Genomic DNA, 144,179 nt, shown 5'->3' on the forward strand with positions numbered 1-144,179 from the left:
ATTTCCACATGAGGTGACCACAAAAATAAAACACTTCACTGTTAGATGACAATGTCAAGTCAGTTTCCTGATTAATTTGTACACTGCCAGAAAAAATATCACTGTGCTGGTATCTTTTGCTGTCTCTGTGGTGGTACCCTCAAGGGTACATATTCAGAATTTGGCTGCAGTTCAGTTTTGCAAATTGTGCCTGGAGCTAACAGTTTACTGGGATTCTGTACAACTTTACTCAGACCTGGCAAAGAAACAGAACCAAGTCTGTTTGATATCTGATGGTAATACAGTGAGAAATCAGTGCTGCCTGGACAAAAAATCATGGAAGACAATAGAAATGTAAGCTGAATATGTGTTACCTGGATTATAATGCAGGAATACAATTAGTACTAAGATAATTTTGTCTTCTACTTCAAGTAAAAGTCATGCTGATTTATATTCCACAGAATCTACAGCATGTGACATCACAGAATCAGAATCTCTTTATTTCGCCAGGTATGTTAAACATACTAGGAATTTGTCTTGGTGACAGCAACACATGTATGACATGTAACACGTACACAGACTGTTAACAAAAACTCTAAAAGAGGTACAATAAACAATAAATAGACTAAAAAAATACAGTTAAGTACTAGAAAAAAAAGAGCGTTAAGACATAAATTAGACAACGTAAAATATAAAATCTATACTGTACAGATATGAGTATGAATATAAATGTTTCCAGATATTCCTAAAGTAGGTTATATTATATATGGTTGTAGAAGTTACAGAAATAGAACTTCTGTACAGCTGTGCAAAATAGCATAGTGCAAGTGAGTAAAGTGTCCTGTTCAGTGCAGTTATGTCCAGTCGGTTTAGTTCAGTGGTTTGGAGACTCAGAGGTGTTCACTGTGGTTGAGGAGAGCTACAGCTCTGGGAAAGAAGCTGTTAGCATGTCGTGTTGTGCTGGTTTTGATGATCCTTAGTCTTCTACCAGAAGGGAGAGTCTGGAAGAGGTGATGTCCAGGATGTGAGGGGTCAAGCATAATTTTGCGAGCGTGTTTCCTCACCCTGCTGGTGTGGATCTCCTGAAGCGTTGGCAGGTTACATCCAATGATCTTCTCTGCTGATCTGATGATGCGCTGGAGCCTGGCTCTTTCTTGTGAGGTAGAGGAACCAAACCAGGTGGTTATGGATGAGGTGATGATGGAATCGATGATCGCTGTGTAGAACTGGATCATCAGGGTCTGTGGCAGGTCAAATTTCTTGAGCTGTCTCAAGAAGAACATTCTCTGCTGAGCTTTCTTGGTGATGGAGACGGTGTTCCTCTCCCAATTCAGGTCCCTGAATATGGTGGTGCCCAGGAACTTGAGTGACTCTACAGTGGAAACTGCGGTGCCCTTGATGTAGAGGGGGGATACAGGGGGTGGGTTGCGTCGGAAATCCACCACCATCTCTACAGTCTTGTCTGTGTTCAGCAGCAAGTGGTTGTCGCTGCACCAGGACACCAGCTTACCAACCTCCTTTCTGTAAGCAGACTCATCACTATTGGCTATGAGGCCCACCCCACCAGAGTGGAATCATCTGCAAACTTCAGGAGCTTTACAGCTGGTTCCTTGGAGACACAGTCGTTGGTGTAAAGGCTGAAGAGAAGGGGTGAAAGAACACACCCTTGTGGAACTCCAGTACTGAGTGTTCGAAGGTCTGAGGTGTGTTTCCCAAGCCGCACATACTGTCTTCTGTCTGTGAGGAAGTTTGCAATCCACTGACACATGGAGTCCGGCACTGACAGCTGGGACAGTTTGCTTTGAAGTAGCTGCGGCACAACGGTGTTGAAAGCCGAGCTAAAGTCAACAAACAGAACCCGAGCGTAGGTTCCAGAGCTGTCTAGATGCTGAAGGATGAAGTGGAGAGTTAGGTTGACCACATCATCAACAGATCTGTTTGCTCTGTATGCAAACTGCAGGGGGTCCAGCAGGGGGTCTGTAATGGTCTTTAGGTGGGCTAAGACCAGGCGTTCAAAGACCTTCATGACCACAGATGTCAGGGCGACAGGTCTGTAATCATTAAATCCAGTGATGGTGGATTTCTTGGGGACTGGAATGATGGTGGAGGTCTTGAAGCAGGCTGGAACACAACGGAGCTCCAGTGATCTGTTGAAGATGCTGGTGAAGACTGGTGCTAGTTGGTCACAGCAGTGTTTTAGGATGGATGGAGAAACTGAATCAGGTCCCGGGGCTTTCTTCACCTTCTGTCACAGCTTCTCAAAGTACTTTTCATACAGTACAACATGATGACTGAAACAGACTGGTTTCACAATCAGAAACTAAAATGCAACATTCATTCATTGCCTGCAACCAGTTGTCCAGTTCAGTGTTGCGGTGGGTCTGGAGCCTACCCGGAATCACTGGGCGCAAGGCAGGAACGATACTAAAATTAAAAACAAACTATAATCCTATTTTATTGGCACTGAATCAAACTCAGCCCACAGTTCCAGGTGCTGCGTCTTGGTGGTGATGAGGATCAGATGGAGGTTTTCGTAGTTAGAAGAGGTAATCTACAGCACTGTGTAATACGCTGCACAGAAATACACTGCACTGTCAGCCACTGAAAGAGTGCTTATTTTCAAAGAGCCATTTTTTCTTCCATCACCACTCAAACTGATGTTTACAAACTCAGCCTCTGGGTATGCCTGCTGAAGACTGAGATATCCCATGAAGTAAAATCCTGTGTTCTGATTATATTTGTACCACAGTATACGGTTGTAGCTTGGGACAGTGTGCGCACATTTGATCTCAGCATTCTCGTTCTGATACTTTATGAGATCAGGAGGATCCTGGATTACATTAGAAAGAGCAGAACCTGTGGAAACAGAGAGAGACAAAAGGTTGTTAAAGCTATAAAACAAAAACAAAGAAATGTCCATTGAAAGGAACTTGTGTTAGAAATACTTACTTGTGAAAAAGAGTGATACAGTAAATAGTGAGAAGAGAGCTGTGATCATGGTGACTTTCTCAGTAATGTGTCTGTGCTCTGACATGAGATGGAGTACAGCTTTTAGACCGTCATGTGGCCATGTGGCACAATTTAGTGACAATCCCCAAATATTAGGCATGTGATCTGCTTCAAAAACATTTTGAGAAGTATGTTTACACACATATGATATTAGTGGTGGTAGGGTGCCATCTAGTGTTGTGTATATTTTCAGTAATAAAAAAATTAGTATGTGTATGTGTTAAAATAGAGCTACACTCCTGTAAGTCATTTTCAAACAAATACACTGTTTTTTTTTTTTTTTTTCATGGATATTTGTCTTGCAGAAACGCAAATCCAAAACTCCATCTGCTTGAAACTGCAGCTACAAGTCTCAGCAGTTTTTTCACTCACGTATGACACATTCTCTCTGCTCTCACTTTTGCACCAAATACCTTGGTTATATTTCAGAGGTCTCTCACTGCTATTCCCTACGTGGCTCACTATGTAGTGAACTATATAGCAAATAGGGCACAGCCTTGTAGCAATAACCAGAAAATTTAGCGCCATGTAGAGTTGGCTGCTGTCTGGTCAGTGTGGCTACTGTAAACTTCATAATACTCTTTATTCTTAATCTCCTGCATCTAGTGGTTATGGTGGTATTTCCACATGAGGTAAATAACACTCTGCATTGTTAGATGCCAATGTCAAGTCAGTTTCCTGATTAATTAGTACACTGTCAGAAAAAGTGTCACTGTGCTGCTATTTCTGTGGTGGTACCCTCTAAGGCAGCAATTTTCAAACTGGGGTGCTGTGGAATTGCAGAGGAGCTCAGGTGATATTTATATTTTTCTTAAAGACTCTGTTAAACAACGTTTTTTTTTAAATGTTTTAATATTTTCCCACAATCCAATTCAGTGATGCTTCTCTATTTTATTTTTATAAACTGCCAAAATGTGACAAATTTAGCTGTAGGTCTGAAACTACATACATCGGTGTTTATTATTATTTTTGTTCTTTCTTTTTAGTTTGGCCTTCACCCCATCATTGAAAACCTGCCATATACTGAACTTGTAAGAGAGAGCAACAGGCGAGATACAAACGTAAAAAACTGAAATGTAATTTAGGCTACTTTTGGACTGGATTGGGAATTAAATACCTAGTTGTGTTCTTCTGTTCTAAATAGAGGAGAATATATGTGCTGCTTTTTATTTTATATAACGTCACGCGTGGCGTCACACAATCAGAAACTAAAATGCAACATACAAAGCAGAAAAAAAGCAATACAAACAGTAATAATAACAATAATCCTATTTTACTGTCACTGATACAAACTCAGCCCGCAGTTCCAGGTGCTGTTTCTCTGTGGTGATGAGGATCAGATGGAGGTTTTTGTAGTTAGAACAGGTAATCTGCAGCACTGTGTAATAAGCTGCACAGAAATATACTGCACTGTCATTTGCTGAAAGATTGCTTATTTTCAAAGAGGCATTATTTTGTCCATTCCCACTCAATTTGATGTTTACATATTCAGCCTCTGGGTACGGATACTGAAGATTGAGATATCCCATGAAGTTGAATCCTGTGTTCTGATTATATTTGTACCACAGTATGCGCTCATAGCTTGGGACAGTGTGCGCACATTTGATCTCAGCATTCTCGTTCTGATACTTTATGAGACCAGGAGGATCCTGGATTACATTAGAAAGAGCAGAACCTGTGGAAACAGAAAGACAGTAAGAGAAAGTGTAGTTGAGGCTATGAAATAAACACAAATAACATCAATTGAAAGGAACTTGTGTTAAAAATACTTACTTGTGAAAAATAGTAATAAATTAAAAAGTGTGAAGAGAGCTGTGATCATGGTGATTCTCTGAGCAATGTGTCTGTGCTCTGACATGAGATGGAGTACAGCTTCTAGACCGTCATGTGGCCTTGCACAATTTAGTGAAGATCCCCAGATATCAATAATGTCGGGGCGCCCTCTAGTGGTGTGCATATTTTCAGTAATGTCCTTGTTCAGCCACTTCATCTGTCTATAACAGTGTTCACTGACTGCACATAATTATACACCACTGTCTTTCACTGCTCGGTTTTTCACTGAAAGAGCTCCACTCTCAAAGTGCTTTTTCTCAACAGAGTATTTCTCCTCGCTGAATGATCCAAAGTCAGGCTTGCGTTGGGTATTATAAACATTGAGTTTAAGAGACCCTTTCTCTTGCTGGTGGTATATCTTATATTAGAGTGATCCCAGAGTGTGGCTGCAGTTCAGTTTTGCAGGTTGTCCTTCTGGAGTAAAGAGTATGTTGGGATATTGTACATTACCCAAATGTGCCGAAGGAACAGAACCAAGTCTGATGACAGTGAGAGAATCAGTTGTGCCTGGATTAAAATACATGCAAGACAACAGAACTGTAAATAGAACTTTACATAATTAGAATAATACAATCAGTACCTAAACAATTATTTTAATTTTGTTTTCACTGTAGAAAGCACATGTGCACAGTATGTGACATCACAGCTTCTCAAAGTATTTTTCACACAACGTATTGTGATAATTAAAGAGATTAGTCGAGGTGCTGTTCCTCTACAGAAACTAAAACTCATCATACACTGCGGAAAATAATAGCATCAAAAAGTAATTATATGAAACCTTTCCCATATTCACTCATTTATTAATGTTACAGATTATTATATTTCATAACAACTATACAAATGCATATACAAACCAGATTCCAAAAAAGTTGGGACAATAAACAAATTGTGAATAAAAACTGAATGCAATGATGTGGAGGTGCCAACATCTAACATTATATTCAGAATAGAACACAGATCACAGATCAAAAGTTTAAACTGAGAAAATGTATCATTTTAAGGGAAAAATATGTTGTTTCAAAATTTCATGGAATCAAGAAATCCCAAAAAAGTTGGGACAAGGCCATTTTTTACCACTGTGTGGCATCCGCTCTTCTTCTTACAACACTCAACAGACGTCTGGGGACAGAGGAGTCTATGGATTCATGTCTAATACAGGCCTCTAACTATTCAATCGTCTTGGGCCTTCTTTGTCACACCTTCCACTTTATGATGCGCCAAATGTTCTCTATAGGTGAAAGATCTGGACTGCAGGCTGGCCATTTCAGTACTCGGATCCTTCTCCTACGTAGCCATGATGTTGTGATTGCTGCAGAATGTGGTCTGGCATTATCTTGTTGAAAAATGCAGGGTCTTCCCTGAAAGAGATGACGTCTAGATGGGAGCATATGTTGCTCTAGAACCTGAACATAGTTCTCTGCATTAATGGTGCCTTCCCAGACATGCAAGCTGCCCATGCCACAAGCACTCATGCAACCCCATACCATCAGTGATGCAGGCTTCTGAACGGAGCGCTGATAACAACTTGGGTTATCCTTGTCCTCTCTGGTCCGGATGACATGGCGTCCCAGTGTTCCATAAAGAACTTCAAATCGTGACTCATCTGACCACAGAACAGTCTTCCATTTTGCCACACTTCATTTTAAAAGACCCCTGGCCCAGAGCAAACATCTGAGCTTGTGCAGCTTGCTTAGAAATTGCTTCCTCTTTGCACAGTAGAGTTTCAGCTGGCAACGGCGGACGGCACGATGGATTGTGTTCACTGACAATGCTTTCTGGAAGTATTCCTGAGCCCATTCTGTTATTTCCTTGACAGTGACATTCCTGTTTGAGGTGCAGTGACGTTTAAGGGCCCGGAGATCACGAGCATCCAGTAGAGTTTTACGGCCTTGACCCTTACGCACAGCAATTGTTCCAGATTCTCTGAATCTTTTGATGATGTTATGCACGGTTGATGATGATAACTTAAAAGTCTTCGCAATTTTACGCTGGATAACACCATTCTGGTATCGCTGCACTATCTTTCTGCGCAACAATGGTGGAATTGGTGATTCTCTTACCATCTTGGCTTCAGAGAGACACTGACACTCTGAGAAGCTCTTTTTATACACAATCATGTTGTCAATTGACCTAATTAGTGTTAATTGGTCTTCCAGCTGTTCGTTATATGCTCAATTTCCTTTTTCCAGCCACTTATTGCTACTTGTCCCAACTTTTTTGGGATTTGTTGACACTGTGAAATTTTGAATCAACATATTTTTCCTTTAAAATGTTACATTTACTCAGATTAAACTTTTGATCTGTCATCTATGTTCTATTACGAATAAAATATTGACATTTGCCATCTCCACATTATTGCATTCAGTTTTTATTCACAATTTGTTTAGTGTCCCAACTTTTTTGGAGTCCGGTTTGTAATTACATAGGCAGGTCAGAGTTAGGAGTCTTGCCAAGGGACTGCTGTTGATTGAGCTTGGCATTAAACTCTTAATTCACTTTACATATTTTTGGTTTATTTATTAATGTCTGTTTTCATTGCTCTGTGAAAGTGTCTATTACTTCATCACACTCAGTCCACAGTTCCAGGTGTTGTGTCTTGGTGGTGATGAGGATCAGTTGGGGGTTTTTGTAGTTAGAAGAGGTAATCTACAGCACTGTGTAATAAGCTGCACAGAAATACACTGCACTGTCAGTCACTGAAAGATTGCTTATGGTCAAAGAGCCATTATTCCTTCCATCGCCAGTGAGTGTGATTTTCTTTTCAAATTCAGTCTCTGTTATGCCACGTTCATAATTTAGGTATCCCATAAACTTAAAGCCTATGGCCTGATTGTGTTTGTACCACAGTATGCGCTCATAGTTTGGGACGGTGTGTGCACATTTGATCTCACCGCCCTCGCCCTGATTCTTTATGAGATCAGGGGGATCCTGGATTACATTAGAAAGAACAGAGCCTGTGGAGAGAGCAAGAGAAAGAGAGAGATATCAAAGCTGTATTTATAAGAGATACATCACATTATAAATGGTGGAAGAAAGCAAAAATATAAAAATATAGATTTACCTTTGAGACACAGAAGTGTGGCAGAAAGTGGGATAAAAATAGGAACCATGGTGAGTCTTCTCTGCCTTAAAGGTGAGTGAGGTATCGTCATCTGCTTCAAAGCAAATATTTGTATTGACTTGGGTTTATTTATGTATGATGAAATAGCGCCCTCTAGAGGTCTGCATCATTAAATGTCTTTATTTCGTTTTTGTTCAGCTCTACGGTCTATCTCTCCCACTGTGCTTACCAGCCACACAGAAGTATAGACCACTGTCATGTGTTGTCAGGTTCTTTACTGTGAAAGATCCACTTTGATAATTCTTTCTCTCAGCAGAATACTTCTCCTCACTGAACGATCCCAAGTCAGGCTTTTCATTGACTGTTATATATATTATTTGGGTTAAAGACACATGCTGTTCTTGTCTGAACCAGTACATCTGATAGTAGTTTGAACCCAGTGTATGGCTGCAGTTTAGAAGTACAGAATGGCCTAGTTGACCAAATGTTCTGCTGGGATTCTGTACAACTTCACTTAAACCTGCAAAAAAAATGGTTGAAGAACATATTATACTCAAGTCAACTGTAATGCCTTGAGAAGCCAATTTAAACTGTTACCTGGAGCATCTTGCAGTAAAAGAGTTAATATATAAAGTCTTGTCATGTTGATGTTCAAAGCGGAGACTACAAAATAGTGTACAGACAGCTGGTGGTGTTATTTAAACAGGATATGACATCAGAGAAGCAACAAGAATATGGCTGGGTCTCAAACGGTTCCCTACTTCCTAGATTAGTGCAATAAATATGTCACAAAACTACAAAAGAAAACGAAATGTTGGGAAAATAATTAAATGTTAATACAGTGTGAATAAAAACCGAAATGTATATAATGAAAAATGGAAACAGTACAAAAGACAAAATGTTTAATTTTTTACTTTTAAAAATTTGTTCTTTTGTGTGTGTGTTTTTTATTTATTTATTTTTTTTAATTATTTTTAAATATACACTATTCAAAAGAAAAATAAAAAACTAGACCAAGGCTTGATATTTGCCTGTAAATGAGCTAATAAATAATCCAACAGTTTAAGTGCCATGAATGTTTAAAGGATTTATTCTGTGCAAATTTTTCATTAGCAAGTCACATAGTGTCCACTTTATTGCTGTTGTTGGATTGTGTGCTTGTTTGTATAATCAAAAATACACCAAATATCTAAGAGGAAGACAAACATTTAAATGTATTAATAGGATGCTAAAGCATTTATTTATGGCATATGTAGTGCACTATTTATGGAGTAGGAATACATTTGTGATTAATCAATATTACACAGATGCTCACTACGCTGAGCATCACTAGAGATATGTAAAACACGAACATCCTTTTACTCTCTTATCATGTGTGTCTAACTGATTTTGCAGCTCATACACAGGTGTGGGGCAGCTAATGTTTGTGTTAATCTTGCAGTAGCACACACAAGGCTTATTGTACAGTGCTGAAGTTGTCTGTAGCACTGTGTAAACTAGCAGCACAGAAGTACATTGCACTGTCATTTACTGAAAGGTCCTTAATGATTAGGGAACTGTTCTTAGTCCCGTGTCCTTTAATTGTGAGTTTATTTGAAAATCCAGGTTCTTTAAAATCCTCTTTATTCCACAGATATCCCATTAACACTACATCTAGGTGTCTGTTTTGTTTGTACCACAGTATCATATTGTAGTTTAGTATTTTGTGCTGACACTGAAGCTCCACAGAATCTCCTCTGGCTATAATCAGGTCTGAAGGGTTCTGACGAACTGATGAACTGAAGACAGAATCTGTAGAGAGAAAGAGTGGACGATCCATCTTCAAAGTAGTCCTTCTAGTACAACTGCAATTTTAACATCAAGTGATTCATTTGCATCACATCCATAGCAATCAATCCATACAGTCATACCTGTGAGCCATGACAAGGAGACAGTAACCAGAATCTGAACTCGGATCATGCTGTCTTGTAGGTTAATGAAGGAATGTGAATCAGATTCAGAACTCCCTGTCATTTACATACTGTACATAATTCAAACAGTTACTTAACATCTTAATTTCCTACTTTGCAATCAGATTCAAAATGGAGCATGGGCGCCCCCTGCCTGCATTAATGGTAAATGCAACTCATCTTTGAAAAATATATTAAACAAACAAATAAATGCTGAATTTTACTGTTGTGATGTAGTTATCTGTGTGTAAAATACACTAGTTTGGAGAAAGTTATTGATTTTTTTCCACTGGTAAGTGAAGGAAAACAATATTTAATAGTAGTAGAAAAAATGTATAATATTAGCCAACGTCTGCCTCAAAAACATTGTAAAGGCAGTTTCCCTGTGGCCATGAGCCTGACCCTTTGTTTACTTCTTCAGCCTAATTCAGATAAAAAGAATTTATTTTTTTCTACAGGCTGACCTCTGAGTAATGCAGCATGCTCAGTGTGCTATTTTTAACCACAGTGGTTTAGGTGAAAATGTTAAATTAGATTAAATGTATTTGCTGCAATTGTCTTTTCCTTTCCTTAGATAGTAATTAGATAGTACAAATACATATTTCACATAACAGAAAAAGAGGATCCCCTCATGAAACGTAACATAAAATTACAAACGTTTTTCATTACTCCACTGAGGTAGATGCTGCTGTGTTTTACAGGTTGCTTTAATTGAGCTGTAAAAATGCAGCGGCTTGTTTTGAGTGTTTCATTTTTCCAAAATAGGGCTTGTGTTTGTTCTGCATCTTTTTCTTATTTATTTATTTACTTATTTTAATGGATCTCCACTGCTAATGAGAAACTCCCCCAGTTCTTCTGATCCCATAATTGCTTAACCATGTAATAGACAACCTAAAGCACAAAATACAACTGATCCATCTGTTGTTCTGCCACAGTGTTTATGTGTTCAGTGTTGTGGCATCAGTACTGAGGGACTCATGAAATTCGACCTTTCAGCTTGTGTGTGTACTTGCTGATCCACAACTAAATAACAGAATCATTTCTCAGATTACCTGCATGCAATCCCTCTAATGAAGACGTATTATCCGTCAGATTTGTTTTAGCCCCTGCTTTGAGAATTTGGTAAACTTTCAGTGGCCGTGCTATGGAAAACCGAACCAAAATTCATTTAGAGTAGAATGTAAAGGGATTTTAAAATGTTTCATTCAGTCCTCCACCCATATAATCCATATATACAAAAGATTTGTTGTTTTTTTGTGACATCACAAAAATATTTAAATATGCCAGTGTTTTCATTCTGCATTTTGACGGGGGCACAGTATATGGGAGTCAGTAAGAAAAGAGGACGTTTATATTTACTTTTACATGCTTTAGATTCAAAGGCACAGAGAGATTGTAAAATGGTCATGTAAAAATAAAAAAGGATGTTCTTGCTATATTAACATTATTGTTATATGGTACTCTTCTCTCACATTTACACTGGCATACACAGGCTCAAAAGAAGAGCAAAGTAGAAATGAAAACCATTGTAGGGCACATCTTGAAAATCAGTAAGTTTACTAGCCTAATTTATTGTACTTATCTGTGCCAGCTCCTGCTCCTCTATAAAATATTTTACAGTAATTGAGACCTACACTGAGTCCTGCTCTGTTTCTGTAAGGTGAGCATGGTTTGTTAAACTTGGACGGACACCTTGTCCACTGACAGCAAAGTGTGGGCGAAAAAAATGTCAGATTTCACAGGCAAATAATAGCTTGAACAAGTCACTTTGGGAAGGTGAGCCAAGCTCCACAGGAGGAGGCATGTTTATTGAGGAGGTTGCTCATAGGTCTTTGCTTTATAAACGAATGTCTTTGACTGCCTGGATCAGACTGGAGTATTTTCCATTATGTTTTATTGTGCATTGCAAAATAATGGAGTCATATTCACCACCAAAATAGCACACAATGGTTTTACATTATTTTTTAATGTGCAACTTGTAACTTTATTTTTAAAAGTGCAATACAATTTGAGATGAAAAGTCAAGTTTCTTTTTTGTCCCTAAATAAAACAGTCTGTGTTCCACTGTGCTGATGTTCCAAGACTGGAGCAGCCATGTTGTAAATATATTTAGTACAGAATAATAACAAATAAATCATTGCAGAACATGACAGATTGCTCCTGTAACAGTCTTACAGGTGATATATCCAACGTGACTGTGACAGCATTGTACATAAATTATGCAGTATGAAATGTTAAGATTAAAGCATTGTTTAAGGGCCTAAATTAGCTAAGAATCTCAGACTTATCTCACATATTACTGCTCATAAGTACCTCCTACTGCTAATACAAATGGAAAATAATACATTTTATTATGGAATATTTACTTCATATTTCAACCCACTAAGAGTAAAAAAAAAAAGCTTAACGTAAAATGTATTATTTTCCATTTCTGCAGTAGAGAGTATTTATAGGTAGTAATAAGGGAGAGAAGTTCGTAGTCCCTTTCTCATTCTTTTAGTACAATAAGCCATATTAAGCTTAATTCACAATAAGCATTTTAAAGTATCTCTGCTGGGAACACAAATGGAAGTGGGGAGGCGTGGCTGAATACGAAGCATTTGTTTTGGTCTGAAATGTTGCAGCTGAAGTGCGACATCTAGTGGCAGAAATGATTATATACAGAATATTTAAATAACTTTCTAATTTTTCTTTCCAATGTTTTTGCTGTTGTAGTTTTGTGTGTACCACTGAATGAAAGGTGATAGAGATGAATAAAGATGAAATTTTAATTTTTTTATTAAGATAAATTGACTGCTAACAGTGATGTCGGTGTCATATCTTTTTTTGCAGTGGCACACCTAAGCTGTGTTTGCTTTGGTCACTGAGCAGTCAGGAGAAAGTATTAAAGGTGGTCTTGTTGTGCAGTGGAATACCCTCAGCTCCTCTGAATTCTGCAGCGATATCATCAAAAGTCCGCCCCTTGGTTTCTGGCAGGCGAAACATTGTGTATATGAATGCTATCAAGGCCACGAACATGAAGATGAGGTAGACATAGGCCCCACACAGTTTCTGTAGTAGAAAAACACAAATTAAAAAAGTACTGTTATGGATTTATAATACGGTCCTGTAATTAAATTCAGGAATATTTAAATCATTCAACCAGTAAAATAGAATATGAGTATAGAATATGGAGTTTGTTTAAAACAACAAACAATTATATTTCAAATGTGTAAGCATCTTGTCAGTTAAGTATTATATATTATAATTATTATATGTTTTGCAAATCTGGCTTACAAAAGAGAAATACCTTTTTAAAAAACAGGTTACTGTTAAGTAAAAAGTGTAAATGGAAATACAACAGGATAAAATATGGTTAAAAATGTAAATGTCAGTTGGTATTATGTTTAGAAAAGGAAAGGACAATTATCAAATGCATTGTTTACAAATGCAAATGCTACAAACATACCAGTAATGGAGGGAATAGCAGGGCTAGCAGGAACTTTCCTCCCCAGTTGAGCATGCTGGTGAAGGCCATTGCGATGGGGCGGGCTGGCTGGTCAAAGAGCTCAGCAGCAATGAACCAAGAGATGGGCCCTGGACCTAACTCATAAGCTGCGATAAGTAAAAACATCACCAGTACCTGAATGCTGCGGATGTCTGGAGCAATGTCCTGAGGAGATAAAGAAAATAAGGAGGGTGGAAATGAAACAAGATCCATCTTAATTTGACTACCCAAACAAACTTTTGACTTATTGTTCCAAAGCAGAAGCATTTATCTCACCAGCATAGAGTCTGTGATGGTCATGAGTAAATTACAAACTGACACAGACAGGAAGCCAGTAAGAAGCAACTTCCTGCGTCCTGCTCTTTCCACCAAGAAGAACTTTGATGAATGGGGAGTGAAAAAAATAAATGGAAAAATTGAAACATAACATAAAAACTCTGACATCTGATAAAGGATTAATATAAATTAATAGTGGAGCTGTTTTAGTAACTGTATTAGTAACTATATATAGTGGAGCTGTTTTAGTAACTGTAACAAGTTTTACACAAAAACTAAACACTTAATGACACTCTTGTGAATGAATAATACTGTAGTTATGAGGTATGGTATAAATACTAAAAATAAACAGCACTCTTCTGGCTAAAATATTCTTACAGTGAATAAAGAAAGGCAAGGCGTCACATAAAGAAAATAACATGATATTTCCCTACTTGTGTTCCATATCACAATGCTCTGTGTTTATAAAGTTATTAGCACTCACAGACACAATGGTGAATGCCACATTAATGGCTCCCACCCCCAGCGTCAGATATGTTGCTTCTTCAAATCTGGCCTTGACAAACATTTTAGTTGAATAATTTATGATCTGGAAGTGAGGTGAGAAACATGGGAAAATTATAATCAGCATCTTGAGACTCTAAACATTGGGCCGAATCCTAAAACACTTAAGCACATATTTTCACTAGGACACAGAAGGCATTATGAAAAAAAAAAGTGAGATTCTGAATGATGCATATGGATTTCATGAGAATTGGTGAGAATATTAACAAGACCAGGTTGTATAAATGTTTTTGGTTTTGATATAAATATATTTTGTTCTTTGCAATAGCTCTCTCAGGAAAATGAATGCTGGATACACTCGTCTCTGGTAAACTGGATTAAAAAGGTCACAAAATGGTTTTATAATTAATTAGCTCAGTCTTGCACTGATTCATTAATTTATTAATGTATTGATATTTATTAATATTATTGATTTATTAATTCATCCTGATCTGGGATGTGGTGTGTCTCTCTGAATTTACTTCAAATAAAAAAGAGTGATATTATGTGCTGTGAGTGAATGTGTGTGTGTGTCTGTGTTGCCATGTGGGGGACTGGCGCCCCCTCCAGGGTGTATTCCTGCCTTGCGCCCAGTGATTCCAGGTAGGCTCTGGACCCCCGCGACCCTGAATTGGATAAGGGTTACAGATATTGAATGAATGAATGAATGATATTATGTGCTAATTAACCACAAACATATTTCACACATTTTTTTTACACACAGGTCTAATAGCCTGCTAATGGAGCTGACTGTAGGTACACCATAGATCTAAGATCTTTCAAGCATGTCAAATGTAACAAGTGAATTATAACAACATTAAAGCAAGCATTCAGTGGTCAAACAAACCGCATTGAATCCTGATAACTGGCTGCCCAGGTTTATGATTAGGACGAGGATTATGGGTTGTCTGTATCGTTTCTTTATGAAAAATTCTCCAACAGTTATTCCAGCTTCACTGTGGGACGCTTCTTCTCTCATCTCCTCCATTTCCTGCATCACCTTCTCAGAGTTTCTCCTCAACCTTGTCAATGCTGTGAATGTGCAGATGAGAGGTTAGGTGTTGTACACTCCAAGTGATGATTGATAGCTTATTGGCTGTGGCTAAACCTATTGATCCTTTTACAGTACTATGCAAAGTCATAGAGCATCCTTTTGTTTATTTAATAATCAGTATTTTTGTTGCTGTTGTAGTTTGCTTAGTACATCTCCTAAGACCCACCAGCTTCTGCCTCTTTCTCTTTGCAGCGGTTGATGAAGAGATAGCGTGGGCTCTCAGGGCAGAAAGGCAGGATCATATACTGGAGGAGGGCAGGGATGAGGGACAGAGAGAGCATCAGTGCCCAGTACTTGTCTGTGCCCAGCACTGTTTCTAATCCCACCACCTGAAACATCCGGCACAAACATCTGAGGCTTGCACTGACTAGAACCAGGCTGTGCTAAATTACTGAGTTATTAAAAGTGGAAGTAGAGATGAAAAGAACATGTGGGGTCTCACCATGCCCAGCAGAATGCCAGAGGCAAAGGAAACCTGGTTGAGGGTGGCAAATGCACCACGGAGGTTAATTGGAGAGACACCTTGTATGTACAGAGGGTTTAGACTCATCACCAGCCCACAGAACAAGCCAAAAACAAGTCGGCCCACAATGAGGACTTCAAAAGATTCGGCCATCTTACTGCTGAACATCAGGCAGGCACCCGTTATTGACAAAGCATTTGCGATGAGAATGGCATTCTTCCTATAGGTGAACACAAGGCATATCAGAAAACTTAGATTACCCATGGGTAATTAATATAAAAAAACAGTGATATAATTTTAGACACAAGCTATAGCTATTAATATTTTAATTAAAAAATATATACTTATGAAGTCAAGTAAAGTGACATAGCAGGCATTGTTTTAGAAATTATAGCATTCACTAAATTGCTGTTCAGATGGCACGGTGGCGCAGTAGGTAGTGTCGCAGTCACACAGCTCCAGGGACCTGGAGGTTGTGGGTTCGAGTCCCACTCCAGGTGCCTGTCTGTGAGGAGTTTGGTTTGTTCTCACTGTGTCTGCATGAGTTTCCTCCGGGTGCTCCGTTTTCCTCCCACGGTCCAAAAACACATGCTGGCAGGTGGATTGATGACTCAAAAGTGTCCGTAGGTGTGAGTGAATGTGTGTGTGTGTGTGTGTGTGTGTGTGTCACCCTGTGAAGGACTGGCACCCCCTCCAGGGTGTGTTCCTGCCTTGCAACCAGTGTTTCCAGGTAGGCTCTGGACCCACTGTGATCCTGAAGTTGATAAGCGTTTACAGACAATAAATAAATAAATAAATAGATTAATAAATTTCTATTTGAATAGAAATACCATATATCTCTCGGATTATTTCAACACAGACAACCACCATCATGGGGAAGACAGCTGACTTAATAACTGTGCAGAAGATGACCAAAACCTTTTACCAGGGTTGGCCACAAAAGGTCACTGCTGAAAAATCAGACTGTTTGTAGAATGCTGTATCAAATGAATAACATGAATAACAAAGAAGACCTCAGCCCTTAGAGGATTGGCGAGAATAGTTGATTCAAGAACTTGGCCTTCACAAAGAGTGAACAGAGGGTGCTGAGCAGTCCTTCAAGGGCCTCCAGGCACCTGCATCTCCAGGACAATGTCAGAAGCTTTGTACCTAGGCTAAGAAGAAAAATAACTGGACTCTTGCTGAGTGGTACAGAGGTACTTTCCAGATTGAAGTAGTTTTTGCCTTTCATTTGGAAATCAATTTCCTACAGTCTGGAGGAAGAGTGTAGGCACAGAATCCAAACTGTCTGAAAGTCCACTGTGGATTTTCCAGTCTGTGGTGGTTTGAGGTGCCTTGTCATCTGCTGGTGTAGGTCCACTGTATTTTATCAAGTCCAAAGTCAATGTAGCTGTCTACTATAAGATTTTAAAGCACTTCATATTCTGTCAGCTTACTAGCTTTATGCAGATGCAGATTTCATTTTCCAGCAGGACTTAACACCTGCACAGACTGCCAAAACTAATACCTAACCGTTTGCTGACCACTATATTACTGTGCTTGATTGGCCAGCCAGCTTTCCGAACTTGAACTCTGTGAAGAATCTATGAGGTATAGTCAAGAGAAATATGAGAATCACCCAACACAATAATACAAAATGAAGGCCACTACCAAATCAGCATGAGCTTCAGTAACATTTTAGCAGTGCTACATGCAGCATTGGTGCAGTAATTCATGGTAATCCATTTGTCATTTTAAGTGTAAGTAATATAAAATAGATGGCAATTGCGGTGATGCCATATGTGTGACTTTTTCCTTTTACAATACCTTCATGATATTTTTATGGAATGGTGTTCCATGAATCATAAGAGTTACGTTGATGAGAATTTCTCACCTCCCATATGAATCAGCAAGGCATTTGACCCCTAGTGAACCCAAAAGGGCTCCAAAGTCCTTGATACTGACTGAGAGAGACCACAGGAAGGTGAGGCTGTGGTCTGGCATGGATTCATTTTTTCTCGATTTCCATGTGGAGTTGAAGAATTCCTCAATGATCTGAGTGAATAAAGAACAGCAATGTCAATAAAATGAGAAACTACAATACATTTTTGCTTAAAGGCTGCAGTCAAGAAAATCGCAAACATCTTCATACAGAAAAGGTACTCAAAATATATTAATGATTTATAAAAGCAATCAGCAGTTTTCTCCAATGACTCTTCCTCATGTTATGAAACATGCCTATATACTGACAACAAGTGACTTATATCAGCAGGGGCAGGTGCTGAAGCCAAAAAAAGGGCACTCATCGCCAAAATTATTCATTAAGTTAAAAAAAAAAAGGCAGGATATTCAACTTACATTTATTATGTTTACACAATGCCCCCCCTCCTTTTTTTTTGCCATTACATTAGCCATGTAATGTTTTCAGTGGCACTATAATGTTAAGTGTTGTGTTTAATTTTGCAACAAACAATGGCAGGGATTGCACAAACACTGTCATTATCTGTCTGTCTGATGCTGTGGGTCAGAGGAGAAACGTGTAGCAACAGTTTGACCTGGTGCTCAGCACTGCATGAGGGCTAACCGGAGGAGGCGGAAGGGGCAAGGCGGGAGCTAGTGCGTGCTGTGGTTGACCAGCTTAAATCTTAACCAGCTTATGGTATGTTTTCATTTACATTTGATGGTTTAGCTGGACTAAAAGCACGATCAACCTGACAACCAGTATGACCAGCAACACCAAGCATGACCAAAGTCAAATGCAGCTATCTTACCAGCATATGGTATGTTTTGCCTAAATGACCAGCTTTCCAACCACCTTGACCATCAAATACCAGCTCAAGACATTTAAAACCAGCTAACAACTAAAGCTGGTCTTATGCTTTATTTTTCAGCAGGGACTTTCAAGGGGGAATTGATGACAGAATTGATGGACATAAGAGCTTCAGCAGAAAGAGCACTTTTCTCATCCATGGCAAAAGGGAAGGTGCTTGAGCACCACTAGAGGTCTATCTGTGCAGGTACTGTCTACCAGAGATTCTGCATTACAAATGGCAATCACCTTGGGGCAAACCCACTGTTTAGAGCATACACAGGTTCATTTGGGGGTCACCAGGAAAATTGATTTTTCATCTCATGTGATTTAGCCAGAAATGATTTCATAATAAAAACATCATATAATTAATACAATATTTTTTGTTTGTATAAATTATTATTTCTGCTTTAACAGACTAATGTTATGTAACTGAAATATAAACACTACTTTGTAGTCCATGAAGTCCTTTCCAGATTTCCACTTAACATATCTAGTCATCTAAAACGTTGCCAAATGAGCTGTAATACTGATCCATTTTAACATACACAAACTCAGTTGCGTATTACTGGAAAGGTTATTACAGTATCATGTTTTAAGAGTGCACTTCAGTGAGCAGTTCCTGAATGGATATTGCAGTTGTGTTGTCAGGCACCATTTGTAAAATCTCCTAAACCCAGTAAATATAAGGTGCTACTTTGTGAGACTGTGTTTCATCCGCTTCACAGACATGACTAATCGCTGGGAAGCCATCCTGATTGTTTTGGAATAAAATTCCAGCTGGAAAGGCCAGCAGAGTGTCCACACACAGAGATGATAAATCAACACAGTCCAGACATCATATCTTTGTGTAAATATGAAGCCTTCCAAAGCTACAGGCAAACAGAATTGAAACATTTCACAGCTTTTTGTAAAGTTTACTTGGTGTTTCAGGAGGATGGTGGGATGTGCCAGTGGGGGCATCATGCTAAAATGACGTGAGGTGGAATCATCTTAAATAGAGTTGATAATACTATTATAATATTTAGATGATTTCATATGCTGAGACATCACTACTTTTGCAGACCACATCTAAACCTACTCACTCTGGCTGGAGAGTTAACATTGCCGGTGTGATAGCCAATCTGCAGAGAGCCAAATACCGCAGCAACCACAGAGGTCAGTAGAGTTGCAGTCAGCTGACTCTAAGCACAGGAACATATGTTAATAAGTACAGTAAGCCAAATGCAAACATCAGTTTGAGTCATGTTTACTTTATTATTCTCAAAAAGTAAATACATACATCTCTCCATCTTTTTTTTGTTATAATGTGAATAATTTGCATAATACTATCTATCTATCTATCTATCTATCTATCTATCTATCTATCTATCTATCTGTCATATGTAACAACTGTCAATTTTCTGTACCATATGCTTTGTTATGTTTCATCATTTACTCAGTAAACGCTGAAGGTGGAACAAGTTTCTGACTTCTGTTAATCCTATAAGTTAAGAGTAACTGAGCCTGCTGTGTTGTGATAGTAATATTCTATGTATTTCATTCAATTCTAATCTTTAGAATTTTTCTAAGCCTTATGTTTCAAGGCCAATAAACCAAAGGGGTTAGTAAGTGAAATCAAAACATAATAAGAGTCTACTACAGCCAGCATATTATTAACCATTATTAACGTATTACAACACTATACACTTTACATTTAGGTGTATGCATGTAAAAAAGTCTTGAAAATGTAATAGGATAAACAGAGAAACATTAACCTCCTCAAAAGCCATCAGCCTTCAGGTGACTCTCACTCCCTGAGGAGAAGGAGTGGGGTGATGCTCTGTTTCTTTACTTAGGATCCAGTATTTCCAGGTTTAATATTCCAGGCCCTTAAAGTGGTACATCACAGATGAACAAAATGCTAATGCATGCCTTGTTTTCTAGTAATACCAAATAATGTATTGTCCTTCAAGATAAAAATACATTTAATTAACATCAATCTAATTAACTTCTATTAAACATAAATATATTCTGTCCCCGTCTTCTGGCTAGCATCTTTAACCTTTTCTAACCAAAGGTTCTTCAGTGGGATTCCTGTTATGAAACTCTTATTTTTAACAGCACACCTGTTGTATTTTTTTGTTTCAAATAAGAAATAAGTTGCCATCTGTGAAATACTGAATATGGATATTATGAACTGGCAAAACTTTCAGGTTCTTACCTATATGTAGAAGAGGGGAGTAAATAAAAAATATCACCAAATCTACTCCAACTCCCCCAGTCCAACATCCAGATGCCCCCCGTCGTTTTGGCAGTCCTTGTTTATCTATAGGCTTCATATATGACTGTTTACCGTTCAGTGGTTTCTTCAGTGGCCCATCATTTCCATCCTAACACTCCGCCCCCTATTCCGTTCTCCTTTGCTTGCTGTCTCTCAGTAATCCATCGCTCACATACTCACACCTACCCAGAACCACATGGCTGCCTCTAAACCCCATGTGATCTGTGATGAAGTCACACTGGTCTGGTGAATTTGAGCCTGATCTGAGAGAATGGTAGCGATGGGCATTCAATGAGCGGGTCTGGGTCATTCTAAGCATCTCTCTCTCTCTCTCTCTCTCTGAAAGATGAAAGATGAACCCCTTCTTAACTTTCAGTGAAAATCAATGTAAAACTGTTTTATTCCAAGTAATTCTGGAGCATTTCTATTGGTCCATTCATCATGGCTAAGTTCAAATGGTGTAGTAAATTGAAAATAAAAACAATAATGGAGATATATGATTTTGATTGGACAGCAAAGATATGTAATTTATGAACATTACAAGCTTGAAATAATTTATATTAAAAAACCCTGCATGGATAAAAACTGCAGCAGTTACTGATGTTCATTTTTCTAGTATTGTACAAAGCAGCAAGTTCATATGGAAGTGAACTGTGTGATGGTCACTGTCTGGTGCTTTTCACATTTTAACATGTAGATGTCAGAATTCACAGTAATTGGAGTTTAATGGCCACTTCTAGTAATGTATGCTGAACATCCTTACACAGGTCTGGGCGAGACAGACAGACAGAGAGAGAGAGAGAGACAGACAGACAGAGAGAGAGAGAGAGAGAGGTATGGCAAATTGGAATTGTGTAGCCAGTATTTTATATCTCTGCTTACCTTAATTCGCATAAATGTATGGCCTTCTTGTTGCACTCACGCAGTAGGTGGCCAAAGTTAATCTCATGCTTTTAAAATATCAACACCTTACGCAATATTTAGTGTACCCCTGCTCAAATAACATTGTTTTTCATTTTCCAAATGAAAATATATACACATCTACTACAGAGAACACACTTCTACATATTGCTATTTGATGTTTTATAATTTATTGTAATATATTTTCATAGTATTCTTCACTAACGTTTTAATTTGAATTAACTCTATAAATCATACAATAAAATCAAAAAGGAAAATATCATATTTATTTCCATTGACATTTTATTAACACCTCTGTTCTGTTGCTCTGTATGTAACGGCTAAACAGATATCTGTGGTTATATGTCACAGCAGATATACTAATATACTAATGTTGATATTTCATGACCATTCAAACCACAGAGGACAAGCTAAACTTCCCTGGTATCTTATATACAGTCGCCTGTAATCAACAGAGTTACCTAAAATGAATTGAATCTGCTGTATTACATTCACGATATACACTGATACATGAAATGTTTATACGATGTGGAAAAAAGTGGAGATTTTAAAGTGGAGACTTTATCATTGTTGATTCAGCTTCGGCACAGCAGGTAGTGTCGCAGTTACAGGGACCTGGAAATTGTGGGTTTACTGGGTGACTGTCTGTGAGGAGTTTGGTGTGTCCTCCCCGTGTCCGTATGGGTTTCCTCCAGGTGCTCCAGTTTCCTCCCACTGGATTGTCAACTCAAAAGTGTCCGTGTGTGACTGAATGTGTGAATGTGCCTATCTGTGAAGGACTGGCGCCCCCTCCAAAGTGTGATCCCGCATTGTGCCCAGTGATTACGGGTGGGCTCCGGACCCACCACAACCCTGAACTGGATAAGTGGTTTCAGGCAATGAATGAATGAATGACTGATTCAGCTTCAGTGCGTAAGGACAAGCTCTGCCTACCTGTACCTTTTAAACATTCCATTTTTCATTTGAAAGGATTTGCATTTTGTTTATATGAAGCAAGCTCTCATTCATTCAGATCTTTTGGAAGATGATGCTTCCCTAATGACAAAACTTATCAAATAATTGGTTTAAACAATGGATTATTGCTTTTTATTGCAATTACTACATTTCAGTTTTATTTGTGGGTGGTATCAGTCTTATTGCTATTTTCTATTTTTTTTTTTATTTGCAGATATTTTGGATTATGTAACTGCAGGGCAGACATGTTTTTCATATTGTTAAACTATTCCACTCAGATTTGTGTGCACTCGTGTGCCAGATGTGACATTGTTGTAGAGATACGCCAAAGATTAATACCTAAATGCTGTGTGCAATTTGCGTGCACTCCTTTTACGTTCAGATTTTACTACATGCAAATTGATTAATAAGGGCCATTTTATGGGTTTTTTCAAGGACAATGTGTGTTGAGTGCGTGATATTTCCCCACAAAACTACTTGTCCCTGAGACTTAGAGGAGTCTCCACTATTTTTCACTTTGATTTATAAGATTTCCTTTAATACCTACTGGAAGAAACTAAAGACGTTGTAAAGGCTTCTCATGCAAGGCCAATTCTAGAGAATAAAATGTGTGCTGATAAATGTGCCTGGGTAATGAAGCTGGGTGCAGAAGCATTCCTATGTGCAGACCACATCACAAGTGGGCCTAGAAACCTCAGCAATATAAAATGACTTAAATACTGTAAAACTGAAGTGTCCTGTATTTGCCCTCACTTCAGGTAACCCCCCTCACATCCCCCAGCCGACTCCACACACACCAATTATTTATCTTATAGCCTCGCCATAAAGTGACTAATAAGGTTAGGGACAAACATATGACACCCGGCTCTGACTGTGTGAAAACTAAGTTATAGTCTCCATTGTGAAGGTTATATTTTCACAATTGTGAGTAAAAATTCTATTTGTTCTAAAATGATAATGAGCCATTTAGGAATGTAACATGATAATTACAAAACTTGTATTACTTTTAGGACACCAGCAGGGGGCTCAATGTTACACAGAACCAAATAGAGCAACAATAATGTGAACTTTATTCAGTCTTGGCTAAGAATAATAATAACCACTACAGCTATGTAATCTCAATAGACCATGAATGTAATAATGTTTATAGCTTTACCTCATTACAATAACAGTCAGTCAACTGTATACAAATTGTTATTTAAGCCTTATATTTTTATCTGCATTAGCATGCATTCAGAGTAAGCCTGAGCTAATGCCTTGTAAAAATAGCGGACCATACAATCTAAAGACTCTGGCCTAATCCCCAGCAATGGTTTTGCCCCTGAAATTAACAGTAAGAAATGTATTGGAAGGAAACATTTCCAGGCTTTTATAACTGTCAGAAGTGGAAAAAAGGCTGGAGTTCAGAGTCAATCAAAACACAATCAATGCTAATCCAAAATATAATAGAAAACAGATGCTCCAAGACCAAATCTTAGGTCCTAGAGTAAGACTTCACAGTTGAACTTCATCCATATTTTCACTGATATATCGTTCATTTCATGACTTTTGAGGAAAGTGTATACATTTCTACATTTAATAAGTATTTCAAGTAAAAAAAAAGTGTAATATTACACTTCTTGGTAAAACCCATACATGCCTCATGAAGACACATACAAAACACTCAACTAGAAAAAGGAAAAAAGAGAAGAAGGACAGAAGAAAGGACACCTGCTTGATCAGCCCAGCTGTATTCTCAATCATCCATGCCTTCCTGAGGCTTGACCTTTGACACTAGACCCTGGCCTCCTGACAGGTGGCCCCTGGGCCTGCAGAGCAGGTGCTACCTCAGAGAGCACAGCAAAGCATCAGACACAAATGCTTCACACTGGATAGGCCTACTTCTAAACACACACAAATATACTCTGACCCCCACCCTGTAACTATTAACGGTGACTGCCTTTAATAAGCTCTAATGGCCTTTGACATATCCTCCCAGACTGTTGGGTGCACTCAGGGAACGCTGCTTAAATGTTGTGTTTCCAAGTTCTATTTCCACACTTTCCAGTAGTTTGCAATGTGATTTTGAGGTCTGGACTCAGGCGCTGGGTTCCTTATTTTAATAAAATTTTTTGCCAATGTTCTTTTTTTCGTCAGCAAAAAATCAGTTTGACAGCAAAATATAAAAATAAAAGACATTAAGACATACTTAGATTATAAACTACTGACACATTTTCGACACGCGCACACACACAATCTCTAAACAGCTGCATCATTATAAAATTCTTTTGAACTTCACACTGGAAGTCAAATGCCACATGTGTCAGTGTAAGACAGATGTATTGCAGCTGCCTGTAAGTTTTTTTTATTTTTTTTAATTTTAAATCCAACCACCCAGTCACCCAATCCAACCCATCTTTCTCTAGCCCACCCCCATCATCAACACTCTTAAATCCACCTCCGCCACCATCATCTTAATCTCAAACCAGCATCACTCAATGAGATGCTTTACTCCAAGAGCTCCATTGCCATCGTTTACTCTTAACATTTTCATTTACAGCAAGCCTTTAAACCTGCATGTTTGCACCTGACTAGCACTAGCTACAGTGAACCAGTGGTTTTGTACAACCAGCCAGTGTTTTTGGTCTTAAGAGTAGGCATACAGTGAGTTACAATGCTGGCGCTGATTTGAACCTGGAAAGAAAAAGCATTCATTCATTCGTTCATTCATTATCTGTAAGCGCTTATCCAGTTCAGGGTTGCGGTGGGTCCAGAGCCTACCTGGAATCATTGGGCGCAAGGCGGGAATACACCCTGGAGGGGGCCCCAGTCCTTCACAGGGCATCACACACACTCACACATTCACTCACACGCTCACACCTACGGACACTTTTGAGTCTCCAATCCACCTACCAACATGTGTTTTTGGACAGTGGGAGGAAACCGGAGCACCCGGAGGAAACCCACACGGACACAGAGAGAACACACCAAACTCCTATGAAAAAGCACTAACCTGATTTTTAATTGCATTACATGTTTAGATAAAAATCTCATATTTGATGTCACTCTTTAAAACAAAGACATGGAGCAGCTTCTGTAGAGTGTGATTTTTGGGGTATTCTTCTGTTCCTTTGTGTTTTATCTGTATTGTAACATTTTTATAGTGGGCATTACCAAAAAGTGCAGAGTGACATTCTGATTAATGATATTATTGAGTAAAGTGATCCTAGTCCCTGTTTTTTTCTAGCAGTTTTGGAATTGTGTCGATCTTGGTAGAATGAGTTGAGGGACATCTTTAAGGCTTGTGGGTTCTCTTCCTGTACTTTTGACAATAATCTCTTTGACTTCCTCTTGATAGTGTGATTAGCTTTGATTGCAGCCATTCTTACTCAAATGATTGGAAATGTTTAGAGTAAGACGGTTGTTCAGCTGCAGTCTGGAAGCACTTCGGGGGCACACAGACCTGCTGCTCCAGGTGGGGGTCAGAGAAAATGGAGGGCAGCTGTGCACAGAGGTGTGGCCTTCTTCTTAGGCTTTACCCACCAATAGCTGTATACAGTATAACCTATACTCCCTTCTCTCTCTCTCTCCCCACACTGAATTTGGGCACCTTGGGTCAAATGATATGATTTGTTTAGTATCTGAGTGAAATTAAGCTAATACATCCTTGACAGAGAAAATATATTTTTATAATCAATTTATCTGCAGAAAAAACATGCCTCTATAAATAAAATATTTAATATAAAACGTACCATGAATTTATTTTAGGCCAGAATGATATTTATTTTTTTCCCAATATGTTCATTTAATCTAATTACTTTTTTTTACATTTTTTATTTTATGAATACAGTAAATAAAGTATTGCTCAACATTTGCATATGACTTCACATATTTCTATACACGGAGTAGGGGGTTGATTTTAGGGTATGCCACACTGTGTAATTATTTACATTACAAATGTGGATGAAGCCAGCAGCTCATTAATAAATGCTCCCACAGTAAAACAAAAGCCCCACAAATGTGTCCAGATATGCGTGACAATAAAGACACAGACAAGAGGAAATTACATTAAAACGTGTATTTTCAACAGTCATTTAAACGTGATGATCAGACATTCAAACAGGCTTAGGATGGGAGCAAAATACTTTACTTGTACAATTTACTACAGAGAAGATTCTAAATGATGTTGATGCTGTGCTTTTGCCAAAGAATTTTGCAAGATTGATGACGTAAAAGCAAAGACGGAAAGAACATATGATACATATTTACAAACTTGAAGGTTTCAATTTTACTCTTCTTTCACAAGCCAAAGCAACATCGTCCAAAGGATATGTCCATAAACAAACGCACACATACACACATGGAAACCAACAACAAACAAACACAGACACACACAAACACACAAAAAACCTCATCTTTCTTAAATTAGAAAGATAATCACATCACCGTTGGGAGACAGATTTCCTGTCTGTATATTTCCGGGTTCTGGGATGATCGCCATATTCATTTTTGTATAAAAAAATAATTTTTGGTGGGGATGGTATTATTATTATTATTATTATTAATCCCATTCACCCTAGTACTTTAAGGGCCATATGAATAATGTAACTGTAACATGGTAACTAAAAGACAAATTAAATCCTACTACACAAACCTTGTTGTGTCTTTCTGACAGAGACAATACGCTAGTGATTTAGCTCCAGCAAGATTCAAAAAGAACTAATTCAACTGTGATAAAGAAATCACACATTCAAATGAATTTAAAGGCAATGTATGTGAAATTATGAACACTTCACTGGTCAGGCTGAAACAATGAATGTGATCCAATACAGTTTCACATAAGGCATCTCTGTTAAGTTTCACTACAGTCTACGGCACATCCCCAGTCTAGACAAAAGAACTGAATCCCTACCAATATTTTATAACTTCATGACCTTGAAGACATTCATTTTCAACCATATGCCTGGGCTTTTAAGGCTGTTTTCTCAAGAATGTAAAGAATTTTGATTGTATAATAAATGACTTGTTTATTCGTCTGTCAAAATGTACACTGTCCAGCTGTGAAGAGAGAGGGATTGAACAACTTGTCTCATCTAAATTGTTATATGCCATTGTTTGTGAAAAGAATGGAAAGAAAATGATGGAACAGCACCAAAGGAACAAACTGAATCATATTTGTAGCATAGGGACAACATCTATAATATGTGTAAAGACCAAGGTTATGTAGATACAAGGAAAACTGTGCTAAATGAGTGATGATAAACTATTTTTCTGTTCAGCAGATGCCTACCAAACATAGTCCACTATGCTACTAAAACAAACAACCAAACAAAAAAACACAAAACAAAACAAAGATCCAGACATTATATAAAAACTGGCCCTGTGAATCTAAAAGTGAAAAGCTGTAGGAAACCAACTCTTGACCCTAAAATCAACAGACTACATGGAATGTTAATTTCTAATAATAACTTGAGTGTTATGTACCTCTGCACTGCATAATACTGACTAGAACTTGCTGTGAGTTTAGTTTTTTTAGTTTTTTTTTTTTTATACATATGATAAAAGAAGTTGCGTGTTTTTAAGCAGGTAGTCAGTCACATGTACGAGTGCCATCTTATACAAGGTTTCTTCCACGTACACAAACATTTGTCGGACGTCATATTCATAAAATGTTTACATCACAACAAGAGACAAAGAAATGTCTACCAATGGGAAAAGAAAGTGCAAATATTTTGGCTCCATGTTTTCGTTTTCTTTATCATTTTCTTTAGGAACCATTTTTTTTCTTATTCTTTATTTTTGTTTTTGCTCCAAAAATACCCTCTCTTTCTGTTCAAGTCGTGAGCAGATGCCCTCCTTCTGTGCCCTCTGCTCTTGGCTCATCTTCTGGATGCTTCTGTCCTTACACCAGACGACCTACTGGAAACAGACAACATGAGGAATGGAGGAAAAAGTGTGTTCATTTTGCTGGACTACCAACAGATGCGTTAACACACTCATTGCGTGACTACACACAAGCATTCCAGAGACAGTCATTTCTCATGCCACAGGAGACACACACACACACACACACACATGCACCCTCAAGTGCACACAATGGTTTTGTTCAGTGTCAAGCCATTTTAATTTAAAAAACTAACACCTGCAGCCTATTGTAAAACAAGCTAAAATGGGGATAACATAGAGAAATCGTAAACACGTGATCATGCCCAGATATACACACATGCACAGACAATGAAATGACCTGAGAGCAGGGCAAAAAAGAGAGAATGATGGGACAATGCTGACAAAATGAAAAGTGATTAAAGGACTACTGTGAGGAGCTTTTGTCTGTAAGCAGAGGTTCTCCAGATGCACTTCTTTGGGCTCAAACAGGATGAACCGAGCGATAGCAGCTCCCAAGATGCACTGGATCTGAGTGGAATGCATCAAATACATCTACATGTGATCGGTTGCGTGTGTGTGGGTGTTTGTGTGTGTGGGTGTGCACGAGAGCGTCAGAGTGTGGTAGGAGGATACGAGTGTGTTCTCTCTTTGCCTGTCTCTCAGATGTCATGTGGTAAACAGATTGTTCCACTGTGGTCAGAGCACAATCCTTTCTCTGCCATTACCTTCCTGTGCTCACCCTCCTCACACAGCCATGTTGAAGTGGTGTTTGATTCTCAGTACTAAATCTTTTAACTGTTTCATCTACAGCCTCTAAAATGGTCCATAATCACATTAAACAAGAACCCCTTTACACTGGGATGTGGTTTGGAGTGTAGTGAGTAAAAATGCGGCCCTCTATGCTGAAAGGGTTGAGTTCCCTGTCAAGGAAAGGCTCCTAATGCTACATTTGACACCTCTTAATTTTTTAAGGGATTAACAGATATACCAATTGTTTTATTGTTTGTTCTATGCATTTGCATTTTGCAGATCTTGTTAATACAATGCCATTTTCACCAGGATACGCCATACTATAAAGCAGGATACATGACAAAACCGATCCACACCAATCTTGCAGAAGTACTGTCAGAGTCATTGGGATGGGGCATGGGACTCCTTTTGGGCCCATTAATCATAGCAAAGCTGAGTAGCTGAGGAGATAGGTAGGGAGCCCAGATTGCTTGCAGATGGGAGTGGGAGATTTCTCGTCAAGCTTCCCCCACCTAAACAGAGCCCATGGGGGGATGGGTCTGAAGGGTAAAGGGGTCTTTAGCTCTGGAGAGCCCATCAGATGTCTATGTCTATGTATGTGTGTGTGTGTGTATGTTTGTGTTTAAGAAAGGAAGGTTAACAGCAGGTTTTCTAGGGGTGTGGAAGTGGGGGTGATGCAGGTGTGCTCCCAGGCAGACCCTGGTATGTTTGTGTTTTATTACACTGCCCCCCCACCCATCCATGCCCCCAAATTTACTGCTTACAGCTACCATAGCTGAAATGGAGATGCTTTGTAGATGTATCACAACAGAGAGTGCCATCAAACACAACTATATATTTGAATCGTGCGAGAGATAACCTGACTTTTACGTCCATTATTTAGTGCGCTGGCCTTTAGAAGCTTTCAGCGAGAATCTGAGAGTTTGTCTCATTTGTTCACTTGCTCTGAGGATCCTCTGAGGTCTCTGTGTGAGTGTCTGTACACTCAGTCCCTTCTATAGCCTGCTCCCCTTCGGCAATTAAGAGGCTCCAGCGAAGCAGTCCACTTTGGCCTCTCCTCATTCACTGGGGTAAAGTGGTGAAATGACTGTGCCATTAAGGACACAAAGCTTCTCCCTTGACACCCTGGCCCCATCATCTGATAAAGCACAGAAACCAGATCCAGCGCGACTAAGAGCAGCCTCGTCTGACTCTGATGTCCGATTAGAGCCCAGCCAGGGCCGGAGGCCGGGAACACACTGAAGACCAGATCAGGAGAGGTTACAGGACGGTATGCTGAGCACAGATCACTGACACTTAAGTGCTAAAGAGCCCATCATCATATTCCTCCAGTACCTGTACATTTGAATGTTACAGCTCAAACTGGGATAGTAACCCACATTAATGCTTAAGTACTTTCTGAAGGAGCTTTCCAAGAGCTATAAACAATATGTGAGATTTACTTCAAACAAATGTCTGTCTATTTCACGTAAGGTATTTCAACAATCTGATTACGTCCATTTTACTAAGCTCTGCAGAATATATCCCTGTGATGTCCCACATAATTAGCTGAAAAAAAAAGCTGTGAGGCAATAGCTACCAAGCAGTACGTCAGTATTTCTGAAGCTTTGGAGCTGCCTGATTCATAAAGCTGCTCTTTCATGAGACTAATGACTAGAAGTCAGACCCTATTTGTCTCATACAGGTACACACTCACTCACTCACTCTGTCATTCACCCACTTTTTACACACACACAGTCTCCAAACAATAAACGTCCCTTTAAGCTCGATAAATCAAAGTACTAAGACCAGAATTACTAGCACTCAGGCTGTTTTCTGGTAATACTTTCTTCAGTGAAGTAAGATGATATAAAGTAATAGGTTTCCATGAGGGCACAGTCTATTACAAAGTGTTTTCTGCAGAAATATTAATATTAATCCCACTAATTTACAAATAATTACAAGAATAAAGCAGCAACACTGCAAGAAAATTCCAAATTTTAAGAGTGTAACAGATTCCAAAAAATACTTGGGTCAAGAACACATTCACCACTGTGTTCCATTATTTTTCTTGTCATCAACAAAGTCATACACACTTCATTTTAAAAAAAATAATTTTATATTCAGGATTATGCCCAATTTTTATTCAGTAATAAGTTTCCCCCTAATTCCACCCCATTAGTTAGAGCTAAATCTCCCTATCACAAAAGATGCCACTAAACCCTTCAGGAGTGAGACCAAACACATATTTCCTATGAGGCCTATGATGTCAACAACCATCTTCTTTTCGCATTGCAGCTAATGCAACATCACCAAGCAGGCCAACATGAGACTGCCCAGGTCTGTCACAACAGCTGACAGACACCTGTGGCAGACGTCATGCTGTGTGTTGAGGAAAGGAAGTATCCCACCCACCCAGAGAGTGAAGCCAGTTGTGCTCTTTTATGGCTTCTGGCCTCAGACGGCTGGGGCATCACCAGGATTGCACCTGAATATAAAGCCAACACATGGCTTTAAAAGGTTAATTTTTCTCATTCTTTCACAATACAAGTCTCCAGCTGTGTCACGGTACTGTACCTTTCTGACCTTTGCATACAGAGATTTCCTCGGATTCCCTGATATTCTTATGATATGCAGAGGGTGAAGTATCTAATATATTTGCAACCTCCCTTTGCACTTAAACTCTTTTATTATTCACAGATGAAAATGATGAGTTTTGACCCATCCTCACTCAAAAAAGACCTTTCCTGGATGCTGTTTTTAGGCCCAGGCATGACTAATTGATTTTTAAATATCTTACTGTTTCCAGCCTTAAATTAATACAAATAAATTTAGAATGAATATCCATTTCCACAGTGAAGCTGATGATGTAAAACTGTATATATCTGTACTGTTTTTGTTTAAATAAAGTTCAAATGTATTTACAGAGCACTTCCTTTTGTGTTTTTTTTTTTTTTTGCAATGTCCTACTGTCCTACTGTTTTTAGAATTAGGTTTGTAGAATGTGTGGTGAAAAGTGCAGAACAGGCTGAGAGAGTTGTGCGTGTGGAGGGCGGGAGATGGGATAATTCCCAAAACAAATGGTCTGGAAGGATTGGCCACCCTTGTTTAACCACCCTCCGAACATCCACTAAGGACATAAAAGTTAAGCTGTTCCAGGGTAATAATTAGTGCATGCAGTGCTCTGGGATTCTTCAGTACAGTAAGAAATATGCTCAGTCTGAAAGGGACAATAAAGTGACATTAAAATATATGCCAGGTGATAAAATGGAACATAGGTTTACATAAAATAAAATATAAAAATGGGAATTTTTATAGCCAGATTACAATGTTATAAAAAGACAAAGAGAAAATGGGACTCCTAACAACAAACTGTGACCATCAGATAGCTAGTTTAAGCTGACATATTAATCTATTTTTCTCCACAGTTTGCTGGGATTTTAATGACATCTCTTTGACATGCATTTATCAAAATACCACAAGGAACAAGCACTAAAGAAGCATTGAACTGTTTACTCTAAACAATGTGACCTTTTTTATAATTTCTGCATGGCTTTCTTTCTTCTGATGTTTTTTTTTTTCTCTGTTTTTGCCCAGTAGTCATGTTTATCTGCACTCATTGTCTGTTTAATTAAATTTAACCTCATCTTTGTCCTCTCACATAAGTGTGGGTCCAGCATTGTTATTGGAGATACACCAATGGGGGTGGTGGGTAGTGGAGTTGGGGTGTATATATCTCAGCACTTGATATAGAAAGCAGAGCAAAATCTGCACAGCTTATTTTATTTCATGTTTTTTTTATTTTTAAATTAGAGAAAACGGACTGGTTTGTTTTATTTCACAGTTGTCAGATTGGTAAACTCCAGATCCCCAAATGAATATTCAAAGGCACTGAAAAAAGTGATTTCATAGTATGTCCAATCTACACAATTATCACATTTACTCTACAGTTTTGTATGAAAGCTTTTAGGAAGTTCCTTGAAATAACATACCATTAATAATGAAAGTGTCATAATTAGTCTCAGTAATGAGACTTTCATGGTCTTTCTATTATTATTACAATAAAATCATAAATACACTATATTTAAAATTACATATTTGTAGGGCTGCTGTGAGGAGAGATTTGGAAAGGGATAAACCAACACTTTCATTCCCAGAATACCAATACTTACTGTAATACTATAATTTATTATTTAATATTAAGTTTTTTGTTTTTTTGTTTGTTTTTGAATAAATTATCTCTTACTGCTCAGATAAACATCTTTTTAAATTGCATTTTCTCAGGTACATAAAACCTTTGCACAGTACCGTAGTTTGACTTTCAATATGAATTTAAAATCTTTAGATCAAACTGATATTAATGTGTAAAGAACACACCCAGGGATAAAGGACAGGGTTCCTTTTACGTATACAGGAAACTGCTTCCTTCACCTTTCTGAGTTAAGAAATCATCTCCTGATTGTGCGTCTTGGGTGTGAGACAAGATGGTGTAAAATTTATATGCACTGTGGTGTCTGGTGGTGTTTTCTGTCCACAGATATGATAACTGACTTCCTCACTATGTGCAACAACACAACAGAAGTGTGTGCTTTGGATGAGTTAGGTCTTGTGATAAGCTCACAGTTAAATGTGGCTGTTGCGAGATTAATTTCAGGAAATGTCCATTGGCTCCTATAATTGTTGTAGATATATTGTCAGGGCGTTAGTCCCAAACCCAGTCTATGCTCATTAATTATATCTACAGCATGCTCTAGTGACATGACATAAAACTGTCTTTTGGAAGAAGCCTGGCCCAATTTATCAATCCCCTAAAGTGTGTATACGGAAAGGGGTGTCTGTCCTTGGAGGTCTAAAGCAAACCCACTAGCTGGGGGTAGAAGAAGCACCTCAACACTCCGAATGAGGCTGATGTTTATCCTGGCAGAGCTAGCCTTGGTGCGCAGGCCCTGACGTTATGCCCGCTTCTAGCCACTGTTTTTTAGCTTGGAGCGGGCAGCGCCAGGGTAAACACATGAGCTCATTTCTCAGCGGGCCTCTGCTGGACCTCTGTTAGCCCAGCGCAGCCTACCAGCCAGAGTAAACAGCCACAACGGGACTAATAACAAGGGAATCCCACCAGAAAGAGAGAGAGGAGAGTGCTGTGGGCTGACGGCCTGTCATCACACAGTAACCACCTCGCTATGAACAAGATAGTCAGCCTGAGAAAAATAAACTCTGAGTGAGGGGGAGAGGGGGTAGAGGGAGAGGAGAGGGTGGGAGTGAAATAAAATAGAACACATAGTGGCGTCTTACATAAATTAAAGTAGAAATTTTGAAATATGAAAAGATCTATTTTTTTCAAACAGTTGGTATTAGCTGAGTTCAGACTTTATCCCTCCTTGGTGAATATTATAAATATCAGCTGAACCCTGGGGTCTTCCAAAATAAAGGTGCAAAAAACTCATTAAAGTGATGGAAAGGACAATTACTACAGAACTTTATAGCAGTGAGTTCTTAAAAAAGAACCTTCTATTTTATGCTTCTTAAGGAAAACAAGTGGTTCTATGACAGAGGTTCTTAAACCTTGGGGCTCTCGATGTGGTCCCTGCTGGTTTGCAGGTATGTTTCTACAAAAAAATAAACATATGCCAATTGTTGTGCAACCCTGTATTCAATTAACACAGAACTGTTTTGTTTGTGTGTATCCTGGACATCATTAGACCTGTTTTAGAGGGGCTGTAGCTCCCTAAAGCCCTAAATGTTCTTTACATAGTAATGAAACTTGGGTGCTCTAGGACCTGGGGGAGCTGTTAATAGAGGCTTTGATGTTGTTTGTTATCGGTCTATATGCTTTCTTGACAAAGTAAGCACACAGTGTATGCGGGGAGAATGTGTAGTTAGTTTCTTGATGGCGAGTGTCATTTCAAGAAAAAAGTAAAGATTAATGTTAATTGAATGCATGTTACAATCTTTAGTTAATTTAATTTGAAAAGCCAATGATGCACTAGTTGAAATAAATTATGCAGCAGATGAAACCTGATTATTGATGAACTTAAAGTTAGCCTGCTGAAAATGTCAGTTAAAATGTTCACTGTAGTAATTAGGGCAGACTGAATTGATGTTTATGTCCTTTCTTGACATTATGTCTATATTTTACAGATACCTGTATATATAATAAGTTAATAGTTGTTTTGTTAGTAATAGTCAGTTTTGTTTTTCTACCTGTAGATGGATATAATTTATTTATGATTTTTTTGTTGTAAAGGCAGCAGCTCCTTGTGGCTTTACTTTATCTATACCTCATCAAAGAAATTTGCTGCTGTGAGCCAGTAACCACTAGACCTCCCTGGTTAAAGCTTAGCCCCCTAATCATTAATCTCTAGTGATGGCCCCGCTGTGTATCAGCTGCATTTTAGAAACTGCTGTATGTTATGGAAGGATTAAATTGGTAGACATAGGCTACTTTGCTGTAAATGTTTTTTTTTTCAGATTTTCTTTTTCACATATGGAAAAAGAGATGTATTTCCATTTTTTTTTCTGTCATGTCATTATAATTCTGACTGGGTTGATTTGATTGTGTTTTTTTATACAGACATCTACCTACAACAGCACATTTCAATAGATCCCCCTTAAAGACATCTTATGAAGTGAGCTGGGGGTCACACAGAGAATGTGGTTAAGAATGCCAGTTGTATGACAACACTCCAAAATACCTGTCTAACACTGTCTATGTGCGTCTGTACCAAACACAGTCTGAATTCATTTAAAATGACATTCCACATTCTAACCTCATTTTATCCCCAAGGATTAAACAGGCAATATTTGTTATTGTAAGTTTAGACTGATATATGTAAATTAAAATTGTTATGATTGGCTGTCTTCTATTGGGCCTCATCCAGAGAACAACATGCCTCATAATTTAAGCATAAATGGTTGGAACTATACTGTTGTGGGTTGAATAGGTAGATAGCTAAAAATGTGTTGGGTTTCATGATATCACAAAAAATATAAACATGATTTTGTTGCTTAATAGCTATATATGGGTTGTATGGACTGTATGCTTACACAGTGAAGTACAGTGGGATTTTTTTAAAGCAAGGTAAATTTAGTTCTCCATTTTATTGGCTTTTTACAGTGTGCTCATTGTGAACCAGATGATGATGATGTCTTTAAGACACCAGAGTAATTTTAGAAACAGAAAGGAAAACATATTAGATCACAACTGTGAGTGAGTTTTTTGGAAATCATATCCTCATAGCTTTGGATATATACATGGAAACATTTTACGCTGAGACAATAATAGTCTGGCATTTCTTATCTGTGAGGCAGGACAAATGAACAGGGCAAATGCACTGAGAAATAGTTCTCCGTTATGAACATGAGGAGCTTTTAATCAAGTACAAAGTGCTGAACTCTTTTCTTAAACCATAGCCAGTCGGACCAGGTCAACAAATAGCAGCATCTATTCACAACACAACAACACAACACTTCAGGACCCTGCAGCTCCACTGATCCAGTACTGCACTAACTCTGGGATTTTGATGAATTGCTCAAATGGACTGCTCACACTCATGTCATCTAGTGTTTACCTATATTTTTTATCCTTTGATTCTATGTAAGGCAAACCTGGAGGTGAGTTATTAATCACTCTTTTGGTTGTGCAAACAGTCAGAAAATAATCTAAACATACAATGTGCTTCTATGACGCATTAAAATACTTAAATGCTCATAACACATACACACGCACACACATTCTCTTCAGAGATGCTATGGAATTTGGGCCTGACCATTTTGTAGCTGATACAATACCAATTTTAGGGGACAAAAAATCGTAATAACATTATTTAACAATAAAACTTTATATTTAATAAATTTTTATTATATACTCTAATAATTAAACAGTGCTTTATGGACAGATTTGGTTATCCGTACATCACTTTTTTTTTCAAATAAGCATCAGAAAACGTAATAATAATCTATAGCCTCAGAAAAGTTCAGAATGCTTTGAACTCTTTCAACCCTTATTTTTCATCTATACTGCTTTTGCTTAAAGTCAGTTTTGGAAGGACTTTCTATGCATTGTAATGTATTTTTGTTGGGGTATGTATTTAGATTTACCCATTGAGTCAGCATTGTTATTACACATTTAATACCTCATACTCAACAGGCAACTGGAATAACTGTTCACATTTGAGAGTTTGAAACCCAAGGTGTAAATGGTTACTCTTTAGTTTGTAGATCGGTCATATATCAGTTGGACCATGAGAATTATATTATATGATACATTTCATCTCATAATTTTCAGTAGTGTTACTTACAAGAGATTCAGAATATTAATGGATTATATTTGGAGCCATCTGCAGCAGCTGAAGCAAATGTTAGTGAAAGCGATTAGTGGGGCCTTACTGTACAAATTTGTCCCTTGCCTTGTCCCTTGACTGCTGCTGCTGCTTGTTGTTGTAGTTCCTGCAATAAGCAAACCGACATATGAATTAGCCTTTGATACACACACAATGCACAGATGCGCCCACTCGCGCTCACACACACACAAAAACTCGCATTATTTCAGGAGCATTTTTTTTCCCTAGTCAGGTTCTCTTCCTATCAAGAGCTTTTCCATGAGTGATGTTTTCCAGAAGTAAGAAAGTATGAAAATGGCTCTTACAAAGATGCCAGTGTTTCTGGATTTGACTCATGGATTCTAGTCCATTAAGGGCCCAGGAAACCTCACGAGGACGTCTTTTCCACTTTTCTTGCCCTACCTTTCATTAAGAAGCATTCGCTGGCATAGAGCAGCAAGGCTGAGCTGGCTGCTACTGGCTGTGACTACTATTATATTCTAGTGATGCTGAAATGAAGGCTCTGTTAGTAATTGAACTGTCCTGATTCCTGGAAAACTGCAGCACAGCTGTTTCATTAATTCCCAACTTTATTTAAAGGGGAACACATGGAACAAAATGAAAAATGTAACTATTGTTGTTAACCTGTCTACTCGCCTCCTACAATAGTTTCACAACTGTCTGAAGAAAAGGATTTTCAGCTTTAAATGCTAGGAGACCCCCGTTCTGATGAGGTATCTTGAAGGTGGGAGGAACATATGAACAATTGTGGAGAGGATTTTTGGGGGTTGACTCTTTTAGCTGGCTAAGGCAGAAAGGCGCCAGATAGTTAATGTTATGGCTAGCAAGATGAAAATCACATCTGTATTTATTAGCTTCTACATCAGTGGCTATTCTAGCTGTCTGGATTTCTTTATAGCAGTGGGGGTTTCCCAGTGGTTATATAATGTAATGCATATTTAAAACATGCTGGGTAATACAGTGAGACCACAGTGATGTATACAACTACCGAAAAATAAGAAATTAACTAAGCTGAGGGATGCAATGATGCACTGCACAATATTACATACTAGGATAAGTAGTGTGTACATTTTCATTTCTTCCAGGTTTAGTTTATAGTACTAATGTCATGCTTAACCTACAGGAATCTTATAAATAAATATACACATCCTATATGACCATTGACGAATTCAGATTATCGTCACTTCATTCATGCTAATTACATTCATGCTTAGTACAGTCGTCACCTTCTTTATTGACCCCAAGGCATCCTTTCAGCTCCTGCAGAGAGATGATCTTGTCCTTGTTGAGGTCGCAGTAGTCTGTGAACCTGCGAGCACATCGCTTGGGCTTGGCTTTCTTCTTCACATAACGCTTGAAGGGCTTCATCTCCTTTTTGTTGATGTCATGGCTGCCGTTGTTGTCCAACTGAGCAAAGTACCAGTGCACTACTCGCTCTTCAAGTGTGTGACTGGGGTCTGGTTCCACAAACCTGCAGGTGAGACTTGATGTGTTAAGGCAAGTCACACAATATGTACTTACTTTAAAAACTGTTTTATTCAATGTTTAACATACAACAACATCAACTTAAATTGGATGACTTCACATCAGCCGTGTCTATTCACCACTGATGAAGGACTAGAGGATGACAACAAACTAAAACCAAAGATGACCAACAAGGTAGATGTGTCTGATAAAGTGATTTGTGAGTGGGCACAGTGTTTGAAAACTCTAATAAACACTGTTGTGTCTGATCCACTCATAACAGTGCAGTGCACTAACATTAACAGCACCATGCAACTCTCACTGCAGCGCTGAAAATAAGAGTGCTTTAATGCATTGTTGAATGAAAATCTTCACATCACTGAAACTAATAATAAGATATTTAAAAAATACAGAGCACAAGGCTGTGCACGTGTCAATAACTAATACTTCATGAGTGTGTTACCATTATAAAAGATCTCTTCAGAGACAAATTTTTTGTGCTGATTGTTCTTCTTACCTCCCACCACCAGAGGGAGTTGGTGAGTTGATGGCTTGAACCATGTCTGTTGTAAGAGCATCCAACAAACTAGTTATGAACTCTATCTTCTTTCCTTCTGGACATCCTGTCACATTTAAACCAAAAATGGGAGAAATGAAAATAAGTTTACACAGAACCATAGAAATGTGTGCAAATCTGTGTCTTTGCCATGGTCAGTGCAGGCAAATGGTGGCTTTAATATAGCGCAGTTTAACATTCAGCCTGCAGGATCTATTTGTTGGAATGCCTTGAGATGCCTCTCAATGTGAACCTTGAGAATGTGAAAATAGCTACAAGTATATGTGCTCAAAGGAGCTTATTGTTTTGTTTGAAATACATGTGGAAAGTGAATTTATGGGTATGAATGAAGTATGCGGTCAAGAACTAGACGTGCAAGGTGACATGAGTGGCCGTTGAGCACCCAGTTAACTTTTACAGTGCATTGCTGAACACCTTGAGTAGTGCCTTTTAATTGCACCAGATGCACGGCTATAACAGCACAATTGACCACTGCAAATGTTTCCACCCTAACTGTGTCTATTAAAGTACAACTTCAAACAAAGGAATGTAATAAACTTATCTTCTAGTTTTATATATTTCATGTTTTTTCTATGTTCTCTACTATGCGCTCAGGCTCACAGTTACCTCCTCATTCTCCATTCTTTCTCTCTCTCTTTATATATACATTTGTCTTCCAGCAGTCCCAGGGCACTGTGGGAAATGGGGTCCTGTGGCATGCCAGGTGAATCCAATTAGCTTCAGGGGGTGAGGACAAGTAATGTGACGCACCGCCTCAATGCCTCTCAAGTTGGGTGTTAAATTAAAGCATATGGAATTGGACACATCCGTTTGAATCTCTAGAAACTTGAAGTGAATATTGAAGTGCATATTGCTGAGACAATCAAGAGGAGAAGTAATCTAGCCATTATCTAAGTGCACTGATATGCTGACCCCAATGCTAAGGATGACGCCATGGAAGCCACATTGCTTTGTAGTGAAGTGGCGGAGCATCCAGCTAGAGTGCGTAAAAATAATTCCCCTCAGCCCTCCACAGGCAGCGACACCCCACATGAGCCCCCCTGCTGCAGCCCCTCTCCACTGGTCCAAGCACCATAAACCACGGCACACATCTGTTGCACAGTAAGAAGCCATGTTTTACTCTGTAAATATCCCAGATGGGGAATTAAAGAGGGGTTATAATGAAACTTTAAATGAAGGGGAGAGAGTAGATTAACTCAAAGTAAAGCAGTGAAAGGGGCATGGGACTTTGTGAAAGCCTCCCACTTGAAAAGAAGACCACCTTGAGGTGGCAAAACATGGGATGGATAATCTCATAACCCTTTGTCAAACAATGTTCCTCAGCACAAACAAATACTGAAAATGCTAACTGTGATCAGATGTTTACAATTAAGGCCACCAAAAGTAGGCCAGAAAGACTTAAACTCTGTATGCAAAACAGGGTTAGTTTGGGCTTTCAATGTACTCCTCTTATTAAGTAATTTGATCTCTGCAAGCTATAAAGACTCCAGTTGTTAAATGAAAACAGTATAACAAAGTCTCAACATCAGATTTCACCAAGCAAAAGGATGCTTGGAGGTACTTAGACACAGAGTTTAGTCCTTTTCAATTGTGATCTTGATTCAATAAATGATTTTGACATATAAAATAAGCTGTTAGCAACTTGAAACTCAGTCGGAATGTGTGCTTGTTTGTTCAGAAAGCTAACACCAATGACATGGCAGAAGCTGAAGTGGATTTAAAGTATTATTGCTGCTCCCTTTTCGTACTTTCTTTTGTTTCCTCAAGTTTCTTTCCAAATTTAGTCATTGCCTGTTCCAGCCACTAACTTGGTTTCCTCCAGTCACATGATGCTACAGAGCACGACACTTGCTTTCTGTATGACATGTGAAGTCAGGATCTGCTTCTTTTTAAATTGCCACTAACGCAATGTCTGTGGGCAGCTTAACTTGGAGGCGAACACTAATGACTCATTCTTCGTCTACAGAGGTTAGCATCATGCTAAGTGATGTGGACACGTTTTAATAATTTAAAGATTTTCTAGCAAAGGAAACCTAAGAGGATATAAATCAGGTCTACAGAGGGAATTGTGAAGCTTCTCTCCTCACCTATCAGCTCTCTATCTCTGAAAGGGTCCTCCAGCTCAGACACATGCGAACGGGCTGCAATGTCACACTCTGGCTTCTTATATCTTAGAAAGAGAGAGAGACAGAGACAGATTAACAATACTCATGTGGATCAGTTTTGAACCCTTTGGGATACAGTCTAGTCTAGTGTAAAATCCTGAAGTCAGGAAAATTAGGGACATTGAATAGCCACCCAAGCTAGGTTTAGAGTTAGGCTTAGGGTGGGTTAGAATAACCTATAACTCTCCTTTTACCAATACTATAAAAAGCAAATGGAGGATTTGCAATTGTTTAAAAGCAGAAAAGTAAACCCAAAGACCCGTGTCTGCTTGTTTTATTGAGAAGTTGAAAAGAGCAGTCATGCCTTTGTGTGCCAAACCTGCCTTGCCTTATTTTTACACTGTCATTAATACTGACAGAAGGGAAGAGAGAAAGAGAGAGAAACAACCTCTCCGAAGTGGGGGGAAGTGTGAATGAACTTGTTTCTTGTGAACGTAACTTGTAATCAGTTGCGCTGAAGCTTTGCCGGAGCATGTGTGTTTCATCTTACAATTGATCAGGATCAGTGGGATTGCTTTTTTGTAACCATCAGAGTGTTCCAAAACTAGCGTTTGAAGCATGAGAATGCAGTTTATCTCACATCTGGAGTAACAAAAGCGCTAAGCTATAGCCTTTAAAAGATTAGTCCGTCAGTTAAAACTCTTAACGAAAGCAGCAGAATGGGCTCAGTGCCTGAACTCCCACTGAAAACCTTAGCCTTCATTTTAATTGCAAACTTTTAATTGCAAAGATATTTCAGGTAGCAGTTTTCTAATTAATCCTGTGGTGAAATAAAGCATGTGATGTATTTATCTCTTCAGAAATTATGCACGCAAATATTGTATTAATATTTCATCTGGTATAAAATTAAGTTCTTACATGTTAACAAAAATAAGATATTTCTATATGTACCACCTTAACCCTTAAGGGAGCATGTGTGGGTCAAAATTTTAATTCTCCACTATCATAAACACATCACTGTGTAACTTTACTGTATGGCAGCATTCATAAGGCTACATAAGGCTTTCATAACAACTGACATATGACAACTGGTTTACATCAGTGTCATGTAGCCCCACAAAGCCCACCTCTCACTAAAGTGTTACACAAACACAAGTCCAATGCAATATACTCTCTGGCTGCAGCCTTTACTCTTAAAACAACACTTGATGTTGGAATATTACTGTGAGTGCACTCATCTCCTCCTGAATGTACTCCATGGACCCCATGCTCCATAACTCAATTCTGGGCGGTTTAATTAATAACTAATAGTCTGCTGCGATTTGAACTGAAGCATCTTTCTAGCACTGACCTGGCTGAAGTTCCAGGTATAGGCCGACCTGTGTCCACCAATACACACCAGCAATAGCCAGTGGACTGGTGGCACTGGACAGGCTTGTACATGCCCAGGACTCCACAATCTGGGATGAAATTATCGTCTCGGGGGTTCTGTCGAGCCTCGTCCAGCGCACTCTGTCGTTCCTGGTCACAAGAGGGAACTTTCTCTAGAACCACAAAAAACACAGTCAATCCGCGATGTATTGGCAGAAGCACAGGCATTTTATCATGGCGGCCTAGCTTGAAAAACAGCACTGAATAGAGACCAGCAACAATCAGTGTACACTGTGTCTTCGCAAGTTGGTAATCTTGTCAACAAACATGACCAACAAACCCAGAACTAGACCAGCATAACCCAGACCAGAATTCATACTTGTTTACTGTATAATGTTTACAGGAACTGTAAATTAAAGCTGAAAAGTAAATAAAGGATAAAATCTTCATTTTTACACTACTTCTACATGACAGTGATAGGATGTTGGATCAGGGTGTTGAATGCTGCAGATCACACTGAGGGCCTATGTCCAAGTTGCGATTACGTAATATGAAACCATACATTCCTCACAGTCTACAGAACTGTTGCTGGGGCCCATATTGACTAAATTACAACTGCCAGATGAAATCCACTGTTGACACAAAGCATTTGATGGAAAGTGGAAGTGCTTGTTTAAATTAGGACAGGCAGAAGCTCAGTGATGGAAACACTCTCAAGAGGAGTCTTTGACCTTTTTCTGAGCCCTCACACTTCACACAAGATGCAAGCTCCCCCTCTTATTTATTAACCGCACGGACACTTGCAGGATGTTCGTTTAAATGTTTTAACGCCTTGTCTCATAAATCTCTATTTATGTTGAAATCCATTTAGCGCATCACTCACTTACTGCAGCAAGGCCAAGTGTAAAGCGCCACATGTTGCAGCTAATCCAGCCAACGCTGCGATTGAAGAGGACTTTTTACCCACCGTAATTCATGTCTTTTTTTTTTTTTTAATCAAGTGTGTTTATGGAGCATTAAGCTACCACAACAGCCTTTCTCTTCCACTTTCTTCAGCAACACTCCTTCCTCTGCTGCATGTAGATGTTGTCATAGCCCAGTGAAAAACATGTATCTCCAAAACAGTAACTTTACAAGAGGATGGAAAAAATCCTTCTTAATTAAAATTTCACAGTTTGAAGGACAGCTGCTGTTGTGTTTAAATGATGTAGTAAACTAAAAATCCTCAAAAATTGAGATGTTTTTTATAGGACAGCTACACCTTCTCTCTTGATATATATATACAAACCATTGCATACACGCAACACAGAAAATACATGATGCAAATTAAAGATTTCTCATCTCCCTGACAAACGTCTACCAACTGTCAAATTCTTTAAAATCCCTGAATAAATTCTAATGTAATAACCCCGATCACATTGTATGAGCTCACATTACTCCCAGGGAGTGGCTAAGACAATTTCATGGATAAAGAGAGATTGGTCAGGGGGGATAGTGCCTGACTTTGGGAGCTGTATAAAAAAAAAAAAAAAAAAAAAAAAAAAGCATGCCATGGTCCAGCCAAAAGTTGTCTGAGCCTCCAAATGAAAAGCATGATATACAACCTAGCTGTAACCAAATACTGTTGTTTTTGCTTTTGTGTCCTTTGCAAACAGTTCTGGTACAGGGACTGACAGTGTTGGCATGCTCTGGAAGAGGCCTGGGGCGTTTTTAAGTGGGACCTGGCTCAAAGGAGGTGTGTGTGTGTGTGTGTGTGTGTGTGCGTGTTGTGGTGGTGGTGGTGGTGGGGGTTAGGGAGGTGGGGGGTATGGACCTGTTTTCAGCAAGCGTTTGCCATCAGGGTGCCAGAGTAACTCAAAGCTCATGCTCCATGCTCAAGTGTTCTGAGCTGCTCTCACTCCTGGCCAAGACTCCTCACATCCAAATTATTTAACAGTGTTTATTATAGTGGGGTATACTGGCGCCAGGCAGCTGAGATTCCCAAAAGAAAATAGTTTTTCTTATACACAGAAATGAAAAAAAAAAAAAACATGCTGGACAGTTATGTTTCAATCTTCTTCACTTCTTTCCTTCTTTTTTTCCTTTCACAGTATGCACATGAAACTCTGTAAATCTCCTTCTCTCCGTTTATTTCTTCACTTTCTGCCTTTTCTTTGCAGAACAAGAGATTTGGAGAGGATTTCTGCACAATAAATGTATAAATAATGAGAGAGAGGACAGATGAGGTGAAAACTCCTTGCTTTATGCTTTGTCTCTTTTGTTTATAGCTTGGACTTGATTAGTTGACATGAAGTGAGCTGTCAGTAAACCCTCGTATTCCCTTGAATCGCTGAAGAGAGTCACTGCCTCTCACCAACTTCAGGCCAAACAAAACAGCTCTGAAGACTGTGGAGTGCTCAAACCTATCAGTCTCCTATAAACATTATGTTCTTGCTCTCTCCCTCTCTCAAATACACACAAACACACACACACACAAACTGTTCTACTCCCCGTTGAATCATTTTTTGTTGTAGACACTCTGCTCTCATCCTGCTCCTCTGTGTCTAGTTAAGCAGATTAAAGCAGAGTCAGATCAGGGATGGTAAAGAAGGAGGAATAAACATTGTGACTGTTGATTTTGAAAAATATATTCTTGCATTAATCAAAACATTGCTTTTCTAATTCAAAAAGAGATCAGCATATATAAAAGTTGGAAAAGCCTATAACAATAGGCAAAGAACAATAAAATGTCAGTCATATATTAATACATCTAACGCTGACGAGTAGTTTTACCATTTCCCTTTATATTCATTATACATTATAATATTAAACATTAAATTATAACTTAACTTAATCTCTAAATATTGCCTTTATGTTGCCAAGGTTATAAAAGTTTGGCCTTCAGTGTGGGCCAAAAATATCAAAACATATCAACACCTCTAGAGTAATGCTAAGTGACGATAGCACCCCTACAGTGTTTTAATAATATGTTAGCACCAAGCATATGCTGCAACAAAACCTCTTCTTGCAGCTCTAGATTAAACACAGGATTGTAAAAAGGTTTAGGTGTAGCTTGCTAAGGACATTCAACATGTATTATTTGAAGCATGTAAAAGACATTAACTATATTTGACCTTACATGTTTAGCTTAACTGTGACATAGTAAGAGTCTTATTATAGACCTATCACCAAATGTCTAACATTTTTAACATTTGATCGATGCTAGGTTTAATTACAGCTTGTACTAGACAGTGATATATCTAGAACAACCTGAAAGGTCAGAATAATCAGCAGATTGATTCCACTTAAATGGTGAGGCCTTCTGTACAGCTCCTGTAGACTTTACCAATGAAATAACTAAATTAACTGCACCTACATTTCATAATAAAAGAAAATCTGATGTTTAGAATCATACTTATTGATACAACCAGCTTATTGAGCTATGAGTATTGCTACAGTGCTTGTAGAGTTTAAATAGCATATATAGTATATAATGCAATTATTTCCTGTATCTGAAATGTACTTAAGAGAACGTGAATTAATAAAACCAAACCCATATCCATATGAAATAGTCAAATTGAAAACTTTGCATGCTTCAGTTTTAGACAAAATGTCTATTAGTCTCAGCAGTTACTGAACAAACTGTCTGCAGTGTGAGGGATGAAAAACATCCAAATAAAAAATGTGTGAACCCCTTTATGACCGAGGGCATTGGCACATAATCCTGACCCAAAATTACCAGTACATTCCCAAACTGAGGGCTGATAGTTTACTGTCTTAGTCCTCCCAGGACAGTGGATGGTAATTAGAAGCAGGAGAAGTCTCTACTGAATCCCAAACAGCTGTCAGTACAAATCAGTCTCGGAGTGTTTTACTGCAGAAGAAAGTGCCCACTGTCAAACCATTGTTTTCACGCATGTTTTTTTTGTGTGTGTGTGTTTAAGTGAGGAATAAACATCTTTCCTATCTCTCCACCTACTTGACCCATAAACATACACAATGCTACCACCATCATGTCTCATGCTACTGGAATAACATGCACGGATACAGTCTTATAACTTTATAGATACAGGTACACGAAGTTAAGAAAATGGTAACATTTTCATGAATTCTGAATTCGTAATGATGTTAAAAGGCATCAGACATATTTTTTTTCTTACACATATGTTTGAACAGACTATATCATCGGAATAATGCGGAAAACAATGCACACATTTGACACATTACAAGGTGTTGGGAAACTTGATTTTATGTAGTCACATGGATGTATACCTATCCTGTATTAATGTTTTATAAATTAATTAAAAAAAGGTGTTACACAACATGCATTACACCATACTACTCCTTATAATGCATAAACCTGTATAGTTGTTTATATGTAGTTACCAATATATAACTATATAAGGAATTATAACAGACTATAACAAATGTCTGGTCTACAGTGCTATTCAGGATGTCATAAGGTTTGTTTTATTAAGTGTTATTTATTCATTCATTCATTCATTCATTATCTGTAACCGCTTATCCAATTTCAGGGTCGCGGTGGGTCCAGAGCCTACCTGGAATCATTGGGCGCAAGGCGGGAATACACCCCGGAGGGGGCGCCAGTCCTTCACAGGGCAACACAGACACACACACACATTCACACCTACGGACACTTTTTTGAGTCGCCAATCCACCTGCAACATGTGTTTTTGGACTGTGGGAGGAAACCGGAGCACCCGGAGGAAACCCACGCGGACACGGGGAGAACACACCAACTCCTCACATACAGTCACCCGGAGCGGGAATCGAACCCACAACCTCCAGGTCCCTGGAGCTGTGTGACTGCGACACTAGTGTTATTCATGTAATTGTAATTTCTTAAAAGAACATTATGTAGTATTTTTACGTTTAAATTACAGCTTCAAAAAATTGTGATGCTCCTCTGACCTGTTATACAGAGCAAAGAGCCTCTGTCACTGCTTTTCCTGGTACGGGCATTATGGCAGAGGCTACAACGAGATCAAGTTGTCAGAGGAAGCTAGGAGGTGAAAGAGAGGGAGCGAGAGGCTGTATAAAAGTTAATATTGGACAGATTTTACAGTGGAGTGAGCTGAATGAGACACGAGGACACAAGGCGAACTCCTGCTTCTTTTAGGACTAGTGATTAATAACATATTTTTGCACGTTCTTCATGTTAATTTAATGATAATCTTTGTTGACAGCGTAATCAGTGTTTTACGTTTTTGAGAGTTACTGATAAGTGAGATAGTGTTAATGGCTGCTAACTTTAGCCAGATTAACAAACTTTTTAGCTGCACATTTGTACATTGATTTTAAAAATAAGTGTATTACTCTCAGTTGCTGTCTGGTGGTTGCCAGAGCTACACTGTGTGTCAGTGGAACCCAAGCTTTGCTGGCTTTGCTGAAGACAAAGTGTTATAATCAGATTTTTGACAGTTACTGATGAACAAGAGGCAGGGGTAGCACCTGCTAACTTTAGCTGAATTAGCTCACTTTTTACTGTTAAGACACAGACTCTGGTAATAAGTGCTTTTCTGTCAGTTGCTGTGTGGTTGACATGGCTAATACCACCAAAGCTACACTTTATGCTTATTATTACATTGCCCATTGTATATTATGAGCAATTTATAGCTGTAATCATGTGGTCAGCATCACTTTATTCAATTACACACATTCCCCAGGCTTTACATTCAACATTCAGTGCTAACATTCAGTGTTTAGCAAACACTGCTGTCTCAAATGATTAGAAATGCCAACAGGATTTGAGCATATGTAAAACTGTGTCACTATGATATAGTCATACATTTCATCATCAGGTTACTCTCTCTCTCTCTTTGTGTGTGTGTGAGAGAGAGAGTGAGAGTGAGAGAGAGAGAGAGAGAGAGAGAGAGAGAGAGAGAGAGAGAGAGAGAGAGAGAGAGAGAGAGAGAGGTGTGTGTTTGACATGATTTCACATGTAAATGGGAAATACACTCAGCAAAAGGTAGGGGGAGCCCAGGAGATACAAAAGCCTTAGATAGTATTCCTTAGTATGTCTTACTTACACATTATAAGCAATATTATAAATGGTTATTGGCCATAACTGAGAGGTATCAGCTGTTTTCAAACATTGTTAATGTTTAAAATGGAGATGATGACGATGATGATGATAACAATGATAATGGAGTATTTCTCCAAGAAGTCTTATCAAAGACACACACACCCACACACACTTTTCCATCTTTTCTCCACAAAATTCCTACACTTGGATAATTCAGTCCACTCTCCTACACTTTCTCTGCTCATGTATGAAACTCCCCCAACTCTGTGGGGCTGACTGGGCATGCCCAGAGGGTGCCACATTCAGCTGAAGGAAATTGCGAAGGAGGCACAAAAGGCTAAACAAATTACACTGAAGAGAGCAGTCCAAAAGACAGGCGCCATAATCCACGTGGAGTTAGGCTTCACACTCATGGAATTGTTTTTTTACTGAATCAAAAAACATTGTGCAATCAGCATCCCTTCAATGGCTTGGTGTGGATGGTATTACGTGATTGTCTTTAAGGGCTAGGACTATGTCAGCATAAAGGTTAATTCAAAGACAAACAGTTCACCAAAGTTTCCTTAACTTACCACTGTCAGAAACCAAACCTTGTATTTAGAAAATTGTAAATTTACATGAAAAGGGAGGCCAGTTGAAATAAATCTTAAATACATTTTATGTGAAGTGGTTCTGGAGCATTTCTATTAGTCTGATCATTGTGGTCTTTAAATGTAGCTGAGTTTTCACATTAGGTTTTTTCGAGAAGTGTTTTTCAAGTTTTAGAGAATGCATTACACTGAACAGCCTCTACACCAGGTAAGAATAAGTTGAAGGGAAGTAAACATTCATGTCTTGTTTGGTTACATAAGTACATACAAATACACCAGTATTATCAGAGGACTCCAGACTACAGTGTTTACTGTGGCATGGTAATGCATTCATGGCTGTTGCCCTCTGCTAGAGTTCTTTACAGGGATATTAAGATTTTACAACATTTCAGTGAGCATACTGGTTTCTAGCTGTTAAAACAGAAGCATTTGCAGCAGTGTGAGCTGCAGCATGTACAGCATGAACCCTACGACACATGCACTGGGGACCCTTTTGTCCTGTAATGCAATACATTTTTTGTATTTTTTGCATTTTGTATGTCCAAATGTTTGTAGATAACACTTGTAATTAATGCATACTTTTAAAGACTTTCTCCAGTAGAATTCAAGTTTTCAAATAGGTTAAGATGTCTGTGTGGTGTTGTTTATATGCTAGAAGACAAATCATGTGTGAAATATGCAGTCAACACCACGGTTGAGCATTTCCGCTATGAAACTGCAGTGTTCCAAAGACAGTCTCAAAATCAGACAGCCATGATTTCTTACATGACAAACCTAAAAACAAGACAAACCAATCCTCTTAACTTGCGAGGAGCAGAGCTGCAGGTGAATGCCAGGACTAAATGAGTATTTATAGATCAGCACGTTCTGAATTAAGGCCAAGGTGTGTAGCTACATCTAAGCCACTTTTGGGGCATTAGCAGTAGATTTCTTCTAAATGTTATTCTGATGACCTGATTAATAATTAGAGGTCTAATTGATGACTAATCATCAAGACTTTAATTTGCACATACCGCAGACATTAGTGTTCAGTTTTACAGGACTTTCTCAATCTCCACAGTGAGAAATTACGAAATTGGATGTTCTACACCAGTGGCTCCCAAACTTTTTCTTTAGCGTACCCGTTTTGTAGAGGAGAACAAACACACATACATGTCTTGTGCTTCCAGACTCCACTGTAATTTGTTTTAAACACTGAAATTCATACAAACATGGACCTTCTTATTGAACAGGACAAAAAAAGTCATAAATAACTCAGTGTGCAATTATTATAAGTGACATGCATTATGCATCTCATTCATTTGCCCACCCCACTGCAATAACACTTTGGGAAACACTGCTCTGTTTCATGGGCTGCAGGAGCATGGAGGCCAACAACCTTGGGCTGTGAAGTAGTGGAATCACAATCATAATCTCATTCCTTTGGAGTGATCCAGAACCTATGCTCCAACATTAGTAACTGACTTCACTAATGCTATTATGGCTGAATGCCATTGGATACTAACAGAAATGTTTCAACATCTAGGGTAAGGCCTTCCCAGAAACTGTTACTAAAACCAAGGTGAAGCAAAGTACTTACTAATACAAATAAGACAAATACAGCTTTGGGCATACAGTAGAAATATTAGTTATATTCAGACATGCAAGAAAATAATAGTAGACATTTAAACAAGGTGATGATGGTGATGGCCATGGCATACCTGGCTTTTTACTGCTGGAGCTGTTTTGCCTGTTCTCTTTATAAACCAGCTGCTTGATCCATAATGTCGGGGCAGTGATTTCTTTGACCACCAAATAATAGTCAGTAAGAAAGTATACAAATTAATTATTTATTTCTACTTGGACATTTTTAGGAACAGACATGAAAAATAAACAAATAAACTGAAGCCACATTAAAAGTATCTACATTTTTGATTTGGGAGATGGGCTTACCATCACCGTCTGATACGACAGGGGTCTCCATGGTGGGTGTGGGCTTGGAGCCGTCATCTGGATTGAGGGTAAGAAAGAAACGGAAAGAGACTACCATTATTGAGGTTAATACAATCTACTCTCCAGAACTGTTGAATGGTTGGGATTTGCACATGGCCCGGCCAAGAGCACAGAAAATAGAGAGAGATCGAGGGTAGGAGATAGAATAAGAGAGAATGCAGAGACAAGAGGATACACAGATGATTCAACACAATTTAAAACCATTATGTCTTACTCATTCACTTCAACACAGCCCCCCCCCCAAACCACACACTCGCACATAATCACAACATAGGGAAAACAGTCTTTAAAACCTATAAGCCAATAAAATAGTTGTGGTGAGGTATTGTATAGTATTCAGTATTTAATTAAAAAACCTACAGTAAATGTGCTGTATCATGGCTGTAGTGTCCTACTGTACTTACCCAGATATGTGGCATTGCATTCGGCGCTCTCTCCTTTTAGGCCCCATCTAGAGCATGCAAGCCCTGGTAAGAGAACGGCTAAGCTAGCTTGACAAAAGTTATGATTGTTGATTTTGGCGATCATATTGGATACAAGCATTGACCCAGAATTCTCATACTGACTTGAGGCAAAGCTTATAGGAGTGGGCTTGGGACTAAATGGGCACTAGTTTGATCCCATACACAGGCAGGAAAAATTTCTCCTCCCTCAACTTTCATACCTGAAGAGCCTTTGAGCAAGTCAACTAATCCAGAATTGATTCACGGCTGCAGATGTGGCTACCCAGAGCTTCAGCTATGTGTGTTCTTTCTGCTCCTAGTGCACCTCTGTGTGTGTGTATGTTATTTTAGACAGTGAGAAAGATATTAGTTCCAGAACACAAATAATAACTATATAAACTTTGAACCGGCATTTAATGAGAAACAATTTTACTGAAAGGTTTATTATTCAGTACCAAATTAGCAAGTCTGGACTTACTGATGGTTCCTTTTGGTTTAAGTGTTAAGTAAGAGCAGAAAATGCTGCCTCATCACTGTGTGCCTGGCTGTCGGTGACAGTAACGTGTTTAATGAGCATTCAGCTACAGCCTCACTCAGTGAGAACAGCATAATGTAGGCGATATGTAACACGATCTGAAAAATCTGAGCCAGAGCAAACCCTGACTGCATTTCACAGTCAACCCCCCACTCCACACACACACACATCCTTGTGCACCATGGGGTAAACCTCTGGCCACACTTGCTCCCCACTACAACAGCCCCTGGGGCCTGTAAACGACAACCTGGCTTTCCAGAGTTAAGAGCTGAAAGGCTGCATCCCTGCTGCCGTTGCTGTTAACGTCTATATTAGTGGTTTAAGATTTCACTGCTGTGGTGGGGACTGGGGGAGGCACTGGTGGTTGTGGCAGAGAAAAGTGTAAGGCCTGCATATCCCAGTCCTTTGATCAGAGCTAAGTCTTTTGCGCTGGCTGTAAAACCTAACAACTGGAATATGTTTTCATTGTTTATGGTCCCAAGAAACCAAACACCTACTTCCACAAACTCAATCCTGGAGTCAAGCTTTGACACAAATAAGCTGCCTCTGTCAAACAGGAACGGCACAACAAGGTGGATAAATTAATGTGACAGGATAAAAGAAAAAGAAAAAAAAGCTAAGCCTCTTTCCTACTAGAGAACAACCCAGGGAAACTGCTAAACTGTGAAGAAATCCAAGTTCTTGGTCATGACTCTGCAATTTCACAACCCAGCATTACTGCTAATAATATCCTATATATCAAAACAAATACATATGTAGACATATACACAGACATGTGCAAACACACACTCACACAAGCACAAACATACCACACACACACACAGACATTCACATGCATGCACACTAAGGCCTGACTGATATATTGATTGGCTGATATTACTGGCTGGTATTTAAGACGAGATATCGGCTTGGTAAAATTTCCACTGATAAGTCAACAAACAGCTTTACAGATTGGTACCATTTTGATCCAATTCTGAGTCTGAGGCCTTGTTTTCTGTAGCCATTTCCGCTGACACAATTTGAGCTCACCTGCTGTATTACTGTAAGTGTGATTTTTCTGAAAATGTAGAATATATCCAAACATAGTGTCTAGCAAAGGGATTAAGAGTGGAGAAAGGTAGAAATACAATTCTGTAAAGTTCTGGGAAATACATTGAAAACTTTATTTCTGTTGTTTCATTTAAGATATGTGGCAGTTTACACCTGTCAAACTATTGGAGACATGTATCTAACATTAATTATATTCAAATAAATACAGCCAATATGATTTTTGTAGTGCCATTGTTATCTGTTCTGACAACTGTGACATCATTTGTAAAAAGCACTTTGATTTGATTTGATTTAGTCTCTTAAAATCTATTTGGTCATAAATCAGTCAAGCCCACACACACACATACACATGGACACACACCAACACCCCAACCACAAAATTAAAACAGATAAGCATGAATGTACATACACTGATCAGACATAGCATTTAACTCACTGACAGATAAAAGAGAATAACATACATTGCTGGATAAGGGGTTACAGACAATGAATGGATGAATGAATGAAAGAATTAATCTTGGTACAATGGCACTTGTGAAGGCGTTTGGATATATTAGGCAGCAAGTGACCAGTTGGTTCTTGAATTTAATGGAAGCAGAAATACTAGACAAGCTTAAGCATCTGAGCCACTTGGAAAATGGCCAAATTTCAATGGCTAACCTCCAAAACAGCAGGTTTGGTGGAATGTTCCCAGTATTCAGTGGTTAGTAGCTAATAAAAGTGGTCAAGAAAAGACAGTGTGTAATCTGGATAGAGGGCCATGGGAGCTCAAAGCTCATTGATGTGCATGGAGAGTGAAGAGAAGCTTGGCTGGTCTGATTCACCAGAAGAGTTACTGTAGCACAAAGGTCTGAAAAAGGTAATGATGTCTATGATAGGAAGGTGTCAGGATAAACAGTGCATATCTGTTTGCTGCATATGTGACTACATAGACACAGATCTACATTGGACAGGCTACCTGTTCTAATGGATCACAATGTCTTTAAAATCATGTGGGTGGCTTGGTTCGTGTGTATTTCTCTGGTGAAGCAATTTCATTAGGATTCTTCTATGATATCTGGGGTCCTTTTGTTTAAGTGAATGTTATATTTAGGCATGTGCCACCTACATAGACATTGTTGCAGACCATCACTTAATAGAAATTGTATTCTCAATGACATTATCCTCCTAGCTGGATAGTGCATCCTGCCAACATGCAAAAACTGGTCAGGAATGGTCTGAGTAAGGAAGTTTTGACAAGGCCTACAAATTGTCCAGATCTGAGGGGGAAAACATCAGATTCATGTAGCCCACAGCATAAAGAATCTGCTGCTAATTTCTTGGTTCCAGATACCACAGGACACTTTTAGAGGTCTTGTGGAGTCCAGGCCTCAAAGGGCCAGATCTGTGGACCTACTCAATATTAGGGCAGTGGTTTTAATTGTATGCCTAATCACTGTATGTATGCCAAGACTAAACACACACAAACACTCTGAGGATCTCAGCTCACCTTTTCTGCCAGAGCTAGGGGGTCCTCCTGGAGGCTTATCAGTTACTGAACCTTTAGAAAAAAAGCACATATTTTATAAAGTTCTTGAAATACAGGACTGAGTTGGATTAGGGATATAGAAACATAGATTAGAAAAGTCCCACTTTTGTACATATTTTTAAAGAAACATGCACACATTCTAATATAGTCAGGACAAACATGGGGGTGTTTGTGACATTTACAATTTCATTCAGGACTTGACACAGATGAGACAAGCAGGGTTAAATTATCAAGACTCTTAAAGGAACTGGTAAAAAACAAAAACGTTAATAACATTTGGAAATAATGGTGTAATAATAATGGTATATTACTCTGCAAAATACTTCTAAGGTTTCTCTAAGTTGTTATATAATCTGATTGTTTCTGAAAGAAAAAAAGCAAGGGGAAACTAACACATTCTCTGTAAGTAATATGATTGACTCTTTTCTTTTATTCTAGTAATAACATACATTTTATACACAGTAGAAACAGAACCCTGAAGATAACACATTGAAAACAGACAGTACTGATATTTACAGTTACTATGTTCAAGGGCAACAGTCAGTGGACAGGGATCCAAGTACGTGCAAACATTCAAGTTGGCATGCATGTATACACCAAATTAGACAGATCACACCAATTAGAATGTGAGGGAGAGAAGAATTTGAATGAAAAGCGATCTGGAATGAAACTTACTACCTGTCAATCCACTTGTCCCAGCATGAGTTCCCATAAATTCACGGAAGTTTCCTGCAAATGTGTGTGAGATGTTTCACTTTGGTTATGATTCATGTTTCTTTTTAGTGACAGGTGTCCATCATTTGAATAATGGCTGGATTTAGAAATGATGATTGAAAGAATGAAATGACCCTGGTTAGAATTAAAGATGAAGTAGTGAAATAAATATCGAAAGAGTTTCCTGATTCTCAGTGTCAAAAGAGCATATGCTGGATGATTCCTTTGCAAGAAACTATGTAAGTATGAAATTATTGGATCTTATGCAGGACAGGGCAACAGGTAGGATGAGTTAATTCTAAATTCAAAACCTGTTTTATGCAATAAAGCAATAGATGGCTCATTAATTGTTTTCAGAGGTAATCTCAATATTTGGACACAAAGAGGGCGCCATTATTAACAACAGTGAGTTTAAAATTCAACTGGCTACACTTTACTGGCAGGTATCTCTGTCTTTCACTGCTATAAATTTGTCAGCATAATGGATAACTTAGTTGAGTGTCTGGTAAATACAGGCTAAATAATTATATACTTCAACTTTTGTCATTTGTTTCATGTATGACATTTATGACTGTATGACACCTACATATTGCATTCATAAGACTGTGTGACACCAACATCCATGTCCAACAGGCCTACACCAGTGAACAAAACAGGCTGAACTTATGCCTGTTTAAAGATCTTTTGTACATTTTTATGCAGGTTTATGTCAGTTATTGTTAAAGGTTTATGTTGCTGTGTTAAGTTTGGTGTCCTTCAGTAAAGTGTAGCCTATCATGAAATGGTCTGGAGAATTGTGGATGCCCGTATCAGTGTAAGACAGCTTGTCACTACAACATGTAAAAACACATATAAAAGAAACTAGACTAGAAACAGGTGCTCCAATCATAGTGCAATCTAGTTCTGGCAGGAATCCAGTGTATTATCTTCAGTAGAGAAATTATAGCCATTACAGCAAAGTATTCCCATTCACTTTCACAGAGTGCAGCTTCTCTCACTCCAAGCATCTTCCTCAAAAAGCAGTTGCATGTGTGTGTGTGTGTGTGTGTGTAGAAGTAGAGGAGTTGTGGAAAGAAATTCTGAGACGTGGGCAGAGAGAGAAAAATTGGAGAGAAAAATGGTCAAACATTTTAAGTCAGAGAAAATCCTCCAAGAAATCCATCAGCCCTAGACACAGCGCACAAACAGAGGACATGTAAAATAAACACACAGCAGTAGCTAGACTTTAACAACTTTCTGAGGCAAACACAGAGCAGAACCTGGATCAAACAAAGTCTAATAGGCCTCAAGGTTATGATGCGCAGACACTGCAGCTATGCTCCAGGGGACAAGTCATTCGAAACACACCGGCAGTAAAATCACAAGTGCTGAATTCAATATAAACTACTGTGTGCATTGTGTACTGTCGTATATCCAAACATACGCTGGGGTACCTGAGCACACTGGAGTCTTGTTGTGCACAGAGGAGCCACTGACAGGCTTGCCATCTGTGGTCACACACCAGCAGTAGCCTGTAAGAGTGTGGCACTGGACCTGAGAATGAACACAAACACACACAGAGTGAAACACATATTATGGACATATATCACACTGGTGGTGACAATAATTTCCAGTTTCACAACAGAATCATACTTTTAATAGATAGCACAGATGATAATTAATTTTTTTAAATGAACCATGTCATAAATGCATACTTACATGATTACAGAATATACTTAAGAGGGTAATTTGATCAAAATATTCAACTAATAAAAAAAAAATAATAATAAATAATAATAAAAATAATCTTAAATTCAATTGGTACAGAAACTTTTTAAACATTAAACATTTGTTCATAATCACAAATGTGAAGAGTATAATATAAATATACCTCTTACAATATAAGAGAAAATATAAACATGTATATGAATAAAATTAATTAATGCTTTGTTTTGAGTTTTAATTGTCTCTCCTCTTCATATTCTCTGATCAATCAATATCAGTCAATATACCATTCACACACAAGTCTTACAAGTGAATAGCACTGATTATCTAAACCTGTCAAGTGGTGGGATATGACAGGCAGCAAGAGAATAGTCAGCTCTTGAAGTTGATGTAGGGGAAGCAGGAAAAAAATAGTTACATGTAAGAATCTTAGCCACTGTGATCTAAGCCAAACTGTGATGGACAGAGAGCTTCTCCAGAAAGGCAGATCTTCTGAGGTGTTCCCAGGAAAGCATTGATTGGTTAGCATAGGTAAAAAAAATGTGGTCTAAGGAAAGACAACTCATGAACCAACAACAATGTCACTGATATGCTGATTTATGAGGGGAGCGAAGGCTTAACTGTCTGTACAATTCGAAGCAAATGTTTTGGTACACAGTGTGTTCTAACAAATTATTCACATTGCCTTTTGAAGACATTTTTGAATGAGTTCTTCCGTGGGATTGGACAAAAAGAGCCAACATTCACTATCCACAATTTCACTCTTGTCAAAGTCTTGCTTCCTATACATCAACTTAAAGAAGAATAGACTGATCACTTGGGACCTAATACATCACTGTGAAAGGACTCACTGCAACAAGACAATAAATATTATTCACGTTATCTCTCAGTGGTTTTAATGTTGTGGCTATATGCTGTGAACCTAAATTTAGTTTTAAATTAAAAACCTTAAATTTCACCTAAAAGTTAAATTACGATTTATCATTTGTGTTATCAGACGTTGCATACTGATGCATCCCAGCTGGTACTGTAGCAGTTTCTTCACCAATGTACTTCAAAGATCCAGCTGAAGATGTCCAGCTAAAGAAGAACAACCTGCAGCAGTAAGTCTTATTCACTGACAGCTTGTCTGGACTTGGCCAGCCATCTTTGACAAATTAATACAAAAAAGGAAGAAGTGGTTTGGGTAAGTCTCTAAAGTGAGTTAATGTACACTTTTCCACCGGTGTTCCCAAAGTTCACTTATTGATGAGAAATACAGAAACACTCCATGTTCCTTGGCCTCACATCAAGGCTCTGGGTGAATCTCCAGTTGCTCATTTCTCTGCCACAGTATCCTCTGTGGACGGCTGCATGTTCACTGGTGTCAGATGTAATGTATAGGGTGTTGGGACAGATACAGACCTGGGCAAATGTCCCATCCTCGTTGCACTCTGGGATAAAGATGGACTCCTGTGGTCTTTTGGCCAGTTCCAGAGCCAGGCTCCTCTCCACCCGGCATTTTGACTGACCCGCATCTAAAACTCACCACACACAGCTGGATTTACTCAATGCTCTGCAAATTTAATAGACTGCTTTCACAATACTATAACATCTATATCACTGGAAAAAAAAGAACTCCAGACATTAAACATCATGATATGGCAAGAACGAGGAGTTTACATGTATGTTAATTCAACATTGGCCTAATTACTTTAAAAAAAAAGAAAAAAAAGGATTTAAAGACAGTGGGTTGCACATTTTAGAGCACTCAACCTTAGCATGCCACTCAACCATATATGATTTTCCAGATCACCAAAGATTGAGGTTTTTACTGGCTTGAATTTTAAGATTTATGAAAACATAGCCTGTAAAATGCTTTTCAAATGATCTGGCTTCAAGAACTGTGGTTTCATTCAATACATTGGTCTAGTTGGCAAAAATCGCTAAGTGAAGGAAATGTCAATATTGAATATCAAGTCTTTCAAGTTAAATAGACAATGGATTTCTTTCTCTCTGAAGTGAAAGGTAACCAGGGTTATTAATGTGTGGGGATGCCCTCAACGTTCTGAAGAAAAACAAAATATTGAAAGTCATCACACCACACAGACTACAAGGACCAATACGAGTTTACAAAATGAAGGTGCTCAAGAATAAGCTGATGTCTGCATGGGAAACTTCTTTCTAGCAACTTGAAAAGTAGCTTGACAATGTGATAGAGGTTAATTTGCGGTGCATGAACTGATCATACAAATACTAAGTGCGAATTCTTAAAAGATTAATCTGGCCCTCAGTTGGGAATACGTTCCCCATCCCACATAGGTTATTTTACTGAAAGGCAAATCATAATGTTCATCAGGGTGTAGGCTACAGCTTTTATGGTTTGAAGTGCATGGTTCTGCTTGAATGAGAAGGTACAAATATAATGTGAAATGTTTATGCTTCGCATGCCATTAGCTTTCACAACATCTGTCCATCAAGTCTCCATCTGAGAACTGAAATTTTGAGTCATCTGGCTTGACCCTGTCCAGCTTTATCATTAATTTGGCTGCAACCATGTACGTAAGTGCACATATGTGGCCTAGATGCAAACAATTCTTAAACTTATTACCATGTAATTACTTTATCTGCTAATCTGCTCTACGTTTTAGCATGTGATTGCAGTTTAGTACTTTACTCATGTTACAAATGTAGCATACATTGATCAATTAAATTTTAAAGGTTGAATTTGCTTCTTTGTTTATACATTGCTCAGAAAACAAATATTTTCAGTTTTAAAATAGCAATAATACATTTAAGCATTCTAACACTGTTTTTTCTTTACACAGAGTCTATTAAAATCAGTGATTATCTGGGAAAAAGCAAGGGAAAGATCTAAAGAGTCTCAGCAATTGGTATTTTAATTTATTTTTAGATCTGATGGTACACATGTGGCTAATGGTGATTTTTATCACACACATTTTAACAAGACTGTGTAAGACATTGGTTTAGAGATACAGTGAAATGACCATAACTTTAAATCCGTCCTCTCTTTGGGTGAAATGCCTGGTATCCAGAGATCTCCTTGAACATGGTCTGTAAACACTTACATGCATACCAATGGGCACAGAAAAAGAACCAAGCTCCACTCTGGTAGTCAGCCTTGATTCTCTGGGGACTGCGTGTTTGCTCTGATCTAGTGCTTACATCTGGACACCTGTCTTGTAAAGCCTCAACAGCTGATGTGGGTACCTTCACACTGACATAATCTTGCATACCTATCATGATCTGAAGCTCGCATAAACAGCACCTTAATCTCAATCTCAAACGCATGCTGCATTTATTTTCTGAGGATTTGGGGTCTGTGAGTAATTTTGCTCATTGATACAGTTGTACTCCTTGTAAAGAACAGCAGATGGAAGGAATACATTTCAAAATAATTAATAACTAGGACTCATTGCTGTTGGAACAAACCATTATATCATTGTTTTCTCATTTCTGGTGTTTGAAAATGTCAGCTGTTGTTTACACTATGTAAGAATTTTGTGATAAACAGATGAAAATAAATGGTCCAAAAACTATCCAGTGTTGGGAACATTTTGTCTTTTTTTCTGAAAATAGAACATTTGGAGCTACAAGCTTTGTCTGATGGCAACAATATTTACACAGCACCTAAATGTAACACTGAACTAAGATTAGTTCTTATAAGTTCATATAAGCCTGAGAAGTTAGATTAATACTGGCCTATGTGGCCATACCTTTAAGCTCCAGTTCTTTACCCTCTGAGGAAAGTGTTGGCGCAGGAAGTATTGGAGGTCGATCAATTGGCACCCAGTTTTTAACTGAAAAACAAACAAAAAAATTAGTTTGCATTCCTCAGTGATATTAGAAAATCAGTCATTAACACAGATTCAGTATATAATATGAGGTATCTGCCATAAGTTATTTGGAAACAGCTAGAGCTGTTTGCAAATCACATTCCTGATTTTGATCTGTGTCGGGAGAGTAGACACAGTTTAGTGATTTTCTTAAAATTAAAATTGTAATCTGTTACCTAGTCCCTAGGATTACTATATTAAAATAACATCATCTCAATACTTTTCAATTTATTTTTTTCTTTTGGCCATGAAATGATTCATTGGTTCTTTCTTTCTTCTGTAAGTCTTCATCCTGATGTCGATGCCTGAAACCAACCTGGAAATACTTGTCTCAAGGCAGGAACATGCCCACCGCAGGGTGCCATACAATTAAACATTCAAAACTATATTAAAATATATATAATTAATAATAATAAACAAGGGCAGCAGGTAGTCTCACTGGCACACAGCTCCACTGGACTGGGATTGTGGTTTCAAGCCCTGCCTTGGGTGACTATCTGGGAGGAGTTTTGGTGTGATCCCCATGTCTATGTGATTGAATGTGTGAGTGTGTGGTGCCCTGTCATGGATTGGCATCCTTCAAGAGTGTGTTCCTGCCTTGCAGCCCTTGATTCTGAATAGGCTTCAGACCCTGAACTGGATATGCAATTACAGAAAATGAATGAATGAATGAATGAATGAATGAATGAATGAAAAATAAAAAAATGCTAAAACAAACTTGAACTTAAAAAAAATTTAGCTCAAAAAAAAAAGCAAACCTGGCTGCAATATATGCACAAAACCCACTGAAAAATCACACTGATTCTATAGTGGGTAATATTCATGAACATTGGGACTGGTTCACTGATGGGTTTTAATAAATTACAGGGTGTATAGCAATCGCAATCTGTACCTTAACCCTAACACTAGTATTATGTCTATATTGAGCCTTATGAGCTACTATGTAAACATTATTGAAGCTATAAAGTTATTAGAATGATGGATGACGTAACAGAAATTCTCTAAGCACAATCCCTGTGGTGACCCACCTTTGCATCTGCCTCTGTGGGCTAGTTTGAGTGAGCGGTCCTTGCATTTTGCCTTCTGCAGGTCACAGTTACTCTCATAGCTGCGGCCATCCGAGCCACAAACGGGTTTGCCATGGGTCTTCGGGCAGATGTCCTCACAGTGGCTTTCTCTGTCACCAATTAGCCACTGCACACATAAGAGTACAACAAGACACATATTGGTCATATACGCTGCATGAAACAGTTTACATATTAAGCCAAATAATATCCTATATGTCTTCACTTATACATTTTTTATAAAAAAATAAATCACAACGCAAATTCAGAGACCACCCATTATCTGTATTTCAATTCAAAATGTCCCTTCACATTATTCATGTTTTAGCAGTAGAAATCAAACCAGAAACATACATACTTAAATACATACCTAAAAAGATCACCCAGAAAATATATCAATGTTATATGTTGCCCCAAATAATTAGGCTGTCTATATTTTGCCTTTATTTGTTTTCAAAAACTTGCTTGAATGTTTTCAAAGTAACCTACAAGAATTGTGTTTCTAAACACTTTCAAAGTTCAGTGTCAGAAGTTGGTTGCAGTTTGTTTTTCATGATAAAAGTAATCCCAAACCCTCTTAAGTGTTGTTGAGGTCTGTGTGGCCAGTCCACTCTTCTGAGAGTGGCAAGTTTCGTGGACTGATTTTTTTTTTTCCCTTTTTTGTCGATTGCCTTTTCAAAGTAACAGTCTATAGACAGTCACTCATCCTCTCAGACACATCTCTTTCTGGCACCATGGGATGGACAAAAATACTTATGGAGACCCATTCAAATATGAAAGATAAACCCTTTTTTTTTTATGATTGTGAAAGTTCAGGGTTTCTTCTTCTTCTTTAAACAAATGGATTATTTTAAACCTATTCTACACTCATAATTAATAGCGAAGTGGACTAGAAATTAAAATATTCTCTGAGCTTTAAAAAAAGTTATTTTGCTTTTACACAGGATTACAATGAAGAAACAAAGAAAACACAGTGCACACCTAACATGAATGTGGTAATGCAATAAACAGGCCTTCACTGAGGTGCTTGAGGTAGCTGAGCTTTGGAAGACCTAATGAGTTGCACAGCTTTAGAAGATTTCCAGTAGCACAAGAATCACTCTGATCCCATCCATGCAACTACCATTTAGATGAATCATGTGTCTGGGAAAGGCTGGGGTAAAATGATGCATAGTATTATTATGAATGATGTATTGAGAGCTATGAAAACATAACAGAGGATTTACTGGGCAGTCAGGCTGTTCTGTTAATGTCAGAGTCCAAGTTTGATTCCTAAAGTTCTCTACATGATGAACTAGGAACCAGATAAAAAGCTGCAAATCATCAGACAGATCATAATAATAAAGGCAATTTTCTTGCCTTCATTACAGCTAGTTTAACACTCCTTGTAGACATGTTGGCCGGACAGTATTGACCACATATTTATTTTATTTTTTTCACTCTCCTGTAACTTTTACAGTCTCCTCCAAAACTCACTGTGAAAAACTCCAGCATGAAATTCAATCCCATCAATCACTGAGAGGGTGTGTGTGTGAGAGAGAGAGAGAGAGAGAGAGAGAGAGAGAGAGAGACACTGTATTCATGAGGGGTCAGCTCAGGAAGGTGCTAGCCTGCCAGCTTAACACTGTACTAATTTGCTTTGGATTGCTGTCCAGCTGTTAGCAGATCATAATAGTGGACTTAGTGCCCCTCAGGTATTTTACGCTAAGATGCAATAGTGCAGGGGGAAAAAAAAGCTGACCATTCCTTACAGGAACTCAACACACTCACACACACAAACAGGATTCATTAACAGTGCTAAAACTTGTAACTTGTACATGTAACTGCCACAAAAACACATACCCATCTACACTGCTAATGCATTGACAAAAGACCCTGTAATGTCAAAATGGCAATGTTACAGGAGATTGCTTAAATACTAATTTAGTAGGGTGACCAGACGTCCTCTTTTACCCGGACATGTCCTCTTTTTTAGACTTAAAAAAAATGTCCGGGCGGAATTTCACAAACGTCCGGCATTTTGTTTTTCTAGAGCTTACATAGAACTTCGAGAAGTGTTTCGTTCACAAACTAGTCCCGCCCTCCCCTACTCCGATTGGTTCGCTTGAGTGAGAAGGGGGTGTGGTGAAGTAGCCTAAAATCTTCTGATTGGACGGTCTGACTGTAGAGCCACCGTTATTGGTCGATAACCTTCTCTGTAAACATTTAATTGGTCAGTCTACACATCAGTAGTCCTTGTTTACGTCAGGCAAAGCTCATGTACCTACCCTCATCTCGAGCAGCTATGCCGAAACATAAATGTAAGTTCTCGGATGAATTAGGAAAAAATCCCATGTTTTGTGTAGCAAATAAAGGTGTAAAGGACTTAAAGGACCCCTTCCGAGGCGTGTCCTCTTTTTCACCATCTCAGATCTGGTCACCTTAAATGTATAAATAACTGCCCAAACACATCTTGTTTTTTTTACACGTAATACAGTTTTGTTTAAAATCTATTTGACAAATTTAAATGTACATTACAGTTTAAATGTAACCTTAATGATTGGGGGGAACTGCAGTTGTCTCTGGGTTGTTTACGATCAGAAACTCTGCATCTTTTAAGGTGGAATGGTATGTTTGAGCTGGAAAACGTGGCTAAAGTTTATCTCATCTGTTAGTTTTTATGAAGTGTTTGCATAACCACAGAAACTTGTTTGTAACTTGAGTTGTTTTAGTTTTGTAGCACTTTTGACCTCTGTTTTCTTTCATGCGGTTATTGCACACCTACCTAAACAATCTGAAACAGCAAGAATGAGTCAATATTGCCCACCTATGGAGCAGGAATAAATCAATATCTGCATCTCTTTTTCATGATTTTCAGCGTTTTTAAGAGGGCTCTTTGCTGTTTCTCTGCCTTGACCAGAGAGAGATAGAGAGGAAGCATGTGTGACCAAGCCACTTTGTCAAAAATGACTCAGCCTTCTGAATGATGACCTAAAGTAAAGTGTAACCAGCACAGGTGATGTCTTTAGTTATGTTAAGCACATATGACTTCTACTCTTCTGTGAAGGTTTGATGCTTGATGTGGAACAATTTTTCTAGGCTTTGATTGCATTCAGCCACAACAGCCTTAGTGAGGTCAGGTATGTGCTCCACCACTCTTGACAATACAATCAACTGCTCCACAGCCTTGCATTGGCAATCTTTTTACACCACAAGCCAACACTTGGAACTGAGAATGCTGACCCTAACCATATGTTCAGCTCTTCTAGAATGTCCCATTTTGTTCCATGTTTTATTTATTGAGATTAAATATTTGTCCTCACAAAAGGTGAGCTTAAAGTAGCTGTATTCTATAAACATTGGGAAATATATTATTAGGCACAAATGCTTTTTCTGGCCCTAACAGAGACCCTCATTGACACTTTGAATTACTCCGTAAGATGCAATGGTATGGAAGTAAAATCTGTAGTAAAAAAAGTAATATTATGTAACTACTGCATAAAGCTTAACCCCTGTAAACACTAATAATGTGCAATTATGGAAGATGCTGTACAAGAGCCAGGTCTATGCTACTGATGTCAACATGACATGAAAAGTAAAGACTGCAGTGAGTACACTTAAAGTATTTATAATTCAGATTAATTCATAACAGATTCCTCTTTGCAAACACTGGCTGAATGTTTTGTCTCTGGACTGAGTCGTATTACCCGCTAAAGTAAGATTTTCATCCTTATATGGTTTATTTTCTTAAGTAAAATAAAACTATCATGTTGAGATCAAGGTAAATGTGGTAATGGATTTTAAAGTCATCTCTTGGTGAAGTGGGAGCTTTCTATTGAAAGCAGACAAAATAAAACTGAATTACTGCTCCTGGGGCAATGGACTGGGGGAAGTGCAGCCCGTAATTTCACTCTTAATTTTTATATCTTCTTACTGGCTTCAGTCAAGAGCAGATAAATTAAAACGTAATGCTAAGGCAACCTGAAAGCCTTGTCTGAAGTCGGCCAAACGACTTTAGCGAAATTCTGCCCAGTCTAAACCCTGGGCCATAAACGTAGCATCTGAAGCAAGCTGTTTTAAAAGGTGAGCGAGAACACAGTGAGCTTTCATCTAGTGGGTGATGACTGCTTCTGTTGCTGTGTGAAGAGAGAGAAAGAGAAAGCAGAGGTGCCTCGCATCGAGTTGTAAGGCCCTGTGGGACCTACAGCTGTTTCTGGTGTTCCACAACCAAGCCTTATATTATTACACACAACATATGCCTGCTACTATAATGGATAATTGCAATCAAATTATTATATAGAAGGTGTCTGGAAATAACACAACTATATTTGATCATTGCTTGTCTTTACCAGATAACACTGATTATTTGAGAACATCAACGCAAGCATCAACTACACAAAATCAAGGCCCAAAAGTCAAAATATTTCCAACCCCCAGCTAGAAGAAATCGGCTCCTTCAAATCGGAATTCCTTATTGGAATTTCAGGATGCTTAAAGCCGTTCTCAATTGTAATCAAAAAACACTTTTTTAAATAAAATTCAGAAGATGTTTCCTCACCGTTTGGTGAGCATATGGAGGTTTTTAGACAACAAATGTTGAAATGCACAAACCAAGATGAGTATATCGTTCTACTCCTGCTCCATAGGTTGGTAATATTGACTTATTTTTGCAGTCTCGGAATACTTAAGGTGGAAATATCTCCAAATTCGGGAGACAGCTAACTTCATGAAAGTAAATAAACCAAAACTTAACAACTCAAGTTACAAATGAGTTTCTGTGGTAATTCAACTTCAGCTGCATACAAACAAAAGCCATTCTGCCCCCTCAAATATACAGTTTCTCTTCTGAACATAAAAAAAAAAAAACTGAGCTGCAGTTTCCCACAATCATAGACATTCCCTATAACGCCAAACTCAGCAAATGAAATCAGATCATCATGGCTATTTACACTTTCAGTAGTACCACTTTTAAATGGTTGCACACTAATATCCACTTGGTACATTTGCCCGTTGTTTAGCTGTAATTCCTATTCCATTTCTAAGTGGCCAATGAGCCACTGTATGTCACAGTTGCTGCCCGAGAGCTCCGGGTCCAGAGGCAAAGCTGTGCCTGCCATGTGGGAAATGACTGAAATGTCCTCATAAGTGCTAATTGATCCTCATTAGGGAGATCAAAAAACGTTCCAAGTGACAGTTTAATTTAGACATAGGTTACACAGCAATTCATATAAAAGTCAATACAGGTGCCATTAACACTTATGTAAATTGGTGATAGATAGCTGAAGCAATCTCAGTGAAATTTGTTTTATATCAGTAACCTTTACCACTGGCCCCAACCTGAATATGTAAATGTAGGTTATTACTAATGTCACCAGTATTGGCTGATTGTCATTTTGCTAACTATGCTTGCTCAAAAAAAAAAAGGTTGGAAGTAATGCAATTCTGATAGCCAATCAATAAAACATTTAAATTCCTACACACTTGAAAAGCTGCCTAAAAAACAAGAGCTGAGACAAATGATCTCCAGGAATAAGTGTGTTCCTCATAAAAGAATCCAAAGCAACTTCAGGGCCTCTGTGTATTGTATGATCATAAAAAGAACTCCATGCACCATGAATAAATGTGCTCCTGCTGGAAAAGACTGAATTCATAATGCACTACAATAGCACATATTTTGTCACGTAATGTAAAAATAATTACAGCACTTTTCCCTCCAAAGAATAACCCTTCATTTCAAATGGAGGGAGGAGCTCATTCATATCATAATATAATAAATATAACAATGAACAACATGAAAAATCAGAGCAAGACAAGACAAAAAAGAGACAAAATCACTCAATGCCTCATCCTCCTTTAGAGAAAAGCAACAGCAGGCCACACATTTGGGTGAATATGCTTAATCCTTAAATATCACTTCAGCATTTAAACCTTTTGAGTTTTGGCTTGAAATTCATTGGCAGCGTATTCAAAGCTTCTGATATTAGGCGAGAGTAAAACGTCCAACACAGATGCATGTTTACTCTTGGCATGGCTGCCATTATTTGTGTGTGTGTGTGTGTGTGTGTGTGTGAGAAAGATAGCTATATCGTGCCAGATGTACGTTCTCGGTAACGTGTGAAGAGCTCGTTACTTTTATAACTATAATGATGGCAAAAACAGCCTTCTGATAGGTTTGCAAATAATTAGCAAAATAAAGGAGATCCAGCAACTTCTTCGAGTTGAAAGTTGAATGAAAAGCTCAGGCTATTTTTATTTTAAATGCAGATTTAAATTGAGCTGTGAAGCTGCAAGATATGAATTTACCATGCAAATGTAAATTATATTAATATAAAAATAGAATGTAAAAATATATTTCAGGAGCTAGTAAATTACATGTGAATATAAACTGATTGCAAGGTTTAAAAAAATAAATTTGTAAAAGTACAGACAGAATGTATCAAATACTAAATATTAGGTCCAGGGTGAAATAAGCCACAAATGATGGAATCGAACATAAGGCAAAGATAATTTGTGCAGTACAACAGCCCTCATCACATTTGTGTGAACTGGTTCAAGAAATGAAAATCAAAACCATAGATACATTTTTTCTAGAAATATTAATGAACAAAAAATTTAATCATTCAATTTTAAACTGGAAAATGATATATATTTTTTTCACTCACTACCTATGAATTCTCAAACGGTATTGGGTCCTTTTCCATTATTTGCTCAATAAATGATTAAAGCAGATATGAAAGCCATTCATTTTCATATTGGAAATGTCTCTACTGACAACATGACTCTTTATAATTAGAAAAAGCTCTGGTAAAATATTATTAGCTACTACAAACCTATATGATAGAGCTGTAAGTAAGCATTTTGTTTTAATTCATTTAGGAATTTTATGGAGGGATGGTAACACAAAATGGAGTTTCAGCATGATCACATTCCTCGCCAGGACATTAATAAAGTGATTCCGTAAAAATGTAGTTATTTTAAAACTTAGTAGTTTCTAGGAATACTGGAAATTTATTCTGAACAGAAACAAGTAGAAATGTGTCGTCTCCCAAGAAAAGCAGAGTATCTGGCAAAAATGCCCTGACCTTAACCTATCCATACAAGTTGATTCATCTTAATTCTGGTAAATTTTGAGTTGGGGATTCCCACTGCAGTGGGGCTTACAGTTAGAGAAGTGAAAGCATGTTTCAACAGAATATGGGTTCATTACCCAACATCAGACCCAATAAAGACTTACTGATTCTTTGAGGAAATGACAGAAAGCAAAATCATGAGTCTAATCTCCTTTCTAGGATTATTGAACAAACAATTTCAGATGTAAGAGGAAATCTTCTTATCGAATTTCCTTTTTTACCGACTCTAATACCCAACCTGGCTAAAGATCTATCATGACAGCTCATGAGGTGCATCTCAATAATCATGAGGCCACCCAGCAAGCAGGAAGGATTCGAGCCATCCAGCAGAAAGAAATATGGGAAAATATGCAGGAAGACTGAGTGGCTCCATAATCTGTTGCTGGGGACCGAAAGCAAAGGAAGTTCTTTAACCATTAATATCCCCCTAATTTGGGGGATTAAAGATTAAGACCTATACACTAACCATTACAACTTTGGCTTTCTGATTCATTGTGTAGTATTGAAAAATGACTCAGTAAATATAAGTCTGAGCCCATATGGCTTTATACATGAAGCATATGTAAGCTGGAACTCAGACAAACTGGAACATAGGCTCATAGCCCAATGGCTATCAAGCTCAGATCTGCAGGAACTAAACTGTCCAGGGACTTCATGTCGGACAACAATGGACTCTGGACTGTGGTCAATTACGCTGATTAAAAGACAAGTGATCAGGCCATGGAATCCATCTGTTTTAACTGAGGAGCCATCACAGCAGATCAAGAAGTGCTTTGATTGGCCCCTGTCTCTGCCATGATTTAGCATATGTATGACGGCTAGAAGATATGCCAAATGTACTGTGTACGTACTGCTTTTCTAACATGTCTCTTCTTATTTCAGTAGTAGGTTCATAATTTGGAATATGGACAAAATTAATGTATATGCTCATCCATTTTCTCATATTCTTCAGTATTTAAAAGTCCATTGTCATTGCCAGCCTGACTATAGCAGTGTTTCAGTGTGACCAACAACAGCACAGATTCTGTCAACATGCGGTTGACCAACAGCTTGCCTTGAAATTATGGCAACAAACTTTTTAGATCTGGCAGATGTGCATATGCATTAAAACCCTCTCAGGATGTTGCCTAAAGTATAATGGAACTTAACGAATAACAAATCTGGCAATAAAAAAATATATAAATAACGTTGTGAAGATACGCTCCTCGTGAATAAAGAGGGGGGAAAGACTTTCTTTTATCCCGTTGTAATTGAAGGCTCTGGGAGGCTGGCAATCTCCACGGTATTTCCCACAGTGTGCCATATCATTATGCTGATACCCACTGCTATCTCTCCACAGCAAAATGCCTTAGCACTGACCCAGAACACATTCTCTGTGTCAGAAAGCCTCCCTTATCCAAATCCCAGCTGTCTTTCATTGTGTATCAAGCACACTGCCCCAGTCTGTGGCCCACACAAGCAGCAGAGCCTTCTATCCCCTTCTACTCTCTTGCACTCTCTAAATTTGTCCCTACTGTCTGCCTTCTGTCTGTTGCATACAAATGCATGCAATACAGTGATGATCTGTACACACACACACTATGTGCACATATGAACACATACAGAGAGAGAGAGTGTGAGAGAGAGAGAGAGAGAGAGAGTGAGAGAGCTACAGACGTACTTGCAGCCTATGTGTGACGTGAGCTTCTCTAATAAAACGTGAGGTGGGAAGGGGTGCTGAGACCAGGCTCTGATCTTTAAGGGTGGGAGAATACAATCTTGGCACAGGCCATGCACTCGGCAAGCTGTTTGTTCTCTACACTTTTATGAAGCTTTTTGGTGATGCACTCACCCAGGTATGCTGCAAGGCCAGCATCTGAGCTCATCTCCAACTACACTGGTCTATTCCAATGATTATCAACATCTTTATAAGGCTAACATGAACATCTAATTCTTCAACAACGAAGAGAAGAGGAGAGCACACAATCTATTTGTTTATTAGCATTCCATCATGATTCATTCTTTTTTACCCATCTGTTAGAAATGGTTTTACAGTGACCATTGTTCATGAGCAATTTAGTCAAAAGAAGAGCATGTGCAAACAGATGAGATTTTCATCACAAGGACAAAGGTGTCAATGATGAAAAGCACTCAAAAGTGCTCAAAGTGTGAGAGGATGAGTCTGTGAATGAGTGAGTCAGTCATCCAGTTACTTTAAAGCCAGTTCCATGAGGCCTCAAAACATATGTTTGCATATAGAATTAATATGGAGGAATAAGAATTCTCTGATGGTTTATAGGAGGCACAACGTTAAAATTGGTGATAAAAATAATACAAGTGTGGATCTGGTAATGTATGCACACAGCTCCGTAACCAAATCCTTTATGGAAAAAAATTATCATCGGTGTGAATCTAACTACTATGAACATTTCCAGGTGATATGTTCCAGGTTGCTATAGAACTACAAGAAAATAACTCACATCAGCACTTTCAACTCAGACTTGATTAACTGCGCAAAATATGCATGCGAAATTCTGTCCCTCGTTAGTTTCGCACCCTGTTCCAACTTACGTATTCAGCCTCCGGAACTTTATTCCCAATACATGCCTCAGGAAACGTGTGACCATGTGTTGACCAGTCTGTTTTATAAATGTGGTTCAGTAAATGGGGATTCAATCTGTGGCTCAAAGCTGTAAGGTGGGGATTTCATAACATTTGAAGGGGTTACAGAATCAAAATGGATTATTCAGTAGCTTGTCATGGGAGGCTTCGAACACTTAACTGACTTCAAAGGACAGGAAATATCTGAGTACCCTAAGCAAGGCTTGCATGTGTCATAACTCTAACTCTTTCCTTGGGAAACTGTTTTAATCCAAGGGGTAGTTTATATATATATATATATATATATATATATATATATATATATATATATATATATATATATATATATATATATATATATATATATATATGCAGAAGTCTAGCCTTAGTCCAAGTCCAAGAAATCCCCAGTGAAAATCTTCTGAGATATCAAAGTCAGCCTCTAATATTGAAAAAGCCCTGGCCCTTAGCATTTGTTCATTAATTAGTGTTACATTATAAACCGAGTTTTTCTCTAAGTAAAATAATATTTGTAATATAAACTAACATGCTAACATGCCAAGACATTTAATAAATTGGAATTAGTTTTGGAAAGTAGGTTTGTAACAATGCACACATATGTTAACAAGTGTAAATACTTGATAACTCATATAATATAATATAATATAAGCATATGACAAAGCTATATTATAAGTCTGTAATCTACGTGAATATTCACAGTGGTTTATACGGCAGTGCATGCATTAGCATTTGTTTGACAAGAGAATTTTGATTGATTTTTCAGATGCACTCACTTTGGCCAACTGAAAAACAGCATGACAGTTTTTTTCTTTTACATTTTATTCATTTTACAGCTTGGTGTTTCCCAACCTGGAGCAGAGTATCTTCTCTCACGGTTAGAGAACAGAGGACACATGTGTTCCTTTGAACGTGTAACTCTTATATTTCACTTTAAATCAGAAATCCTATGTTTTCTATTTTACTTGGTAATGCTCTCTCATGTTCCTATGCAGGAAGACTGTAGACATCCATTATATACTATGTTTAGGAAAAATGAACATACAAAAAACCAAAAACAAAAATTTCAAACTCCCCGGTGGCCTGTACGCTGTGTATAAATTTTATGGTGGTTGGTTCAATAGAAATGGTTTAAGATTAGTTTGTTGCTTTTTGATAGCTCAGGAAAGTTGATGGTGTTTCTCCTGAAATTCCATATAGGAAATATTCATTCATTCATTGTCTATAACGGCTCATCCAGTTCAGGGTCGTGGTGGGTCCGGAGCCTACACGAAATCTCAAGCAAGTCCTTCAAAGCGCAACACGCACTCACACATTCACCATATAGGAAATATAATTAAATATGGCTGAGAAATGTTTGAGGTCCTGTTTTTAGTTCATTTGCAGATAAACATAAGTGTTATGATTTCAGGTAATTTGACCACAGTGAGACTCGAGATCACCACTAAAACTCAACTGAGTGACACAACTGAGGGATCTTTCTGTGGGATCTTGGTGTCTACGAGAAACTACTGAGAAATTAAGGAAATACCTTTTTAATTTTTCTTATGGAATTAAAAGCAGCAAGTTTTAAATGTTTAAATATTCAGCACAGTGTGCAGTGATTGTGTTCTGTGTTCCCTCCCTGGACTGCCTCCTACCTGACTGGAACTCTGACACCACAAAAACTCAAGGGTCATGTTTGCCAGATCATGGACAAGGGTAAACAACTATGACTGTTTTCAGATGGCCTTCATTAGTGTCCAGTTTGTGCTGGATGTTTCAGTAGACACTTTCAGTTGATGACTCTATTCAGCTGTTTCACTAAGGAGCTAAAGTCTTGCAGACTCTTTTCTGACCCTCGTCTTATGCTGCAAAACCTCAAACGCCAGGTGAAAGTAGTCTGGCCCTGATTCATGATTAAATGGAAACTTACAGCTCCTCTGATGGCAAGAGAAGCTTTTTAGCCCAATCAAATTTGGCTTGTGTAGAAAAATTCTATTATTGGCCCAAAATGCACAGCATAATTCCTCATAAAGCTTTCCACTCTCAGGGCTAACGGAGAGATAAGTTTGCTCTAATGAGGCACAAAGGGGAGGACAAGGTTTCAAGCATTTAACTTCAGCTTTTTTAATATCATAACCCTGCTGACCTCCTGTAATGATTACATCAGGGTGTTTTAGAAACCTCTGAGGCACGAGAGGGAGGATGTGTTTAGCATTGTGGACATAGTTTCTCAGATTTTCCCCCCCTTTATAAAGTGTATCAACTCCCCATCCATTTCTCTCTCTCTTTAAACCTGCCCCTTCACTCACACTGTCTCTCTCTCACACACACACACCTGTTACTAATGTCATTCTTCCTCAAATAGTCCAGTATTTGCCAAAAATCAATCAAAACATTATCTCCATAATCTACCACAGCTACTACATACATTCATTCATTCATTCATTATCTGTAAACGTTTATCCAGTTCAGGGTCGCGGTGGGTCCAGAGCATACCTGGAATCATTGGGCGCAAGGCGGGAACACACCCTGGAGGGGGCTTACTACATACAAAGTTAAAGTTAAAGAGCATTATTCATTTGCTTTATTAATTTAACAAAAAATGATAAAAAAAGCCTTGGTAACTAAATACATCCAGATTTTAATATAAATTCAGTTCTGAGTAAATTAACACAATGAGAAATTAAATTCAATTCAAATAAATATCCACAATCCAAAGTTTAGTCATAGAAGTTGGTTTGAGGATTCCCATAATCCAGGATTAAAAATCCTGAGCTCTGGGTTTGTCAGTCCACTTTTATGGAACACCAGCTGTTTCATTTTCCAACTTTCTTACTTTTTGTTTAATTCCTTTTTCCATTAAAGGTTCTTGATTACGCATCCTTCCAAACCCATGACATGGGCTGTCTTCTCATAATTAGAGAACTGGCAGAAACACATGGATTTTTTAAAATCTGGAGCAGAAGTGAATATTTGTTTGTCTTTTCTGTCTTTTGTGAAGTTGAAAACTTTAAGTGCTCTATTTTTTATTTATTTTAATTTTATTTATCATTACACTTATATAGCGCCTTTCTAGATACCCAAGGACGCTTCACAATCAACACTGCTCAGAACGGCAATCCATTCAACACTCAATTCTCACACACACAACACAAGAAACGGCAGCCAAGCGCTCATGCCGTACTCTCGACCAGAAATAACCGTCCACCTGGAGGACTGCATCGGGCACTAGGGCTTCACCCAGGATACAGTGCTAATCCATATCTGGGCACACACTCATTTAGGTTTTGGATTGTGGGAGGAAACCAGAGACCCCGGGGGAAACCCACGCAGACACAGGGAGAACATGGAAACTCCACCCAGACAGGACTTGAACCCAAGATCCCAGCACTGGGAGTTGAATGTGCTAACCACCAAGCCACCGTGCAGCCCCGTATATATAACTGGGAACAGTTTATTTGATCAAACATGGCTTTCATGATGGTTAGTTGTCCCATATTCTCTTTACCTTTTTCCAAATATTCCTATACTGACTATGTTTATTCATTTTCTTTCCTTTCCCTTTTCTATGATATTATATCATCGCTGTCCAATTATAAAACATGTATCTCAATTTTTGTCACGCTGCCCTGGAAAAAAACTAATTTTACATGCACTTCCATTGAAAGTTGAGGTTTTTTCATTCCCCTGTGAAGTTACTATATTATATTATACTATATTTAACAGGATAGCGACAATATGTTCTCTTTAGAAATGCCTACTGCCTACTGCAGACTTTAATCAAACTAAATCAAAATGAAACTTTCTTTTGGTTCATGTCCTAAGATATATTCAATGCAATTAATTAATTGTGTTGTGGCATAACATTAAAATAGAGTAAAAATAATTTAAAAGACTTCATGAGCTTTAATCAAATTCAAGTGATTTTTTTCCTGTAAATCTAATTATTAATAATCTCATATCAGTCCCACCCCAACCACCACCAGTCAAATCTTGGATAAAATAACGTCCCACTTCACATTATGAAAGTGCAATGTTCTCCCATTTCAAATTCATGTTTATTTTAATGACCATGTTTAACAGATGTACTTTTCTTGTAGTTGGAAAATAATCAGTAGTAGCAGATTGAAGTGTCTCTGTATACAACAACTGAATAATGCAAGGATAAAAGAGGCTACCTTATGGCTCTGTGAAATGGGATGTGCTGCAATTGCTGGGGTCTCTCTTTCTTGTTCATAATAAAGGCTTAATTATACCTGTCCATTTAACAGTACAATAAAGTAACCAACTGTGTTTATAATATGTATAAATTGTTGGTTTCTCCTCAGATTTTCAGGACCAGCCTTCTCCGACCAGTCAATACGATCCCCCGGACCTCTACAACAGCACTGGAATGTGTTCATTAGAACAACCTGATAATTAGAGAAAACTTTAGCATAGATTTCCTTTCATTCTTGAAGCTCTGTAGAAGGCCACATGCACATACAGTGAGGAAGCGTACTTAGAGACCGTCCATTTTTTATAATCAGAGAAATGTGTGTGTATCATAGATTCATCTGAGTCACCTCCCCCTCAGACCACAAATATGACAGTCCCTCTGCTCCATGCACAAAACTCATGCTCTTTTCCTCTCTCCAATGCTCCTTCTTTCTTACTTTCTTTCTTTGTTTTCACTCACTTTCGCTCTTTCTCTGGGGTCTCTATGGAGCATTAAATGGATATATACTGAATGGACAAACTTGCCAAATCATTCTTGTGCCTGAACTGCTGTCAGGTACTTGAGGGTTTTTTCCCGCTCTAAAATGGAAAAAATGCTGTAACTGGGACACATTTGAAAGTGTTGTCTGGCCAGTGTCATATCATTGATTCAGCCTAGACCGATTAAAAAAAAAAAAAAAAAAAAAAAGGAGGTGGGGGCAAAAAAAAAATAAAAAGGATAAGAGACTGTGAGGGAGGAAAGAATAAAACTCATCACCATGACTCAGACCTTCTCACTTGTGAGAAATGACAGCCTGACAAATGAAAGAACAACAAAGGTTGGCAGAGGGAGAAGCATGGCTTTTAAATACAACCATATCGCGCCGCTATTGAAGAGCTCCTGCCCCTGTCAACTGATTCAGCTGTGAGGAGGAAAGAGAAAAAGAAAATTCAGAACATTGTCTTTGTTGAAAATGTATAAAATGCTGTGCTGGAAAGGCAATGGCTCGCTCTTTTCTTACAACCCAGAGGGGTGCAAGGAGAGCAAAAGACCTACGCCACAAAAGGGCAATGGGTGCACTCAAGTATCACTGACAAACCCACAGGACAATGCAGCTCCCTCCACACACAGCTGTACTATTCAGACCACTCCATACACTAAACCACTCCACAGTGTTTAAACAGGGAGGGCAGCGTTAAGATTATCCAGTAATCATTTCATCAAAGCTGAAGATTCCCACAAATCAGATTCTGAAAGACTGACCCACTGGCCCATCACAGTCATGAAACTCAAGCGGATATTTCTCTTAGAACTAACAGTGATGAACTATTTGATTTGATTTCGTGGTTGTTGTTGTATATTAATGGCATTAAAGTACAAACACGGCTGATTGGTTGGAGACAGTGAGATCGCAGAAACCTCCCGACTAAAGACGTGCAACTCTTGAGCTCAAATAAACAAACATTACCCACCACTCCAATCTGAAAACGTCTGAACAGTTTTAAAATTAAAGTTCACAACCTATTTATTGTGTTCTGGTTTGGACCAGATGTACTGTGTGCTTTATAAGGGTTTATATCCAATCCCATGACCCACACTGCTCTGAGACAGACAGACACAGAAAGAGAGAGACGCATAGACAGGTGGGCAGACAGACATATAGGACAACACCGTAACAGACAGACAGATTGAAAAACACACACAAAAGACGGACAGATAGATGAACAGCAGACAAACAGACAGTGAGAGGGACAAGCAGACACAGAGCTAGACAGACAGACAGACAGGCTGGTTGACAGCAAGACAAATATAAACTGAATGGCAAGCATACATACAGCTATAGACAGGCAGAAAAAAAGATAGAGACAGACAGACAGACAGTTGGACACAGGCACACAGACCAATATACAGACAGACAGACAGACAGAGCTGAACAGAGCAGGTTTTCTGATTCATCACTTCAGGTGTTGACAACTTTCACTGACAAATTCATTCTCTCTCTCTCTCTCTCAGCCTCACTCACCCGTGAACCGTTGGATTTCTGCGCCGAGGTCCGCGGCGTCAAGATCAGCGCAAAAGCGCCCAAAAGCGCGAGCAGCAGAAACGGATGAAGGACCATCCCGTCGCCCCTTGCTCTTCTGAACAGGCTCTGTACCAGACTGTCAGAAGTTCCCAAACGACTGGGCTGCAGCGGGAAATCCGTGTGCCCGGTGTCCGTCCTCAGAAGCTATGGATTCTGACTGAGTGATAATAAAGACTATAATATTAATAATGATGGATATTCACATAGTGCCCGGAGCCGCTCTCTCACGTGCCGCAGTAAACTTCATCCACTGCACGAGCTCACACCGTCCTCGCGACAGCTACAGGTTGAATAGTTGACTTTCCATTGGGACTCATTTAAAAGCCCGGGAGGTGGGCTCACACCACGTGACTGACACCGCAAACGTCCAATCAACGCCCCCCGCTCTGCTCCGTACTGGAGAATCAGCTGGAAAAGACACATGGCGCTTTATCTGCTGCTCGAGTTCATAGGCAGACACACGTGGCCGTAGGTTTTATTGATATAGCACGTATAACTTATTTTTATAACATGTACATGAGTATGGAACTGTATTACACTGACGTTTTATTGATTCCATATTAAATCAGGGATGACGTGGGAGTGTGAAACGAAGGCTGAATGAGCCCTCTGAGAATACTTGGTCGTTACCATAAGTAGAGGAAGAAAGAAAAGAAAGGAATTATGCAGAAATAAATAAATAAATAAAAATGAATTATGAAACAAAGAAAGAATAAAGAAAGGAATGAGAGAAGGAAGGAAGAAAGAACAAGGAGAAAGGAAGGAAGAATAAACAAGGAAAGAAAAAAGAAAGGCATCAGCAGTCCTCGAGCCAAGCAAATGCATCCTGACCTCCTTTGCAATCTTTTTTCTTTCTTTCTTTGCATTATTCCTGTTACTTTTCTTCCTCTATTGTGTGTATGTGTGTGTGTGTGTGTGTGTGTGTGTGTGTGTGTGTGTTTGCTAGGTGTGTGTGTGAGAGTGTGAGACAGAGAAAGAGGGGCTTTGAGCTCTGTGCAGGTGTCCAGCTACACTCACTGCCCCCCTCACCACCACACACACACATACACACACTCACATACACACACACACACACTCACTCACTCACAGGAACATGGTTTTAGAGAGCTCAACAGGCTGTCTAGTCATTCTCTAAAAGAGTTTTCTGAACCATTCCAGCAGCTCTCTTCTTATTGTCCACTGCATCATTCGGTTGAGGTCCTGGAGGACGTGACACAGCAAGACTTTAGCAGATCATCACTGAGCGGCTTCATAACAGCCTTATAATTACAGCCATGTAGGGCTTAGCACTGGCACAATTAGACTGAGAATCAACAGCCTCCCAAAACAAAGGATCTGTGTGGAGAGAGAGAGAGACAGAGAGAAAGAGAGAGATGAATTTAAAGAGTACATATTCTGATTATGTAGAAAAAGACATAGACGTTTAAAATGTTTCTGTGTTTATCCTTCCACATTAAAAGAAAACTGAACGCATGGATCTGAAAGGACGTGGAGCCTCAGCAGAAAAACAGAACCAGACAAAACAGATGAACATTTGCAAATCAAACAAAGGACATTTAAGAACCGCGGACTGGCCACTGCAGATCCCAGACCATCACAGGGTCTAATAGGGATGAGAAGCAGAATTTGCAAGCAAAATATTTAGACTGAAAAAAATCCTGGCCAATGGAAGCGAAGGGTGGGATCATTAATCTCTTAACAGCTGTTTTGATTAGTAACTGAATTATTGTGGCAGGTTGTGGGATGTATTATAGTAATATATCAATGCTTTGGAGGGAGCAGACAAAAACACAAAAACATCAGGCACTGATGTCAACTGATGCGACTTGTCTTCTCAAAGGACTGAAGTGAGATGAATTTCTCCTCTCACGCAAAGATGAGAGCTTTAAGTCCTGTCTATATCACAGGGAGAGCCTTGCTTATGCACTACAAGCCCAATATTCGATTCGATTTTTTACTCTCTCTATTTACAAAATCATAAAGTATGGACGGTTGTAATTTAGCCTTGAAGGATTCCTATTAGGTGACCGTTACCGAGGGATACGTCGAGTGTACGCTGGGCTCTTACTATCAAGGTATCCGGAGTTAGGCCATGCTCTGCTGCAGCGCTAAGTCTCTCGAGGATTTGGCTGGGCTGCACTACTCCCCTCTCTGTGCCAGCTGCTCCACTGCTGGTCCAGGCCTGTGTGAAGTTATTCTGGGGGAGGGGAACAGCAGTGTCTAATGGAATGTTAACGAGATCACTTTATGTCCTGTATCCACTTTCCCTCCGCTCTCTCCCTTAACTATGCCCTAGCGCCGAACAAAGACGCGAAGGCTTTGTGGGGTGTGAAACTGTTGTTGCAGAAACGTCACCCAACACAGACCGCTGTTGTCACTTGGCCGGACTTGAAACGGCCGGCTAACAAGAACAGAGTAAACGAACACGCCGAAGAAGAAAAATAACAAAGAGGCCTGTGCTGTCCAATTATCAGGCCGGCCCTTTCGATAAGTCCTCAATGGCTGTCCACGGCCTGTTTACAGCAAACAAAGCTGGCAGAAAATTAGCAGGTGTCTGTAGACAGGACCGTCCCATGCCCAAGCCAGTGGAACCCTGCCGGTTTTGGGTTCAATTATCGCAAGACTGCACACATCGCATGCCTTTAATCAACACGAATGTACACAGGAGAGGCTATTCCCCCTAAGCCTGTGTATCATGTTGATGTCTGGGGATAAGCATGACATGCTCACTTCATGTTGAGTGACCTTAATACCTGCCGATTTTATACTGTGCAGTTCTCACTGCTGTTAAACCCAGTTGTGGCTTGCGTAATTAGACATCTGGACCGAGCTTTATTGTGGTTTCGCCAGATCAAGGAGAACGTTTCCAAGCCCAGCCTTTTTCACACTGTCTGGGAGATTCCTGAAGTTTCCTTAATTGTTAATACGTTTTTAACAACAATAACCCCCTCCGAGGCACACATACCCTCACCAGCTTTCTAATTACACCCCAAGCTGCTTCAGCACCAGCATGTGGTGCAACATCTCAATACTCCATGGCTCGGACTCCATTTGCCTTCATTATCGTCATGGTGATACACTAAATTCTGATACATTACAACAGCTCTGACCACATTCTCAGATGATCTTTATCCTTGGAAAAAAAAGGCAGTCTTTGATGTGTCAACATGTTACAGCCTTGACTTAAATTCCACACGTCTGAAAACTGTATTTTGGAGACCATAGTTCGTGCAGCCACCTTAAAGTTCTTGCTCACTGCCAGAACTTCATGGCCTTGAGCATCTAATTCTGAATTCATCATCCATACCAACTGCAGCTCGACTTGTCAGAGGAACAAAAGAGAAAAATGAGAAAAGTGGGAGAAGAAAGGCAAAGATGGACAGACAGGGGGACTTCACGCAGAAATATGTGAGGTCAGAAGGAGAGCCCACTCCCTTTAAAGTCTCTCATCTGGCTTTCATTTGATGAAATTCCATTCACATCTTTTACACGTACTGGGTGCAGTGGGCTCAAGCTCCTGGATCAGTGAAGCCCCTCTATTCATGCTTTCATTCGTCACTTCCTCATCTGCACTCACACAAAAATATTCCTAGAACTCAAGAATGGATGTAAAGTTCTAGAAAAAGTATTGGAATCAAACATTTATATATTTTTATATATAAAATATAATATTGTTATACTATTTTAAAGGGGCCACATTAATTTATCTATCTTGAGTGTTTACATTTATTATTAAAATAATTATTTGTGATTATTAAGGAGAATAATATGAATTGTTATTGCAAATATTATTATTAGAACCCGTTCTTCTCCTCTGCAAAGTTCATTTCCAAGTAGTTCGTCTATGACTTTGCTCCAAAGAGCCCCTTTCAGCACCATATTTTACGTAATGCTTTTAAACTCTAACATATCTGACATCATCATTCTAGCACATCTTATACTAAGAAAGGAATAAGTGTGTGTGAGTGAGAGAGAGTGAGTGAGCGAGTACAGAAGGAATCAGGGTGTGAAAAGAGCCATTGAGACAGGGCCTGGGTGTCCAACACCTGCGCAGCCTATTCACCCAACTGTTTACACACTGTCATCCACAATTAATGGCTCTCTGGGGCAGGACCGTCTGCCCTCAGCTGGGCCCCCAGACCCTTCCTGGGCCCTTATGGGTGCCTAATTAAGCATACCACCCTCCTGATTGAATTAACAGTTTGGCCTCTGGACCTTTCCCCCTCGAGCGAGGGGCTTCACTCCTCCTGTGCCAGGGGGCTGAGGGGTGAGTAACACAGAACTGTGAGTTGTCAAAACTGTCGGGAAAACGTGGCCCTCGCTGCTGGCATTGCCAAGCTGGAAATGTGAACTGGGGGCAAGTAGAGGTCCCGGTCTTTGTAAGGACAAACCTGCCCACTGGACAATAGGTCCTAAGGCTGGCAACATGCTTTTGTTACACACAGTCGTAAGCAAAAATGGGCAACCCTGGTCAAACTGATTTTCTAAATAAAGAGATCTGACCTCCAGATGAACTTGTATTTTCCTATGTGTATAAATATGTTACACATTGTGGCTTCTTTAAAGGACCCTTTGGATGGTTCTCTCTGAAACAGAAGGCAGCAACCTCAATGTCTTGCTCTCTCGCAAATCTGTGCCTTAGAAAGCAGCATTTTGAAATGAAGGTGTTTGTAACTGAGTCGTGTCAGAGCTTTAAAAGCAGAAATATTTCAACACATTACCAGGGCACGCGTACACCTAAAGTGTTCGCCAAAATAATTACAACTTCGAAGATATTGGGCAGCGTTTATACAAACATTAATTTCAGACATGACTCTGTGCCTGCCTCCCTCAGAATACTGCCTCAGTAGACAGCTTTCTGCACATTTCAGACACAGCCGAGAAGTGCAAGAGTGAAGAATCATGCCGAAGTTTAAAGAATGTATACATAATGTCCAAACAATGCTCTATACCATTTGCTCATTCGTTCGTTCATTATCTGTAACTGTTTCATCATTATCAGGGTCACTGTGAGTCCAGAGCCTTCCAAGAATCTTTGGGCACTAGACAAGAAGAAGGTAATCATGGTAAAAATTAGATATGTCAAGAATAATCTGACCATCCTAAAAAAGATACATTTTTAAAAATGATCAAATCATTAGTTTTTTTACAAAAGAGTAGAGAACAGGATACAGGAAAAGGCTGAGTATATCAAGTGCTTACATCATTCACTGAGTAATATTTCATCTGGAAAGCATAAAGAGAAATGAAGAAAATAAAGCACAATTACCAGCATATGAGCAGTTTGGCATTTTTACGAAATCAAAATCATTTCGAATTTGCACTCATTAAAATTGCTTTCAAATGTTTCTGGTTCTCCAGAGGAGAAAGAGGAAGTCCAGCGAATCTTATTTTTTTATGAAGTCCATGTGATTTATGTGTAGTGAGTTTAGTCTGGTCAGCAAAACATCAAAAAACATACCACAAAGAAAACAGCAAATCACCAAACTTTCCTCCACATCATGTGAAGTCTTGATGAGAATGTGGGAACACACCCAGCTGCTCTGACCATACAACTCACCTCTCGGTGACCCCCGAGTCCAGCTCCGGGGCTCAGAGGACATACCCCAGCCGCAGTGAACTGTGCAGAGCTGCACCCCTAAAACCCTCGGAGACCCCCCGAGAGATCCCATGCTCCCAATTCACATGGCAGCCAGCACGTTCCCCGTTGTCATTTCTTACTCCGGCTTCTCTGATACAGGCCGCAGGCAGGGTCAATTACACTCACACTGTTCCCCCACCAGGTCAGGAGTTTAGTGGGTCACCACCACTACAGAGGTCCTACTGGTTATCTCATCCAGTTCCCTCAAGCCACATACTGCCTCACCATCAGGGTGGCCCTGAAACACAGGGAAAACGGTATACAGCTTTATGCAAACATTTGGACAATTTTAGGTCACATTTAGTAGATTTGGGGATGTGGAGATCAAAACTTCCTTCAGGGAAAATTTAACATAGTTTTATACAGTGGTTAATATATATATATATATATATATATATATATATATATATATATATATATATATATATATATATATATTGAATATAAAGTTACAGTATATTACTTTAGCATGGGACAGTTTTTTTATTATAGTCAATAAAAGGAATAATTACTCATTTATTCACCTTCTGTAATGGCTTCATCCTGATCATAATGGTGATAAGTCAAGAACTTATTGGGAACCATCTGGTGCAAACTAGGATCACACTCTGGACAATGTACCAGTCCAATTCAGGTCATCACACTCTCACACCTGTGGACAATTTCGCACAGATACCAATGTACCAACATGTGCTATTGGTCTGAGGGATGAAACCATAGAACCTGGTGGAAACCCATGCAGACACAAGGAGAACACTCCATACTCCTCCCAGCCAGTGCCTTGAGTTGAACCCAGGTCACTGGAAATGTCTGGCCAACTGCATTTCCACCATGACTCTCTGTAGAATGTTATTTTGACTTGGAAATAAAAACTAAACATAATTTAAAGTAGTAATAATAATAAAAATGACCAGCGCTATTGTTATTATTTAGTCACTATTCACTGTTTAGGGTAGACACATTCATACTCAGGCCACTGCCCTGTGCACTGTGTATAGTTAACTAGGTAAATAACTTTCCTCACTAAAAAATGGTCCAAGGACGTGTACCTTGTATTCATTTCACTGAATTTCAGATATGAACCTAGAGAGACCACAGAACACAACAGTTTACAGCTGGTTGCCTGGTCTCGCTCTGGGGCATCCCCACTGGAGAGAACTCTCACAATCATATAAACAGCAATCATGGGTTCTTGGTCTATTGGAAAGAAATATTTATACACACTCAGATTGTTGGAATCAGTGTGTGTGTTGACAAAACAACAGAGGGACTGGGTTGAACTTTTCATCAAATTTATTCACTGGGTACAACACTATCTTTTCTGATGCCCACTAAAATACTCTTATACCGGATATTCCTGCAGTTTAAGATTCAGCTCAGCTATTATAGGAGGTAACATGAGCCTGTCTCATAAGTCAGAGCCTTTGAAGGCAGCATTTTTTAAAATAAAGTGCTCATAAATGAGTCGCATGTGAGACAGGCTTTAAAAGTAGAAATATTCCAACATTTTACCAGGACGCCGGTACATCTCTGCTCACCAGAATAATTACAACTTTGAAGATTCTGGAGCAGAAGCAGTCAGCGTTTATGCAAGCGTTCATTTCAGACGATACTCTACGCTTTCCTCCCTCAGAATACAGCCTTTAGTAGACGGCTTTGCGCTCGTATCAGTCACAGCCTGAGCTATAACAGAGTTGGGCCTGCAAGCCATTCAGTGCGCTGCTCTGTGGTTCTGGCACCCCCTTGTGTACGTATGCATTACTGCAACATAAAGATGCCCAGCGGCAATCCAGAAATCGAAAATAATGCTTTGTGACGTAGCACTGTTACCTGGAAATTAAGTCTATTTTTTATCCACGCGTCAAAAAGGGCACAACTGTTACACAGAACAATTTATAACTAGTGTGGTTGGCATTTGCAGTTCTTTACATGTTTGCCATTATCAGTGACTTAAACCGTTTAAATATTGCTCCCAATTTGAGTGCTTCCATTCATTTTATTTAGATTTACACATGAAATACAATTTCGCTCTCTAGTAAATATCTAGTAAAAAGACTGTTCAGGTTTTTATTATTATTATTATTATTATTATTGTTGTTATTATTTAATTTTTTTCATGTCACAAACCCTAGTTTATTGTATTTGCCTGTTTGAGATTGATAAATGTAGAAATAAAAAAAAAAAAAAAACACATCACGGATATTTAACAAAATACAAAACTTAAGTTCCACTGGCCTTTATCTTAAATTAAAGAATAAGTTTGGCCATGGTTATAGGCCATACATCTGCAAAATAAGTAACAAAACAGTTCTTGATTCAGCCCAGACACTTTTTACAGTTAACATTTGCACATTGTCACTGCCCCAAAAAGATAACAGCATATGCTGATTTAATTTTAAATAAATGATAATGAAATATTAGGAAATAATAATGTAAAAAAAAAATATTGGATTTGCTACATAAACTTTAAACTTAAAAATTATAAGTCGATTACTGCAGAAAATACGACGAAATGCATTTGGTCACTTAAAGCTCGGCTACAGACTGCATCAGATATTTACGCCCTTGTAGAGATTATTCTCCATTTGAACTTACAACATAAGTGGTAAAAACAGGCCTTAGTTGACAAAATCCCAGGCTACGAGGTTAAACTATGCCATTTCCAGAGGGCGAGTGGATGAAGAGGCCTTATTAAAGTGACAATAGGGAGAAAGTGCTCGATATTTTTAGCCTTCTGTCAGAGAGAGGCGGAGCGTGAACGCAGGAGATGCGAATGGCGAACAGCAGGTGGAGGCGTTTATTTGTTTATTCACACTTGTTTTCCGGTGAGCCACGCCTGCTGCTTTGTGATTGGTCAGTAGCATACTTTCTCTATATTATGATTGGCTAAAGGGCGGGCTATATCTTCGTATGAACAAATACCGTAGCGTACTAAGGGTAATAGCCAATCATAGTGTGAGGAAGCGTACCATTGCCAACCAATCACGGCGCAGGAGGCGGGAAGGGCGGAATACGGGTAGGATTTTGGAGGGAGAAAAAAACAGCACCAGGAGGAGAGACTGATGCGGGAAAGAGGTAAAGGACCATAAACGAGCTTTATTCACTGAGACCTGTGACTGATTTGGGGATTTTCTTTTCCACTCGCATCCGTATTTGATTCAGCTACAGGAAGAGGAATAGCAGCCCAATGCCCCCCCTGTAGCTCCCCGGGATTATGAAGGGTGGAAGTGGGGCTGCGTGCATCTGCTTGAATCAGATCATCACAGTTGTGAAAACACTCAGCGAGCGGAGAGGTCAGTTGAGGCTTGAGACATGATTCTGCTACGTTTTCCTCACGTGTATTGTTGCAAATGTTGTGTGTCAGGGACAGAGGCTGTGTGTCCTGTGTTTGTGCTTGTCACTTTTAGCGTTGGGCCTTTTTGGTAATATGCTTCACGTTGTGATGCTTCGTGTTCATTTCATAATGAAATGTAAACCGTGTGGGGTTTGGCTCGTTCAGTGGAATAAGTACACCGCACATCACTGATAAACACGGGCTTGGGTTCGTATCAAATTACCCCTTCTTTATAGATGAACGAAGGAAACGCAAATGGTGTTTATTAAAGCGCATGAAATAGGTTTTACGCTTGAGTGTCTTCTGACGCATTGATGTGGAGTAAATTGCGTGTGTGCTTGCTGTCGAAGGGGGTTGGGGGGTATGGTTGACACATAGATAGTTAGAAAGACAGAAGACATGCATAGAATCATTGACTCCAAAAATAGCCCCCACCTATGACTTCACCACTCTTGTTGTTACCCAGTATGCATGTAGACAGTATGCATTTCACCTGAGGCAGCTAGGCCGAACTAGCACAAGCAGAGCGTAAATAAATTGAATGTGGAATATGTGGAAGCTGGGCCACATCCCTTATCCATGGATTGCATCATCCGCCTTAAGCTCTGATCTGGCCAGAACAAAATAATCTGTATGATACGCATCTGGAAAATCTGTCTCTTTTTCTAAATTTCCAATGGCATGTTCCATTGACTCACTTCTGCTTAATCCACAGCTCATCATGGTGGATCCACTGGAACCCGAGGACCAGAGCAAGATCCGAGGCCTGCAGTTTGAGACACCAGCTGCTGCCTCGGAAGCCCCCTGTTTACCTGAGCAGAGTGATAATGGGGAGAAAGAAGAGGCAACTCATATCAATAGAGAAGAGCCCAGAGTCGAAGCTGAAAAAAGCCCTCAGATTAGCCAGTCTGAGAGCAGCGAACCCGAACACCCTAAGCTGCATCTGGACCTGTTCAACTTTGACTCTCCAGCAGCAGAAGGCAGCCGCTATGTGCTCACCAGCCCTCGTTCACTAGAGGCATGTGCGCGATGTGGAGTCAAACCTGTGGAGCTCCTCCCTCGACCCCTCTCTGACTTTGCACGGGAGGCACCTGGCCGTAGCATGCGTGTCGCAACCGGAATGTTTGAGGTTTACGAGAGGGACCGACATGCCAAACTGAGGCAGTGCAGGGAGGAACGAGAGAGGATTGTTCAAGAGGAAAAGAGAAGGATACTGCAGGCAGCGCTGAACAATGGCAGCAGATCACTGGCTTCAGAGAATCCTCAAGATACAAGCAATGCTGGATTGTCTCAGCCAAGGAGTAATGGTTGTGTTAACTCTGATCCTGCATCCAAAATGTCACTTGCTAGCAGTGGTCCTACAAAAACATCAGCTTCACGTTCCACCTCAAAAAGCACAGCTCAAAGCTCAGAGCAGCTATCGAAAATGCCTACCCCATGTTCAAGTTCTTCTCCTAAATCTAGTCAAGTACAGCTCATAAAGGCTAGTCCGGTAGTTTCAGGTAAAGGGACATCTGCTGAAAAAACTCAAGGATCCATTCCTGCAAAACCAGTTCCATCAACAAGAGCACCAGTGTCCAAAAAGACTTCTAGTGCCCCAACAAAGTCTGCAAATACGTTCCCCAGATCAACACCAAAGCCTTCCTCTTTTCCAAGGACGCCAGCATCATTGGCACCAGTCGTATCAAAATCTACCGCACAAAGTCCTGCCAATGGCATCGCTAGTCCATTTGCTCAGCACAATGGACACCTAATGTCCAGGTCAAAAGTCAGAGAAAGAAGCCATTCTTTAGAATCCTTACAAAGAAGACGGGAAACAGTTAGCTCTTCTACTACTTCAACTACTACGACAGCTACAACCACATGTGCCTCTTCAGAGTCAGCATCCTCCTCTTACAGCTGGGATGGGACGCGGGATTACTGGGGTAAAACCTCCAGCCCTCGTGCTCGTACTTTGGCTACCTTCAACTCCTTGATGGGCCGAAGCCTAAGCTTGGGAGATCTGAGCCACTCTCCACAGACTACCCAGAAAGTGGAGCGCATAGTAAAAGAGGTCAAACGACGTGGCCTCAAGGCAGTGCCAGAGCGTGACCGCAAAATTGCAGCACTGATGCTGGCTAGGTACCAAGAGGAGGATATCATGAGTCAGACACGTTATGTTGCACACCTGCAGTGGGATAGTGAGCGGAGGCTGGAGGAACTGCGGCGAGAACGTGAGGAACGAGAGAAGCAACGTGTCATGATGCATTGCCAGAGAGCCTGGCAGTCCCAGGTATCCACAAGGCAGCGTCGACTCAGCCAGCAAGAACGAGAGGCAGCTGCCGCCAAGCTGCGGCAAGTGGCGGAAAATGAGGAGCGTTGGAAGGAGCTGGCCGAGCAACAGGAGCGAAACAGGCTGCAGAAACTTCAGCAGACTGCTCGTGAGGAAAAGCAGAAGAAAGCTATGCAGGAGCAAAACCTCAAAGCCTTGGAAGAAGAACGTGCCGCCATGATAGAGCAAGAGAAGCTGCTTCTTAAGGAGAAGCTGACCATTGCCGAGCTGAAGAGGCAGGAGCGTGAACACCAGGTCCAAGAGGAACGCCGAGGACTCAACCGAGCAGAGAAGCGTCACCACATAGCTCTCATTCAGGAGATTGCACGTCGTGAGACAGACGAACGGGAAGAAGTGCGTAGATCGGCACAAGAGAAGCTCAGCCGTTCCTTGGGGAACTATGAGCAGATCCAGGAAAAAAGAGGGCAGGAGCTGCGTGAGAAAGCCAAGCGTGAGGAACAGCAGATCCAGAAAGCTAGGAAGGCGGCCGAGAAGCGCGAGAGGCAACAGAAAGAGCAGATGGAGGCCCGTGTGAGGGAGGCAGAAAAGCGAGCTCAGCAGGCTGCACTGATGGCTGAGGAGAAGGCTAGAGAAAAGGCCCAGCGTGCCATTCAGAGCAGGACAGAGAAAGAGCGCCTTCAGAGACTCAATCGTCAGAAGGTGGAGGAAGAAGAGCAGCAGAGGCGTCTTGAGCTGCTGCAGTCCATTGAGCGCAAGCTGGAGAAAAGCGAACAGATCTTCCGCGAGAAACGCCTTGTTTTAGAAAGTGCCCGGTCAGTGGCACGTGCCTCCTTCCATGTAAGAGACCGGGTTAGAGAAGAAACAAACATGCGCACTTTTGACAAGATGGTCTTGGAGGCTCAGTTAAAGGCCAGCTTGGATGAAAAGTGAGATGAAAAACTTGTTCGCCCTTCCCATCTATACCTGCTGCTGGTAATGAGCTGCTTGAGCATCCATGGTAGTCTCATCACTGAAGTAGGCCCATAGCATTGCTGGATGTGTCCTCAAGTATCATATCTCATGTCATATCTTTTTTTTCCCCTCAGTTGATGGACTGTTTATCATGTATGATTTGTTCTCTCCCCTTTTTTTATTATCTGGCCTCAGTTCTCTTTGTGGTTGTGTGAATGAGTTGTTTGCTGGGACATGCCTGTGTTTTTGTAACTTGGCAATTAGCCAAACTGAACCAAGGACTATTTATAAAAAGATAATTGTTTACTAGTCAGCTGGCCACTATTACAATCGCTGATGGCACATTGTGTTAAAAAGGAACAAAAGAGAAGGCTGGCCATTTCACAAGACTGAATTGAGTTCAGGACCCTACTCGACGTTCTGTTTCAAAGAATCTCTGCTGACCATAAACCATGACTTGACTGTGGGTGTTATATAACACTGAAGTGCTGACAACACAAGTCTTGAGGGGTGACATGGTGAAGAGTGATCTCAGCACACTACAACTGCTGATGAAGCAGTTGAGCCTTGGTTCAGCATCAGCATCAGGATCCTTGAGCCTGCGCTGACATTCTGCATCGTGCCACAGTCAGGTATGTTCTCTTTGTGTCTGCCTAAAGGCTTCAGTACTTTCCATCTTATTTCTCTCAGTCACATGTGTTGCACATATATTTTTCCACCGCAAACAATTATTTTATTATATTAATATTATTATTAGGGTTTTATTTTTCGTTTTTGTTGTTTATTTCAAATTGGCGACAGATCCAGATAGAACCATCACTCTGTCCAGTTGCAGGCCAAGGTCCAGAAGTTGGCGATACCAGACCTAGACTAATGCTATTTCTCAGAAAATAGTATACATTTGAATGGTTAACCCTTTCTCGGTTGGCCATTTTTAGATTTCATTTTTTCTGAATTTAAAAGGAACTTAGACCTTAGACCTTCTCTGAAGTCCAATAATAGATAGAGATATGTTTGAAAAATGCTGGAATATTCTTTTTTATTTTTTATTAACAACCACATGAAGCTTAATTAGTATTAATTAACGTGTGCTTATGTAATGAAGATAACTGCAATAGAGTATTACAGTACTGTGATTTCTGTTTGTAAAATCACCCTGCATTCCTCTCTTTCAGCTGTGTAACACCACTCACATTTGTCTGTGCAGCATGGGTGTACTGTTCCCCATTTGAATACAAATTGAGTTGCATTGTGTGGCCTTAAAACAAATAGAAGCAGAATCTAACATCGGTCAACTATTTCCAAGCAAACTGGTCAAAGAGATGACGGATAACTTCACAAGTTCTTAAATTTCCATTATTAAAAAATGAGAAACAGAAAGGGTGCGGATAATGAATTGCACTTTTATAAAGTAGTTGCCATAGCAATGCACAGTAGAGCCTCTGGCCCAGGCCTTTGATGAAATCACTGGGGATCATGGGAATGTGAGTGGGTTGTCAGTGCAGCAGGAGTGGGTGGGGCCTAACAGAGCTCTTTCCCACCACACACACACACAGAGGAAAGTGCCATCTCATCCTGGCACATTTTTAGATGATGGGATTGGAGGACAACTCGGATTGATATTTGTAGAGAAGTACTGCACTCTGCATTCCTGGACAGGGCCAGCAGAAAATCCTATCAGTGCATGACCCCACACATGGTCAGTCTCACTGAGCACGTGTCCCAGGATTTTGAAATCCATCCTTTAATCTAGATTCGGCTTAAAGAAAGGAGTGAAAAACCCATATATTTTAGATTCACCAAATTAATTTCAGACAAGCCAGAGTCAGAATCGGTTTGAAATTGAGCATTAATGAGTGTAAATACACTGAAAAGAAATTAAATTAGATTTAGACTAGATTAGGAAAACTGAATAAAATTTGCTTTCTACACAGACAGTGTCACCACTATACAACAACCCATATGCACAGTAAAATACATATTACATTCTATATTAATGAAATATCATCACTGTCCAAAAACAAACATATATTAAAATAGAGAAAAAAAAACCCTTCTTAAATTTCAATAGAAGGAAATGCAAGAAGGTTTAATTCCAAGTAATAATGGAGCATTTCTATTGGTCCATTCATTATAAAATTTTCACCCAATGTCAGGGGCAGCTGCTGTGTTCAAATGATGTAGGAATTTAAAAATCTACAAAAATGGAGATGTTTTTCCATGAACAGAGGAAACATGTTATATCATGATATGCATGATTTTGTTTTTCAGCATATCTACTTTTTTTTAACCAGCAGTGCTGAGGTAATATATTATATTCATATAGAAATGCAAACATTGTATTCAATAAATTCAGTGCATGCTTTACTATGAAAGCTGTTTTAGGCACATAGTGTAACTAAGTACTGCTCGGAAGCACATTCTTCAAAGATGCCGCCGGTTTTATTTGACCAAAAATAATTCACATTCCCATTTGCATGGTGCATTTGCAGTGCTTTGACCTGATTTCAGAGCCATTGCTGAACATCAGGGGCCCTAAGTGACTATTTACTTTCCTCATCCTTATAAATCATTTTGTATGAAAGAATGAAAAATATGTTAAATCTGGAAATAAATCCTTTAATGTTAATACAACAAATCAACAATTTCTAAGAATATTTTCTTCATACACTTAAGTAGAATTCTTAATGATGTCTTAATGAGATATCTTCTTGCCAATATAACAACTGACCAACTGAATAAGAAAAAAAAACCAACAAACAAACAAAATATTATGGAACCCGTGATGGCTTAGGGTACAAACATTGTTTCCTATATTTAACAATATGATTAACAAAGTAGCACTTCATTTAATCTCCTACGGCATCTTGCTAAAGGTGGATATTAACGGACTGATCTGCTCTGTTGCTCAGGCTACATGTTTATAGGAGTGGAGATGATGATGAAGATGGCATCCATCGACTCATCTGAGAGACTGTCCCCAGGGAATGCTCTGTGAATGCCTGTGGCCCCTTGTTCCTATCCTGTATAACTGGTGAAGCTATGCGTGAATTATCGTGACTTTGATACACATAAAAACAGTATATTTTTGATGTACAACTACAGTATCATCATCTGTATATTATCATTTACTGAAACATTTCTGAAAAGTTTATTTCTGTATTTCTGTTCCAGTTTTGAGGATGGCCAACTGAAAGCAAAGAAGTGGTGCTTGGTGAAAAATGTATTCTGTAAAATAGGTCTTAAAGGAGCAATACGTCATTTTTTACCACCAGTGCTTACCGTAACTGTGTTTATGAACATGAATATTTATTATTTTTACATTACATTCTCCACAAAGTACAACTCATGTAACATACAGAATCAAATGGCTTTGTAGTCCCTTAATGAACAGGTTTATGCTCCATAACGTGGGTTCCTTATGAGGCCAGCATTTTAATACAGAATTTCTGATACATCAAGGTTGTTAGGCGTCAGTATTTTATCAACTTAAGAAGAATCATTGCAGAAAATGACTGATTGCTCCTTTAATTTCATATCATACATTATGCTTTTGCGATTTGAATTGATCAATACATTACAGGGTATTTTCAAGATATACAGTATGAATGTGAATAATACTTACATATCATATTATCTTATGAATAAATATGTGCAAAAACCAAAAGAACAATTATTAAAATGCCATTCTACTAATGCTAGAAATTATATGGAAAGGTGAAATGTTTCACTATAGTATTGGATAAAGAATAAGTCTAACACACAGTAATGTTAGTATAGTGTGCATCAGCTGAGGTGCTATATGTTTTGGCCCAGCACCACACATTTCCTCCTTTTCTTGCTGATACTCACAAGAGTAAAAAAAATAAAGAAGCAACTCTCAAAGGAAGCAGAAACTCTTCGGCTTTTACCAACACAGCAGAACCAAGATGGCTCATAAGCAGCTACATACAGATGAATTTATTTCAGATTCAGTAATCTTTTCTGAACAGGATTCTGTATGAAATGATGAAAAGAAAATAAACTCATCTTTTCCATAAATGGTATTATGTGTCTGGCCTCTTTAAAATATCATTTATTTGGAGAAAACACATTAACATTTTTTAAAATCTGACTCAACACATGAAATATATAGTATAACACACCTATAACTCTGATGTCACAACTCTCATAATACTATAGCCTGTTATTTAAAAAAAAAAAAAAAAACTAAGTGATTAATAATCGACACATCCTGGGTGACAGAAGTCAAGAACAGATGTTACAGATGACCCTAATAAACAGGCTAGTCTTAGATGCTGACTCCAGTTCACTGGCCCTGGCTTTGTGGTATTGTCCCATAGTGCAAACAATAGGCTCATTAGTGGAGCTTTAAAACAGCCTTAAAGGGACCATATCATGACAAATCCTTTAATTTGGTTTTCTAAAGATTTTTATTGTTAAAGTTTTGCATTGTACTTTTAACACCCCAGTCTATATCTATGGGAAAAATCGTCCTTTCCCGCTATATCACTACATCTGATTTACATATCATCACCCATTCATACTACAGTAGTGGAATATAGCCCATTAGAAATTCTCAGTGCAAACAAAATAGCTATTTACTTCTACAGGATAAAGACAATTTGGAAAAAAGCTTTTTTTTTTGTAATAATGAATTATGAAATTGCCAAAGCCACACAAACCTTATTAGTGGATTCTAATCCATGAACAGTTAGAATATGGCTGCTTTAACCATACCGTATGGTACAAGATTCACATCCTGAACTGCTCTTCAGAAGAGCTGTCACTCGTGGACTGGAGAACCACAGAAAAGGCTTTTAAAAGACCCCCATTATACCATTTCTAGTCTTCTGACTGGACAGAATCTTGGCGGGTGATGATCTTGTGGACGCGCTGTCTTAAGCAGCTGTCGGAGGTCAGACGCCGTGCGGTCTCTTTAAGTTCCTCTAGGCTGGGAGCCTCGCCATGGGAGCAGACAAACGACTTGGAGTGTTTCACTGCACACAGGAGTAAATGGAGCACAAGAAGCGGGGGAGTGTGTGTGTTAGCCCAGTAGAATGAGTTCATTTAGCTGATTGAAATCATTACATTTAGCTCTAAAAATAATGAGGGCACCTGAGTGCAGCAACAGCCCAGTCATCATCAGGCAGACTCTACAAAATTCAATGGCTTTTATAGGTGATTCAAGGTAAAATTTATTTTTATTCCAAGTGGAACATCAGATAAACCTAGAATGGTACAGTGTGTGTGTGTGTGTGAGAGAGACTGAGTGAGAGGGAGAACAAGATTCAGAGTAACAGTGGCAGAAAGGGAGAGCAAGAAAAACGAAGGTTGAAACAGAAAGAGAGTTAGCGAGAGGTACTCACGCCAGTGTTGCCTGGAGGCATGTCTCTGGACCCGACAGCTCTTGATGCGGCGAGCAGCAGCTTTGTGCAGATACACAGCATTTTTCATGATGGCAGGCAGCTTGGCCTCGATCTCTGCTGAACATATACACTCCTCAAAGAACTCTGGGGAAAAAAAAAACACTCTTAAAGCAAATGCTTTTGACAGCCAAACAGATACACATCTTTTAACGGTGACAAGTGAAACATGTCTTTTACATTTTTTACAAACTGACTTTTATTGCTTGACATTCAAAGAATCTGAACGTATTTAGCCCCTTGAAAAATTAAAGCAATTTATTTTGTTAAAGCTGGAGTAGATGATTTGAATTTATTTCTTAAAATTGTTATATTCCAAAACAATTAAATTAAAGGCTCTGAAGACAAATAAATATGTTCCTTTTTATGTAGGTCATGGGCCTGAAAAATTCCATCCAGTCATTTCATCTGGACTGAACAAAATGAATGGATGACTTACTTGCCTGTCTGCTACATCACCCTGACCCTGCACACATGAGCAGATACAAGCCTGGAGGCAGAAACGAATGCAGACCCTCTGGTTAAAGTAAGAAAAGAAGGATGGTAGGAGGAGGTTTCCAACTAAATGAGGCTGAATAAAGCAAGAAGTCAAAAAATCAATCTGGCTTTATTTTTTTAAATTTTTTAATTATTTTATTTATTTTTTGTTAAATCATGCAGGGCGAGTGGCCTTTTTTTATACTGGTCAAAATACATGGCTTTTTATACTCCAGCTTTAATACTTTATATTTAATTGATCTACAAAATTATTCTAGCACATGATTTAGATTGTAAATGGAACTAGTTCTGCCTGTTTGTCTTTCTGTCAATTCATCTGTCTGGTTAGACCTTGTGCAGTCCTCTCATAACTATATGCCTGGAATCATTGGGCGCAAGGCGGGGATACACCCTGGAGGGGGTGCCAGACTTTTCACAGGGCAACTCACACATTCACTCAGGCCTATGGACACTTTTGGACGTGTGTTTTTGGACTGTGGGAGGAAACCAGAGCACCCGGAGGAAACCCACGCGGACACGGGGAGAACACACCACACTCCTCACAGACGGTGACCCGGAGGAAACCCACATGGACACGGGGAGAACACACCACACTCCTCACAGATAGTCACCCGGTGCGGGAATCGAACCCACAACCTCCAGGTCCCTGGAGCTGTGTGACTGCCCAATATTATAGCAACACTTCCTTATTTAAAATACCAACTGTCATCCTTTTATAACCATTTTCTTCTTACAAATTCATTTATAATAAATATTCAAAAAACTCAATTGGACACTGTTCTGTTCATCACCTTAGGTCTTTTAGAAATGGTTGAGTTGCGTGTCTTTGTTGGAATAAATTCAGCTGTTGGACATGAATAGTCTATAGTGCAAGAACACATTCTTGTTCTGTTTTCTGTTTTGAAGAAATAAAGACTCACACATTCGACCCTCTGGACCTTCAATTTAAATGTACCTCTAAGACTAATCCTCAGGGTACCCAACTACATTCAAATAGATCAAATAACAAACAACAAAGTCATAAGGACATGTAAAAAAAAAAAAAAAAAAAAACGATTTAAATTTGGAATAAAAAAAACCATCCTTATTCTCCTAATTGCCCCTTTGTCCCTAACGTTTATTAACAGATTTGCTGACTCAATAAGAGGAGCCAATGAGTTCTATCCTCATTGAAACTTTGCTTCTGGAAGAGAGCTGATAATAATGTTATGAATATGAATGGTTTATCATAAGTCAACTCACTGCGGAGGTGGCTGACATCTCCTCTCATCTTCTCGTCTCTCTCGTGGCTGCGTTCGATACAGCTCAGCCCTTGCTCTAGATCTTTCAGAGCCTGCTCAGCCAGGTTTAACCTTCGTTCTAACTCAACGCGAGACTCCATCTCAGCCTGACTCACAACAACATACACGTGCACATATTACAAAAATACATATATGGCTGAAACATACAGGAATGCAATGATACATGTCTCACAGTTCATGTTGATTCATGATTTGGGTTCATTATTAGGTATTCTCCCTGTAGCAAAATTAACATGATGAAGAAATGGTGACTTGTTCACGTGGTTGTAGAGTAGTCCTGGAGCGAATTACTATTAAGTGGTGATTGACAATTTTGTTGTTAAAATTTTCATTAATGTACTGTGCATTGTCTATGCATTTGCATTTAAGAGAAAGATATGTATAAATATAAAACATACATTTTATAAATTGTACTGAAATAAAACAGTTCTGGAAACTTCATTGCAGACAGTCTGTAGAGAATCTCAGACTCCATGGAACCTGATAATGCAGTATTGTAAGATGTATACCGGTGCATTAGCACACTGTTACTGCACACAGACCTGTATTACTGGCAACTGACTGTAACTTGAGAAGGAGATCTCTTTTATCCTTTGCTTTTCTGTTGCTTGGGCATTCGTACTGATTCTGTAATATTTCACTGTAACAAAGACTTGCAGGTTTTCTAATAATTTCTCTGTATACTATATTTGCCCTAAACTTCCAATGTTCATGGTAACAGAGTATGTACGACGTTATATTAAATGCGGGAACATTTCTGTGAGTTTTTGACTGGCATTAGTGAGCATAAGTAAGTTTAGGTACTAAAGTTGGATGATTAGTTCTGGATCACAAAAGCCACTCAATACTCAATACAGTAATACCCCTAATACTTAGGGGTTTTAAAAGCTCTAGCAAACACTTGGCATTGGACATTAATATACAATCTGTGGACATTATACAAGTTATGTTTACAAATCTGGACATCTGTTTTCATAATCATACACCTTAAGAGTGGCAGAAATCACTCCTTAGAAGAGGTTTTGTGCACATTATACTGCCATTGTGGCTGAAAACATACCTTTGTATTAGGGCAAATATTCAATAATTAGTTGATTAGGAATATGAAAGATATGTACTGTATATTTATATATAGTGTTAATTGGTAAATGCCGACAGACTGCTGAATATTACAGGAAGTGTTGAAGGTGTTGAGAAACTGCAAAAGGAATACAAGCAGATTATAGTTTAGTTTTACCTTTGGTCGTAAACAGTGTGTTAACTGACCAAAGAGAATCTTATTAATTTATGTAATCCAGTGCTTTATAGCAGTCTTTGAACAGGAAGGTCACTGCCCAGGACAGGCAGGAAATGTATGTGTTCCTAGAGCACTAGCATGTCTTCGTGTTCAGTGCCACAATTGTGTTAAATCCATAGAAACAATTTTTGTTGCATGCTATACAAATAAAATAAAACAAAAGCACATAGTGACAAGGATGGCCAGTGTAGCTCACCTTTAACTCAGCCTCCGTCTGCCTTTTGTCTGCAGTGAGTTGACTGAGAGACTGCTGCAGAGTGCGAGACTGAGAGAAGAAGAACTCCCTCTCCTCCTTCAGAACCAGAGCCTTCTGCTCATTCTCCTTCAGCCTGTAGGAGGTAACGACTTGCACCGATTCATACACATTCATATATTGCATAGAGGGATTCTCTGTAATTCATGTAATTAATAATGATTTAAGTTTAAATCAAAATCTCAAATTTATATATATTTTTTTCAGATTTCTGTTATACTTTCCACCCATCTTTAAGCCCTAACTATGGCACTGGTCTGTGGTCCATCTATCATTCAGGTGCTAGATATTAATCATAGATTCTGGCCTCTAACACATCTGAGCTTTAAAAAACCAAGTCTGAGGAACACTGGCACAGACATGTTAGTAGCATAGAGTATAGATATTTTGGATTATATAAAGAGTAGTTTGAAGATGTTCTTAAATATACAGCATGGAGTCTTTCCTCGTTTCTTATTTTTCAATCAAAATGGCTAGTACAAATTATTTATAAATTATTGTTCAAGGAATATATGCTAAATATATTTGCATCATCCACATTATTAAGGAAGGGAAACATAAAAAAGAAAATAAATGAAAAGTAGCCACCATCCAATGAAAAACCACAGAAATTTTGAAGGAAAAAAAATAAAGTTTCCTTATCAATTCAAAGAGCACAGAGCTCAAACTCACTAAATATGTCTGGAGTTGTAGAAAATGCAACCAACCAACCTTTCTTTGAAAAACTTAAAGCCAGCCTCATGTAAAACGTAGGCATACTTTATGTTATGCTAAATTTATGTTCTCTGCATTTCCCTGACACTGATATGAATGCCATGCACACCTTTTTGACAGAAAGTTAAATATATTAAAGTGCACATGGAACTGTAAGTAAATTTAAACAAAATATATTCAAAATTACAATATAATAAATGTAAGACAGCTTACAGTGCATTATTATAGATACTGGCTAGATGGGTCTGCAAATAACTAAGCTTTCAAATCACTAGAGGGTCACTAATGCAGTAAATACATGAGGTTGCCACAAATTCTGCTGAACGGTAATGAATTGCCCTGAGTAGATGCATGGTGAAAAATAGCTAAAGCTCAGTTAAGTGTTATTACTGCATGAAGCTTTTGTGGAACTGGTTCATGAAACAGAGCTCCAGCTCACGCATGCCGTGTCTATAAGGTCATTCCATGCCCCTAGACAACCCACTTCCTCTCTATAATGCTCCACTCACTGGTATTGAGTCGATACATTTGCTTGTGTGCAAATCAATGAACATTTCCACTTAGTGGTCACCACCCTCCATTAACACTGATAGAGCCTGGGGTCAAACATAGGGGTCTTCACATGTCTGTTGTATTCCTTCGCACGAATGTTCAAACTAGTGCCTTTAATGGCAATGTTTTAAGATATAGATATTTACACAGGTTTAGACAACATTGAACAAATGGCATTTTTTGAATTTTGAAGTATTTTTGAAATTAAACATATATTTATTGTTATTTTTAATTGCAAAATTTCTATTTAGATGATGAATTTAGCATGCTCCAAAACCTATATTTCTCACATATATAGATTTTTTTCTCAGTTAACAGCGATTGTGCATTAAGTATCTTCTCTGTGGAAAATGTGATAACTTACTTTCATTCAGAAAATCAACATGAGGCACATAAAACTTGGATTTTTGGATTTAACTCAAAGCAAATCCTTCCACTAAATCAAATAAAGGAAAAGAGCTATTTTATTACAGGAAATATTATTGTAAATATTTGTATTACAGACAACAGACAATCTGTTCTGTGTTCCCACCTCTCCTCTGCATGTTGCCTCTCTCGGAGTACGCTTCTCATCTGCTGCTCAATGTGGCGCAGGTTTCCCTGCAGTTGCTCCTCTGGAGTCTCAGTGCACTGAGAGTTTGAAGGAGACGCAGAAGTGGTCAGCTCCGCTCCAGTCTGTCCTCCTCCTCGTTCTCTGAGCAACTCCAGAGTGCGCTGCTTCTCCTTAGAGAGCTCCTGACCAGCAACAAATACAAACAGTTGTCATACATTACAAATGACTGTGTGCAAAAACACCTAATCCACTGATCTTGTACTAAAGTTCTGTAATCAACGGGATTGTACTAAGCCCATCATAATTATGTATTAAAAAATATGAAATATTTAATGAAAAATGACGCAAAATATAAATGGGAAGTAAATAATTGAAGGGTGAAGACTGATTTTTGTACACAATTTATACTTGATGCAAATCTAACATGAGTAATATGACTATAAGCTGTCCTCATTAAAGACATGAATTATTCAAGTAAACAAATCAATACTGTTCCTAAGTTTTGTTTTTATCCACCTCAAGAGATTTCTGCAACAGAACAGTGACATTGTGAAGCTCCTCTTTCTCTAATTCCACTCCTTTCAGTGACTGAGCAGTTCCATCCAGATCCCTGTCAACACAACACAGGGTTTTATACAAACTCTTCTCTTCATATGAATTTAGTTGAATTCATGTCCATGACACTGTAAATACTTTGTAGCATAGTTTACTGAAGTTTTTTTTTTCTTTTTTACAGTGCTGCAGCCACACAGCTCCAGGATCTGAGGGTACTGGGTTCAATGTCAGCTATGTGTGGTTGTCTGTGAGGAGTATGGTATGTTTTCTCGTTGCCAGTTTGTGTTTTCTCTGGGTACTTTGGTTTCCTCCCACAGTCCAAAACACATGTTGGTAGGTGAATTGGCTGTGTGAAATTGTCCACAGATGTGTATGTACTGCACTGCATTGGACTGGCGCCCTGTCCAGGGTCTGGGCCAACTGTGACCCTGATCAGGATGAAGATAAATAACTGAGTCTGCCTTGTTTCATCATATAAAACAACCAATCCAATTACCAACATGTGTTTTGGAACTGTGGGAGGAAACTGGAACACAGGGAGGAAATCCACACAAACACAGGGAAAACAATCAAATATAGTATAATTAATTCTGTCACTCCATACACAACTCAAAGTGAAGCTTACAGCTTGATCTGCTCCTGCTCTGATCTCAGCTCCAACACCACCTCCTCAAACTTCTGCTTCTCCTCCTCCAGCACCTGGTTCAGACGCTCCAGCTCCTGCAACACACATACACATACACACACCAAGCATGAGCACAGGAATACACACACACACAGCACAAATCCACAAAAATAAATAAATAAAATATTCACATTTGACTTGCATTCACAGATGGATGCACATAATCAAGTGTGGATGCATACATACACTCAAACAAAATCATTTACATACAACTCAACCATATAAATAGAAGTGCATTTATTTATACTGTATGTGTACTTCTAAAATATACAAGATCTACAAACTCACCGCCTTCTCCTCTCTCTGTAAGCTCAGCTCTTCCGTCTCCTCCATGAGTTTGTCTGTAGAAACACGATCACTTAATTATCCTACACAAATCAATGTGACCAGCTGGTGACAAATAAGTATAAGAAATAAGGTAAATACAAATACAACTACTATTTGTTGCTTTGACATCATTTAAAATATTGTTTCCTATGTGTATTTTCCAAAGCTGCTTAGAATAAACAGACTGATTACTTTCCTCTAAAATGACATGTGATGACATGTTATCTACACCAAGATTAGAATCGAAATAAAACGCTGGACGTGTTTCTCGAACACAGATCAGATCTATTTCTGGAATACACAGCATTTGGAATGGAGAGTCTCATAGGGCTAGGCCTAATCCCTGTCTGGAAAAACCAATCGTATATATGCACAGAGAGAGTCCAAAACACTTCCAAGTGTAATCTACTCTAATTGAAATCCATCTGCTTCTGATGGATCTCTGAGACGTACCAAGATACTCCTGCTTCTCTTTGGCCAGCTGCAGTCCCTGAGCCTCCAGACTCTCAATCATTGCCTCTCCCAGTTGAGCATTCTTCCAGGTACTAGAATAAATCAATAGAACATTAAAATGCATAAACATATTTTGTATGCTTTATGCTGCTGGTAAGGATGTTTTGCAAAAATATACTGCCTTGTAACTTTATTAGAAATACAGTGAGTCAAAAGTCACAGGACAGCCTTTTTTTCAGAAACTAAAATGACATATCTGAATACCCCAACAAGCAATGGGTGAGGGGGGCCTATCAGAAGGCCAGGGGTAATTAATTAAAGTTCATTAAGGTCCACTTAGGGGAAAATTATCCCAAGCCAAGGTCTGGAACATAATGTATAACTCGCATTTTGGTCAGTGCCATATTATAGCATCATTTTATGTAGTTAACAACTGAATGTCAAATTTAATTACACTTTCGATTACATTTCAATATATTTCAAAATTAATGATTTAAAAAAAAATGCATATTTTAATAAAGTCCTTAATGACTTTACTGCTTTTTACATAACCAGCAATCTGATTGGCTCTTTATGCTGAAGGACGAGACTTTATCCATTAATGTAATACTAATTCACACTTGTATTCTTTTGTATCTTTCTTTATTTTATTTATCTAAACATATATATATATATATATATATATATATACACAGGGTGGGCCATTTATATGAATACACCTTAATAAATTGGGAATGGTTGGAGATATTAATTTCCTGTTTGTGGCACATTAGTATATGGGAGGGGGGGAACTTTTCAAGATGGGTGGTGACCATGGTGGCCATTTTGAAGTCGGCCATTTTGAATCCAACTTTTTCAATGGGAAGAGGGTCATGTGACACATCAAACTTATTGGGAAATTCACAAGAAAAACAATGGTGTGCTTGGTTTATTAATTAACTTCATTCATTCATGAGTTATTCACAAGTTTCTGACCACTTATAAAATGTGTTCAAAGTGCTGCCCATTGTGTTGGATTGTCAATGCAACCCTCTTCTCCCACTCTTCACACACTGATAGCAACACCGCAGGAGAAATGCTAGCACAGGCTTCCAGTATCCGTAGTTTCAGGTGCTGCACATCTCGTATCTTCACAGCATAAACAATTGCCTTCAGATGACCCCAAACATAAAAGTCTAAGGGGGTCAGATCGGGAGACCTTGAGGGCCATTCAACTGGCACACGATGACCAATCCACTTTCCAGGAAACTGTTCATCTAGGAATGCTCAGACCTGACACCCAAAATGTGGTGGTGCACCATTGTGCTGGAAAAACTCAGGGAACGTGCCAGCTTCAGTACATAAAGAGGAAAACACATCATCATGTAGCAATTTCGCATATCCAGTGGCATTGAGGTTCCAATTGATGAAGAATGGCCCCACTATCTTTGTACCCCCATATACCACACCATACCATCAAGATGTGCAGCGCCTGAAACTACGGATACTGGAATCCTGTGCTAGCATTTCTCCTGCGGTGTTGCTATCAGTGTGTGAAGAGTGGGAGAAGAGGGTTGCATTAACAATCCAACACAATGGGCAACACTTTGAACACATTTTATAAGTGGTCAGAAACTTGTGAATAACTCATGAAAGAATAAAGTTATATTAAAACAAAGCACACCATTGTTTTTCTTGTAAAATTCCCAATAAGTTTGATGTGTCACATGACCCTCTTCCCATTGAAAAAACAAAAGTTGGATCCATATATATATATATATATATATATATATATATATATATATATATATATATATATATATATATACACTGGAGGTGGCTGTTATTTAAACCTCAGACTTTAGTTTGATTTGCCCTCGGTTGCTGAAGTGAGTGGTATCACCATGCCGAAGTCGACCATGCAACATGACCATGAGTCAAAACATTTAAGCAAATTCAGAAGGAATGGCTCAAAAGTAAGAAATGGAGAGTTCTGGAATGGCCAGATCAGAGCCTGGATCTTAATCTTACTGAGATGCTGTGGGGTGATCTGTGCATTCAAGAAACTCCTCAAATATCACATAGCTGAAAGAATTCTGCATTGAGGAGTGGGAAAGACTGTCTTCCAGTTGATGTCAGAGACTGGTAGATGGTTACAGGAAACATGCAGAAAATGGGGATCCAAATAAAACAATAAAACAATGTTCAGCGTTATGAAATTTTCAACAATTAATCGTTCCATTCTTATTAAAGTTTCTGGTTTTACCTCATACAACACTGTCATCCTGAAAGTGTCCCAAAAGAGCTATTATCATATCTCTTGGGCTATTTTTGCTGGCCCCAGGAAAGTGGGTTCTGGAGCTCGGCCCTGTGTGTATCACTCATTTGAGTCACAGCGCTCATCATAATGCACAGATCTGATTGGCTGAGTAGCCTCACATGTGATATACAAAAACACATGGGATTAGTCTGGTAATTTCCTGGAGCGCTGAACCTGAACCATAATGACTAGAAGAGTCACACCATTTAAATCAAACAAATGTTCAAAATGAAACATCATTAATAGTTTATAAGTTACATGTCCAGGTCCGGAAAGAACAGCGTCTGGGACCGGGGTGATGGAACAGTGCTATCTCCTCCCTTGACATTCATGGATTAAGTGGCCTCACTGCCATAGGATTACATATGGAGGAAAATAATCTTTGTACGTTGTACAGTGACAATAAAAGCATATTTATCAACTGCCCGGTGAGCATATGAATGCAGTACCAATTTTAAAATGACTGTATAAAATCTCACACTTTTCCAGACTCCTGCAGCATCTCCAGCCACTGGCTCTGCTCATACTCTGACTCTGCAGCTAAGACTATGTCTCCCTGTGGAGAACAAAAGCAGTCATGTCAGCAAAAAGCTTCAGAATTCTCTGCGTGTTGTATATTTGTAGTGTAAATAAGAGGAATACAGCATACAGTAAAATCCTCATGGTTGATAACCATGGCAAAAGGCATGCCCTGGTCTTCCTTTGCCTCAACCACACAGCCACCTAGAGGAATAACTCCCTTAAAAAAAACAAGAAGTGAGAGAATATTAACAGAGAGTCTGAAGAGAAGGGAAGCAGAGAACATATAATTAAAAGCATGCTTTCTGCCATAGACTCAATTCAATTCATTTGTATTTATACAGAATTTTTTAATGTGCATTTTGCTACAAAGTAGCTATAGAAATTCAGATCATAGCCCAACTGGATAAAAAAACAAACATGGGCAAGAAAAAAAAAAAAAAACAGAACAAGAGGTAAAACATCTTAGAGGAACTATGCGGTTAAAACTCTTATTTTGAGAGTTTCATAGTACTTCCTTTTCACAAACATTTAGTATTAACTGGTTTTCATTAGATAATACATTTCTGTTCATTGTTGTATTTTCACTATAGTGCCCTTATTGTCCACGATTAATTGCTCTTATTTTCATATTTGATCACAAATTGACAAAGTGTGAATGAGAAGTCTCTGTAGATCTGTACTCTAAATCTGAATGTAGTCTCAGTAGATGGATTTACCTTTGGATGGATGTTGAAATACTTGTTTGTCTCAAAGGTTTTTTTCTCATTCTCAGCATAATAGAGCAGGAAGCTGTCTTTAATGATGAAAAACCTATTCAGATGTAAGAACACATGGGCAGAGACACCAGATTAGATCTGATTAAAAAAAAGAAAAAAGAAAAAAATACATCTAGTATTATGAGGTTATTTACATGATTTTTGGACATTGTGCAATTATTATATTATTTCTTTAAAAAGTGAAACAATCAGTCAATAAAATAAGACATCCTTGCTAGATAAAATTAATCAAAACATTAATTTGAAATATGTCCCATAAACATAATATTCTTGCAACCATTTTATTCTAAAGAAACATGACATACATTCTCCTGATCAATCATAAGGTAAATATAATGAGTGGTGAGGTAAATAATATTGACAGTGTATATTAGGCAAGTAAACAGCTTGATGTGTTGGAAGCAGGAAAATTGGGCAAGTGCAATGACATGAACCCGTCTGACATGGGCCAAATTATGGTCAGACCACCTGCAGTGGACAGTAACACTGGTCCCATGATATAATCGATATTATTTAATTCACAAGTATGTGGTTTTAATCTTGTGGCTGATCGTTGTAAAGCTGTTTCTATGTTTATGTTGTTATGAACAAAATTTGACCCACAGGACATAACATTTACTTGACATATCATTGGTAGGTAATATTGGTGGGTGGCATGGTGGCGCAGCAGGTAGTGTCACAGTGACACAGCTCCAGGGTCCTGAAGGTTGTCGGTTCGGGTCCTGCTCCGGGTGACTGTCTGTGAGGAGTTTTTGTGTTCTCTCCGTGTCCGCGTGGGTTTCCTCCGGTTCTCTCCCACAGTCCAAAAACACATGTTGGTAGGTGGAATGGCAACTCAAAAGGTGTGAGTGATTGTGTGTGTTGCCCTGTGAAGGACTGGCGCCACCTCCAGGGTGTATTCCCACCTTGTGCCCAATGATTCCAGGTAGGCTCTGGACCCACCGTGACCCTGAACTAGATAAGTGGTTACAGATAATGAATGAATGAAATAAATAAAATTGGTTTATCTTTAAACCTTAACATAATGTATTACACAAAATTAAATGTGCACAGTAAGTGTTTATTTTACACTTTCATAAAAACTGTCACTGTGGTGGTACCCTCAAGGTTACATACCCAGCACTTTTAGTTAGGGAACATCATTGTACACTATTTTACATTCATTGTAGATTCGTTTTACTTACAGGACTTATATTCCATTATTTTATTTTGCACAGTACTACAGTGAATACTTACAAATAGCCACCTCTCCTTCTTGAGAAGCAAATGTAATGTTCCTTTAGGGAACACAATTGGACTTTAAAATCACTGTTGTACCTTTTAAGGTACATTTCCACTGTTTGTACCTTTAGTGACAATAATGTACTTGTACAGTACGTTTTTTCTTACAGTTTACCAAGAAAAAACGAACACACATCAGCAACATTAACCAAAGCTTGCTTGTTGTAAATGACAGATTTCCAAAGTGTAGTCATTCATCTTCATATTAATCCCACACAGTCCTCATACAGAACAGGAACTTTGTTATAGAACACTCAAATGGATTTCTCTGTAGCTCTGTAGTAGTACTTTTAAAGCACATAGGTCAATAATGCTGCAATGCATTTTCTATTTCCTAACATCAGCACATAGTAAATGGAATACATTTATCACCATGCACTTATGCACCAACTTCAATTATTTCTTCCCATCCGTTTGATACCTACATTTTCTCATGTCCAGTGTAAACTTTTTTCAAGTAAATCTATGACCATTTATAACCTGAATGAATTCCATTTATATTGCCATACAATATAAATACTGGGATTCCATCATGGATAACATTATCATCTTTTATATAGTAATTAGCATTAATCAAATATGACTCATTAGCAAAATATTGCATAAATATAACAAGAATATTCATCCTTTTTAAAAGTCCCATTAAAAGTGGTTTTGTCTGGTGAAAGTCTTTTGCACTGGCATGTATTTTAAGTTTTTAGGCAGTGTACAACATGTAAATATCTAGATAAAACAATATTTTCAGAAATATTTAAATATTATACTAGAAATATCAATTGGATTTATGTAAATTTCACTTAATACGGTTTATTTATTTATTTTTGCTGTGAATATAAACTCCACTGGTCCAAACATCTGTTCCATCAGAGTGAATGAAGTCCCAACGTTAAACATCAAAAGCTCATATCTTGGATTATGTGTATGCCGAGTATCACACAGTACCTCCGAGACCACTTGGCTGAGGGTCTTCCAAAAGGTCTTTTCCACAGCACTCCATGCAGCTGCACCTTGGTGCTGATGTCCAGGGTGTCAGAGTCAGCTTGCTCCATGGAACTCCAGGGGGTGAATACAGAGGACTTGGATGAGGAAAACATAACAGAGACTAAACGCTCACACGGAGGGGTGGGGGTGTTAAAAATAAAGAGGGATTCACCCTGTACCCCGTACAGTGAATGAACACACGCACATACACTCACACAAAGCCAATGAGGAAATCTTCCAATAACTCAGTGAGCTGGAAAGCTGCATTTGTCAATAGTGGCATCAGCATCAGCGAGCTGGCATCGGATAGCATACATATAAGAGCGATGAAATAGCAGAGGCAGAGAGGGAGAGAGAGAGAGGGGGAGAGAGAGAGAGAGAGAGAGAGAGAACTAAAGAGACAGAGAGCAGACAGAGAGAGCAAGAGAAAGTGAGAGAGAGTGTGAGAGAGAAAGAGAAAGATGCCGGTGGGATGGGCTGTGCTTTAAAAATGAGTTTCTAAATCCGAGGAATGGTCAATAGATGTTTCATTTGAAAAGCTATTATTCGGATTAAACCACTTGCAACACTTTAAGCACCGGGAGGTGGAGATCCAGCCTACAGCAACGCCCACGCTTACATAAAAGAGCAATCCGTCCACTTTTTCACTTTCACAGTGCATTAATCTGCTTTATGGCCCTTCGGCCTGACAGGTTCACAGGCACGTCTCTGTCTGCTTGTTTTTCATGGATGAACATTAAGGACACAGGCATGTCATTCATCCTTGTTTACAGTTTTTACCATCACAAATGCCAATAGAATATTCACCCTGGAAATATGACACACATCACAGAGTATTTGGGGCATTTATTCATCTGGGATTAAGAGCTCTGGACTGTGCAGACAGTACTTTTGCTGGAGCAATATCGTAACTTGACTCCAGAGAGGTCCTGTGTAGCAGCCAATGGCTTAGATTTAAGTTATTATTGACTATAAAACCAGACGTATTCACTGCTTCTAGTAAGTGAATTATACAGGGTGGGCCATTTATATGGATACACCTTAATTAAATGGGAATGGTTGGTGATATTAACTTCCTGTTTGTGGCACATTAGTATATGGGAGAGAGAAAACTTTTCAAGATGTGTGGTGACCATGGCGGCCATTTTGAAGTCTGACATTTTGGATCCAACTTTTGTTTTTTTCAATGGGAAGAGGGTCATGTGACATATCAAATGTATTGGGAATTTCACAAGAAAAACAATGGTGTGCTTGGTTTTAACGTAACTTTATTATATGGGTATTATATAATGGGTTATTTACAAGTTTTTGACCACTTATTAAATGTGTTCAAAGTGCTGCCCATTGTGTTGGATTGTCAATGCAACCCTCTTCTCCCACTGATAGCAACACAGCAGAAGAAATGCTAACACAGGCTTCTAGTATCCGTAGTTTCAGGTGCTGCACATCTTTTATATTCACAGCATAGGCAATTGCCTACAGATGATAAAAGACAAAAGTCTAAGGGGGTCAGATAGGGAGCCCTTGGGGGCCATTTAACTGGCTTATGACGCCCAATCCACTTTCCAGGAAACTGTTCATCTAGGAATGCTCGGACCTGACACCCATAATGTGGTGGTGCACCATCTTGCTGGAAAAAGTCAGGGAACATGCCAGCTTCAGTGCATAAAGAGGAAAACACATCATCATGTAGCAATTTCACATATCCAGTGGCCTTGAGGTTTCCATTGATGAAGAATGGCCCCACTATCTTTGTACCCCATATACCATAGCATACCATCAAGAAGTGTAGCACCTGAAACTACGGATACTGGAAGCCTGTGCTAGCATTTCTCCTGCGGTGTTGCTATCAGTGTGTTTTGAACACATTTTGAAAGTGGTCAGAAACTTGTAAATAATTGTTTTTCTTGTGAAATTCCCAATGAGTTTGATGTGTCACATGACCCTCTTCCCATTGAAAAAACAAAAGTTGGATCCAAAATGGCAGACTTCAAAATGGCCACCATGGTCACCACCCATCTTGAAAAGCCCCCCCCCGTATACTAATGTGCCACAAACAGGAAGTTAATATCACCAACCATTCCCATTTTATTAAGGTGTATCCATATAAATGGCCCACCCTGTACTTTAAGTTGCCCCTATTGCGACAGGTCACAAAGTCTGTCCAATCTCAGTAGATAAACATTGACCAATAGAACCGGATGCAGTGGAGTAGTTGCACACAAGTCTAAGGTCATCTCCCTCAGCATGTGAAGCAGTGCATATCAAACCCTTTGGGATTGGTTGTAGTGGTGTTTTTGGTGCATAACTAATTATCCAACATCAGCACCTGACCTTGCCCATGCCCTTGTGGCTGAATGCAATCAGATTTTCCAAACTATGCTCCAAAATCAAGTCTAAATCCATCCTGAAGGAGTATAGGCTGCACCTGCAGCAAAGAAACAATAAAAAACACAGTTAAGACCTTTGGACAAGTGCAGGTGTCCACGGAATTTTGAACACGTTGTAATTGCACATTAAGGGCACTATAGAGATGCACTCATCCACTTTATTAGAAACACCTGCCATGGACCTCTTTTACTGGCCACTTCATGAGCTCCAGATGCTCTGTATACCCAGACCAGCCATTTTATTTGACACGCCTGACTCATATCTGCACTCATTGTCTATTTTATCAGGTCATTTTACCTACAGGTGCACTTAAAAATTCTGCAATCTCAGATTAAAGTCCACCTGCTTCTGTGCATGTGTTAGGACCTCATCAATGAACCGGACCACATCAAAGCAGGTTTTATTAAGGTATCAGGTCATTCTCAGCACTGATGTGAAATGTTTATACTTTTATATTAATGCATATTGTGTGAGTGGGACTGACACAAATGTACTTCTATGTTTTTTTACATAGCGCCCACTTTCTGCCTCATGTAGACACACCTACCTTGTTAGTCCACACTGTAGATACAGAGTCAGTGGGTCATCTGGTGCTGCACAGTTTGCATTAATCATCCTCTAGGTCTTCATCAGTGATCCATTCTTGGCAGCAGGAAGTATTTTTGTTCTAATGTAGGTAGAAAGCTGTGTGTGAGTCACTCTGCACAGCTCAAACACACACACAATTATTTCAGTGTCACTGCAGTGCTGAAGTGATCCAATTGATACCTATTCGTGGTTGGTCCTGACCATTGATGCACAGGATATTAAGGGGCAAAACAGCCGTACAATTACATCAATAGTCAGAATCTGTCCAGCACTGAAAAAGGTAAGAGGATGGCTAACACAACAATCTATTGTGCAGCTGTACATTAAATTTAGCTGTAAACCAACAAGGCCACCATAAATGGTAGAGGCTTCTAATACAGGCAGAGTACAAAGAAAAATAAATCTCATTCAAATAACAGTGAAAGGCTTTGCCAACACAACCATGAAAGAGAGATAAAGCCAAATCTTCCTGGCTGAATGATCACTGTTCTTCCTTTCATTCGCAGAGTTGATCTAAAACCTCATCTTAATAACACTCCTGCAGTCCACCTCCACAAATGGCGTACTTTCTCATGCTCATCTCCACATGTCAGCCAGTGATAATATTCGAAAGAGACTGGGGGAGAGTGTGATTAAACCCAGATAAAACCAACACCAGACTACCATTCCATTATGTCTCCCGTACATGTTTTCTTACCCATAACACCTTTATGTGCAGCAGCTAAGCAAAATAAAGCATTTGCCCAGTCCAGCAACTGCCCAATCCATATTTTGTATTTTATTGTAATTTTTTTTAAGGCTGACAAAGTTTTAAAACACTCACTCCCATATACATATGAATTCAGTATTTTTGTCATGTCACAATTACTAATTTACATATTTGCACTTATTCAGACTGGAGTGGTTAAGCCCTAATCATTCATGTAGAAGTTATAAACAATGTTTTAGACTGGAACGCCTTTTGGGCAAGGCACAATACACAACATCCTGTCAAAACAGCAGTCATTTACTAATATCTGTCTCTAAGAAAAAAATATATATGTTTTTGGAACATAAAACATACCACAGGTGGAGCTGAGGGTTTCAAAATTAAATACAAAAGAGATTCATTCATTCTTACCATGAATTTCTAAATTGCACACAAACTGAAACAGTACCAGATCAGAAGAGGGCGCTCAAGAGGAGGCTGTCAAATGCAACACTTCTAAACACACTGGCCTGCTCATGAATAGGATTACATATTCATTGCCTCTCATTAGGTCTCATTCCTTTCATTTTCATTGGGGTAAACGTTTCCACAAGAGTGTGACTCAACTGAAACTATGTTGCACAATTGACAATGCACAAGTTTCATCCTTATCAACATAGTAACCAGTTAAACATTAAACCACACATTTCTTAAACTCGGATAGGCTCTTTAGTTCTCGTTACATTTAAGCTTGAGAGAAAAGAAATCACAATCTCATGAAAATGTAGCATTAATGTGATTCTTGTAAAATATTTATTACATTCCCTACTTATTTCAATCAAACCCATGGCCTTGGCTTTTTTCACATTAGCATTCTAAACTGTACTAAAAATCTTGAGAAAAAAAAGAAAAACTCAATACAGGATGTCTAAAGGTGAAGCAAAGTTTCCATTAAGCCCAGCTGATTGTGATTCATACAGAATACATTATATACACAGGCTCTGCTTGGGGCAGGCACCACAATAGTTACACTGAAAACATCGCACTCAGCCGCCCACAGGAACAGAGCTCAGAGTTGCTTTTGAAAGAGATGAGCAGCTAAACAGGTGCGAGAGTGACAGCTAACAAGCACAGAGAAGACGCTTGGGCAGTTCTTTCAAGTCTGCTTCATAACTTAAACTGTTATTAAAATAGTTTCTAGACAATGTGGTAAACGGTCATTTGCCATGCATCCTCTAAAGAGTCACTTAAGAGATTCTCTTTACGTCCCTGGCATTTTCTAAGGAATGTAACATATCCTAGATGTATGATAGAAACATACTCTTCATTTTTTCAATCCTCACCTACTACTTACACATGAAAACATGACCCGTGGTCCCACATGAGTATAAAAGACAATTACATCATTTGAGTTGTCACCACCAAAAATAGACACCATTTCTGTATCACTAGGATCTATACATATTTAAAAACTAAACAATTAAAGAAAAAAAATCTTGTTTGGCAGTAAAAAAAGTATTAGTACATTAAATGGGCACACTCAAATTCAGATTTTAAAAAAACAAAAACAAAGTGAGAGTATGAGTGGATGCCTTTTTGGGACCAAAGCTGTAATCTAATGTTCAACAGTGAACTTTTAGTTCAAGACGGTCTTTAATCAATACCGCGATCTTCTTGGCTGGTAGAATTCTTGACAAATCAAGTAAATCAGAATCAAATAAAATAAAAATAAATATAATCCACAAGTTTAATACCTAAAAAAAAGGCATTATTGTCAAACGGATGTCTACAGGTTACTGTCTGGTTGTGAAGCCTTGTCTAAGACTCTGATGACTAATACTAATATACGTCATGCTGGAATAACAGAGATACACTGCTATTCACAATATTCATACTGTTATGTGCACAGAATTGTATAAAAGAGACTCATAAGCTATGAAAATATTAACTGCTGTATAAAAAAAAAAAGTATTCTGTGTAGATCTTTATGTCTATCCCTCATTTCAATTTGATGCATTTGTTATATACATCAGAAGAAAACTTCCAGAAAACAGACCAGAAGCTAACCACTACCTGACTCTAGAAGACATTTAAGGGGAAAAAAAAGAGAGAGCGAGAAAATAACATGAACCCACAATGGCATTCATTTGTGTAATGTTAATGTCAGCTGTTGGCATACATTACTCAGTATATGAGAGAGAGAGAGAGAGAGAGAGAGAGAGAAAGAAAGAAAGGCTATGGTCACACGATCACAATATTGTCCAACTCTCTTCCATAAATCCACTGCCATGCCACAGATCCGATCTATTTAGAGAGGCACCACAAGTTGATTTTAAATCCTGTCCAAGCTCAAACTTGGTTAAACAGACAAACATGATTCAAACCTGTGACATGAGGTTTTTTTTTTTAGCCACCACTACTAAAAGTCTCCTGTTAACTCTCAACAGTTTTTGTTTCCTCCCTTCCATTACTAGACACTCTAGTGCTGGTGGCCAATTGACAATATCAGAGGTATGAGGCAGCCCACAACCAGTGCCAGAACCTCCACTTTGCTCAGTCCTTTTCCTCCACTGCCTCCAGACGAGTGGCTATGACCCCCTGTGCCACCCACCTCAGGGAGGACATGCACTGTGGCTACATACAGGAAAGTGCCGGCGGAGAAGAGCATGGCCACTCCAGTTGCATTGACATCAGACAGAGCCTCTTTACTGCTCTGCATGGAGAAAGGACACAAACAAAGGCAAAACATTAGATTTACTGGGGTAAAAGAAAATGCAAATTTGCACTCAGCATTATAAAATACATGGTAATTATTCCTGAAGTACTACAAATAACTATAGGCTTAAGGACACACCGGTCAGGTCAATGTGTCTCTTAGGGTGCATGCCTAACAATTAAAAAAACAAAGCTGGATGATATAGTACGATGTACTATAATGTGTGCTCTTGTCCATACACCAGATGCTAAACAGACTGCTGTGTGAATGTCTCATATATATCCACTGCTAGTTAGGTTGCTTCTTCCAAACAAGTGTGTATCTCTTAGCATAAATTATTATTCTGTAATGTTGTTCTATTTTTGCACTCCTACATTAGCCAAATCAACACTGTTTTTGAAGAGACCGTTAATAGCTGTTGTGAACAGAACAGCGAGTTTTAGGAAGCGTTTGATCCGGTTAAACTGGCAGGTTATGCTTGTGTTATTTACACAATACATAAGAGGAAGAAAAGGAACTCCAGGAAGTAGCAGGATTCAAATAATTATATATTTAACACATTCAAACAAGGTTCTATCTGCAACTTATACAATTACATGAAATTCATAATTTACCAGAGGTATCAGTTAAATCATTCATGATGTTGCTATCTGTTTTTAACACTTGCATTATATAATCTGTAACCTAATTCACCATTAAAATGTTGGTTCTCAAACTACTCTCTCCTGACAATCCACATTTTTGCTTCAACTGAACTCACAACAAACAAGAATAGAGGGAAAACACAGAGCTTCTGGTGGGCCCTGAGGATTATTCTATGGACCACTGTATTTAAAAATGGAAAAACACCAAACATATTTCTTGGTGGAAAAGTGAATAATTAAGAAAAACTTAAGGGACACCAATACATTATGCCGAATCTAAAAAAAGCATAAATTGACAAGCAAAGAAAATTCTGAATGTTTTGATGACCACTCAAAACTACAGGAACAACTAATGGTTTTTGACCCATCATTATTTAAGTGACATTTTAAAGGCTAAGCACCACTTAATGGACCATGAATATTTCACATCATTTTAGTTACTGACAGATATAAGTATGAATTAAAATGAAAACAGCAGCTTAATTTGCTTTAAAACTAACAATTTTTAAAATTGACGGAAAAACCCGAGCTCGCTACGGAAATTCTTGAACGCAACCGTGACGTCACTGGTGGACAACAGCTGAACAACGCCGCGGTAAAACACCGTTATGACTGACTGTTATGACAGTATCTAGCTAAATAACCAACATTATTCATGACAATAGCCTAGCAATAAGCTAAACTCAAATGTAGAGGTACCGTTATTCTTGTAAATGTGATCGACGTCGAACTCGAATTCATCCGACACTATAAACCTCCGTAATGCAGCTACGTAGCCGAGTATAATCTGAGCCACTGAGTCAAGCTAACGTTAACTAACACCAACTAAAACAGACGAAGTAAGTGTCCTTACCATTTTTACCTCCATGTTACAAAGGCTCTTGAACACCTTTCGTTGGTGTCCTTACATGCCCATATTGTTGGAAAAGCGCCAGTGAAATAAGCTACAGATAACGGAGTGAGCGGATGGTCCTTTCCAAAGTGCCCGTTTAAAGTTGACAAATTTAGTCAATTTTCTGGATATTTTGGGATCTTCGGGCCATTTGTGCACAGATGTCCCACTGTACATTGAATTATTGCGGCCAAAAACAACACACCTTTTCGTCATTTTGCATTAAAGTGCAACTTCTAGAGTTGTTGTCCACCATCTACGTCACATGCAAGACGCCTATTGGAGAGTCCAACGGTCTTTTAAACCTTATTCCTTGAATTAGTAAGAAATAACATGTTTTCTGACTATCAATAAACACACGTTAGGAACTCAAATTCCAATGTATTTATTTGTTTGACACTTTCACATAGCTGGTGCTTAGCCTTTAAGAGAGGCAGTAATATATTTTGAAATAATGGGTGTATTATTTACCCAAAAGAAGGTGTAACATAAATTACTTCCTTGAACTTCTAGATATTACAAGGATTAAAATCAGAAAAAAAAATATAGCATTGTTTTTATTAGCTTGAAAAGTCATCATACCTGGCTGAGGCCTAGAAATGTGAGCATTGAGAGGACAGGAGCAGCCAACGCAAAAACCAGCAAGTGTTTACGGATCCGATTCCTCTCTAAACCTGCATGCATGAGAAATGAGACCAGGCCAAAGGCAGCAGGAGCCTGTGAAGTGGAGGAACATGCCTTTGAATTAATAAGCAATAAGCAATGAAGAAGAGACTAAAATACTGTTTTCTCCAGTAAGATAAATATGAATCATTTTAAACCAGACTAAAAGACACCGTGTCTAAAAAATGAAGCCAGGTTTGCATTAGGCCCATATTATAAACATAAGCTCTAATTTGGGAATGCCCAACACTGACCATCTGACAACCTCCTGATAGGAGATTAGCGTCAAGTTAATTTTTTATTATAAGAAATGTGCCTTAAAATCTATATAATACACAGCAATGAAATAGGCAAATGTCAGTCCTCAAATATTAAGTATTACATACACACATTTGACAGTTTACTGAACTATTTATTAACAAGAAATTAAGTGATTCAGGTGATATGTACCTTATGTAGCATTATGGCTACAAATACAATAAGCTGGACACTAGTCTGGGAGGTAGAAGCTGCTGCGCCAAGTGCCACTCCATCAGCTAGCAAGAAAAACAAATTCTAATTACACAATACTGTAGACATTTCAAAGCAAAAACAGTATAAGAATCTATCAAATTTCTAGTATTAGATTCCACACATGTAAAACTGAACAAATGCTTATAATACTGCACGTATATTGTCACTTGACCTCCACAATGACCTTATACATTTACCTGCTGCATGGACAACTAAACCCAGCGTAGTGGTTATTTTAGAGCTTGCAGCCCTGGCTGCCTCTGGATCTGCACAGGAAAAGGAAACATATTTAGAACCTAAGTCTGACCAATAAAAGCACTAGAGCTTTCAACATTCCACTGTACAAGACTTTGTTGTGGCACACTGACCATCACTGTTGTGCATGTGAGAGCTGCCAATCTGATCTACCAGCAGCATAAAGACAAAACCCAGCACAAGAGAGACTCCGATGTAGGCATGGAGCTGCTCATGGGCGTGTGAGTGTTCTTCAGCAGCTGCTACCACTCCTTCTACTTTCTGCTCAGGCACAGACACCTCAGGCTGGCCATGAGAATGATGTCCAGCTGCAACAAGATATTAAAATTTCTTAGCATGATGGATTAATAGTTACACAAGTATATTCTAAAGGTGCAATGATTTCAGTACAGTGTTGTAGAAACAAATCTCCTTGTGTTGTTTATATCTTGGTTGCACTCAGTTCATTAGCAATGATGTGTGGAGTGACAAACTACTGTGTAAACCTTTGTAACTGCTTTACAAAAAGAAGATGGATAGAACCTAAGATTTGGCAGATATTTCAAACCAATATTAAATTGTGTATTCATTACACTCCTCAAGATTACAGTGTTTAAGTTACACTGGACTACTGTCCTCACATCTGAAATGTCATTTTACATGCTACAAAGGATTCAGTCTAAAGGTTCTAAGGCTATTAAATGTAAAATTGGGCAGATGTAGTGCCAAATTTCTTTGTAAGTCTGGATACATGCATTTGAATACTGGCCCAAAATTCCCATATAAGCCACACATTAAAAATTACATTTGATTTCATATTCTGAACTGAATATGACAAATATAATGAAAAGGTGTAAAACTACAGTGCACTCTGAAAAGTTGTGATGATCAATATAAGGGGAGCTGTTTTGTGACAAACAGATATTCACCTTCCAAAACTTCTTCATACAGTGCATGGACACCTTCAGGAATAATGACGGCCAAAGCAGTACCACATAGCAGACCTGCTCCTAAAACTGTCACCAATTTCAGTTTTTCCTGAAAAAAAAAAAGTGATTTGAAAATAATCAAATACAGAGAGAAAAAAACACAATATCTACTGAGATATTAAGTAGTATTTATAGAAAAGGCTAAAAAAAGTCTTTAGGTTTAAGCCCACAAACCCTTACATAATAGGAGCTGGCTGGGTCATAAGATCATGGATCAATATTTCTTACAAAGTTCACAATGACGAGTCACTGTATATTAAAGCAAACTCTGTAGAATAGTGCACAGTAGTACTGAATGGCCCAAAACAAGAATAACTGTGTTTTACATTTACAGAAATAAAACTTTGATGCTGTATGTAGACATAGTTAAACTTTCCTGTAATACTGTTCATTCCATATCCATCTATCCAAGCTTGCTTTTGTGATGTCACAAAAATCAGCATTAGGGCTGTGCCATATCCCATCGTTCGCAATAATATCATCATTTTCAAAACAATAAAAAAATAAATAAATCAATATTGTAATATTAGTGATATTCAGACTTATTTACGTAATGACATCACACAGTTACTCGTAATACAGCACATGTTCTTTACATGAGTCATTTAGCCACAGTGCAGTACGGTGGAAAGTGGCTCTGAGGTGGAGGAATTTGCTCCAAAAAAGTGGAGGGGCTTGTGGAGATAGTTTGGTTATTAAATATCAGGTACACAATAATCCATGGTATCATGTTAGAAATGAAAGGAGCCTTTAATATTATTAACATACTTAATTTTATATAATTCATATTGATTTTGTTACAATAGTCTGTTTTTAAAACTGATGAAGTATTTTTCAATGTTTTTTCGTATCGTCAAGAATATCGTTATTGCCAAAATACCCTGAAATATAGTGATATTATTTTAGGGCAATGTCACCTAACATATTTAATAACATCTGCATAGTTAGTCCTACAACTGTTCCCAATTTACATACAAATACATTACATACAATACAAAAACTGTATTTTTAAATCTAAGGTTTAAATAGAGACTTTCGAAAATGCCAAAGCAAAAATGAATGAGGTCCCTTGATACACTAAAACCATACAAATATTATTTAGCTTATAGGTTAATATAGGAAAAGATTCGATATTTTGGGAGGTTAAGGTCACAACCGATGCAGATAATACATTTCTCACATTATTCATTCATCTAATTTAATATTGAAAATGAAAGATAAATTTAATTAACAAACAAGCATAAATTTAACAGTAAACAAATGTGGCATTGGGGTGTCGTAGCACATTATTTTAGCGTATAAACTTGAAATACTACCGAATGTGTCCAGAATATTTAGCTAGTGCACAAAGAAACTGGACAGAACAAAGTTCTCCGAGGAAAAGTGCTAATAACACCGGGACAACAGAGCAGGAACCTTCCAAAGAGAACTCATTTAGTTTTAAAACTCACCTCTGAAAAGTTGACAGCCAGAGGAATTGTTCCAGCAACATAACACCCCACTAACATAGCCAGAGAGAGGAGACATATCGAACTGAAGTCGTCCATTTCAGAGGTTTGCTTTGCTGCTGACTAGCTACAAACTGACGTGCTAACGCTAATGAAAATCTGAAGACTGTTTATTAGGAACTTATTCACGGTCTTGTTCACAGCGCTCCAAACCGCGTAGTTAAAAAAACAGACAATGTGGATAAATACAGAGGGAGTTTGAAGATAAATCTACAGCGTTTTCAAGTTAACTACAGGATGAACACAAATCAAACAACCGTAACGAATTTTGGCGACGGTTATTTAGCTGCTGATCTTGACTCTATGGTAACGTCGGCCCGTTGTCGTCTGCAGTCCAACGATAAAACAGCCCCAGAGCAAGGAAAATGAGACATTAAAATGTTTCGTTGTGCTCCTCCATTAAAGCCAGGTCTTGGCACACAACACATTGAACTCGACTTCGTCTGTGAGTTCAGGATTTCAGTTGCTGTCAGTGGCACAAAACAATACCCCAACCTCCAAACAAGGATAAACGCCTAGAGCCGCAGAAACACTTTAAAGTGATCACTGTAGCTCCCTGCGGCTCTAAAGGCTCTAAGCATTTGGAAGTATATTTTTATGAAGCAGATGTAAGTAAACAGTCCCACCACTGCGGCTTCACGGCTAAACGCCAGCTGTGTGTGCTGTAATGTTGGCAGTCTACAGTGAAGATGTCCGGGTCAGAATTCGTTCAAAATAAAAGTCCCTCATCCTCCTCCATATGTTTTCCACTTGTCTCAATTTGACGCAGTTCCGTACTTCCTACACACTGCTCTGTCTGGTTTAAAAAACTGGGAATTCTGCAACAAAACAGTAAAATAGATATTATAAAAAATAAATATTAGGCAAGATTTTACGTAGCTTGTGACGGAGGATATAGCTACTGTTTTACGCCGGACATTTACAGCGCTATTTCTGCGTAGACTGATTTATTTCACTATATATATTTGTGCACTAGATAGGGAGTTGATAAGCTATTTGAGACGGATCCTCAGATTCCGCCTGTACAGATCATACAGTCGATGGCACAGAGACATATTGAGTTTAATAGAGTATAAAATTACCGATAAAGAACTGATATTCCATTTGAAATCCAAAATCTTTAAATAGTCGGTTTTTACGGATGTACCCAGTTTAGCAAAAACTTTATATTTAACACAATCAAAGAGCGTCCTGCTGTCTTACACAACACAGCGGATTAAAAATCGGCAACAATAAAGCATTAAATACTGGTTCATCAGTTTTTTTAATTATTTTTTGCGACTGGACTAGCACAAACAGAAATATTAGTTTTATTTATTTATTTATTTATTTATTTATTTATTTATTTATTTATTTATTTATGCCTAAAGTTTCTACAGTCTTGGTCAGCCCTTGCCTCTGGTCATCGATTGTGAGGAATGTGACGTGTTCCTCTCGTGTCTGCGTGGGTTTCTTCCCACAATCCAAAGGCACATGTGTTGAGAGGAAGAGTGTATAATGGCCTCAAATAGGCTCTGGAAACATTGCAAACCTGCTCAGGATAAAGCAGTTACAGCAAGAATTTGAAGACAGGGCAAAGCTCCATAATATATATATATATATATATATATATATATATATATATATATATATAATAAAACATAATCTGACAATTAGGACTTGGAAAAAAATGCTTCCCATGAAAACACTATAGCACCAACTACTGCATCTGTATAAAAAGGGTTAATCATTATTATGCTTAAAATGGACACTAGAGGGTACTGCAGTATTGTTTGATAATAGCATACCTGTTGTATCTTCATCTTTTTTAATTCCTCAGTATTTCTGTGTGCACTGGTGGTAACTCCGCGTAATTGCAGACAATTGGCAGGTCCCACCTAGCACAGAGCTATATATTTTTTCCAATATAAACTATATATCTAAAACCCCTACATGTGTTTATGATGCACCCATTGGAAAAACAGGTGTTTATTTTCTACAGAAAAGAATGAAATAACATTAGATGCTCTGGAGCAGCATATAAGTCACAAGGAGTCACTCAGGTAAATCAAGTGTAATGCTCCCCTCAGTTTTCAGGTGTGGAGCAGTGGAACTGTGTTGTCTGGAGTAACAAAGCTTCATGTAAAAACTGTGGGATTGTTTTTAGAGTACCTGGCCTTAATATTCTGTCTGAATGCCATCAAATCCCCACAGCAGTGTTGTATAATCTAGTGTTTTCTAAAGAGTAAAATCTTTTACTGCAGAAAAGGGGGCATGCTGCCCGTTGATATTCAGGTCGTGTGCAAAATCACTACTCAGAATGGTTCTGGAGGCAAGCGTTGTCTTTGAGGCAGAAAGAATGTTATTGGTTACTAGCCAAACAGTGAGTTTAAATATCATTGGTTGCCATAAATGTCTTTGGAATAAATAAATGTATATTATACATTTTTTTTCCTGCTTCTTATTTATTTATTTATTTATTTTATTTTATTTATTTTTTCTTTTCCTGTCCACTTAATTCTGATTCATAATGTTTCTGAAGTGTTGCAGTATTGTGTGTAGCTAAATAACCAGTTATATTCATTTGGCCTCAAAGACTACTTGAGTTCTGATTTGGCATGACCTTGAATTCAGAAAGAACGCAGGATAAAGATATACATGCATCTTTATTTATTTCTTTATTTATTTTACTTGAATTTGTGTAATTTGTGGCCTTGACCATTTGCTGAGTGGGAAAAAGGTTTAAAATATTGATAGGAAAAATACAGCAAAAACGTAACAGTTACGGAATATATCCTGGGGATGTGATGCTTGCAGGGATATAGACAGAGACAGAGTAAAGAAAAAAAAAACACCCTTCTTCTCATGTTGATTTGGTCATTTGTCCATAGGCAAAGGTTGAAAAAACACTTTGCATCCCATCTGCACTCCATGGAGCATGGCTTGATCACACCAAATGAACCATTTGCTTTAGAGGAAAATTGAGGTAAATCAATTTTCCATTTTCTTAAGTCTTCACTTCAAACTAGTGTCAAGCTAATGACAGCAAAAGCCACGGGACAGCAGTCATTCATCAAAGCTGTTTTACTGAACTGAGGAGCTGCTTCTCTCGCTCTGCTCATTAGTCACAACAAAATTACTTCTGAGGGTTAACGGTATATCGCGCAGGGCAAAGAAATAAAGGCCAGTCTGATCCTTCTGTGACTTCCTGAAAATAATTGGACATTTGTGACTTAACGGTTCTGAGGCATGTGCACGTTCGTATATGCTAATCTGGTCATACTAATGCAATATGCATTTGTAAATGGAAGCTCATCACAGATACTATATATTATGTGTAACCAAAAATTCATGCCTTTTTGGTTAGACACTTGTAATTAACGAATTCAGATTTTCTGCATAGACCCCTCAAGCATGAGACTGTGAACTGAGTCAAAGTATATCTTAATATACTAATGTTCACCTGTGTATAAATTCCATTAAATGTGCAAAAATATCAAAATATCATATATATGGGATTTGTAATGTAATGTAGGTCAATTAGATTGAAAATGAGAGCATTAACGTGTGTGTAACTTTGTAATGTAAATATTTGTATGTTCATATTCAGTGAACTTTATAGGTTTTACATTCATTTTTCACAATTTAAGGGATGAAAATTAATTAGACAATTGACTGCTTCTTTGTTTCCTGGCAAGCAGTGTTTAATTGCATCATTAGTTCGTGCACAAGAGAGTTAGCAAAAGGTCTAGAGTTGATGCCAGATGTGACATTTGCATCTGGAGTCTGCTGCTGTCATCTCTCATCTTAAGAACCAAAGTTGTCATAGTGCCAGCACAGCTAACTATCACAAGACTGAAAAATCAGAGTAGAAATCTGATAAAAATAGCGGACATAAACATCTATAAAGGTTCAGTTGATACTCTAAGAAGTGTCAGTTGGTTGAAACGGACTAAATCAGACTTTATGAAATCCTTTACTAATGTTCACAAAGAGTTATGCCAGTTATGAAAGGCTTATGTATATGTCATGCCTATTTGTGACCTCTGACCTACAGTAAAATGTAATTCTGCTCTCTGTTGAACACATAGAAAACATAAAAACAACAGAATATGCAGCATATGAAACCACAGTAATTGATGCAGAATTATACTTTGTAGGATGTAACTAACAGCTATCAGCCTTTTAATGAGACAAGCATCAAACTCTCCTAGAACAATCTAGGCACAATCACAACACATAACACACAATCCATGCCTTTGTGACACCAGCTTTTGCATCACTGTCACACCCAGAATGCATAATGCAAACTAATAAAATACATTTTATCCAAATTCAAAACTGCATACAACAGGTGCTTGTGGTTCTTTTACTAAATTATATCCCTATATATATTCATTAATGTTTTCATTATTATTATTACTAGTAATATTGTTTACAAGGGTGGCACGGTGACGCAGCAGGTAGTGTCGCAGTCACACAGCTCCAGGGACCTGGAGGTTGTGGGTTCGATTCCCGCTCCGGGTGACTGTCTGTGAGGAGTGTGGTGTGTTCTCCCTGTGTCCGCGTGGGTTTCCTCCGGGTGACTGTCTGTGAGGAGTGTGGTGTGTTCTCCCTGTGTCCGCGTGGGTTTCCTCCGGGTGCTCCGGTTTCCTCCCACAGTCCAAAAACACACGTTGGTAGGTGGATTGGCGACTCAAAAGTGTCCGTAGGTGTGAGTGAATGTGTGTGTGTGTGTGTGTGTTGCCCTGTGAAGGACTGGCACCCCCTCCAGGGTGTATTCCCATGTTACGCCCAATGATTCCAGGTAGGCTCTGGATCCACTGTGACCCTGAACTGGATAACCGCTTACAGATAATGAATATTGTTTACATTTTGCACAATGCACAGAAATAACACTGTTTACATAATGCAGAAATATCTACACAAAGCTCCAGAATTCTACCTGTGTGTACTGGAGTCTTTTGTATATACAGACTATTGCATAGGTTTAATATAGAAACCTTATTTCATTGTACTTTGTATGACACTTTATATATTTATACTGTAACCATATTTTATTAGTCTCTGTGGAAAACGCACTATGAATCTCTTTGTACTCACAGTAAAGTATCCATCTTTCTGGCTTTCTATCTATCGAGATATGACAAAGGTTTGTGTAAATAGGAGAAGCATGAGTAATACATCAAAGGGTTATTTAAAATATAAAAAACACTAGTAAGCCTTATTAAGGCCAGGTTACAGTGTGCTAAAATACATTAAGGCATACATAGATGTAAACGTATTATAATTTGAAGAAGAAAAATATGAGGAAATGTGTTTAGTTAATATGCAACTTATAGAGGGTGTCACAGTGGTGCGACAGGTAGTGTCTCTTTCACATAGCTTCAAGGTTGGAGGGCAGTGAGGTGTGTTCTCCCTGTGTCTGCGTGGGTTTCCTCCCACAGTCCAAAACACACATTGGTAGGTTGATTGGACATGCTAAACTGTCCAAATGTGTGAGTGTATGAGTGAATGTGCGAGTGTGGTTTGCCCTGCGATGGACTGGTGCCCCCTCTAAGCAGTTACTCCAGGTAGTCTATAGACACACCATGACTCTGAACTGGATCTTTCACTACTCAATAATTAAATCATTCATTCATTGTCCAGTTTAGGGTGGCGGTGGGTCTACCTGAGCCTACCTGGAATCATTGGATGCAAGGTGGAGAAGCAGCCTAGAGGGGTGCCAGCCCTTCACACACTATTCAATTATATAAAATTGTTCAGATTAATATGTTCTAGAATAAACACTTATTTTTAGATAACTATTTAGGTTGTATATCATGATGATGGAAACTGAAAAAAAAACAACAAGCCAAAACTGAACAGCTGTAGGCAATGCTTACACTTACTTATCATTGGCAAATAATTAGATATTAATCATTATGGAAAAAAAATAAAAAATTACACAAAATATCAGTTTTCTCCTAGGAGGCACAGTAGCGCTACAGGTAGTGTCGCTATCACACAGTTCCAGGGATCTGGGGTCGGGGGTTTGGGTCCTGCTCTGGGTGACTGTCTGTGAGCAGTTTGTTGTGTTCTCCCTGTGTCCGTGTGGGTTTCCTCCAGGTGCCACACATTGGTAGGTGGACTGGCTACACAAAAGTGTCCATAGATGTGAATGTGTGAGTGTGTGTTTCCCTGCGGGGTGTGTTCAGGGTGTGTTCCCACATTGCGCCCAGTGATTACGGCTAGGGTCCGGACCCACTGCGACCCTGAACTGGATAAGCAGATAAATAATGAATTAATGCTTTTTCCTAGTTAATTGGCAAATTTGAGGAGTGATTACATAATATCTCCATGTCAGTCAATCGTAAAAGATAATTAACATAATTTTCAGCACCATCAGAATTGTCATTACTGAAATGAAACAGATTGTACCTTCCCTGATTCTGTAAAATCTGCTGAAATCTAAAATGCCAGTAAATGCATTTTTTTAATGGTTTATGCTGTGTGATATTAGAAATTATTTTTCCTGTTTTATGGAAATGGTAAAATGTCAAATATTGAACTTGTCTTTAAGTAATGTCCTGCTCTTGACAAGATGTTTTATCCCTGCCAGATTTTGATCCAGCTTGTGAGGGACTTTTAACATTACTCAAAGGGATGGATTATGTCCTTTGGAACAGTGTAAACTGTAAAGGAAAGGGCTCCCAAGACTGGACTGGAGAATCGGTTATTTTCAAACATGTCTTGTGGTATTCTGGTCCTGTGTAGTGGTGGAGCACAGGCAAATTACAATGTATAAAGAAGAGAGGCTTTGACCATGGGTAAGGCATATTTGTGCAGGTACACAAATGGAAAAATGGAAAAAATGCAGGTTAGCAAGAGTTTAAAATAGATTACAACTGATTTATGGAAAATAACTCTGCATTTTAAGATGTTAGCAATACACAGATTATGGTGAATATCAGTTTAATTTGAATGAAAGATTAATATTTCTTGTGATCAGTAAAAATGTAGTAATGTAGTGATTAATAAAAGTGTACTTAATACACTTTATATGACAAAGATGGTGGCAATGTGGCACGACAGGTAGTGTCGCTGTCACACAGTTCCAGAGTCCTGGTGTTGTGATTTTGGGGCCCCGCTCTGGGAGGTGTTTGGGGTGTTTTCTCCGTGTCCACATGGGTTTTTTCAGGGTGCTCCTATTTTCTCCCACAGTTCAAAAAACATCCCACACATTGGTAGGCAGATTGGCTGCTGTAATGTGTCCATGGGTTTGAGTGAGTGTGTAAAGGTGTGTCGCCCTGTGAGAGGCTGGCGAAATGTGATTCCAAGTGTTTTATTCAATATAGATGTAAATTCCCTGGAATAAGCCATTTTTCTATTTGTATGTTGCATTTTTTATTTATTAACTTTTCATTTCAAGCTCAAGCCAGGGCTGGAGAACTGAACCAGCAAAGCAAAAACAATTGTGCCACTGTACAACTTACTCACAGACTGCAGTGCATCATTTGTGTGGCCCATCGTAAGAATAGGCAGTGGAAATGAATTTCCGCTTTTCTCAGGCTCTAGTTGCTGAAGATTGGACCCACTGAGCAACACAGTGAATCTCAATCAAACATTTATTACCCTTGGTGAAATCTAGGCCAGTGTCTTTGCTGGAGGGAAGCCCTCACAGCCTGCAAAGAAACCTCTGACACATACTCATCCAGAGAAGGCCTGCTGAGGAGAGTTAACTTGTACAGCTCCAAGCTCAGCTCAAAGGATGTGAAGACTTATTTCAGTGGAATGAAAGAGAGCGTGACTCTTGGGAAGTCAAGCATCCACCTGAATTTGAAACAGTGGCCATGTCTGGCCTAGCTGTGTGGATTTTACCAGTGCATTGAACTGTGGTTTTGAAAATAGAAGTCTCTGTTGTGAAGAAAAACACTATGAATATTTGGCATTTATCCACCCAGGTGCTAGACACCACTTCAGATTAGAGTTTCTATTACATTAAAGGTTTACCAATTGATGATCTCCAGAGAAATCATGTTCGCTAGATTTGGGGGCTCCATTTTCCAAAAAGGTGGTGTTCCTGCCTTGTGCCAAGATGAATCAGTTTTAAAAAATGAACGCATGAGTGAATGAATAGAGTGGTGTTTGTGATCTAGAACTGATCAGCCAATCTGAGGACCAAACCTCACTAATGCTCTCAGGATGGAATGCTGTCAATTCCACTCATAAATATAAATGTCTAATGTAAAACATTTCCAAAAGAAGAGATGCTATTAGTGCAGCAAAAGGGGCAAACTTATTAAAACCCTAACAATACCCTTGGCTTCAGAAGAAATGCAGGTTGAGATGATGTCTACATAATTTTGGCCACATATTTATGTATGCAAAATGGGAAGAAAAATAAAAAAAAAAGCTGTGTCTTGTCTTCTGAGAAGTTTTTCATGTCTGCAGTGAAGCATTATATTAAAGCAGACGTTCAAGAACATAATAATAAAAAAACACTCAAAATTCAGAAGGTGTTTCCTCATAATTTGCTCGCTCTCCAGTACATACCAGACTCATTTACAGACACTGGGGCTTCGTAATGCTAAGCTTTCTCTCTCTCTCTTTGCTCATGGCAGAGGCATCTGGAGTTTTTTTTAAACAATGGAGAGAACTCTAAATGTTGAGAAGCACAAACCAAGATGAGGATGTTGCTCTATTCCCGCTCCATAGGTGGGTAAAACTGACTTATTTTTGCTGTTTTGGATAATTTCTATGGACATGTCTCTTTGGGAGATGACGAACTGCATTACCAAATGTCCTACAAAACTAAACAGCCAGAGAGAACTGAGTTTCCCCAAAATCGTAGATTTTTCGCTTAAATACAAGATAAAATAAATCAGAGGATATCTGTCTTTAAGATGCTTTTGTTTGAGTAGATTCTGACAAAAGGAGTTCAGCAGGAATATATGTGGAATTAAGTACTGTGAGAGGTTGCATACACCACCAACAAAGAAAGATGGTGGTTCAGCAAATTCATTTTTTAGGAGGTATCTGAAAAATCGCCCATATCACAGCTTAGAACAAAGAATTGCGACTCTAAAACAGCACAAAATGTAAACGTTTTTATCATTGGGTGTAAAATGTAAAATGTAAAGGTTCTTGGCTATCTTTTGATCAACATGAGTTAGAATTTACTGTGATCTCCGCTAAAACTCAATAGATGACGTGAGGCTCTTTTCTCAGGAGAAACATCTGAGCAGAAGAAGACTTATGCCAAAGTCTCCACTATCTTATCAAGTGACCTTGTTTTTGGGAAAATCTACAGAAACATTAAAGAGATGTCAATCGTGTTTCTGATTATCATGAGTGGTGAATATGTTTGAACATCATTTCACATTACAAGGTGTTTTTTTTTAGCTCAGGAGACGAATATTTTTGGTAAAGATATGTTTATAAATAAATAAGCAAAATGCAATTAGTTTTGGGATGCAAATCATCAGCATGTCTCAGCATCTGTTTTGGGACACCGTTATCAGAGTAAACAGACTGGGATATCATAAAGCTAATACAATTCAAAGATTTATGGCTGGTATTTATTGCAATTCAAAGGTTACCAAATTTCAGAATTTTAACAGACAATTTGATGTGATTAGATTAAAAAGCATGAAATATCCTGTCATGGAATTGCTGAAGCGAGAGAATACTGTAAGGAAAATGTAGATTAATGTCTTTTGTACCATGTCAAATCATAATGTGCTTTACCTTAACGGTGCTGACAGGATTAAAATCATTCATTCATTTATTTATATGATTAGGCTTTTTCTCCCTGCTGTTTTTGGAAATGTGTATATGCCTATTACCGTTACATACATGGTATCTGCACATCAGATCATTATATTGATATTTATTTTGATCTTATTGGTCATGTGAGAAAAACTAGAAAAAACTAAACACTTCATAAAACTAGATATTACTGGATAAAAATAGCAGCCAAGCTTAAATGAACAGGAATGGTTGTCAGTGTGTTTTAGACCATTTAACACTGCATGCTCATGTCTAGATCTCTGTGGAAACATCTTCATTTTCTTCCACTTTCAAGGTTACAGGGTTAAAGAGCTTCCAGCTTCACTTTGATCTTGGGGAAGGGAAGAAAGGATGAAAGAGAATAAGTAACATAAATACAGAGTCATTTCCCAACCAAATCTTGCCTTCATTTGTATCTTCACTTTGGAGGAATTTCTTTTGGGTTGAATGAGATCACAGTGTTTTTTAGAAGCTCTGATTAGTACAGTTTAACTGTAATTATTAGAGTTTTGTGCAAGCCTACTTGTAAGAAAAATGAGAATGATATCATTATTTTTGCACTTTTGCAGTGTTTTGCCATTTCTTCCTCTTTACTCTCTTCGAGACCAATTAGCTGGGTGCACATCTCATTAATTTGCCACCATGTCCCTGAGTGCTGCATTCCTACTTAATCAATGCACGTCATCATTTATGACCTGACATTTTGAGGCATAATGTGTTCTTAATATTCTAAAGTACATCCTGATACTACACCTTGATTTATACTAGAACTTTTAAGTCCGTCTGCTTCCAGATTGGACTGATGTGCTCTCACAGTAGGGTTCCTGTAAAAAGGCACATCGACAGATGGTGTCTTCTAATCTGGGCACATTTATATCCTACGGTTGGTAATTATTGCAATACAGTACATAAAACAAGAAACTTCAAAGCAGTGAACTCAAATTTTAAATGTATCATCAATATGCCCCTAAGTCTCTTTGGAGGTCTCATTCTCGTACTTTTTTGGTGAAAGAGAAAAATGGGAGGGTGAGAGGCTTATGCTATACTCATGTTATAGAAATAGTTTGCATACAATATCCACATAACCATTACAGTCGATCAACCGAGACATGTTTGAATTATAAATGTAGATACTTTAGACTAATGGTACTAGTGGAATTCAATAGTCACCCACTATTTTTCTGTAAATACATTCTTAACTCCTATATTTCTCTGGGAATGCTTTAAAAGTTGTTGGAGCATTGCTGTGAGGATTTGATTACTTGATGATATTCAGTCACAAGAACATTAGTGAGGTTAGGTGCTAAAATGTGCTCTGAATCACAGCAGCCTCATCTCACTCAAAGACATTGGATGGAGTGCTGAAGTTGGCTTTATACCTTTCTAACTAACACCTGGCATTGGCATTTGTGACAATAGGTCCACGTGCATCTCCCCCAGAGTGTCCTATTTTACTGGTAAATGCTTTATAATGAACGCTAGACAAGCTGTGTTCATGCAGCTGAACACCTGCTTCACAATTCACTAATTATATTTAGACAATATACAATATACAATTATACAATATATAAGAGCAAAGATAAAACCAAAAAGGCTAAAGGCACTACTTTGAGATTAATAGACAAGATCTGCTGGAGAATCCATGTTGGAATTCTTCTTCGGCACGTGGTGCTACTCCCGCTGGAATTATTCAGAGCGTGCCGCTACTCTAAATTAGCTGATAAGAGCTTTGGCATGTAAATAATTTCCCATTAATAAAGCTTGCTCTCTCAATTCTTCTGTTCATCAGCCTCAACCTGCCTAATCAGAGCCTGGGCACCTCAAAGCCTGACTACGTCCACATGCCACTGGACCTGAGAGTAGCTGCTGCTTGGTGATTAATGCCTCCTCTCTCTAATAAACAAACCCTTTCATCATTCAGCCTGTGTCCCACACCCCCCCACCATTCTTTTCCACAGTCCCACTGATCACTACCCCAACCTTTAAAGCACCACTGACAAATTCTGTTGTCACTGTTTGTTCCTAAGCAGATGGATTTTCTCTCCGGAGCTCTAGTGTCCTTTCATGCAAGCTTTAGCAGTGAAGGTATGAAAACACCATGCTTTGATACTTCGCAGTATTTCATTCCTCCTGCATCCTGCTCCTCAATTGGACCTGTTTATCTAAATCAATTCAAAGAGCTTTATTGCCTTCACTTCTCAGGTAATATCCCTGAGTGGTGATTTATTGATCCAGCCAGACCCTTTCAAATTGATATACCGAGAAGCTAACGAGAATGAGGGCTGATATTCAGCACTTTACCACTGTGTAATCTGACACAGGAATTGTTAAAATGCAATGAGACCAGGCTCCGTTTTTTTTTTCTTTTTTTGTCTCCCTCTTTCTCACCACAGACAGCAGACACTTTTTATACATGGGGCCCAGTTACGGCACTGATGAGCATTGTGCAGGCCAGATATAGGCCAACTGTCATGAGCCAGACTTGACTTGTGTTATGGCACATGTTGTGTGCTACGCATGGGCCAAATATTGAAAAGGCCCAGATTTGTTCCATTGCACAACTAATATCTTGCCCATGTAAGGTGGTCTTATAGTTCAGTTGAGGCAGTCAGACTCCCCATGAGTCACTGGCATCATTCAAGGCCAAGTTTGGGCCATAAAATTACTGCATATGTGGGCCACATTTGGGCCAAACACTAATTGCAATCAAGGACTTTTCCTCTTAAGTGTTAGAAGGCCTGGGCAAGATTGTTTAGTTTTTCACTAGAAAAGAAAAAAGTATTGAACCAATTTTTTAACTGCAATATTAAATAAAAGTTAACTATTAAACCACTAATACATTAATTGTTTTCTACTCTCTACAGAACATGCCATGTTTAGTGTACAGGTGTGACTTAATGAGCTTCATGTTAACAGTGTAAAGCAAATGGTATCCAATAGTCACTTGTAAATTAAATACAACATCTATCAACTTACTAGTAAGGCTTCATTAAGGTTGCACAGACTTGTTTATATGGTGTTCTCATACTGTGCACATTGTGAACATCAACCATGTTGCTGAATGCTGGAGGGAGACATTTTAGAGTCATTTTAAAACAGGTGTTGTGCCATATTCCACTTCTTTGCAGAATCTTACTCCCATTTACATGCATGCACTTCAGGCAGGCATATGGACTTATGTTCTCAATTTTTGCTTAACGTTTTATACATATGTCTTCAGTTTTAAGACTGAGGGATCTACGTGAATTAGGTGGACAAACAACAAAAATGACATACATGGTTTTTGTTTTGTCGGTGATGGGGTGTAACCATGAGCTATCTATTGTTGAATCATGTATCTGACTCAGAAGAAACAAACCTGTAGTTTTGGTTTGACAAATAATGCCTCACTTGAAGTCGCCTTAAGGGGGTGATGTTGGGCTTTTAAGTATGATTGGATTGTGGATTGCTGGGGTGATAAGTATAGCACACATGCTTTACCAGTTTAGAGTAAACACAGAGGAATTAAAGAATGAAGGGCATGCTAATGACAAACTCAAGTCATATTCATATGCTACGCAGAAATATTACCCGGAAATCATTTGCTATGTTGCCATTTGAAGAGAGGATGTAGCACAGAACTAATAACGCTGAAAGTAATTGCACTGGCAGAGGCACACGATGCAATTTAGCTCCATTAGCTGGAAATAACACTTGTTATTGCACTTTTCCAAAGACTGTAAATCAACATCAAAGATGACGCAAGTGGGAAAGAGGGCTGTTACTCATTTTCTGGGTTGTTGAACATACGTGGGTTGTTTTTGGCCTTTAACCATTTGAGTAACGCTGATAGAAAATAATATCATAATTGTTCAGAGATTTTCAGAAACCTGCCCAAGGAGAGGCTTCAATCATGCTTGAACAATATTACAGCAACATAGGTAGATAAACATAAGGGTACTTAAGTTGGATCAACAGGAAATTAAAGGCATTTAACAACTGCTGTGAGGGTCCACATGATGATGCAGGACCATCTTTGCACAGAGAATTAGCACCTGCCTCATAGCACCATCAGAAGTGATCAACAGAACTGGTTACATTATACTTTAAAGTACTCTGGTAGCATTCAGTGACAATCTGAGGGAATAATCTTCTGTCAGTTTCAGTTTATATTATTATCTGGATATTATCATGCGTTTAGGGGTGGCACAGTGGCGCAGCAGGTAGTGTCGCAGTCACACAGCTCCAGGGACCTGAAGGTTGTGGGTTTGAGTCCCACTCCGGGTGACTCACTCTGAGAAGTTTGGTGTGTCTGCATGTGTGTCCTCCCGTGGTCCAAAAACACATGTTGGTAGGTGGATTGGCTTCTCAAAAGTGTGTGTGTCCCTGCGAAGGACTGGAGGCCCAATCCTGTTTGAATTCCTGCCTTGTGCCTGTGATTCTGAGTACGCTTGGGACCCACTGCAACCCTGAACTGAATAAGCGGTTACAGACAATGAATTAATCTCCATTTTTATCCAAATTTTTCTGCATCACTTAACACATCGAAAATTGGTACCATGTTAAAATTCTGACCAATAGGATTGTCTCATTAGCTCAGTACTTTAAATTGTATGTTTTGTCTTCTTTTAAGTTACCATTTTGGAGTTTTTTTTATTGGACAGTGATGATATAAACAATACATCCTCAGGCCATATTATGCAATCAGGAAGAATCTGTGATCTTATTTTAAATATCCTGTCAAAGAGAATTAATTGAGTCTCTATGAAACATGTCTTCAGTTTGTCTCCATTACAGTAACATACTTAGGAACCTCCAGTCTGACATAGCTGTCAACACCAGTCATGCGTTGCTGCCCCAGGATTTAAGAGGAGGGTTGTATTAGGTGTAGCTTCTCTGAACTAGATCTTTTGAAAGCCTTGCATCAGCTGCAGTATGCAAAACTATGCAGATCCGCCTCGACTGTCTGGCCTGCTTTTGTCAAGCTAATGGATTATATACAGTTTGTGAGTGCAGGCCTTTTCCCCAGTCACACTAGGCTCCTTTCAGGTCATATCGATTTGCTGACATGTAGGCCATCTCAGTCATACCTGACCAAGTAAGTCATACTCTTCCACTTTATCCCCATTTCTATAAACCTTTTAGGTCTCTCTCTATCTCTTACTCTAAAAAATGTAATTAAAGCAATTAAGTAAAATCAATACATTATAGAAGTAAGGCTGCAGAGTTTGCCAAAATGACTGATGGCTTACTGTGTAAAAGTAGCTTAGCCTTAAACTGATCTTACAGATTTTTTTTTTTTCATGTTACACACACCAGAAACCTGGAACTGTGCTTTCTCCTTTAGTAATCATCCAGTAATGAACATTCCAGTACTATATAGATTTGAAGATTTAGTCTCAATCTTGAAATCTAGATTAACAACTTACATCTTCATGGAAGCTTTTGGTAAACTTCCTACAGTCTACTGCTACTTCACTGTTGTTTTAGCTGGTATACATTTTAACACGGTTCTGTTTTAACCCTCTTGTTGTCTTGTACTACCCTCAAGTTTTTATTATTCTGCTGTATTCAGATTTTACTACTGCTCTCTTTAAGCTTCCAGTCTTCCCCTCTTTTCTTTTTTCTCCCATTACCTGAACATCTCAATGCTGATAACCTGTTCCTGCTGTTCTTCCCTGGTGCTGCCCCCTACCTGTTTTCCTCCACTTCCCACTAACCAGGAACCAGTTAGCCTGAATGGACCATGCAACAGTTTATTCCCCTCCCACAGTAACACTGAGCATGTGTCCTGCACTCACTTATATGTTTTCAACTCAAGACTTTAACATTAGCTGCTGTTGACCAAAGAATGATGTATTCTAAGTCTAAGTCCAGCTCATGTTTTCTTCTTGTTTCTTAAAGGAAGCTAGGTCTCAATTGAATTAAAGGTCTAGTGACCTGCCTAAGAAATGTATAGGGACCTCATATCCATCTGTGTTTCTGTAATATTTGACTAAACTAACAATTCAAAAAAGTACACAGGAGGTAAACTGGACTCTGATACCTTACCGCTGATATCTGACTGAACTGCTATGGCACAAAAATTCATAAGCTCAGGGGGGAAAAGTATCACTCTGCTGTTACAGAGTTCCAATAACCTTTACGAGAGGCAATTTAGCAAGTCAGCATGGTACACTGCTAAGAGAAAGACAAAAAAAGAAAATCACATTGATCTATTGAGGGGGTAATGAAAGCACAAAGCAATCCAATCATCCTTTTGCTTGGCCTTTCATTTGAATGACTGCACCAATAACAAACGACATGTCTGCAAACAAAACAAGTGCTGGTGGAGCCCTACCTGAATGTCAGCCTCACTTACTCAGTGGCCTATTGAATGTACAGCCTGACTGTTTGTCATTGGATACAGGTTATCATAGAGAAACACACTTGGTAATAGATCAGGCAGTGATATGAAGACAGGAAATTTATTTTCTATAGGCTCATATTTGTTGTTAGAGACTGTCCTCTTGAGGCAAAGAGGAAGTAGATCTCAAATGTTGTATTTTGCACATTTTCATACGAAAATTTCACATTCAGGATCATCTTTAAGACTGTAACAATGATAACAATTGCACAGGAATACCAATGAGACAGATGGGTGTGCTGTGGAACTTTGAAACATCGGGAGTGAAGGTGACCTGCGCCACATCATCAACATTTCAAGGGCCCTCTTACATTACCACCTTTATCAGTGTTATTTTCATTTCATCATGCATTCTCCTTTGTTGAGACTGAAAGCCATGACTCAGCTTTAGCAACACTCGAACAGAGTAATTTTCTCTGGTAATGGGGGGAAAAGAATAGGAGGGGGGAAAAGATGCCTGTTGGAGGTCTAGGAAGAGATCAAGGGAACCGGGAACAGCACAGATCAATTATAGAGAATGTACCTCCCAACCTCGGGAAAAAAAATATAAGAAAAAAAACAGACAGCTCTGGAAAACAAAGCATTCCGAACAAGTCGTTTTCACAGGTTCTGCGGCTGAGTGGAGAGGTGCTGATGTGCTTTTGGATTCAGATACTCATTACAATAAAACATCATCCTGAGAGAATTGAATATCCATTATTGCTCTGACATTTGAGAAGCATATAAAGCTACTTGGTTTATTCTTTCATACTCAGTGGCCACAATTGTCGCAGGTTCCAGACATTTGTCTGAACAGCAAGGGGGGAAAGAAGTTCATCTTTTAAAGGAAATATACATACAGGTTGATAAGATATTGCCATTATTGCTCCTAGTGGACTTTGTGCTCACACTGAATCTGATAATAAGTAGCTGCGTAAGTGGCATACTGAGGATGATTCAGGGCTTATGACTCACCATGAAAACCATTGTGCTGCCCTTATCTTATTAAACGTGCCAAGAATGTCACAACAGTGTGTGCTTTATTATCGATAGTGTTGAACAGAAGTGCTGGCCAATGACTCAGATCCTGTTTTAACACTCTGCTTATTTTTTTTGATCATACTGCTCAATATATTCCCATTTCATGGCTTGAGTGACCAGACCATTGAAATCCTTTAAAAAGCTTCAAACAACTGTTCTTCAGATTTTAGGCTACTAATGAATAATTTATATAGCAAGTATTTGAAACCATGAACATGACATTTGTGGGGTTTGCTTATGCACATTACCTTTCATATTATTTACTTTTACAAAAATATTGTTCATGCAAAACCCAAAACTTCATAATAACAACAATTACATTTACAGCATTTAGCAGGCTCTTTTATCCAGAGCGACTCACAAAAGTGCTTAATGTTCAGACCTAATGTGTTTCCTAGCTAGTATAAATAGGTTAGGGTCCACATTCCCTCTGAGTTCAGATGCTTGTTAGAACAAAGGTCAGTGCTGATACCTAGAAAGAACAAAACGCAATAAACAATAAAATCTAGTCAGTGCTCAAACCTAGAAGGAATAAATAGTCAGTGCTCATACCTAGAAAGAAAGGAGTTGAGTGCAGTATAAGTGCAAAAACAGTCTGTTTCCATGAGCACTTAGATTAGTGCTCACTTAAGTGGGTCTCAAATAAGATGGGTCTTCAGTCTGTGTTTGGAGACCGTAAGAGAGTCACTGTTCTGACAGCAAGTGGAAGTTTGTTCCACCATTTGGGTGCCAGGACTGAGAAGAGTCTTGATAGTAGTCCTCCATGTGACTTTAGGTCAAGTCAAGCTGTACTTGAATCTCAAAGGGCTCGAGGTGCAGTCTGACTCTTGACCATTGCCATTAGGTGGGGAGGGGCTGGTCTGTTCTTGGCTTTGTACGTAAGAATGAGAGTTTTAAACCTGATGTGGGCAGGTACAGGAAGCCAGTGAAGAGAGTGCAGCAGTGGAGTGACGTGGGTGTACTTTGGAAGATTTAAGACAAGCCATGCAGCTACATTCAGGAATCAGCTGAAGGGGCCTGATTGCCCACAGAGTCAGACCAGCCAGTAGTGAGTTGCAGTAGTCAAGCCTTGACATGACTAGAGACTGGACAAATACCTGGGCAGCCTCCTGAGAAAGAAAGTGTCAGATCAGCCGGATGTTGTACAGTAGGAATCTGCATGACCAAGTCATGTTTGCATTATGGGTTGCGAATGATAGCTAGCCATTCAGAATCACACCAAGGCTCCTTGCATCTCCAGATGGAACAATTCAGGAGATCTCAAATAAGATAGCAAGATCTTGGTGAGGACAGGCAGTTCCAGGGATGAAAAGCAGCTGTCATCCAAGAAGCAATGTCTGTCAGACTTGATGAGATTCGACTGGAAACCTGAGTGTCAGATGATGGGAAGGAAAGCATTAGTTGAGTGTCATTAGCATAACAGTGCTAAGAAAATCCATGAGAGGTAATTATATCACCAAGAGAACAGGTATACACTGAAAAGAGAAGTGGACCCAGCACATAGCCTTGAGGGACAGCAGAGGAGAGCCTGCATGGAGTGGAAGTAGATCCGTTCCATGTTACCTGGTAAGAGCGATCCTCTAGATATCCTCTAGATAAGATAAAAAAACAGCAATTCTGAGGTTGTTGAAGACCGACAGGAGGATCCTGTGATTGACAGTGACAAAGGCCACAGAAAGGTCCACTATAACTTTGTAAACAAAGCAAATATTTATATTTAATAAGTGAAAGATCAAGATGTTTTTGTCAGTTCATTTTGTATTTTCTAGTGGTTCCCAGACTTCTTCAATCCCCCATTTATAGATAATGATATATTTAAGTCCCTATCCAACACATGCACACATTTTTTCCAACTCTCCTCTGGATTTTTTCAAGCATTTTAATTCATACATATCTGCATCTCTGTATAGAACAAAACAAAATAAGGTGACAAAACCACTTTTACAGTGGAATTATTACATGTGACTTGCATTATGAATCAAATTAATTTATCACGCTGCAACATCCTGGATTATGAAAGGAAAATATGTCACTGGAAAGAGAGAAAGGTAATGATGCAGTGGTGCTATGCAGCTGTTTTTATTTAACTCCTGGGGTATGGGGTTAGTGAGAGACTAAAATTTCCTGAGTGGCAATTTGACTGTGTGCTTGAGTAGAGTGTGGAATCATGAGAAGGGAGCATGGGTGAACTCATAGAATATGGAATTATTCCCCCACTGAGACAAGCAACAGATTTTTGAGGGTTCATGGCACTTCGCTTACAAAAATGAATATTCTAAGACATAGCCTATATTATACTAATATACGTGCCTGGGGTTTTCATGAAAAATGTAATGAGCTCTAAAGCAAGATGTTACACCAAGTGTGTTTTAATGACTTTGGTGTTTGGGCAGATGTTTCCTTGTCTTTATCACCATTTGGTGGATTAGTAGTGAGGGAACTTGTCATTTCCCCCAGAGGAACAGTTAAAATGCAGGGTAATATCAGTGATGTCATCAAGGAGGGGTTGAGTCATAAAAAGTACTCTTTTAAAAACTGTGCAATATGTTGTTTCAACTGAAAATTAAAGAAGCTAAAACTCATTGCCATTAATGTATTAAGATGTTATCCAGAGCTCTAGCTAAGTGACACAAGAAGCTGCTTAGGGCTCCACTGACACTTGGGGACCCCAACTATGAGTTGTGAACATTTAGCATTATTATGTTGTCTTAGGTATTTGAATGAAGGGAAAATGACTGGGTTATCATTCCAAAGAAAATAAAAATGTAAAGAGCAAGTCATCTTAGACCTAGATATATCAGAAGTTTGAACTGCTGGCAGGCCGGTAAAACACACACTCTGTATCTATGACACAGTGTTGTTGTAGCCTGTTCAAAATTAGGTCTGACATTTTCTTGCCTATAACTTTCCAGGGAAATACATAACATTGCTTGCATGACAAATACATAACATGTTATGTCGCTTGTGTGCTAAATCACTAATCACATGGTTCTGGAGGCAGCACTGCCTTTGAGGCAGAAAAAATGTCATTTTTACTAGCGTGTTCTTCCAGTGTCTGCGTGGGTATCCTCCAGGTGCTCCGGTTTCCTCACTAAGTCCAAAAACACAAGTTGGTAGGTAGTTTGGCTACTCAAAACGTGACCTGCAAAGGACTGGTGCTCCCTCCAGGGTGTGTTCCTGCCTTGCATCCAGTGACTCTGGGTAGGCTCTAGAGCCACTTTGAACCTGAACTAGATAAGCAGTTACAGAAAATGAATGAATGAATGAATGTCATAAACCAGTAAACTGTAGACTTAGTTCTTTTTCATAATTTGTTGGAAGCATTGCAAAGTTTTCAGTATTTTGTTGTGCTTAAATGGAGAATAATGTAACTGCCTCTAAGGAAGCTGCAGAATGTTATAATGCTCTGCTGCCTCTGAGACAGATTCTGAAATACATTCTTGCATATTAAAGTCATGACAGAGCTGCAGAATGTTACACAATAATGTTTTTTTTTTCCTCTGAGGCATATGTCTATCTGAAATTACAATATACACCTTCACAGCATTGCTATCTTTTCACAAAAGCAAGTCACCCATGACATGGTCACGGAGGCAACCTCATACTATGAGGGATGTTGGGTTTTGCACTTTTTCTCCCAAAAAATGTGTATTGTTCTTTTTGTCTTTGACACAGAGGACCTGACTCCATTTCTGCAAAGAATCAATGTATGGCGTTCCCTTGTGTAATACTGTTTCAGGTTCCATTTTTGATGCAGCAGCAAGCTGTGTTTAGCTGTGTGTGATAATGGTTTTCTCAACTACTCCTAAGCCCATGAGGTAAAATTTATCAGAATAGCATTTGAGTTTATCCTGAAGTGGTGTCTGGGGACTCAAAGGTTTTGCACATTCAACAGTTGTGTCTGTCCTTGTCATACACAGACTGAGTTTAGTCTGAAAGTATTGATTTTCTTTCACAAAATTACAAATGGTTGCTGGTGAAAAACCCAAATTCATGGCAATTTTGGATTGTCAGCTGTTCTTTTCTGCATTGCTTAACAGTTCTTTCAAATTAGTGAACCATAATGCACTTTGCTTGCAAAGATCTATTAGTGGAAGATCTTTTTTTTTTCTTTACTTTCATTTTCACCTTCTTGTAGTGGGGTATTTTAAAACGACACAACCTGCATATTCCATAAACATTTTCAATGTCCTAGATTTTTGTATGTGTTGAAGGCTTCAAATTCTAAATTAGTTTATATTCACAAAATACAGTCGTGTTGGTAATATTACTTACACATTTAGTCAGGTTCAAGGGAAAAGTCTCAAACTTTCCTGAAACAGTACTTTAGTTTGAGTATTATCATTCGTTAAAAAAAATAAATAAATAAAATAAATAAATGGTACATGAGTCCAGACATTTGGGAGAGAACCCATAACTGAAGTGGAACAAGAATAAATACACATGACCAGACCAGGGTGGAGCACCAAAATGAAAAAAAAAAGCATTTGAGACATGAAGCTGAGATTGGAAGACAATTTACATAATTTGGACTGCTGCTGTTAGTCATTTTCTTATTAGTTAGAACTTAATTGAATTCATTCATTATCTGTAAGCGCTTATCCAGTTCAGGGTCGCAGTGGGTCCAGAGCCTACCTGGAATCATTGGGTGCAAGGTGGGAATACACCCACACACACACACTCACACACCTACGGACACTTTTGAGTCACCAATCCACCTTCCAACATGTGTTTTTGGACTGTGGGAGGAAACCCGCATGGACACGGGCAGAACACATCAACTCTTCACAGACAGTGACCCGGAGGAAACCCACGCAGACACTGGGAGAACACACCAAACTCCTCACAGACAGTCACCCGGAGCGGGAATCGAACCCACAACCTCCATGTCCCTGGAACTGTGTGACTGCGACAATACCTCCTGCACACCGTGCCGCCCGCTACATAAACATGGTTCACCAGAATATTATGTTTGCATTTAAAGATGCTGGATCCAACCCTGATGTTATTAAAAATATTCAGGCAAAAGGGAACACATACACTTCTCTTATTACATTGACTCCTTTGAATGGCAGCTGTATTTGCATCTTGGTTACAAAAGAAGGAAATCTCCAGCCTCTAGCATGTCTCATTCACTTTCAAGCTGAAGTAGTGATCATGTAAAGCATGGCAGAATCGCATATCTTTGTATCTTAATGTGTGCAGCACTCATTTTATATAATTTATTTCCTTCACACTTTTGCTCTCATTCTCATTACAGCTCTGAATTGCATGGAGAATTGTCATTACCACATATGATGTGGCCTAGTCTATCACACATTGATTTTAAGTCTTTAAAAAAGAAAAGAGCTGCTTATTCTATTGTTGTTGTTTTTTAAGCAGCTTTTTTTTTATGAATCACAGCATGTGTGGGCTGAACGGAAACTTCAAATGGGTGGAATTTAGGATCAAATCCGTGCTTAAGAACATTTTATAAATGAGGCCCCAGATTCCCTCAAGAAATTAGTCTAAATGGGCAGAGCAGCCTTTCAAGAAATACAGTGTTCGAGTTGACTCCTCATTACTCACACAACCAAGTATTGCCTGGTGTTTTCATTATGTTGTTTACTTGCTGTGTGTTTATTTGATAAAAAAATTTAATTAAAAAACAAATCAACTAACCAATCGCTGCAAACATGAGGAAGATTTGAAAAGGATGATGACATCCAAAAGTAAAATTATGATGAATACTGAGAATAAGAGTGCAAATGAACAAAATTAAGATTTTAATATTACAGAAAATGGTGATAAAGCCTATCTAATAATATTTAGTTACCTAGTTTCAGATGCTAAAAAGACACAACATGAAGAAATATTTCTCTAAAATAATGTAAATAGTTTGGTGTTACACATTTGTGCAATAGTTAGTGTCCCTCTCACACAGCTCCATGGTCTTTTGGTCCTGGGTTCACTCCTCACCTCGGGTGACTGTCTGTGAAGTGTGTTCTCTCCTTGTCTGTGTGGGTTTCCTTCAGGTGTCACGGATGTGTTTCAACAACACAAC

The 144,179-nt window shown here is 38.7% G+C and overlaps 5 protein-coding genes across 12 annotated transcripts; 1 reads left to right on the top strand and 4 right to left on the bottom strand.

Annotated features, from left to right (window-relative positions):
• Positions 1-11,893: 11,893 nt before the first annotated feature.
• LOC136709647 (solute carrier family 2, facilitated glucose transporter member 1) lies at positions 11,894-20,214 on the bottom strand. Its single transcript, XM_066685045.1, has 10 exons — positions 20,200-20,214; positions 19,528-19,626; positions 17,528-17,688; positions 15,634-15,874; positions 15,358-15,520; positions 14,985-15,169; positions 14,079-14,183; positions 13,595-13,696; positions 13,280-13,483; positions 11,894-12,882 (listed from the first exon to the last, which is right to left on the bottom strand). Exons 1-10 carry the CDS (start codon positions 20,212-20,214, stop codon positions 12,703-12,705), a joined length of 1,455 nt encoding a protein of 484 aa, XP_066541142.1. The 3' UTR covers positions 11,894-12,702.
• A 6,426-nt stretch (positions 20,215-26,640) lies between these two features.
• smoc1 (SPARC related modular calcium binding 1) lies at positions 26,641-78,757 on the bottom strand. Of its 6 annotated transcripts, none has more exons than XM_066675035.1 (15): positions 78,425-78,757; positions 62,476-62,641; positions 61,328-61,411; positions 59,016-59,128; positions 57,341-57,440; positions 55,872-55,922; positions 55,155-55,205; positions 51,578-51,634; positions 51,346-51,426; positions 43,011-43,203; positions 41,642-41,724; positions 39,495-39,600; positions 38,740-38,984; positions 37,580-37,619; positions 26,641-28,478 (listed from the first exon to the last, which is right to left on the bottom strand). In XM_066675035.1, the coding sequence occupies exons 1-15, from the start codon at positions 78,518-78,520 to the stop codon at positions 28,439-28,441; spliced, it is 1,506 nt and encodes a 501-aa protein (XP_066531132.1). In that variant the 5' UTR covers positions 78,521-78,757; the 3' UTR covers positions 26,641-28,438. The 6 variants fall into 6 exon arrangements, with proteins under 6 accessions (XP_066531132.1, XP_066531124.1, XP_066531108.1 ...); XM_066675027.1 differs by having other exon boundaries at positions 26,641-28,475; positions 51,578-51,667; XM_066675011.1 differs by having other exon boundaries at positions 51,578-51,667.
• Positions 78,758-87,194: 8,437 nt separating this feature from the next.
• Positions 87,195-94,620, top strand: ccdc177 (coiled-coil domain containing 177). 2 transcript variants are annotated; one of them, XM_066675072.1, is made up of 4 exons: positions 87,195-87,418; positions 88,175-91,314; positions 93,595-93,716; positions 93,857-94,620. In XM_066675072.1, the coding sequence occupies exon 2, from the start codon at positions 88,181-88,183 to the stop codon at positions 90,659-90,661; it is 2,481 nt and encodes an 826-aa protein (XP_066531169.1). In that variant the 5' UTR covers positions 87,195-87,418; positions 88,175-88,180; the 3' UTR covers positions 90,662-91,314; positions 93,595-93,716; positions 93,857-94,620. The 2 variants fall into 2 exon arrangements, with proteins under 2 accessions (XP_066531169.1, XP_066531161.1); XM_066675064.1 differs by having other exon boundaries at positions 93,595-94,620.
• A 292-nt stretch (positions 94,621-94,912) lies between these two features.
• On the bottom strand, positions 94,913-112,354 carry plekhd1 (pleckstrin homology domain containing, family D (with coiled-coil domains) member 1). 2 transcript variants are annotated; one of them, XM_066642075.1, is made up of 14 exons: positions 112,094-112,354; positions 109,117-109,250; positions 106,834-106,927; positions 106,245-106,334; positions 106,075-106,151; positions 103,297-103,388; positions 102,805-102,857; positions 102,457-102,551; positions 101,793-101,886; positions 101,256-101,458; positions 99,401-99,533; positions 97,849-97,993; positions 96,052-96,195; positions 94,913-95,682 (listed from the first exon to the last, which is right to left on the bottom strand). In XM_066642075.1, exons 2-14 carry the CDS (start codon positions 109,221-109,223, stop codon positions 95,528-95,530), a joined length of 1,482 nt encoding a protein of 493 aa, XP_066498172.1. In that variant the 5' UTR covers positions 109,224-109,250; positions 112,094-112,354; the 3' UTR covers positions 94,913-95,527. The 2 variants fall into 2 exon arrangements, with proteins under 2 accessions (XP_066498172.1, XP_066498164.1); XM_066642067.1 differs by lacking the exon at positions 112,094-112,354 and having other exon boundaries at positions 109,117-109,268.
• A 544-nt stretch (positions 112,355-112,898) lies between these two features.
• On the bottom strand, positions 112,899-121,650 carry slc39a9 (solute carrier family 39 member 9). Its single transcript, XM_066675083.1, has 7 exons — positions 120,925-121,650; positions 119,414-119,522; positions 118,619-118,813; positions 118,448-118,516; positions 118,188-118,273; positions 117,657-117,791; positions 112,899-115,535 (listed from the first exon to the last, which is right to left on the bottom strand). Exons 1-7 carry the CDS (start codon positions 121,018-121,020, stop codon positions 115,302-115,304), a joined length of 924 nt encoding a protein of 307 aa, XP_066531180.1. The 5' UTR covers positions 121,021-121,650; the 3' UTR covers positions 112,899-115,301.
• Between the last annotated feature and the right edge of the window lie 22,529 nt (positions 121,651-144,179).

The sequence above is a fragment of the Hoplias malabaricus genome, chromosome 1, assembly GCF_029633855.1.
Source record: "Hoplias malabaricus isolate fHopMal1 chromosome 1, fHopMal1.hap1, whole genome shotgun sequence".
Taxonomy (NCBI): Eukaryota; Metazoa; Chordata; class Actinopteri; order Characiformes; family Erythrinidae; genus Hoplias; species Hoplias malabaricus.

What these genes read in the sequence shown, in the direction of transcription:
- smoc1 (XM_066675011.1), bottom strand. Translation starts at nt 78,520, where the DNA reads ATGGTCCTTCATCCGTTTCTGCTGCTCGCGCTTTTGGGCGCTTTTGCG. An exon ending in CAAGACTCCAGTGTGCTCAG is followed by an intron (nt 55,923 to 57,340) that starts GTACCCCAGCGT and finishes ACACATTTGCAG; the next exon opens with GAAACTTCCGTGAATTTATG. An exon ending in CAGAGATAGAGAGCTGATAG is followed by an intron (nt 39,601 to 41,641) that starts GTGAGGAGAGAA and finishes TAAATGTGACAG; the next exon opens with GATGTCCAGAAGGAAAGAAG.
- plekhd1 (XM_066642067.1), bottom strand. Translation starts at nt 109,268, where the DNA reads ATGTTTTCCTCATCCAAGTCCTCTGTATTCACCCCCTGGAGTTCCATG. An exon ending in CTGCAGGAGTCTGGAAAAGT is followed by an intron (nt 103,389 to 106,074) that starts GTGAGATTTTAT and finishes GATTTATTCTAG; the next exon opens with TACCTGGAAGAATGCTCAAC. An exon ending in TGTTGCAGAAATCTCTTGAG is followed by an intron (nt 101,459 to 101,792) that starts GTGGATAAAAAC and finishes GTTGCTGGTCAG; the next exon opens with GAGCTCTCTAAGGAGAAGCA.
- ccdc177 (XM_066675064.1), top strand. Translation starts at nt 88,181, where the DNA reads ATGGTGGATCCACTGGAACCCGAGGACCAGAGCAAGATCCGAGGCCTG.
- LOC136709647 (XM_066685045.1), bottom strand. An exon ending in ATGTTAACTCTCCAGCCAGA is followed by an intron (nt 17,689 to 19,527) that starts GTGAGTAGGTTT and finishes TTATTCACTCAG; the next exon opens with ATCATTGAGGAATTCTTCAA. An exon ending in CTTGCTGATTCATATGGGAG is followed by an intron (nt 15,875 to 17,527) that starts GTGAGAAATTCT and finishes GTTCACCTATAG; the next exon opens with GAAGAATGCCATTCTCATCG.
- slc39a9 (XM_066675083.1), bottom strand. Translation starts at nt 121,020, where the DNA reads ATGGACGACTTCAGTTCGATATGTCTCCTCTCTCTGGCTATGTTAGTG. An exon ending in GTATGAAGAAGTTTTGGAAG is followed by an intron (nt 118,814 to 119,413) that starts GTGAATATCTGT and finishes ATCTTGTTGCAG; the next exon opens with CTGGACATCATTCTCATGGC. An exon ending in CATTTCTAGGCCTCAGCCAG is followed by an intron (nt 115,536 to 117,656) that starts GTATGATGACTT and finishes TTCTCCATGCAG; the next exon opens with AGCAGTAAAGAGGCTCTGTC.